This window comes from Hypomesus nipponensis, chromosome 21 (assembly GCF_054491055.1).
Source record: "Hypomesus nipponensis isolate SF chromosome 21, ASM5449105v1, whole genome shotgun sequence".
NCBI lineage: Eukaryota > Metazoa > Chordata > Actinopteri > Osmeriformes > Osmeridae > Hypomesus > Hypomesus nipponensis.
In genome coordinates this window covers 7,178,451-7,316,359 of record NC_140381.1, presented here as the reverse complement: position 1 = coordinate 7,316,359, position 137,909 = coordinate 7,178,451, and the positions used below count along the sequence as shown (strand labels likewise).

Below are 137,909 nucleotides of genomic sequence, written 5' to 3'. Positions count from 1 at the left end.
TCCTTCCTTCCCCTCCCCCCTCCTCCCTTCTCCTCCCTCCTTCCCTCCTCTCCTCCCCTCCTTCCCTCTCCTCCCCTCCCCCCTCCATCCCCCAGCAGGTTCATGGTGATCCCAGCCCATCTGATCCCCGCTACCCTTCACTCTCTGACTAAATGACCCGCCAACTTTGGCAGGAGACTTCTGAAGGGCACAGCAGACCTAACTCAGACAGCCCGGATTCATAGAGTGTGGATGGATGATGGAAGGCTAGCATGATCCAGCCTCTTAATGGGAATCCTCCATCAACTTCCTGAATGAATCATGGGATCAGTCATTAATAGGATTGGATGTGATAAAGCTGTGTCATTACACTGACCATATGGCAATTCATTAACGAGCTGTATAGTTTTGTATGAAAGACATATTGCAGTCTCTACCAGACCTGGATCGAAGTGCCGTTTGGAATCATTTCAGATAACTGTCGGTATTTGATTGATCTGGCCTGGCTCACTGAAACCAGTATTTCTCCCAGAATTCCACACTGTATCAGAGTTGTGCAACCTGAAACTGATGTAGATATTCTACATGGACCTAAATGAATAACCTGATACCACCTGCTGTGTTGTTTGGTTCTCCCTCTCCCTCTCCCTCTCCCTCTCCCTCTCCCTCTCCCTCTCCCTCTCTCTCTCTCTCTCTCTCTCTCTCTCTCTCTCTCTCTCTCTCTCTCTCTCTCTCTCTCTCTCTCTCTCTCTCTGTCTCTCTCTGTCTCTGTCTCTGTCTCTCTCTCTCTCTCTCTCTGTCTCTCTCTCTCTCTGTCTCTCTCTCTCTCTGTCTCTCTCTCTCTCTGTCTCTCTCTCTCTCTCTCTCTCTCTCTCTCTCTGTCTCTCTCTGTCTCTCTCTCTGTCTCTCTCTCAGTCTCTCTCCCCTATCTCTCCTTGACCCCATTCCTCACCATCATGGCAGGCGACACCGTTTCAACACACAAGAAACCCTCCTCCCAATCCCTTTGGGATTTGACATCCCGTTGACATCACTTCTCAAAACCTCAACCTGTGTTGCCTCCCCTCTCTGACTCATATTCCCTCTTGGGGCAGTGTGTGTGTGTGTGTGTGTGTGTGTGTATGTGTGTGTGTGTGTGTGTGTGTGGGGAGGGGGGGAGAGATACTCTACTCTGACACGGCCTACTGAATGACATACTCTCACACAGTACTGGACCACCTCTTCATCAGGCACTGAGCTAGCCCTAGAGAGGGGGAAGGAGAAGGAGGGAGGGAGGGAACCAAAGGGGGAGATCTAGGCCAAGGGACTCGAATGAAAGCTAATTATGTGGAAAGGAATGCATCCCTCCTGGTCTCTCTCCATCTCTCTCTCTCTCGCCCTCCCACCCTTCGATTCCACTCAATGGCTTTGGCGGCCGGTCAACCAATGGCAACACGCTATTTGTTTGTGTGCAATTTGTAATAGCGCCGGCCCTCTGCCCTTTTCTAAGAAGTCATTTGAAATTCCTTCCAGGCCTGTAAAGTACCTGCACTGGGACCAAGCGGATATCAGGTAGCGGGTCGGACCTCCAGAGTTACTCACTGGTTGACCGAATTGCCAGTGAAGAAGAAAATTATGTTGTTATGAAATGATACAGACGGAAGCGAACGGGGTCGAAGAGGTTCGTTAGAGCAGGGCAGCAGGGAGGTGAGTTGAGTAGGAAGGGGAGGGAGGGGGGGCGATCGAAGGCCTGTGTAGCTGGTGGTATCAGCTGTTTTGAACGCGCACACACACACTTCTTGGAATCTTGGACATGGGGATGATGAGTTCAGAGTAGCAGCTCCAGTGGGACCATGGAGGAGTGAGAGAGAGAGAGAGAGAGAGAGAGAGAGAGAGAGAGAGAGAGAGAGAGAGAGAGAGAGAGAGAGAGAGAGAGAGAGAGAGAGAACGAGAGAGAGAGAGAGAGAGAGAGAGAGAGAGAGAGAGAGAGAGAGAGAGAGAGAGAGAAGAGAGAGAGAAGGAGAGAGAGAAAGAGAGAGAGAGAGAAAGAGAGAGAGAGAGAGAGAGAGAGAGAGAGAAAAAGAGAGAGAAAAAGAGAGAGAGAAAAAGAGAGTGATGCCAACTACCATGCCCTTCTCTGCAGCACTGGGGGGGGGGAGACCACCCACACACACACACACACACACACACACAGACACACTAGTGGACTTAATTACGCCGGTCAAAAGCGAGGCATGAATGTGTGGATCAATGCATGTTGCAGCCATTTTCCCACCCTACCAGATTCTATTATGCTGCATGGTTTTATTTCCCTCTGTGTGAGTCGATGCCCAGTCTAGACAATGGGTGCTGGACCATAATATACTGTCTATAATACTTCCTGAATTTTGTTATAGACTCATAACTTTATGTAGTTATTGGAGGAGACCAGAAAATGTCTGTATAACTCTTCAACCTAGTGTAACATCTTCTGAAACGAATTCTGAACTAATTCTGAAATTCCTAAAGAAGAAATGAAATGAAGAAATGGTTTCATTCCATGTCTGTGCTCTGCAACAAAGCTGTGTCATGGATAAGATGTGTCTGAAAGGGTGCTGCTTTTTTTCCGGTGGCAAACCTGGCAACCCAGGCAGACGAAGAGAGAGGGGACAATAGGCGAGATAGAGAGTGGAGGAGAGAATGGAGGAGGAGATTCCACTCCTGTATGCCAACGGCCGCCTTGATATTTACCTCCGTTTTTCACGCTCTCCCTTCAAAAGGTTTCTGATGAACAGGAGTGGGACACACACAGAGTGGGCTGTCAATGCTGCTCTTTCCTTCCTGCTCTCTCCTAGCTGCTCTCTCCTAGCTGCTCTCTCCTAGCTGCTCTTTCCTTCCTGCTCTCTCCTAGCTGCTCTCTCCTAGCTGCTCTCTCCTAGCTGCTCTCTCCTAGCTGCTCTCTCCCTCCTGCTCTCTCCCTCCTGCTCTCTCCTTCCTGCTCTCTCCCTCCTGCTCTCTCCTAGCTGCTCTCTCCTAGCTGCTCTCTCCTAGCTGCTCTCTCCTAGCTGCTCTCTCCCTCCTGCTCTCTCCCTCCTGCTCTCTCCTTCCTGCTCTCTCCCTCCTGCTCTCTCCCTCCTGCTCTCTCCTAGCTGCTCTCTCCTAGCTGCTCTCTCCTAGCTGCTCTCTCCCTCCTGCTCTCTCCCTCCTGCTCTCTCCTTCCTGCTCTCTCCTTCCTGCTCTCTCCTTCCTGCTCTCTCCTAGCTGCTCTCTCCTAGCTGCTCTCTCCTAGCTGCTCTCTCCCTCCTGCTCTCTCCTAGCTGCTCTCTCCCTCCTGCTCTCTCCTAGCTGCTCTCTCCTAGCTGCTCTCTCCCTCCTGCTCTCTCCCTCCTGCTCTCTCCTTCCTGCTCTCTCCTTCCTGCTCTCTCCTTCCTGCTCTCTACCTCCTACTCTCTCCTGACTAACATCATGTATTTCACTGGAAGTGAGTTACTGAGCTCAGTTAGTGGGAGCTAGATCGCTAAAGCAGTTTTTACAGCAGGTAGCATAGAGGTCATGCACACGCACACAGTCTGCTCTGTCTCTCATACAGTGACAGGTTTTGCAGGGGAACACTATGAGAAACCTGAACCCACTGTTGAGTGTTTTAAAACATAAAAGAGATTACTTTATCCCTTCAGTTGTGCCTCTCAAACACACACACACACACTCCTAGAGTTACAAACAATGTGTTTTACGCTATTAATGCATAGATACATCTGCAAAAAGTTTGAAAACTACGATTCCCAACCACTTATACTGACGCTTGTATAGTAGTCCAACACTCAGAAGTTCTCATGTGAATGACAACCAGGTCATATCAACCACAGCCCTCTATCTATCCATCTATCTTTCTGTGTGTGTCACACTGCTGTGTGGAAACCAGGCCACTGGGCCACAGCAGCGCTGAGGGCAGTGTTACATATGCTCATAATAAAGGTATGGATTACTGCCGTGAAGCGCTTCCACTGTACTAGCACCATCCGGCAGCAGCCGCAGCACCAACAGACAGACACCGGTTTGGAGTCTTCCCCGGATTCCACAGTGTTCCTCAGAGGGGAGAGGCAGTAGTGGAGACACGGCACTCCTGCTTCACTACTACTTCTATGTGGCAACATTGGATTCAATGTAAAGCCCTTCCTTCACACACACACACACACACACACACGTATTAACACACACACACCTGTTCCAGGGGGGATAAATGACGTTGCTGACAGGGGGTTGGTTAGAGACCAGGGGTGACTGAGAGATCTGAGCCACGCCATCAATAGACCCGCTCGTCTATCATACTGCAGAGAGACCACTCAGGAATCAATGAGACAGAGAGGGATGGAGGGAGAGAGGGATGGAGTGGAAGGAGAGAGAGGGAGAGACAGACAGGGTGGGAAAGAGAGAGTGAGAGAGAGAGTCACAAAAAAGCACTTTATCACGTATCACAGATGGTGCTTGCGAAACTAAAACACACATGCACAGTGTGTCATCACAGCTCAAGAGGAAGTGTGGGCCTTCATGGAGGGCCAGGAAGTTGAACCGTAGACAGGCTGCTACTTCCTCATTAAGGTGGTGTGCGGGTGCAGGCCGGCCGGCCGGCACGAAGCGAGCCATGGCCCGCTGAACCAAATGCGTCAAATCGGGCTGTCAATTAGCCTGACAGACAGGAAGCTTCCGGAAGCCTGGAACTGGGGAGGGGAGAGAGGGAGACAGAGAGGGAGAAAGAGGCAGAGAGAGAGAGGGAGACAGAGAGGGAGAGAGAGAGGGAGAGAGAGAGAGAGGGAGAGAGAGGCAGAGAGAGAGACAGAGACAGAGAGAGAGAGAGAGAGAGACAGACAGGCACAACAATGCGGACACAGCCAGACACGCACAAGATGCACACAGAAGTATACACAGGCACATGTCCACACACAAAGATGTTGCAAAAACCACAGAGAGAGAGAGAGAGACACACACACTGCGCCACACTCTATCTAAGCCCTTCTTCACCCTCGTACTACTGTGATGCCAGTATGTGGAGCCGCAGACAGGCAGACGGGTCAGCACTGACACACACACACACCTGCACCACACACACACCTGCACCCACACACACACCTGCACCACACACACACACCTGCACCCACACACACACCTGCACCACACACACACACCTGCACCCACACCCACCTGTGTGCTCCTATACATTCAACAGCCAGACTGCAAGACACGACACTGTCTGAAATCCCCCCGTCTTGTCATCATCCCCACCTCTGATCTAACACTTCAAAGGGAAGTGTGTGGGTGTGTGTGTGTGCGTGTGCGTGCACATTTGTGTGTGTGTGTGCATGACTGGGTGTGTGGTTATGATGATACCCTAAACAGAAATACCCCTCGTCATTGTTATCCACGTCAAACTAGCGCATCAAACATCCGTATGTGTGTGTGGGGGTCTATGTGTCAGAGAATGTACTCAAGAGGACGTGTGAGTGACTCTACTAGGCAACCAGCCACGTAAGTGTATGTGATTCCAATGTTGAATCACACACAGGTGACACAACACGCGTGCGCTCTGTCGGTACAGCCTGAGGCTCACATGGCCACAGTGACTGGACCATCGCGGCTGTAGCGGCGGACTCTGTGCCGCGGCTAACCTAACCTTTAAAAGGGTGATGCAATGTGTCCATTGTGGCCGACCAGGAAGTGTAAAACAGGGAACAGAGAGTGTGAGAAACAGAACCGGTGTGTGAGGTGGTTGTTGTTGCTGCACCGGTGTGTGTGTGTGTGTGAGAGAGAGAGAGAGAGAGAGAGAGAGAGAGAGAGAGAGAGAGAGAGAGAGGAGAGAGAGAGAGAGAGAGAGAGAGAGAGAGAGAGAGAGAAGGGAAGCCAGGTTTGTGGTTTTCTGTTGGTCTCGATTGCTGCAACGTGGTAGAATGCCAGGTTTTGTGTTGTGAGTATGTGTGTGTGTCGTGTGTGTGTGTGAGTGTGAGTGTGTGTGTGTGTGTGTAGGGGGAAGCAGCGGGCCAGAACTGAACGCTGGTGACAGCTTCCCCTTTCAGCCCCCACATCACAGGACAATCAACGACCTAATTAAACAAACAGAGAGAGAGAGAGAGAGAGAGAGAGAGAGAGAGAGAGAGAGAGAGTAGGGTAGGTAGAAGGTAGTGTAAACGTACTCAAAGAGAGAAAAGAAAGACAGAGAGCATGTGAAAAAAGATACAAGAAACAATTGAATAAGGACCAATAAAGAAGAATTGAAACGATCAGGGAGGGAGAGAAGAAGAAGACAGTATGGAGGGATGGGATGGAGGGATTCAGTGAAATCGGGCCTTGAGGCGATGTCTGAAGTGCTGGCTCACATTTGGGGGTAAAGGGAGCAATTATGCTGCCGCAAGCACTTACACTTTATCTTTTGAAAGGGAGAGAGAGAGAGAGACAGAAAGAGAGAGGGGGAGAGAGAGAGAGAGAGAGAGAGAGAGAGAGAGAGAGAGAGAGAGAGAGAGAGAGAGAGAGAGAGAGAGAGAGAGAGAGAGAGAGAGAGAGAGAGAGAGAGAGAGAGAAAGAAATGGGGCCTTGGTGCACTAATAATGAGATCTGAGAAACACAACCATGCACACACAAGATGAGTTTAACAGAGAAAGAGAGAGAGATGATGACCAGTCAGACCATCCTGGTTGAGTGGACTCAGCACAGTGTGAACGTCTGGGTCCGTGACAGGAAATGGATCCCGTTGGTCACACTTGACTACCAGCAAAGACTGGACTGGGATCAGAACTTCACACGCCATGCCTGATACTTACAGCTGTAAAGACAAACTGTCTACTGAATTCAAATCAATTTGCAGTGGAGGGGTTGCTCCATTTACTTGACAGGCAGCACTCTAAATAAAACTGCTGGGCTAGGATTGAGCATGACTTGTGTGGGTGTGTGTGTGTGTGTGTGACCCTCTCGAGGGAACAGTGGAAGAGCAGATAAAGGACAGTTTGCATATAACAATGAGGAGAAAATGGTGCTGAAAGCAAAAGCACCGAGCTTGGTGGGGTAAACAAAGACAAGAGCATTGAGATTGCCTGCCCGCCTGCTCACCCACACACACACACACACACACACACTCACACACCCACACACAATATAGTCTGTCTGAGGGATGCCTGTGCACAGTAACTTTCCTGCGCCTCTTACCCTCGAGCTGTGTGTATGTGTGTGTGTGTGTGTGTGTGTGTGTGTTTGCACACGTCTGTGTGTGTGATTGCTGAATGTCTGGTTGGAATGTGTGTGTGTGGTGTGTTGGCTGCCAACCTACCGAGCGCCCACATTCTCTCCCTCTGGCCCAAACACAGAACAGAGAGATATACTTCCTACACACACACACACACATACACACACACAACAAGAAGGGCATCAATCAACAAAGAGTGTGTGTGTTTGTGTATGAGTGTGCATGAATATACATATAATATATTATGCACATATGATTGTTGCTATTCATTCATGCATTTAATGAGGCACAGGAAAATAGGTTGTAGTGTGTGTGTGGGTGTGTGTGTGTGTGTATGTGTGTGTGTGTATTACATTTACATTACGTCATTTAGCAGACTCTCTTATCCAGAGCGACTTACAGTAAGTACAGGGACATTTCCCCGAGGCAAGTAGGGTGAAGTGCCTTGCCCAAAGACACAACGTGAATTTGCACAGCCAGAATTGAACCGGCAACCTTCTGTTTACCAGCCCGATTCCCTATCCATCTCAGCCATCTGACTCCCTATCTATATGCATGTGTGTGTGTGTGTGTGGGCTTGTCAGTGAGCCCACGCCTCAGAGTAGCTGTCCAGATGCCCACGGCAGGAGGAGTGACCTCTGTCCAGGCAGACAGGCTGGCCCTGTGGCATGACACACACACAGGCGCACACACAAAGTCAGTCACAAGGACATGTAAACTTCCACTACACCCACCGAAAGAGGAAGAGCGCAAACACCCGCTGGCAGCCATCTTCTCCTATTCTAGACAGTTCTTCCAAAGCAGCCCTCTCACTTCTTCCTACTGTTCAAACGTTTCGACACGCTCCTCCCCGTCTCTCCCCTCTCTAGGTGGAAGGTTCAGCCGTGACCCTTCCCGGGTTGGAAATGAGCACGGCGAGGGGGGGTTCGGATGACATCACCGCCAGGGCCGTGTTCTGAATGGAGGCAGTGGCGAACCTGGGTCGTGGTGAGCAGGTGGAGATCCTGTGGATGGTGGAGGAGCGGCAGGTGGATGGGGCTGTGGGAGAGAGGGTGTCGGAGGCCACGCGTCGTCGCGCCCGGTGAGGTGAAAGACCTGCCAGCGCTGTATGGACGAGTGGGAGAGCTTGTCTGTATTTGTGTTTGTGTGTGTGTGTGCGTGCTTATGTGTGTGTGTCTGTTGGGGGAGCGGTATCGTTATGACAGGAGAGAGAGAGACAAAAAGTGAAGAGGAGTGATTGAAAGGGAGAGTGAGAGAGATGGAGATTGAGAGATAGAGGGATGGCGAGGGAGCCATAGAGGGAGCGCACGAGAGAGATAGAGAGAGAGAGAGAGAGAGAGAGAGAGAGATAGATAGAGAGAGAGAGAGAGAGAGAGAGAGAGAGAGAGAGAGAGAGAGAGAGAGAGAGTGAGATAGAGAGAAAGAGGGAGAGAGAGAGAGATAGCTAAACAGAGAGACTAAAAGAGTAGATAGACTGTTTATTGGAGAACATGTCATTGTCTCTGAGTCTTGGTCACAGCGTGGTGTATGGGTACACGTGTGCGCCAAAATGACAGCGGTGAAACAGCACAGTAATTGCTAGACGACAGGGAGATGACACGCTCTCTCACCGAATGGTAACTTTACTGGACAGCCTGTCACAATGTTTTATCATTATACATTAGGTTGGTGTACAGCTTTCATCACACACAGACTATATGCGAAAACAGACACACAGCCCCATTATATAAACAGACAAACACACACTTTCCCGAAACCCTCAACCCACAACAGCACACTCATGACTTGGGAGTTAATATATTTTAAACAAAGGAGAGGAGGGTAGTGTGGAGCAGAGAAGACGAGAGGAGGGGTAGACGAGAGGAGGGGTAGAGGAGAGGAGAGGAAAGGGGGATAGGGTAGGGGAGAGGCCAGAGAACACAGAAACGGAGGGGGAGCGGAGCTGGGAAGCTGAGGAGAGACTCATTAGCATCCCATACCACACCAAGCTGCTCTAATCCAATCAAAGCTGCAGTTTCAGTCGGGAGCGTAAAGTAGTACGATCATCAGGGTACGGGCAGAGTCATATCGGCCTTAGAATTAGACACACACACACACACACAGACACACAAACATTGAGTGATTGAGCAAAATAGGGTCAATAATTAGTCTTGTGGGCAGACTCAAAGGCAATACTAATGTGTTTCTTTATACTCAGTACCTACAGTACAGTAAAAACATATTTAGCTGCATGGAGGAGTTTAACATAACTTGAACTGTTCCAAACACCCAAACTCTGTAGGTTAGCACAAAGAGACAAAGCAAGTATGAATAGATTTAAATGGACTACAGTACTGTTTGCCAGACCCACTAGCTTGCTTGTGCAAATGGAGAAGCATACGTAATACGTTCTTGGTCATCTTCTATGTTATCGGCCGTGGCCTGTTCCCTGAAGCTACGCTCCCTGATTAGATCTAAAACAAACTGCTGGACGGATCTGTCAAAGGCCCGTCCCATCACTGGGCCACCCTGGCAATCGATAGCAACAACCCTTTATTAGCTACACATCAATCAGACAGTGCTATACTGCTAGATAACGGATGAGGGGAGCTCGGCGAGCTCGATCCTATCTTGTACTGGAGCTCAGATGACCGAAGCTGCATGGCAATGCAGAGGGCTGTATGGTGAGATCAAAGATGGTCTTGTATATCTGACTAGTAAGCTTGCCAATTTTTTACCAGTTTATTGACAATCCAAACTAACAATAGCATACAACCTCTAAAAATACAGGGACTTTTTCATGACGTTTCCACTGTGCCACTCCACAAAACCCCAGACCTCTGTTCAACATTGATGAACAACAATAATCGTCCCCTCTTCAGTCCTTTCGAGGGCTTTTCAGAATCTAGCGTCTGCCGCGCGCGTGTTCTCACCACAGCTGTACAGCCCCACAAGTAGGTAGACTTGAGGCCACAAAGAGCCCCACTCCATCCATCCCTCCACACTCACACACACCCCAGTCCTCCAGCAGAACGAGCTTCACTCTGAGTTCCGGCACCCACACATATGCCCCCTTATCTGTCTGTGGAGAGGAAGCCGACAGGAGGTCGGAGGAGGGAGAGAGAGGAAGGAGAAAGGAAGGATTGAGAGGGGTGGAGAGAGGGAGAGAGGGAGCAGGGAGGGAGGGGTGAAGAAAGGAGTGAGAGGAAGGACAGGGTGGAAAGAGAAGTTTGGGAGGAGTGGAGAGAGGAGAGGGAAAGTGAGAGGTATATCAGATACCCATCTGGGAAGGCTTGGCTAACTTTTGATAAACACGTTCACTACTGGGACTACGGCTACGTTGACAGGGGCTAACTTAGTCACTAAAAACACCAAATATTCCATTGCATAAACCGTATATATATTAATATCTTCACCAGTGCTTGATCAAACTAAATGCTTGGCGTAGAATAGCTAGTTTTTCTAGACATCAGGTTTGTAGGGGATCCCAGTCTTTGTTTATCTGACCTCATTCTGTAAACCAGTTTTGTCAATGACAGAAGCTTCCTCCTGATGCTGCTAAGGGCTCTCCATCTCCATGCTGCACAACTAGGCCATGCACACACACATACACACACGCACACACACACACAACGGGTACTCATAGACCAGCACATACGTGCACGTAGACACACACATAGTATTATTTCCCAGTGCTTCAAGAAGCAGCTTCATCTGTCTCTGCTACCTGTTATTTCAGCACCTGCCTGAGCCGTGCACCAGTCTTTCCTGACTGTGTGTGTGCATGCGTGTATTTAGCCAGCAGTATTCCTACAAGGATAATAAATCCTGTCCTTAAATGAATAAGACAGCTCTCACCTTTCTCTCTCTTTCTCTCTCTGCCCCTCCATCTCTTTCTCCTCTTTTCCCCATCTCCCTACTCTCGCTCTCTCTTACGCACACACCTTTCTGTTCTCTGAAGCACCGCAGTGAGGCACTGGGATTTGAGGATGCCTCCGTCTCTCCACTTGAGCCACAGTGGTCACACATGTTCTGAGACGCCCAAACAACCTCCACTCACACACACATTCACGAATAAGTATGCTTGTACATATGATCCAACTAAACTACCACACCAGCCATAAACAAACAATGCTTCCCCCCCCAAAAAAAATTGAACTTGTCAACAAATGGCAAATGTCAACACATATACGAATACCTTCTGTCGATCCTGAAGAGGTTCTACAGTACACCAGGGACTGAGTGAGGCCTGGTTAAAGACTATGAGGTCAGTTCCTCTTACATACCGAGCTTGTGCCGTTTCCTGGCTTACTTTCAGGTCCTTAGTGAGGTCCCCAGCTTCTCAGTGAGTCAGTGGAGACGAGGGACCAACCTGGAGCTTAGACAGAGGTGTTCAATAATGCAGCCGCACCTGCCCGCTCGCGTCAATCCCACGTAACTCGAGCTAGCCCAATCTAGGACGACGACGAACAGACTTCTCGGCCCCAATTCTATACAGAACAAGGACGACTGCACAGTGAGTAGTTGCGTTTCAACACCATTCCATCCATGACCATGGTGATGACATTTTCCTTTTCACAAGCTCTGATGAAACAGTGCTTTAGGTTGACGTGAATCAAGCCTGACAGTGCGAGGAGCCGACAACAGACTGTAACATGTAGTTTGGAGAAAAATATGCATTTGAATGTGATTAAAAGGCGACTTATGGCTTCTGTGTGAGAACATTCGTCACCTTAGTCTTTTATAGCAGTATTGTTTTCTAGTCGTGTCACTGCATGTCCAATGAGAGGCAAGCATGTCATGCACATAAAAATTAATGGTGCTCTTTAGACCCCATAGGAATACATAGAATCCAATAGACGAACCCTCCATAAAGTTGCTCAATGGAACCCCTTCATTTTAAAAGGTGAAACCAATTGTATCTGGAATCCTATTTTTGTGTTTGGAGGCCTTTGTCAGAGGAACCTTCTAATTGAACAAATATTTATTTATTGCTTTTTTATTTATTTAGAGTCGTTCACAAGATTCTTCTCTGACCATCTCCATCCAAGACCGTTTAGAAGCTAAGGCTATCAATTTCCCAGCCTTGGTGAATATTTTAAGAGCACTTTGCTGGCTGGGATAATGTGTGCTGTTCTGGCCTTAGGAAGGAGACCACACTCCACAAGCAAATACTACTACGTAGTGCCATCTGAATCTATAAAACGTACCCTTCATCTATTCACTCAAGTACGTTTATTAAAGTTAAAAGGAAGTTCAACTTTTTATCCAGCGTACAACATTTCATATTTTTTTATGATAGCCTACTTTTATGACTGGTTGGGCGTATAAGTGACCAGGGAGGCCTTGGAGCCTTAAACATGTAATTACATTAACTTCATTAATTATATGAAAGTCTTAATTCTAACATTAAGATAAAATAAGATAATCCTTGATTTGTCCCGCAGTGGGGAAATTGCAATTTGCAACAGCAGCAGAGTACAGAACAGCACTCAGAGTAAAATTAAATATGAAAATACAAAATATAAAATATACGAGATACAAGATACAGGGAGTCATATAAGATATGAAGATACAAATCGAAGGGTATAACAAAGTTTAATTATATAATAGTATATAAAGTAGCCAAAGTGAGAGTTAAGTTTGAGTTAAGTTAAGTGAGGTGGCTGCCACTATGAATAAGTAATCGGTGACATACAGCCAAGTTGATGCTGATTACATATAATAAACTAATACACAGTTCCTATTGGTCCAGATACGTTCTCAAAGTTTATTGACTTTTGAGAACGTATCTGGACCAATAGGAACAGCGTATTAGTCAAGAAACACAAATACAAGGTTCCACATCGCAAACAGGCTACTGTAGATCATGTTTCCCTGGAAACGACCCCAGGAATGTACACCACCAGTACAGGAGTCCCTGTTGTTTCGAAAGCTCTGGTGTACAAGACAATAGGTCATCCTCTCCAGAACATAACAAGCCAATTATTCTTGTTTAGGTGGATGGGAGAATGGGAGAAACTAAAGAATATGGGGCAGAGGCAGAGGTGTGGACAGAACGCGAACAATGTGTTAGCCATAATGAGCTGAGAGAATTGCAATGATGGCAGGAACTCATGCTGTTGAACAGTGCCCCCTTGTGGGCAAACAAAGGACACACCACAGCGAGAGAGAGAGAGAGAGAGAGAGAGAGAGAGAGAGAGAGAGAGAGAGAGAGAGAGAGAGAGAGAGAGAGAGAGAGAGAGAGAAATGTAGGGACAATTAGCGAAAGTGAGTGTGTTGGTGAATGTCTCCTTGTGAGTGTCTCCATTTTGTCCAGGTACAATATCAAGGTACAGTATTAGATGAATGGCCGTGTCAATTTTTTCAGTAAATCAGGGGTCTCCAACCTTGTTCCTGGAGAGCTACCTGCCTGTTGATTTTGGCTCCAAACACACTTATTTAACCTGATTCAACACTAGTCACCTGATCAATCCGCTCATTATTGAAATCAGGTATGTATATATATATCTATGTATGGAAAGCCTTGTGCGTCTATGCCAAGACTGTGTAACAACTTGATCAGAAGTTTTATGCTTTTTGATTGGATGAAAACTGACTATTTGTTTCCGGAAGCACCATGTGACGACGGGTCGTTTAAAGTCGTGGGGATTTTCAACTTACATTATTCTTGTCAGTTCAATTATTGTTTGGCCCTCTTAACTGACATTTCTGCCACTAAAATCTAACTATATATTTTCGTATTTATATTATAAACTGATCGATCGTTTAACTCAAAGCCATTTTCTATGGCTCTGGTTGACGCTTGTTGTATGAAATGGTGGTTCTCCACCTGGGTCTCACTGAAAATAGTTCCACGTAAGCTTTGATCATAAAATAATTTGCGCGTCTGGTAGTGATTCATGGTATATTTATTGTAATAAGTATACATAAATTGTATTTTATTTGTTGACCCACTTATGAGATTATTAAAATTATAAAATGAAGTTGAAGAGATATCTTCCTTGTATGACTTACAGAGAGAAGATGTAGTTCCAGGATAGGCGCCTTGATACACAAAATAAAGTGGTACGTCCTAAACATTCGCATTCGCTAGCTCCTCTGACAGACTTTTGACCGCCGGCATTTTCTCTTGTTTTTCCAGTGCGCACTTAAATAGTTACTCTTTTTTCATACGTATACATCGGCGCAGTACGAGAACTACGTATTCCATTATCGCACTTTCCATTTGAATATTTTCATATTCCTCTCTGCTATGCCTGGATTTTCTGACAGAGACCGTGGAAGTAGAGACAGAGGGTAAGTGCAATTGAAATTCAAGTGAAATTCTAGGTCGCTAGCTAGCTACGTAACTAGCATTCCATCTACGATCTGATAATGGAGGCTAGGGCTAGTTAGCTAACTGCGGCTATTTACCCCAGCTGTCTAGCTAACCAAATCCTGGCCTTGGTAAAGTTTTCAACGAATGAAACGGCAAAGGTATTTTTATGGATTGGTAGTAATATTGAGCTCGCCTTTAATAAACAAGAGAAATATTTAAATCCAAAATGCCGTCTAGTTGTCGTTTTATGTTGCCTTGCGGATGGAATTAAAATGGCAGCTCTGCATGTGTTGTTAGCGTATTGCTACTATAGTAGAAACATGACGCAGAAAATTGATTGCATTTCGTGCTTATTGTCGTTTTAACAAGTTAATATTTGCTTCGTTATCAGTTGATACGGTCATTGCGTGGTCTTAATACTCTATCCTAAATATGCGCTACAAAAGCCTGTCAGTGTTGTTGTTTTCAAGATAGATGACGCAACATTTCCGCTCTTACACGGTCTAGTTTATATACATTTAGCTATCTAGGTAATCTAGTCTTCTTTAAACTGTTACGCATTATTCCCAGAGACGTTTCGCAATTCTCACTTGATTTCCTCCCTTTTTTTATAGGTATGGTGGCCCACCTCGTTTTGGCGGTGGGGGTGGAGGAAATAGAGGCGGACCTTCACAAGGGAAGTTTGGTAACCCTGGTGAAAGGCTTCGCAAAAAACACTGGAACCTTGATGAACTTCCTAAGTTCCAGAAGAACTTTTATCAGGAGCACCCAGAAGTCACCCGCAGACAACCTGTAAGCGTCCTTCTGTGTAGTGTATGATTGGTTTTGCATGCGTTTATGGTTCGCTGTCAATAACCTCATACCTTCAATTGCAGCAAGAGGTGGAGCTATTCCGCAGAACCAAAGAAGTCACAGTGAAGGGCAGGGATTGCCCCAAACCCATTATAAAATTTAATGAGGCCCAGTTTCCAAGTGAGTGGGATCATCTGTCATTTATAAACAAGACGTGTGTGTGTACGTGTACATGTACGTGTACACATCTTTCTCAGAAATGAGACATTGAATCTACATTGTCATTTTTCAGGTTATGTGATGGATGTGATCAACAAGTTAAACTGGTCTGAGCCAACCCCTATTCAGTCCCAGGGTTGGCCTCTGGCACTGAGTGGCAAAGACATGGTTGGCATTGCCCAGACAGGGTCTGGCAAAACTCTTGCAGTAAGTGACTTCCAACTGGAAGATACAGGCTTCTGGCTATGCTGTTGTGCCATCAGTGAAATGTGTGTCTCCTAAAGCCTTCGATTCTCTTTGTAGTACCTGCTGCCGTCAATCGTGCACATTCAACACCAGCCGTTCCTGGAGCATGGGGATGGACCTATTGTAAGCACATAAGAGATGAGAAAACAAACGCATACACGCCCTCTCTTTCGGTGTTCAAGGCTTTAACCCCCCTCTCCCTACAGTGCCTGGTTCTGGCTCCCACCCGTGAGTTGGCCCAGCAGGTGCAGCAGGTGGCTGCCGAGTACGGCAGGGCGTCTCGCCTCAAGACCACCTGCATCTACGGAGGAGCCCCCAAAGGCCCCCAGCTCAGAGACCTGGAGAGAGGTACGGCGCGCCACCACTCGTTGGCTCTCTTGACCTCGGGTTACGAGGAAATTCCTTTTTTGGATCCGATTTGACGCGGAACGCTCAACGTATGAGACGTGACAGACGAGAGCCCGGTTGTTCTTGTCGTGTTTGCGTGTCGCTAAGCGTTCTTTTTGCGTGTCGTCGTCGTCGGGAGGCGTTTATCTGACGGTGTCCTCGTGTGACGTGGGGTTTGCAGGTGTGGAGATCTGCATCGCCACCCCCGGGCGTCTCATCGACTTCCTGGAGGCGGGGAAGACCAACCTGCGCCGCTGCACCTACCTGGTCCTGGACGAGGCCGACCGCATGCTGGACATGGGCTTCGAGCCCCAGATCCGCAAGATCGTGGACCAGATCAGGGTACGCGCCACGTCTTCCTGTCACAGCCAGAGAACGTGTGACGAGAGAGGAGGCTTTGTTTTCCTGCCTCTTGAGACCACAGGTCATGGCTTGAATCTGACGGGATGTTCAAACTGACACGGCACTTGGCCCAAGTAACCTCGCTCTCTCTCTCTGCCCCTCTGCCTCTCCTCTCTGCCTCTCCTCTCTCCCTCTGCCTCTCCTCTCTCCCTTTGCCTCTCCTTTCTCCCTCTGCCTCTCCTCTCTCTCTCTGCCTCTCCTCTCTCCCTCTGCCTCTCCTCTCTCCCTCTGCCTCTCCTCTCTGCCTCTCCTCTCTCCCTCTGCCTCTCCTGTCTCTACCTCTCCTCTCCCAGCCTGACCGGCAGACCCTGATGTGGAGCGCCACCTGGCCCAAGGAGGTGCGCCAGCTGGCGGAGGACTTCCTGAAGGAGTACGTGCAGATCAACGTGGGCGCCCTGCAGCTGAGCGCCAACCACAACATCCTGCAGATCGTGGACGTGTGCAACGACATGGAGAAGGAGGACAAGTGAGTCGCCGACTCATCGCGGGGGGGAACTCCTGTGTCTTTTCGTCTGACCCAGGGAGAATTTGTTTTGTTTTTTTTAACCTAATGCTGCTGAAGTTGAGGTTTTTGAACCGTCTCTTCTGCCTGGTTTCCAGACTTCTCCGGCTGCTGGAGGAGATCATGAGCGAGAAGGAGAACAAGACCATCATCTTTGTGGAGACCAAGAGGCGTTGCGACGAGATCACCCGAAGGATGAGACGAGACGGGTATGGACCTCCGCATCCAGGAATAACTTGCACGCGTTGCCGCTGACGTGAGAATCTCGACTAAACCTGCTTATTGTGTGTGTGTTCCAGGTGGCCAGCCATGGGCATTCATGGAGACAAGAGCCAACAGGAGAGGGACTGGGTTCTCAATGGTATAAAAACATGTCAAAGTTATTCCATAACGATCTCTTAACAAACGACGTACCTTCAAATATATCTCCTTCCCTTTTCCCTTACAGAGTTCAAGTACGGCAAGGCCCCCATCTTGATTGCAACAGACGTGGCCTCCCGCGGCCTAGGTCAGTATGGCTCAGGATTAGCCTGCACTGGTTGTTATTTACCTCAATGTTTCACTTATTTAAAGAAAGTGGTTTTGCTTTCTTTAACTTCTCTATGCATTTTCTGAGTTTTTCTCACCTAAAGGTGCAGTCTTTGTGGCAGGGCCTAGGCATGACACATCCAGGCCTCGAGAGGGAGAAGGAGGACATATTGGAAGTGCCCCACTGGCTTGCCACCCAGTGGGCCTAGAGAGGTGAAGGTTTCTTGTGTGCCAGTTATCTTCAAAAGGCGGTGTGGCTCAGCCTTTGTTTCTGATAGGTCGGTTTTTATGATACACACCTGTTCTCTGTCCATGGATTTACCTGACAAATGCCATTCATCCAGCCAACTGCTTCCAACTCAAACGTAAAAAAAAAAAAAAAAAAAGACAGAAAAGCTTGGTGCTGTGACATTTGCCTTGCATGCTTGTTTTGTAGAGAGCACTGTATTGCAAGTCACTGGTTTGAGATTTGGAACCATTCTGCTACTTGCGGAGCTTCTACCCCAAAAGCATGGGTGTTTGCAGAGCTGTCAGAGCTATCTGTTGTTATTCTTTCCCCCCCTCACTCAAAAGCGCTGGGCTTTCTTTTGGAAATGGAGAGAGCAGTTTTCAACGCATTTATCTTTTTTTTTTGTGGTGTTATTGAAATTGGTGAGAACTGGCACATGTGTTTTAAAGGGAAGGGGGGCACAACTAGAGAAAGTGAATATAAGAGAGCTCAAAAAAAGTTCCTCCCTCGCCTGCTTTTTAAAGTCATGTCGAGACCTGCCAACGAGAGACATTTTCTCAAGTGAACACTGGCTTCTGGGGATATCTTGCCTAGACGAGACTGATGGGGGGGATGCTCTTTGAGGTGTCCCACAGGGGTCAATACTTGGGCCTTCTTTTTGCTTTTTTTGGGGGGGGGGTCCCCCCCTCAAATTAGTTCATGGTCTATTCGGTCTTGGCAAGACGTGCAGTGTGGCCTTTATAAGCAAGCTTCTTATGAGTGTGTACTGGAAAAAAAAAGGACCTTCAGAAACCATACCCACTGAACGGTCGTATATTGGCACACGAGGAGGCTCCAGTGCACATAGCGGCCCTACTGCGTAGAAGCTCCTGGATGTCACTTGACAATTTGTGGGGGAGTTCGCTGCATTGGGAAAGGACTAGTGAATGCATACTCCTTAATGGTAAGACTTCAAATCCCAGTTCTCTCCTTCCCTGCTTAAAAAGGGGAGGGCGAATGCCTTTTTTTTATTTATAATTTTTTTATAGGATTGTTTTTTTGTTTTGATATGGTAAGCAAACGGAGTGTGCATCGTTGTTCTCTTCCCACAGTAGTATTCCCAAGGAGTAGCGCGTATTCTTGGATGTGTTGTGTAACACCATGGTCTTTTTCGCAGCGCAGCTTTTACTATCCACTTCCTTCCCCCCAGCTGTCGTCATTGCTAACTTCTCCCTTTGATTTGGCTGTTGTGGTGTGCAAAACCCCTGTGGCTTTCCCTTTTTGCCACACTGCAACACTTTACAGATGTGGAGGATGTGAAATTTGTCATCAATTATGACTACCCTAACTCCTCTGAGGACTATATCCACCGCATTGGACGCACGGCCCGCAGTCAAAAAACGGGCACGGCCTACACCTTCTTCACCCCCAACAACATGAAACAGGCCAGCGATCTGATCGCTGTGCTCCGCGAGGCCAACCAGGCCATCAACCCCAAGCTGCTCCAGATGGGCGACGGAGGTAAGAATCCCATCGGTGAAACGCAGGTTCTCCCCCCACACACACACACACGGTGGTTCACGACCGCCTCGTTCTCGCACGCGTGCCGTGGCGTCCCGGGCTTTGCGAGCGTCGGCCGAGTCATCGCTCCCAGATTTGTCATCTTGATACGAAGACGCCACCTGTCGTTTAGTCTCACCCGAAACCCGCTCCCATAGTGTCTGATGTTCTGAACTCGGCTTGTCTTGTGTTCTCTCCCAGGTCGCGGAGGACGGGGGGGAAGAGGTGGCTACAAGGACGACCGGCGGGATAGGTATTCCGGGGGAAGGAGGGATTTTGGTGGTGGTTACAGGGACAGCGATAGGGGGTTCGCTAGTGGACCAAAAAGTGCGTTCGGCACCAAAACCCAAAATGGCAGCGGCTATGGGGGAAACAGCAGTAGCTCCAACAGTAGCTACGGCAACAGCTACGGCGGCAACGGACAGGCTAGCTTTGGCGTTGCCAGTCAGGTGGGTGCTTTTGGCGGGCAGAGCTTCCAGGCTCCGCCCTTTGCTGGCGCTCAGGCAGCCTCCCAGAATGGAATGAACCACGCCCAGTTCCCCTTCACAGCTCAGCCGCCGCAACAGACCCAACAACCACCACCCCCACCACCCATGGTACCTTACCCCATGCCACCCCCCTTCCCACTGTAGATAGTAACACACAAAACACGAAACCACCCTTTGTTTCTCTTGTCCTTGATTCTTATATAATGATATTATCCTTTGTACTGTTTAACTTTTTTTGCTTACAGCAGGGTCGGAATTATTCAGTAACCCAAGCATTATAAACGAGGGGCCCTTGGTGGCTCCAAGTGCAATTGTGATTGTTGCACTGCTCTTTGACTGTTTATATTTGTCACATTCCTCAGTAATTTATTTTTACTAGGTAATGCACAGATTGAGTTTGGTATGTTTAACGTGATATGTTTATGAAGAGCCAACGTGAAGGACATGCATGGCCCTTCAAATAAAGTTTAAAAAAAATGAAAATTGTTTGGTTTTTGTCTGAGTTTTGGATAAACAAAATTGTTTAGGTTAAATAAAATCTCTAATTATAAGACCATTTATGGTGTTGTAAGGGTTGGCTAAAAAACATAGATATAGGAAAAAACAAACTACAGACAGAGTATAGAAGCACAGTCAATGTAAGTTATTTTCTGAAACGGGTCATAACCCGGAAATTGTACTTTCATATCCGGGACTTGTCACACATGCTTGAAAATCTCTTGTTGAATGTTATGATGTTGCGAACTTATGTCTCTCAGAACTTGTATATACCAGCCAGATATATTAAATTCCTGTTTACGCATCAAACCTGATGAAGCTTCAGAAATGCAATGCTGTCATGGCTATACGTTAACTAGCGAGTAAGTAAGCGCAACCTACACGTTTGTTGTGTTTGCCTGCGTGGTTGAATATAACGTTTTAAGGATTGTTGAAGGGCCACTAAGCATGTACACTTTCTGTGTAAGAAGACTTATCTTAAAAATTGAGAATAAACCTAAAACGTCACTGGACCGGATAGCCCTCGCTCTGCAGCAAAGCAGGGACCACAGTTCTGCAGCAGGGTCTCACGCTGAAGATTCAGACCGCATTGAAACGTTATTGAAACTATGTACGGCGAGGTTCTACATCGCGTCTGGTCAGGCTCACAAAAAGTCCTTTCAGCATGGCGCAGCCTGCGTTTATGGACCTCTGGGAATGGAACTGAGGAAGAACATACTGGAGCAATGGTGGAACTCGGTGGTGAGGTCCAGGGCACAAGTGTTCGGCATAAGCACTCTACACATTAGCAAGGAAGGACCGTTTAAAGTTGTTGACAGTCAAGCCATACAAGAAGTGCTGAACCAGACAGAACTGAGCAAGGACCAACTTGTTCAGCAGCTAAATATACTATTTCAGAGCCGTTACTCTGCCAGAACAAGTCTTCTCCAAGGTAACTAGGTGATAACATACAGTGCCTGGTCATGACATAATGACAGATATATGTATTTTCATGCCATGGTTAATATTCTGTGTTCAACAGGTGCATTGGAACAGTATGTGTCCTCATTGGAGCTGGTAAACAGAAGGCTTCCTTTTGGCCTAGCAGAGGCGGGACTGTGCCTGCAGCCTTCAGATGCACCTGGTTGGTGAGGCTTCATCCTCTTGCAGCTGATTGGCTGGGCTTGACGACGAATCAAATTCCCACCTCCTCTTACACTGTTCACTGTCAGTGCATCAGGTCGTTGCTTTAGCTGAACATGAGTACTCTGCGTTCCTGTTTATCTGTGCTCTGCTCTAGCCCAGCTGAGGTCACACAGTCATCGCTGGCTTGGTTCTGCAGTCCCCGCACCTCCTCCCAGTGGCTGGACTACTGGGCACGCCAGAGACTGCAGTGGTGGAGGAAGGTGGGCCACTCTGGGGGGGGGGTCATCCTAGCCTAGCTCTGCATATCAGTGGTTAGAGAACTTGACAAGAGGTCGCGGTTTCAAATCCGCAGTCGCAGGTTGAAAAATGTGCTTTGGGTAAAAGGATCCATCAATTATTATGAGAAACCCACTAGTCGGTCAGTTCTCTCGACGTTTAATGCGGCGTCCCGTACGGCAGTTGGACATATTCCAATGAAACAATCGTATGAAATCTCATCCTCCACCCATCCCCTCACTCCGTCCCACCGCTCAGTTTGCCCTCGGCCCGTCAGACTTCAGCAGCGGCAACGTCACCGAGGAAGAGCTGGGCGGAGGGGCGTCTCGTGGCATCAAGATCATGTACAGTTTTCCGTGGGGCTCTCAGCCCCTGGAGACGCTGCTGAGCCTGGGAGACACGGAGCTGCTGCGGACACACGGCGCCTCTCGCACTAAACTACACGTGAGTTCCAGGCCTCGTGGGACTAGTTCAATGGGTCGTCGACCAGTGCCCCTATTGGTAGAGCGACACACTTATTTCTCTCTGTCTCTGACACACACAGTGTCGTGATGGAAGGAAGTCCGTGGTGCCTCATGTCCTCTCAGTGACTGGCAACATGGACCGGGGAATGCTGGCGTATATGTACAACTCACTACAGCACGTTGACAGCAAGCAGAAACTACTGCAGAGAAAGGTGAGCATGTGTCTTTAAATCAACGTTCATCATTTATGTATTCATTTTTGTCCCCAAAGGTCAACTGGTTCTGCAGCTAGACCATCATACAGACAATAGTGTTCATGCCATACATTAAACACACAATGCAAAATGCAAGACAACACAGCCAGACAACACACAACAACATACCCACTACCCACTGCCCCTGCTGCACCCCATTTAACAGTAAAATGGCAGTGGGAATGAATTCATTCAAATGTGTTCACTCAGTGCCTGCTCCTACTGGTATCCTTTTATAGGTTTTGAAGCTGCATCCGGTGTTGGCTCCAGTAAAAGTGGCCTTAGACATGGGAAGGGGAGCCACAGTGGAACGAAGACAGGTGAGAAGATGCTGAGGTGTTAAGAAGCTCAGGAAGTTGGGTCGAATTGATCTGAGGTAAACCCTGTTTACACCCACCGCCATATCACTTTCTTGCAGGTGTGTGAAGGCTTGCTACAAGAGTTTCTGGAAGATGGAATCTCAGCATGGCCTGGATACCTGGAATCTATGCCAAGCTCCTTGGAGCAGCTGAACACCAAGTAAAACGCAATGTTGTTTATTCAGGATTCGGCGTTTTAGTAAATACAGTTTGAATTGATTTCTGTTCCTCGACATGGAAATGAAAAAGGGAAGTAATGTGGTTTATGACCCATTGTGAGTATGTGATATGTCTGCCTGTCCAGGTACGATGAGATGGGGGTGCTCTTTAGCGTGGTGATCGGTGAGAACACTCTGGAGAGTGGCCTTGTTCAGGTACGCAGCCGGGACACCACCGTCAAGGAGACCATGCACATCTCAGAGGTCAAGAACTTTGTGTCTAGATACATATCTGCAGCGGATAATCTTTGAAGAAGACCCAAAACTGGAGGTCCAGGAGAAGTGGGCGCAGTGGAAAAGATTGTCGGTGCTTTGTAGACATACCTCAAACTATTTTGTGCAGTTTAATAAATTGGAAGTTGTTTCAAATTTTTCCACCCAGTATTTGTGGTTATTATCAAACTAAAATAATATACGTAAGTCATGGATTTTTTACTCAAACAAAATAAAAGTGTTTACGTTGCAATTAAATACACGTCACAGGACACATCACATTGCAGGGATAAGCTCCTCCCTCAGCTTCTCAAAGTATTTCCGGAGCACTCAGTCCAGTAGTGTGCCGTTAGCAGGAAAATGTCATCAGACAAGCATAACGAATCTAAAATATCAACCATGGAAGACAATAAAGAAAATTCACCGGACGGACTTGGATTGGAAAGTATCCTTTCACACAAAAATATATATATGTGGTCAAGAAAGATATATTTGAGCGAAAGCTTGACTCCTGTCAGAGAGACCTGCTAAGCTTGGCTAGCTAGCGCGGTAGGCTAGTTGTGTTCATGCCGGACGGCTAGTGGGGCTGCATAGGGTTACGTGTCATTTGCTGTCATGAAAAGAGGATTATAAAGAATGCCTAACAAATAATTGTCAGCGATTAAATGGTAAAATACTGCTTATAGACGGTATACACCGCCTGTCATTAATTTCAACTCTAAGTAATAGCATACTAGCTTTGTAGGCTGTACTGTACATTATTGAGCCTCAAATTGATATTCTGCCAACGTCCCATGTGTGTCGTTTGCTGCCCCTTAACCACAGCTTGCAGTTCTGCAGGTCATCAAGGAATCCCAGCAGCAGCACGGCCTGAGACATGGAGATTACCAGAGATACAGGTGATGGATGGGACACAATTGACCCATCTGATTTTGACACATCACTTATGCTAATTAACTAGCCTCATGGTTTAACATAGAATACCATTCTCTCCTATAACCGTCATCATCCATATGTTCGCTGTTCACAGGGGTTACTGCTCTCGCCGCATGCGTCGTCTGCGTAAGACACTGGGCTTCAAGTTGGGCAACAGACACAAGTTCACTGGGAAGAAAATTACTCAAGAGATGATCTCTGACAACAGGTAACTTGCCCCCTTCCACCAAGGAACGACAAGCTTGGCGAACGAGTGTCTAAAATGTCCAAAAGTCTTGATGGTGCCAGGCTACTGTACCATATGCCACTCATTGTGTATCTCTCACAGGAAACACTGCGGTGTTGCATTCTGAAAGTCCAGGTCAACCAATCCAATCATGTTAGGTTAACTTGGTTAGGAAACAAATTTTCATTGTAATTCAACTTAACCGCAGTATTCCCTTCCTCAAGATACCTACTGTTACCCGCCCCAGTTGCTTGGGGAGTAAGAAAGATGAAAACTAAATGTCTTTGCAAATGGAATAATACCATCCCCCTTGAGTCCTGAAGTGCAGTGGCCAGGCATAGAAACAAGATGCTAGCCGGAATGGAGAGCACGGTTGTCACCGGTAATGGTGACAACCATTATCCCCTTACCCCCAGATACCTCCTCCTGGTCCTGATGGAGGCGGAGCGGGCGTGGAGCTACGCCATGCAGCTGAAGCAGGAGGCCAACACGGAGCCGCGCAAACGCTTCCACCTGCTGTCGCGCCTGCGCAAGGCGGCCAAGCACGGCGAGAGGCTGGAGAAGCTGTGCGACAGCCCCCGCGTGGACGCCAAGACCAAGCTGGAGGCTCAGGTACGGAGCCTTACACCTCGGAGGGGAATGCTCAGTCAGAATGTCTGTTTGAAGTTCACTTGAATGTGTTATCGGGGACAAATAAATGCCAGGTGTTTTGTGTAACCTTTTAATGAGCAATTGAAGAAAGATTTTGTTTATGTATATGTATGTATGTATGTGTAAAACAAAATCTTTCTTCAATTGTGGTTAAGGAGCAGCAAACGACACACATGGGACGTTGGCAGAATATCAATTTGAGGCTCAATAATGTACAGTACAGCCTACAAAGCTAGTATGCTATTACTTATGCTATTACAAAGCTAGTATGCTATTAAAATATATATATATATATATATTTTTTTATGTTGACCAACAACAACATTGACTGAAAGTGGATTATCCATTGTGTTGTTTGCAGGCCTACACCTCCTACCTGACAGGCATGGTCCAGTTCGAGATGCAGGAATGGAAGGCTGCCATGGAAGCCTTCAACAAGTGCAAGTGAGTCACCGGAACCTTCTCGAGTTCGCCCCTCCTTTAGTGCCTGTTGTTTTCCGTTGGACGTTGAGCGAAGCTCCGTGTCGCCCTAACTGGCCGACACCGTGTGTGACAGGACCATCTACGAGAAGCTGGCCAGTGCCTTCACTGAGGAGCTGGCCGTGCTGTATCACCAGCGGGTGGAGGAGATCTCCCCCAACATCCGCTACTGCGCTTACAACATCGGTGAGTGCACACCAACACGCACACGCACACCCTCCCCTGTGCCTCCCCTCATTTCCAACCCCTCCTTCTCCGTCTCCAGGCGACCAGAATGCCATCAACGACCTGATGCAGATGCGTCTGGCTGCGGGGGGAGGCGGAGGCATGATGGCTGAGAAGCTGGAGGTCTGCGAAAACATGGCTGCCAGTCGACGCCGTCACCCGCCGTGGGTTCCCTGCGTGGGGAGCCTTGCGTGTGCGTCCCGTGTTGAGTTTTTTTTTGTCCCGTGTCCCTCCAGGCCCTCATCACCCAGACGAGAGCCAAGCAGGCCGCCTCCATGAGCGAGGTGGAGTGGCGAGGACGCTCGGTGCCCGTCAAGATCGACAAGGCCCGCATCTTCCTCCTCGGCTTGGCGGACAACGAGGCGGCCATTGCCCAGGTGGGTGACCCTAAACAGGCACACACACACACACACACAGAGGCACACCCACAGAGATAAGCAGCTAATGATGTTGTACAGTATTTGAACGAATCCAATCCCAGACACCTATATGTATGCACACAAGACGACACAGAGGACCCCTTAAAATGAAGTAAAACGGATAGCTCAGTGGAAAATTATTTTATTTACAATTTTGCTGCGAAAGCGACGCAAAGGCTTTGTGTGGACTTGACAACATTCAACTTGCCCAACTGTGTCTGATGTTATAAAAGCAGATGCAGATTCTCTCACCTGCCTTCCAGCAGGTGGCGCCCTCTGTCACCACTCAAAACCTCAACCATGGCTCTCTGGCAGTTCTGCCTCCTTATGTCCTGGTGCTCCGCCTCTAGGCTAAGTAGCCGAGCCCAGAGAGACACACCCAGCCGGTTCACCTACTGCCACTCACGGCTCTGGAATGCAACACAAATGCTTTCTAGATGTTTCACCTCACACAGGCTACACCCATCCGCGTCTGTGGAGCAATTAGCATCGCCGCTAGCCATGCTATCAGTTTTCTTAAGGACAGGTTCTTTGTATCGTCTCGTTACCTGGTAACAGTTGGTGGTTTGGTTTGGTGAAACCGATCTCCCTCAGGAATCCCCGCTTGTATGACCGGAAACTAACTTGAATAGAAAACTTTTATTGTCCACACAGATGTAAATGTTTCTTTGGCAGTGGTGGCATGTCACAGATGCGTAAGAAGATGCATATGTTCTCTCTCTGTGTCTCTCTCTACCTCTCAGCTTTTACGCTTCTCTACCCCCCCCCCCCCCCCCCCCACACACACACACACACACCCCTCTCTCGGCCCCCTCCCTTGCAGCAGAAAGGACCTAACAGGTTCCACCAGTCTCTCTAGGCGTTACTAGGGTGTTGGCCCACGTTCGTCTGCCACCGGGAGGGATGAGAGATTAGCTTCATAGCCTGTCCATTAATAACTAGCCCAGCCCGGAATGTTCCTGGAGTTTTTGTCATTATGTTTTCACAACACATAAATAGTTAAGTGTTTCTTTTTACTCCTCTGGAAGGTGCATGACAATTAGTCATGATGCAGCCATCTTTTGAAGTATGTAATGAATTTATATTAGTAAGTAGTAACTTCAGTCATAAAATAAGTCAGTAACAGTTTTTTTTTTTTTTTGTCTGATGCCCTCCTGAAAGATGGAATGCATGAAAGACTACAACTCCCATATGGATGGTTATCACGTTTTATTTGTGAACATAGTGTCCATGGCACTGGTCACTAACAGTGCTAAGATCATAGGATAACCTCCACACCTGTGTGTGTGGGTGTGGGTGTGTGTGTGTGTGTGTGGGGACGGAACAAGAGGTCTGTTCATGGTCTTTTAAGCGCAGTAACACTAGAGGCCTTCATTACCATACTGTAGGAATGAGTTTGGCCAACCTGTCTGACAGCATCGTTCTGCCTCCCCGCCACCATCACATTCCTAAGCTGCATGTACCCCTTAGTCGCCGAGCCGTCTACAGCACTAGTCATTTAATGATAACATTTGTTGAATTTGTCAAATGACTTGTCTACACATTCTTTGCTTGAGTTGTGTGGGCATCTCAGCTGTCAGCATGTCAGCTGGTTGAACTGAATTTGTTTTCGTCATAATATTTTTACTGCTAAATGTGTCAGCAGTGTTTTGGAAAGCCCATTCATGTCTATGTTGTCGGTTTAGCGGGCTAACATTATATCTTATGTGGAGGTTGCCGAGCAGAAACGTCTCTGGTCGACGATCACAAAGAACCACAAGGCTTTCTTCCCTCCCAAGAATTCTTCTGTGTCGTCTTTCTGTGGCATTCCTGGGCCTGTCCTGACTAAACGACATTATTTGTTTCCTTACAGAACATGCTGAAGCGAAACGTCATTGTTTCGACACCAGAGTAGTTTGAGTCAGTAATTTATATTTTCATCACAATAGACGTTCAAAACCCAATCACACCTACTATAGATAAATATACTTGTGAGTCAGAGCAAGCATGGTAGGTGTGGCCCCCCCCTTTTCTCTTAGGCACAATACAAAGTACCCTACCTGCTAGTACACTGTACGAGGATCCTTTGCAGCATCTTTTTGCACAGATTAGCGATTCGTCATGTTGTATTCCTCCTGTGCGGCTATGTCCAGGCAGCCAATGAGGAGACCAAGGAGAGCCTGTACGAGACCCTGCTGGCCGAGTGCAGAGAGACCATCCAGGCCGTGAGGGAGGAGCTTAAGGCTGAGGCGGTAAGGGGGTGAAACGCCGGCGGCGTCGTCGTGGTGAAGGGCGGCCATCGTTTTAGTTTTTAGAATTTTAGAAATGTTTTTTTTTTTTTTTTTTCGTCCAGTCAGAATCAGGCTGACTGGTGTTGTTTGTTTCCGCCCTGCAGAAGCAGAGAGAGAGAGGCCCTGATGCTGACAGTGGGAAAGTGTCCAACTTGCAGTTCCTGCACAGGTAGGCGGACTGTGTGTGTGTCGTTGGTTGGTTGGTGGAGGCGGAAGCCATGTGTCCACATGTCGTTGGTTGGTTGGTGGAGGCGGAAGCCATGTGTCCACATGTCGTTGCGACGCAATCGGTACGTCACGCATTTTCTTTCCATCATGAAATGTGTGTGTGTGTGTGTGGTTTGCGTGCAGCTACCTGACCTACATCAAGCTGTGGACGGTGGTGAAGAGGAACGAGAGCATGGCCCACGTGCTGCAGGCCCAGCTCAAGGAGACCCAGACGGATGAGAACAAGAGGGGGCCGCGGCCCCAAGACCTCATCCGCCTCTACGACATCATCCTGCAGGTACGCGCACACGCACGCACGCCTGGCGTACCCCACCCAACACACCTGGTCACCGCTGTGGGTATGGTTCGGTAAAACCCATCTGGTTTCCCTGCGGGGAGCCTGTTTTAATGGAGGATGCTGCTTTAGGACTTCAGTGTATGACCGGAGGTCGTATACTGTCGAGAGGCCTTGGGACTCATAGTCTCACTCGTGTGTGTCTCATAAGTAGTGTAAATTCCCGTCTGTGTCGTCCTGTCTTGTCCAGAGTCTGGCCGAGCTGGCCGCCCTGCAGGGCCTGGAGGAGGATGACACCTTCCAGAAGGAGGTGGCCCTCAAGATGCTCGTCTACAAGGCCTACAGGTAAGGGTTCTCCGCGCACGCGCGCGGTGACATCCTGCAGCCCCTTCGTCAGATGTCCCACCGTGTACAGCTCAACAGTGTGCCCTGTATTTGTGACACCCGCCCACACACTTTGCGTCACGCACACACGAGACGTAAACAGACACGTGGCGTCAGTGCGTCCCCATGTCCCTTTAACCCCTCGTCCTCCCTCAGGTGTTTCTACATAGCCCAGTCCCTTCAACCCCTCGTCTTCCCTCAGGTGTTTCTACATAGCCCAGTCCCTTCAACCCCTCGTCTTCCCTCAGGTGTTTCTACATAGCCCAGTCCTACGTGCTGGTGAAGAAGTGGAGCGAGGCGCTGGTCCTGTACGAGAGGGTGCTGAAGTACGCCCGCGAGGTCCAGTCCAAGGCCAAGACCCTCAACAACAGCCTCAAGGTACCAGGAGCCCGCTCCCTTCCGACCTTTCACCCCCCACCCCAGCCCCAGCCCCTGTTTGCGAGGGCCCATCTTGAAACGCGCTCGTAGCTCCACGCCAGGGTAACGCAGTGGGAATCGCTTTTGTGTCCACTGGAGGCCGACATGTGGACCAGGCATGCAGACCAACAGGCTGACGTTGGAGGGGACGCACGGTGGACGGCTCCACAGAATGTACACGCTGAATCTCTTGGACCTATTCTGCAAATAACGCTTTTCTTTCTTTAAAAAAAAAATTATTATCCTCCAGGATCTCCCAGATGTGCAGGAGCTAATTGCTGAGGTCAACGCTGAGAAATACTCCCTCCAGGCGGCGGCCATCTTAGGTGGGTGAAGCCAAAACATCCGACGTCTTACTGAGCCATGAAATGTTCACCGTGGGTCCGCTTACTGTCGCCTGTGTGACTGCTCTGCGTTGCCGTTCAGACAAAACCTCAGTCTGTGGACACAGTAGCCTTCTGTGGCATGCTCTTAGGTGTGCGTGTGCACCGCTGACGGTGTGTGTTTTGTGTTTTAGACACGGGCGATGCACCGGAGGCCCCATCCCAGCAGCAGATCAAAGACAACACGGTAGGAGAAGAGCTTCACCACAGGAAGTCGTTAAACTACGATTCCAGAAACACACACTCTCTCGTTACCGTTAAATGAACTTCCCCAGAAACACACCGTTCAATGAACGTCGCAGAACCACCCTATCTTGAAAAGTCACTGTTCCAGAACTTTGACACCAACTATATTTATTAAGTGTACATATAAACAAACACTAAAGTGTGAAATTGAAAACAAGCCATATCCTTGATCTGCATATATACTTTATTTCAAGTCATCTTCATTTCTCCATTCTCATCTTCCCATGATGGCGATACCATAAAACACAGTCAGGGGTTATGGAGGTTATAACTGGAACTGGGCTCTGGTTCAGTACCATACCAGTAGACTGGAATGACTGAAATGAACTGGTACTACTGCCATTTGTACTGTAGACAGCAGGTGACTGAAATGGGAATGCTGCCTAGCAGACTGACTGATATGATGTAGAAGCATGCACAAACTACACATGGGTTTCCTTGCATTTCGATGTCGTGCTCATCTAAGGAATATTTGCCTGACAGGATTCTGTCAGTCAGGGTTTTTTTTGGTATGTTGTACACAAGCTAACTGGAATCCATTCAGGACATATGTGTATGAATGTAACTTGTTTAAACGTACTGAATACAGCAAATGTTGAAATAAGCAAATGACAAACTTCACAAGTATGTACTTGTGTCAAGCCCTGTTCGGGTCTTTATTCTCTGTCTCTCTCTCTCTCTCTCTCTCTCTCTCTCTCTCTCTCTCTCTTCCATTCAGCCCCTGTCTGAGCGCCTGGAGACCTTCCGCCTGGACCCCGCCCTCGTCGGAAAGCAGCCCAATCTGGTCGAGTTCCCGCCTGACTTCCAGCCAATCCCCTGTAAGCCCCTCTTCTTCGACCTGGCGCTAAACCACGTGGCCTTCCCGCCCCTCGACGACAAGGTGGAGCAGAAGGGCAAGGGCGGCCTGACCGGCTACATCAAGGGCATCTTCGGGTTCGGAAGCTAAATCGATCTCCAGGCTTCCATAGGGGCCCCCCATTGATTTGTAATCAGGCTGCATGGGGTTACTAGGATAGGGGCTCCCTCTCCATCTGAGCTGTGGAAACACCACTGAAACCGGTTCTAGACATTTCCATGTCTGGAAACTCATACAGCCTACAGACACCCAAACAAGCATATATACACGCACACACACAAAACACACCCCAGCCCCCTTTCACAGAGGGGGAATAAAAAGATAATATAGTGGCCCTGGAATATTTTTTTGTTTTTTTATGACCTTAACTCTAAAAGCGCCTAATCTGGATGTGAGTATGGATGAGGAGGGAGGGAGGAAGTGTTTCAGTCTGAACGGTGTCTGCAGGCTTTTAGGGATTGTCCTACCATCCCAGGGCACACTAGACAACACCACTACCAAGCCCTGTTTTTTCATCACAGAGCGCAGAATCACAGTGGGACAAACAATATCAAGTGTCCTGAACTGCCTGAATGTTTGCTTCTTTTTTTTTGGTTTGAGTTATTCTCCGGCCTAAAGATTGAATCTAGCCAGTTTGTCTCGTTGTCCTGCATGCCAGTGAAGGCACCAGACCTATGTACTGATTGTAATGTTAATTACATTATAACATATTAGGTTAGATGGTAGTTCATTTGACTATTCACTTTTTTTTTTTTTTTTTACAATTTATACTTGAATATACATTTAGGGGCCAATACAGTCAGGCCATTTTATGCCAATGAAAATAACAGTAATGGGGAGGGCCGTTAAAAGTCTTTCGTTGACCAATTGTTTTTATTTTCCCCACCACCAACCCTTTGATGATACACCGCGTTAATACAGCATACCAAAATCTGCTTACATCAGATTTTTAGGTGGAGCAAAAGGCAGTCAACGTGTACTGTCACCGAGCGGCTTGTTCTGTACCGAAGCCAGGTAGTTTCATCTCACATCTGAATCTGCCATCTGACTCGAGATGCACAGGTTTTACGTCTGTTCAGCCTCTTGTCCTGTCTCTAGAAACCAACGTTTTTAAGTTGTTGTTTTTTTTGTTTTTCATGTGACTAATTATTGTCCTTAATAGTCCTTTTTAGTCTTATTAATTAATTTGTGAATTATTTTTTCCTTCACATTGGGATATGTCTTAAACAGGGTTCAGATGTGTTAGATGCACACATTAAAAACCCGAAGGAGCCCCAGAGAATGATTTCTGTAAACGTGAGAAACAATGAAATATATATATATCCCGAAAGAATGAATAAGGATTATAAAATGACGTGATGATTTGGTTTCTAGGCTTCTAATTAAACGAGACACATTTGCGCCAAACATGACTGCTGTCCTCTTATTCCGCTATCACAATTTGTTTTCGTTTTCCTGTTGAGAGAGAAATTGTGCAGCCTTCCGTGTTGTGAATATGGATGGCGTTGTTGTGGCCTTGTGAACTCCTGTGATGTCATGAAACCCTGAAAGGCATCTTCTAATCAGATACTGTACTTCTGAAGCCAGCACTGTCTCAGCCCATGACCACAGATGCAAACGCAAAGGTGTGTGATCTCTGGGTGCCGTCTTTCTCGAGTGTGTGGGTGTGTGAGGAGTGTATGGGATACCTTTGTTGGGTGTGTGAGTACAATATGTATCTTGTTTGTTGTTTCCACTCCCAGATGGGTGTGGAAATGCTACATGCTAGCGCTGCACCTCTTAGCCAATAAGACGAGGGATACCTGTTGTATAAATCCCAGCATTCCTAGCTGAAGTACTTAGTCTAAGCTCTGTCATTACTGGCTCTTAGAGGACACATTCCACCTTACTCCAGACACCTGTCCAATTGTGAGATCGCCTGTTTTCATAATCAGTTCATCTTTGTCTAGATGGAAGTGCAGGTTGAAATGGTCATGAGTCTGATATGTTCATACTAAAATATAGTGTATTTGATCAATTTAGCTGATATTTTTTATTACAGCAAGATACAATTCAGGGCGGATTTGAACCTGCGACCTTTTGACCAACCTATACCCTCCATCAACAAACGTTTCTTCCTCAAACGAGACAACAATGGCGTCACGTCCTAACCTATAGATGTCTCTGTGTCCGTGTATTACTAGGCCAACCCTCCACTCAACGTTTCCTATGTTTTTGTTTATGCTTTTCCTTCCTGTTACAAAGAAAAGTGTTGCCATAGGAACATTAAGCCAAATAAGGTTTTCCAGTCCAGTTGGCATCCGCCTGTCTGCCCCTCCCATACAGTTGGTACGACCCACCCTCACCTAGAGTATGCGTGCCTTCAGGGCCCTGGAGATGTGCTGTGTCACTTGACTGTGTGTGGCCAAGACAATAGATACTTTAGTATCCCTGCTTAAAACTGATAATTGGTCCCATCCTGTAGGACTAATCTACAAAATTCCCATTGGAGCGTTTTTTCTCACACAAGGGAAGGAGAATTAGAAGGATCACCATTTGGGATTAGGTAGGATTAGGCGTATGTCCGTGGACTGGTTTTCCAGATAGACACAATGTTGTTCCAGGTAACTTCAATTCATGGGACAAAAGACAAAATATGCTAACAATACCGTAATTAGCATTTAAATGAATCGTTGGCACAACCTTACAGAGGACGCTGAATATGTATTTGATGAGGATTGCAGTACTCTGCACTCACTGGAAGTGTACAAAGTTAGGTCTCTATTTGGAAGTGCACTTTTAAATGTGAGCATATCAAATGTGTGCTCTCAACTCTTTTGCAATGAAAGCCGCCCTGCCGCATTCTTCTGCATCTCGTTGCTATGCGTAGAGACGCCTTAATCCTGCATGAGGACTATGTTTCCGTTTTAGAGGCACTCGCCTCTAATGTCATGTTGTCATCCATGTATGTATGAATGAATCTTTGTGGGTGTGACACTTGTGATCAACTCTCACTTCAGCTATGACTGTGTGCTTGGTAGGCCCTCACGTCACCTTCAATGTTAAGGTCTGGGTTCACATTCCCCCCCGTGATTGTGAAAAAAAGATTAAAACGTTTTATTGGGTTTTTATTCCTCAGGGCATAATTAAGATTTTAGATGGGCTAAATTAAACTGTGATAGGCCTATTTGCTTTTATCCTTCTACCAATAAGAATATTGGTTTTTTTTCTCCAGTTTAACTGTATTATATATGAGGTATGTTTTAATAAAAAATATATAATTCTGTGGTATTTGCTTTTATCCTTTGTCCAATAAAAATAAAAATATACAAAATAGTATATGAGGTATGTTTTAAGAAAAAAATATTTACTCTGATATTGAAATAGAAAACTATATGTACTTTTCTAGGTGAAAGTTTGATATCTGATATGAATCCCCATTCACTGTCTTTTCTACAGCGTTATAGATTAGTCTGGATATTCTTTCACTGTTTACTGTATTGTCTCCATATCCACATGCACAATACATTTACATTTAGTCATTTAGCAGACGCTCTTATGCAGAGCGACTTACAGTAAGTACAGGGACATTTCCCCCGAGGCAAGTAGGGTAGAGTGCCTTGCCCAAGGACACAATAAAATTTGGCACGGCCGAGAATCAAACCAACAACCTTCTGATTAATAGTCAGACTCCCAAACCGCTCAGCCATCTGATCAGCCATCTGATCCCCACAAACACAATGTCCCCAAAAATGTAAGAGGATTGCATGTCCATGGTCATTTCAGATACCTGTAGCACCCTCTGAGTGACAGATGTGATGAGGAAGAAGGGCTGGACTGCAGGAGGAGGGGGGGGGGGGAGGGAGGGGGGTGGTGGAGGAGGAGTGTGTGGAACAGGTCTGCCCGGTCCAGCTGAACCAGGTTGAAGCCTGGGTGGAGACACACCTGTTACTTTGGGAGTGGCCCAGGGGACAGCTCAGCTTTTTACACTGCGCTGACAAGCACAGCACAAGCACAACCGAGAAGCAAAGGGAGCGTGTGTGTGTGTCTCCCTGACAGAGCGTGACTGGAAACCTGAGGGAGAGGTAGGAAACTGTATCAAGAGTTCTGTGGAAAGCCTCCACGCAAGACCTGAGGATGTTTAAGAAAAAGGACAGCGACACACTGAAAGTGTCCGGCAAGATCAGCAAGTGAGTCTTCAGGGGACCAGGAGTCTTATCACAGTCCTGTTCTCACTCTTCCCTCCTGTTTCTCTCTCCTTCTCTTCCTGAACTCGGAACTGTGCCGTGTTCCCTGCGAGGACTGTTGTTCTCTTTCTCTCAAACTCAAAATCTCAAACCTCTGGGTTGGAAGCATTTGTGGTTGATGTGTATTCAGGCAAAGAGATTAGGGTTTAGCCCTAAAGGTTACCGGATGCTTACCAAGGCTTTCACTGTGTGTCCTGACCTCAAACTTGCTTTGTAAACATGGGTGAGCCTGGAACAGCATTTCTGAGGTTTGGGGCTTTCAAGAAATGTTTGTGTGTATGCATGAATGTGGCTGTTTTAGGATTGTCAAGCCAACAAGGTTTCTTTGAAAGGTGACAGTAACTTGAGATTTGAAGGGGATCATTTTATCCATCTATTGGTTCATTTGACTGTCTGTGTGTGTATGGTTGTTTGACTGTCACCGCAACATTCTTGGGAACCGTTGTGGTGCATTAAGATTGTTAAACAACCAGAATACAGATAACATTGAACGTTTTTGCTTATCTTCTTTATCTAGCAATGCAGTAGAACCACAAAGAGAGAGATCGCTCAATTGAAAAATCTGTTGCCACCCTTGTCTATTTTTAAAGAAATCTCCTGAGCATAATGGCATGAAACAAAGACTATTTGGCACCAATATGTGTTTGTATTGGGGTAAGGGAGAGTGACTTTTATGAATGTGACAGCAGTTGGAGGAAACCTTTGTCTGGCTAAACGTGAAAGGCTGTGGATCCCGATCATTTAGTTTTACCTCCGGGTAAGACACGTATCCTAACCTCTCACCCTCTATTAGTTAAAGAGAGCTTTAACAAGAGGGTGTTGGAGAGAGAGCGAACAGATGTGAGGGTAGTGGCAGATGAACAGCGTGACAATCGGGTACGGGTAGGGCAGAAGGTGATTGAGACACATCCAGCTGGTTTCTCTGGGACGGCCTGCTCTCCTCCCATGGAACCGTTGGGGCGTTAAATGGACTCACCTGCGATGGCTTGTCGATTCTTGTGTCTCACGCGATCAAAACATTGATTGTACCGTGAAAGACGTCACGGTACAATGGGGTTTAAAAGAACGCATGACAGTGTGAGTCACAGTTGTGCCACCATGTCGGACGCCAGCCATAGGGGCGTGGGTGACACCCCGGCTCTACAGAGCACATCACCTGCCGCCTCATGCTACCGGCTCATCCGTAAGCCAATCACATCCCTGTTTTTCTCTTCTTTTTTTTAAAATGTGTTGTTCATGACTTCACGCCATTGATATGAAATGGTTGTTGACTGTTTTAAAGACATTTTTGCAATAACCGCTTAGAGGTTTTTGTTAGTGTTCGGTTAGATAAACAACATTTCTGATCCTATGCTCCTACATGCTGATAGGCCAGTCCACCTCTATAGATACAGAACCCTCTAAAGGGGGTACCCTTCTGGCACTCGTCAGTAATTAACAGCCAATCTTGGCACACCTACCTGGAAAAGCTTCCCTGACCCCCCCCCCACACACACACACACACACACCCCTCCACACACACACTCACATACACACACACATCTATGAGTAGGTTAGATACTCCTCCATCATCTCTGTCGTCACTGTCCTGACACACCTGTTCTCTCCTGTCCCCTCCCCCTTCCACTGTGTCAAGAATGTGTAGATTTGCTCCATGATGTGTGTGTGTGTTGTGATCCTACCTTCTCCTGCAGAGTTGGACCTAGTAGGGAGACCCTTGTCACGGTCCCATCTCAGACAGACACTCCCCTGCCCAGTCCCATAGAGACAAGGACAGGCAGGAGGGCAAGGGACACAGGGGACAAGAAAGCATTCGACCTCATTCCCTTGTCATTCCACTGGTGGATTTGCAACCAAGCCCAAGGAGCTCTCCAGATTTTTGGCATCCAATTTGGTTCATCTATTCCTTGTGTTGTGCGTCGGCTGGAATGTGGGTGGTCCGGCCTTCAAAGTCTTTGCTAACTTTCCTTGTTGTGCGTAGAATTCCAGACGAGGGTATTTGAAGTGAAGTGTTTGTGAAGCTATGTGAAGACGCTTGTGAATGTATGCGGGATACCTAACGGTAAAGAAAGTGTGAGGAGAGTCTTAACGTGACTCTCACAATGTGTTGAAATAGGTCACTGAGTATCAGCTATGTGACAGTGGTCTATTGTTCATAAGTGCTCCAGTGTGTTCTGGACATCAAGAACAGGAACACATTGGTGCTTTGTCAAACATAAATAAAGTTAGATGTTCATACACTTAGACAAATGTGATAGAAGAACACATATTGATAACAGCCCTTTGACAGTTAAACAGACACAGTGCATTAGGAAATATTCAGATCTGACAGACCTTGTTCATCAGTCACTCAGTAGACTCTGAAACCCTACCAACCAGCAAGTCACAAAGAGGACAGTCAGTGGTTGAGGAATGACAGGCATTTTGGAAAGGGTGGGGTGAAGGAAGTGACCAACCCTAACGCCATTCTAGAATCCTCTAGTGTGTTCTAGTTTTGGTGTAGTTGTTTTGTTTGGTTTTGGTCCTCTAGGTAACAAAGTCATCTATTGGTATTGTCCTCAATTAAATTGTCAGGAACTTTGTCATAACTTTGTTTGTCCGACAGGTATCCATCCTGAAAGTTTACTATTTTGACCAAGTCCTCAAAATCAGTGAAAGACAAACTTTTGTGACAGGCACCCTGTATTTTGTTTCCCCCAAAGGTCTGTGTTCCTTGCTGAGTGTCTGCATACAATTTTAACCGTGACCTTTAACTTCTGTTTAGGACACAAGCCAACAGCTTGGCTTTGCTGGTGGCGCGGATGCAGAAGAATGCCGACCAGGTGGAAAAAGATGTACTCCGGGCCGAGGAGCTTCTTGCTATAGTGAGAAAAAAAAAAAAAAACACTTTCACACACACTTTCACACACATACTTTCACACACATACTTTCACACACACACACACACACGCACACACAACCTTTTCCCATCTCACCTGTCTCCCTTAAAACCACCAGGACGCAGAGAATGAGAAGAAGGAGCTGGAGTTTCAGCACCAGAAGGAGGTCTCAATCAAACTGGGGGAGGCTGAGGCCCTGCTGCAAAACCTCTTCCTCGACGTGGACAAGGCCAAGAAATACAAACACCCACAAGGCAGCGAGATCGAGAGCGAGTGAGTGATGTGTCACAGTTACGGAATGCTGCCATCTAAACTTCCCCTGCGACTCTTTGAATTCCTCAACCACTTTGGAACGGAAGTGGGAATGAACTGAACGTTTAGAATGAACTGTGTTCCGGAGCTTTGAGCTGGTTTCACTCATTGGCTTCATTCGCGCAAAGCTTTATTGTATAAACAAACAAAAAAGGCCGAAATATGTTATGTTAACAAAGCACATGTTCCTGGTGTTCTAGTGTGAGCCACCTCCATGAACGGTGGCTGAAGGACTGTACCTTCTACCGGGACGTGTACGAGCCCGTCAATGACGTAGCGCTGATGCCTAGGATTGACTGGGCTCCGGTTCTCAACCAAAAACAGGTGAGACCAGAAGCCCTGCTTCCCTGAGCCCTCCGTGTTGTCACGACACCAAACATGGGACACATCAAACGTTTGACCTCGACACGCCCAATAGCGCTATCTCTCACCTCATTTGACTGGTGTGTGTTTGTCAGAGGGAGGTGAACTCAGAGGAGTACGGGCCCACCATGACAGACCTGAAGAAGCAGATCGCCTCTCAGAACATCCTCCACAGGGAGATCGAGGGCTACAGCTCCCAGCTCAGCGCTAACTCCACTAGCACCAAGGTAACCTGTCAGCTTTAAGAGAAACGGACCGTTTACTTGTGTCAAATTCAGGGCCTGACAGTGCCACTGCTGGTGAAGGTAGCCTTTCTTTAAAAATCTGTTATTTAGAATATTCACAAACCGTTTTCTGTTTCCAGGGGTGCTGGTCTTTTCAAGTGATATATATGATGTAAATCAAAGGCTAAATGTTTTTGTTTTCCAGGAAGAGTTTGATGCCGTTAAGAAACAATACAAAAATCTTCTGGTAGGTTCTCATACGGCTTAAAGTAATTTTACTTTCCTTTTTAAACAGTATCATTTTAAAGCTGTTTGACTGAGGTACGACCCTAACCTTTTGTTTTGAACTACTGCTTGCAGGACAACTCAAAATGGCGCAGCCACTACCTGAACAGCCTGTACGACTACATGCAGGGCTGCACCAGGGAACTGGCCTACCTGGAGGAAGAACAGAACAAGATCCTGAAACAGGACTGGAGCGACCGTATGATTGACCCCCCGGACGTACGCAGGCAGTATGAGGTGAGGGGTCAGGGGCCATTGCAAGTGTAAAGTTGACAGGTCAGTCTAAAAGAAATATCAGGTAAAAAAAGGGCAGAGATATTACTTGACAAACTTCTCTAAACATTGGTGGTGCTGCTGTACAGGGTAGACCACATGTACATACTTTGACTGACATCTCATTCGATTGGTTACTTTAGCTTGTATATAAATTAATATTCAATCAGAACTTCAAGAACAACAGCCTTCTGGCCCATGAGACTGAAGTGAACAGACTCCAGGATGACGGAGATCGACTCGTTGAACTGAAGCACCCTGCCAGCGCCACCATTCAGGTATTGAACTCGATAAACCTTTTTTGGAAGGCCTCAAACCGACCTTCCTTTCCATCACCTGAGTCCTCCCTCGAGTGTGTCTTTCACGGAGGATGTTGATGTGACTCCGATGGGTTGATATCCCTCTCCAGGCTCAGCGGGACGATTTGAGGAACGAGTGGCAGAAGTTCCTCAACCTGTGCATCTGCCAGGAGACTCATCTGGACAACGTGGAGGATTTCAAAAAGGTACCCAAGACGTCTGTCGCCTTCCCCCGACCCTTGAGCTCACTGACGGGGTGTTGTCATGGGGTAGATAACCCCTAACCCTCTAACGCTTGGTTCCTCCTGTCCTCTTGCAGTATCAGCTGGACACCGAGACCCTCTCCGAATCCCTGACCAAACTCAACGCCACCCTGGACCCCAAGACAGTCAGCAAAAATAGCAACTCTCAGATACTGCTACAACTCGAGGTAATTTGATGGGGAATCGTAAAGGCCGTGGATTGTAAAACACCAACACAGAAATCCCTTCTTGGGAATTTGTTAGGAGAACGTTTGGTTGTAAATCGAAGCCTTTGTTAACCTTTTTTTGGGGCCTTCCGCTCCTCAGGCAGAGGAGAGGTCAGTCCAGCGGGCGGAGCTGCTTCTGGCCGACCTTAGGAAGAGGAGCACCACCATTGCCCCCCTCAAGCTGCGCCGGGCTGCCCCCAGCAAGACCGTCACTGTAGAGTCCCTATGTGACTGGAACACGGACAAGGTGGACCATTATGACCTTTCACCTTTGAACTGAATTCCTCAACAGGTTTCCTTGAAGCAGCCACGTCAGAGTTTATAGATCTGCTACGTTAGCTGTGAAAACAAAGCAGTGTAGAGACTCTTATCAGAAAATCTGAATATTAGGTGACCACTTGACCTCTGCTGTAGCCGTACTTTACTACAGGATGTTGTTTCTGAATATCTGTCATCTGCATTCTGTTTGGTTACTTGATTGATATTCTGTGTTTTGATCCTTGTGTTCTTCTAGGCCGAAACTGCTCGTGGGGACAAGTTTACCCTGAAAAACAATTCAGACAAGAACTGGGATGTGGCGACCACCGACGGGGCAACGAAAAAACTTCCAGGAGTTTGCTTCCTGATCCCACCACCTGACACAGATGCCATCCACCAAGTAGACCTGTGAGGGAATCAAAGATTTGAAGAACAGCTGCAGGATGTAACTCACTTCAGTATGTGTGGGTCTGCCAGTGTCTTATTGCTTACGGTTGTGTGTGTGTGTGTGTGTGTGTCTACTCAGGCTTGGCGGTGAGCTAGCAGACATCAAGAAAAAGAGAGCTGCTCTGCAGGCTTCACTGAAGAACCAAAACACAGAGTTATCCAGGCCCCAGCAAGCAGGTGAATATCCATCACTCATCTACACTTCTAACAAATTGTTTCTTTGACAACTTACTTTAATCAATCAATCTTTAGTTACAAAGCACGACTCCAGGCTTTTTTCTAAGGTTCACTTGCCCACGGATACCAATATGTATTTCCATATCACACAGTCCCAAGTTCCACGACTGTGTCGTACCACACTGCCTGACATTTTCATCTACCCCCATGCAGCCCAGGTATCCTCTGCCCCCCTGAACCCCAAGGCTGTGGCCCTGGACAGCAAGCTGGACAAGCTGGATGGAGATCTGGCCCAGGCGGAGCAGGACATCCTCAGCCGCCTCAGGGCCCCGCTGGACCGCAACGACCCAGCTGCAGACATGGCCAACAGGCTGAAGGAGCAGGAGGTGAGTGGGGGACATGGAAAGAGAAAGAGAGAGAGAAAGAGAGAGAGAGGAGGTGGGGGTAGAGGGAGAGAGAGAGAGAGAAAAAACTTTGCAATCGCTAATTTAAATACTTCCCCGCTGATCTAGAAATGCGTATTTAACGCATTTGAATTTAGATATGTCACCTACTAAGCGAACACCTCACCGGTCTTTTAGAAAGCAACTGCTGCCCTGAAGGCTCTGGAGCAGCAGAAGATGGCCGCCCAGGCTGAGATGGAGCCTCTGCTCGCCAAAGAGTCAGCAGGGTCCACCTCCTCTGCCCTGCCACTCAAACTGAACGCCGCCAAGAACAAGCAGGATGGGATCGCTGCTCTCAATGACCTCTACACCAAGAAGTAAGCACGTGTTGCGCCTCCACGCATAGCAAATCACGCGATCACAAGTGCGAGTGTTCTTTGGTTGAGTCCAGTAGTTGGAACGCCAACTAACATTAGCGTAGCTCCGAGGATGATTCAAGCCTTCTCTTTACTCTAGGGCAAATGCATCTCTAAACTTAATGGGTCAGATCAAGAAAGTGGACGGCATTGTGTCCGACTTTGAGAAGACGCTGAGTGCAGATGGTGCCATCCCTGATGTCCCTGATGCCATCCAGGCCCGCACCCTGGAGGTCCAGGTCAGCAACACAAATCGCTAAACACAATTCTGCGTGTCAAAAATGGATGATGGACAGACATGAAAATAACCATGACGACTTTGATGCGATTAAACTGAAGTGAGATGACACCGTTTCTTTACTCGAATCCCCAGTCAGACTTCCCTAACATATCCCCACTGTGCCCTCTTTAGAGTCTACGTAAGAAGGTGGCAGGTTCTCAGGATGAGATGAAAAAGTTGGGACAGGACCTGGAGGCCACAGAGCAGCTGTGTAGCTCCCTGCAGCAGGGCTACCAAGAGTACTGCCCGGACATCCGCCAACAGGGAGTCCAGGTGAAACAGCTTCAGAACCGCTACGCTAACGTCAACAACCAGCTAAAGGAGAGGTGAGATTGCTGACACTGCACGCGTGACCTCTTATTCACATTTATGTCAAACAGACATGATTTCTCAAAAATGAGGATTTTGTTATTCATGTATTCTCTGTTGCATTTTCTCAGAGAGAACCTCTTGCAAGAGGCCGCGACTAAGAATCAGGAATTTCAAAGCACAAACAAATCCCTGAGTTCCTTCCTGAACACTCTGCCCAACAATAATATCAGTCCTAGTGATGACCTATCACAGATCAACTCCAAGCAGAGCTCAGAGGAGGTGTGTTCAGTTAGGCTACATTTTTAAGTGGTTTGTTATGTTGGGATTGTTTGAAATCACTAACCTGTTCCTTTATTGCAGAGGGTGATGGAAGACCTGACGAGAAAGGGAGATGACGTAGATAGGGTGGTTGATCTGTCCCAGAACTTGCAGGATGTGCTTAATGTAAGCATTGTCGTTCGTACTGTGTTTGTACTGTAGAGTGTTAAGGATGCTACTGTTCATTTACCACAATGTATATCTTACAAATGTATTTCATACATGTATGTTAATAACAGGACTATTTTGCAGGAATATGAGGTCAATGCTGGTAAATACAACAGCACTCTCGCTGATAGCACGAAAAAAGCAGAGAAGCTTCCCTCCCCTACCCTTGCGGAAACTGTGCAGAAACAGGTAACACAACAAAGCTAGGACTGAATCACTGGATTAACAAAATTGAAATATCAGTAAAATGTTGAGATCTGAGGGATGACTGTTGCTTTTTCTATCTTACAGGAAAAAGCTTTAGTCAATCGCTATGCTGAAACAGCTGCTGAAAGCAAACAACGCCTCAACCAAATGGCCCTTGCTAAGAACATTCTTGTTCAGGTAAATTAAGCTCCACAATTTTACTTTAAATCCCATAAATTATGAATGAATCCAAAGTTATAAGACTCTTCATACATTATACATATTAATTTTTTGTAGAATGAAGAGACGGTCCAACAGGTAGCCCAGCAACAAGTGCATCTTGAAAGGCAACAAAAAAGCGTGGGGGAAATAGATACCCTGAACAAAGAGCTGGCTGAGGAACTGGATAGGTGCGCCCATGCTGAGAACGACCTGAAAATCTTCAAGAACAGAATGGTCTCTTTGAAGAGTCGTAGAGGGGTGGAGCGGCTTGAGGAGAAGGAAGTTCTACAATACTACCGTGACCCTAAAATAGAGGCCGAACTACTGGACATGCAGAACGAAATACACAAAGAAGCTCTGAAGCGCAGCAGTACTCAGGGTGAGGTTGAAGTGGTCAACAAGAAAATCCTCATCCAAGGGGATTCCCTCAAAAATGCAGTGCCCAGACTGGTGACGAGAGAAGTGACCGAATTTGAGAGAGATCCTCAGTTGGATGTAGAGGCGGCCAAGTTGAAAGATGAAATATCCAAGATCAAGGATGAAGAGAATGTGGTGCGTGAGGAAACCATTCAGATGAAGACAGAAGTCAGTGTTCTTCAGGCAAAGAGGCCAACCATCAAGGAAAGAATTGTGAGAAAAGAGGTTGTGAAAGTGGAAAAGGATCCAGAGATGGTCAAAGCAGTGCAAACATTTTCCGTGGAAATCTCAGAAGAGGACAAAAAGATAAAGACGATCAATGATGAGATCTTCCAGACACGAAGCCAGATCAACGCACTGGAGAGAATCATTCCCACCATACAGCCTAAGGTCGTGACCCGGGAGATAAAGAAGATAGAGCAAGACCCCGAGCTCATCAAGGAATCAAAGAAAGTACGTACGGCAATAGAGGACGAAAAGATCAAAAACAGCAGTCTCGCCAACGAGCTGAAATCACTACAAAGTCGATACGCAGAGGTGCAGAATTTGAAACCCAATGTGGAGGTCAAAGAAATCGTCAACGAGATCTACAGGATCGACCCGACCACAGAGGCAGAAATAACCCGCCTGAAGAAGGAACTGCAAGAAGCCAGCAAACTGCGTTCCAACCTGGAGAAGGAGATCACTGTCGTCACAACTGACCGGAACACCCTACGTTCCCAGAAGCCCAAGGTCGAACTGAAGGAGGTCCTCAAGGAAGTGGTGAAAGAGGAGAGAAGCCCTGAGAACATCCGAGAGATCCAGAAGCTCAATGACCAGTTGAACACTCTGCACCACACTTACAACACCGTTCTGGATGAGCTGAGCCTTGCCAGAAAGGAAAGGGACCAGTGGAAGGCAGAGAAGTCAAAGGTGGAGACAAAGCTTGTGACCAGAGATGTCATCAAGTACGAGGACGACCCACTTTTGGAGAAAGAAGCTGACCGCCTCAGAAAGGAGGTTCGCGAAGAGACCCAACTGCGTCGCACCACTGAGGAGATGGTGTTCGACCTGCAGAACAAGTACCTTCTACTGGAGAGACAGAAGCCCGAGGAGAAAGTTATAGTCCAGGAAGTGATGCGCCTACAGAAAGATCCCCGACAGAGGGTTGAGTATGACAAGCTTGGGACGACTCTGGACGAGGCGGTGAAATCTCGGCGGAAGGTAGAACTTGAAGTGCAGCAACTGAAAACCTTGCTAGAGGAGAAAGAGAGGCTCTTGAGAGAGAGCGACGAGCGTCAGAAGAAGATTCAAGTGGAGTCAGAGCTGAAAGCAACCAAAGTGCGCATCAACGAGTTGGAGAACGCCCCGCCTCCTGTCGAGGAGAGCATCGTCATAGAGGAGGTCCTAAAGGTGGAGAGAGACCCCAAGCTGGAGAGAATGACCAGCGGTCTTCGCTCGGACATGGACAAGGAAACCAACGACATCCTCCGTTATCAGAGAGACATCCGGAAGCTTAACGTCACGCTTGAACTTCTCCAGAGAGAGAAGGCCGGCGAGAGGACGGTGTATAAAGAGGTGGTCCGGGTGGAGAAGGACCAGGCTGTGGAGGCCGAGAGAGACCGTCTGAGGGATCAGGTCAACCAGGAGAAGTACGCCAGGCAAGATCTGGAAGAGCAAATCCGACGGCTCTCCGACAAACTAAACTTCCTGCAGAGCACCAAGTCGAGTAGTTCACGAGAGGAGACCACTCTGGTTCTGCAAAGGGATGCCCTGCAGAGGGAGAAGGACGACCTCAACAGGGAGCTGAAGAAACTGGAGTCCGAGAGGCAGGACGTCAGCATTTCGTTCCAGCAGCAAACCAAAATGATGAGCGAGAGAAGCCAGATGAACAGGCAAAAAAGCCTCAAGATGGAGTCCGATATGCACCGTCTGGAGAGAGAAATCCTAGATGAAAAAGACCAGATCCACTCGAGAAACATCACCATCAAAGAGCTTCAGACTGTCCTGGATAAGGAGGACAAAGCTGACACTCGGACAAGGGAGACAAACCTTTCAACGAAAATCACCATCTTGGATCCTGAGACAGGCAAGGATATGTCACCTTACGATGCTTACCTTCAGGGGCTGATTGACCGGACCCAGTACATCCACCTGCAAGAACTAGAATGTGATTGGGAAGAAATTACTTCCAAGGGACGTGATGGTGAAACCTCTGTGCTGCAGGACCGCAAGAGTGGCAAACAGTACTCCATCAAAAATGCCCTGAGGGACGGAAAGCTAACCCAGAGTGATCTGCAAAAATACAAAGATGGGAAAATGCCAATTTCAGAGTTTGCCCTGCTTGTGGCAGGTGAGAAAGAAAAACAGCCCCAATTCAACTCCATCACCCCCAAGGCCACATCCGCTCTCAACTCGGCTTCTCCCCAAAAGCCCTCTGCTGCCCAGGAAATCTATCCTATTGCTGGAATCATAGATACAAACACCAGCACCTGTTACACAATACGTAGTGCTGCGATGCGCCGGCTTATCGACTCCACCACTGCCCAGCGTCTCCTGGAAGCTCAGGCTGCCACAGGTGGCATTATTGATATCACCAACAATGAAAGATTCTCTGTCCACAAGGCTTCAGAAAGGGGCCTCATTGAGAGCAGTCAACTACAAAGGCTTCTCAATGCCCAGAAGGCCTTCACTGGAATAGAAGACCCAATAACCAGGGATTGTTTGTCAGTGGGAGAGGCTGTCCAGAAAGGCTGGATGCCCAAGGAGACCGCCATGCGTTACATGGAGGCCCAACACCTGACCGGAGGGCTGGTGGTGCCCAACAGCACTAGACGAGTGGATGTAGTGGAAGCAATCGGAGCCAAAATGATCGACAGCTCCATGTTGAGAGAGCTACAGGCTGACACCAACTACGCCAAAGAGATTGTGGATCCACTCACGCACGAGAAGATCAGCTATAAGCAAGCCATGGCTCGTTGTAAGACAGACCCCCAGTCAGGCCTTTCTATGCTTCCAGCTTCTTCCAAAGAGTCAGGCTACCCTTCCTATACTCCTCATCGATACTCTTATGGCAATTAGTAGATCTGTTTACAGCGTTTGGAGGGTACTCTTGTCTTTTGGGTGATTCATGTGAAGCTGGATTCTAAATGTATAAACGTTTTAATGATTATAATTGACTGTAAGTGTGACGATGTACATTTCTGTCTCAGGAAAATGTCTGCCAAATAGAGCAAAGCTCACTGTACACCGAGATGATTCGCTGCTGAGTTGCTTTTGTTTACTAAACTTGTATGAGGTGGGCAGATATATTTTTGAACTAATTAAAAAAAAAAACGTAAAGACATAATGATCACATAGGTTATTTACTGGATATTGGGCCATGGTGCAATGCTATTAACCATATTAACCTAATTTGTTTGTCTGTATCGTAATATACTCTAGGGCTTTCCCACAATGTTCAATTTACACTCAAGCCTTGTTTGACACTATCAATGATATATATATATATATATATTAAAGGTTAAATAAAATCAAATTGTGTGTGGGTTTTCCATGTATAATGTGGTACATAATAATACTAGGGGAAAACAACATATACATCTTAGACTAAAATGCCACATGACAAGGAAAATTGTTATTCCTGAGAACATGAAATTCATATCACTTATCACTTCTCAACGATCTATGACAGTAAAGCGATCCCTCATGACCCACTTCCTGTTCTAGTTCCAACATTCAGTAAACCCACTGTGATTGGTTCAGGAGGAAGACAGTGTGGTTCCTGAACTGATATCGAATGACAAATACTGGTATGGTCCTGCCGTACATCTGAACAATGTGCTTGTATTTTGAGGTCTTTACAAAACACACTTTAAGCATCTGATAGTCAAAATCAACAGCCATATTGTTTATTATGCATGATAGGAGACCAACATGATTACTTTAACTTGTCATGCCTCTTAGCATCACCTCTCAAATACATGTTTACTCCATAGCTCTTTGACAGATGTTATTTAAAAACATCACCATGTAACATTAATTTAGTAAATGTTATTGTATAATACAAGGATAACACTTCCAAAAAACTATCCATCCATCAGTTTTAAGTAACAGAGAGCCAAGTCATTAGATGGTGAAGCCACCAAGATGTACAGTCTGTTTTCATCTCCGTGGATAATGCTCAGATCAGGGTGGAGCATTTGTGTGAGCATTAGATTCGTTGTCCCTTCTTTCTGTGAAGTAGGTCCTCTGTACGTCTATGGCCCTCTGTAGAAGGGCAAGGTTCACCCCGTCAACACAGTTCAGAACACGGGCTCGAACCATAACGACCCCATCTGTTGATCGAGAAAGATAATAAGTATAATAACATATGTTGAATAAACATTCAGTCATAAACGTTTTCCAATGTGTCCATTGATAGATTTAGTAACAGTCAATACTTCTCTTTACCCTCTGCATTTTCTATCTCTCCGAGAACCATGTACTGAGCTCCAATTATGGAGTCGAAGGGCTCCACAAATGTAGTTTGGACAACAAGATGGTGCTGTTTTGAGCCATGCTGGGCCGATAGCGTTGCCTTTGATTCTTCTGGTTGGTAACATACCAACCTGTAAAATAAAAACGATGTGGTGAGTGATGACAGGGCGCAATCAACTGAAACAGCCTGCCATGGACGCACTCAGAAGATCACATCTCACCTGCCAAATGTTCGTACCGAGTCTCCCTCTTTCACTGCACCAGACTGGATCTCCCAAGGGAAACGAAAGATTGCAGAAGCAGGCAGCATCTCTCAGCAGGCAGGTCAAAAGTGGCAAGCGAGTGCTGGATTATTTTTGTTCCTTCACTTTACAGTAATTTACATGATGGCGGCGGCACTAGTAGAGTCAATACTATATCATGTGATTTTTGAACCCGCCCTCTCTTGGTCAGCAAGGAAGTGGGTACAGTTTTGTCATCGTACAGCCAGGCCTAAGGTTGCGACGTTGTAGGATACACTTATGTATTGTACGCGTAGATCATTGACTGCATGATACGTTCACCTTCGGCAGTGATAGCTTAAACAAGTCAGCCATGAATCCAGACATACGTAGAGAACGGGAAAATGCAACTTTTAACGTCGAGATACTCACGTCTATCCTGGACGGCAGTCCTGAAAAGACTCGGAGGAGGAGAGAAATAGGTGAGTTTTCAGGCGCTCCTGCTAATCAGTGTAGGCTAGAGAGCTAATAGCTCTAATAACAATTAGCAAGTGCGTACTGTTATGAAACATTCAGTCATTGTATATCAGCGATGTAGTTAGCTAGAGCTAGCTACCCAGCTATTGCTATGTTGTTTTGTTAACATTGTAGTCAACATTAGCCTGTAAACACATGCTTGACCAGACTAGATGGTTTGTTAGCTTTTATATTGTACGCTACAACAAACCATACCGTTCTGTAGACTTTTTCTAACCCACTTTAACTATAAGGTAACGGTAACTAGTAAAGTAGCCTAACACAACTGTGTCACAAACATGGAATGAAAGCAATGCAAATTTCCTGGAAGTGCTACTGTATACGGTGAAATAAGCTTTAGCTTAGTGATTTGTTTGGTCATATTGTTTCTGGTTTCTGGAAATGTTTAGCAATAGTAAACTTGCAAGTTGGACCACTTTATGTAGCTATTAAGTGCTTACGGTACTATCACGTTTCTTCATGTGTTATTAATGACTAATTAGATCTAGTTAATATTATGATGCACTTATATAATAGTAGCCATGAAATTCTCCTAAAATGTAGCTCGTCTCTTGCCAAGCAATAATTGGAAGTTCCAATTATTGCTTGGCAAGAGACTGTTCCAAATTGTAACAGACTCTTTCGTCAGCATAGACCTAAATTGTTTTCAGATGTAACCTAATGCCTACCAAACCTACACGAGACTATGGGCTGTTCTTTATAGTATACTTCTGTTACAGAGACACTGGTGATAAACGACCCAGACTTCCAGCATGAGGATCTGAACTTCCTATCTAGGAGCGAGCGATATGACGCGGCGGTGAAGAAGAGCGCTCAGATGATCCTGAAATTACGGGAGTATGGCATCTCCGACCCGGAGGAAATCTACTGCTACAAAAGGTAAGATGAGGCAGAACGGGCTGGATTGACAGCCACTAACGCGAGGTTGTATTTGTAGCCATTGATGAACAACATCTGTCACAATATCATTACTTTTGTTAAATTGTTCATGGATCTCATTAAAAGGTTCTGGTTTAAAAACAACATGGCGTGGTGGCATCAGTAAGATGCTGTGGCACTTTCAACTGTCAAAACACTTGTCAAAACATTTCACCTGTTTTACAATAGAGCTTTCCCAATGCCAATGTCCACCATGGATAAGACTTCAAAAATTGCCTCGTCATACTACAAGGACTTCGGGATGTCTTTGCTGTTACTTATCACACAGTATATCTATTTTCAACCAATGGAAATGCAGTATAATAGCTAGTACAATAACCTGCAGCAGTGCAGTGACCTGCAGTAAGGGAGAGTGTTGAGGCCTACGGGGTGTACTCTTGACACTCTGCCATGCAGCTGTTGAGTCATGGAGGGCACTGCAGGACTTTTCTGTCAAAGTGGAGCAAAGGTGAAAACGGAAAAGGTAAACCGGGCCAAAGGGCGACCTAGGCTGCATCTCATTTAGCATTTAGCATCCCCAACGAAATGAATACAAAAAACGTGTCCACAGGTAAACCGACTCTTCCTCCAGGCTCCAGTTTGTAGCTACAGCCATGTGTCCGCCCTGGTCGGTTTGGTCATTCCTGTCTGTACCCCCTTCCCCCTCTCTCCCCTCCCCCCCAGCGTGGCGCGGAGTCACTACCAGGAGGCCCTGGGGCTGCACTTTGTCATGTTCTTGCCCACCCTGTATTCCCAGTGTGACCCACAGCAGTTCCAGAAGTGGGTTCCCTTGGCCGAGTCATTTGAGGTCCTGGGCACCTACGCCCAGACAGAGATGGGCCACGGTCAGTCAGTCAGCCCTTCCCAGGGAAACCCTCTACTGAACGACACCCCCTGTCCTACCTTACACCGCACCCCTCGCCTAGGTCTATAGAACCACAGCCATTGATATGTTTGATATAATACTGGGGTGTAGGTGGCGTTGGAAAGAACTCCTTTTGAGTAGATGTTTTCATACATGATTGTGTTGAGTCCAGGAGCCGGTCAGTGTGTGTCTCTTAGAGGTGTTTGACGGATCACGGTGGTTTGATTTCCCTTGTAGGGAAAACCGCAAAACTTTCTTAGTATTTGATAAGTCGTCGCTTGAATTTTGGATGGAACATCTAGTGTCTGCAAGGTGGCTTGATAGCCACATCATTCTGTTTTATGGCGTCACACAAACGACCCGCGCTGCTATCTAAGAATGAATAGAAAGCCAAAACAAGCTCCTCCTCTGAAAAGATAAGAGTCCTCCTCAAGGAGACGCAATCAGACACGTCTCAAAGAGCCTCCTTGTGTAGTCTCATCCCTTACCGTGCTTTCTCACGCTTCTCCTCTTTTCTCTCTGGAAGTTTCTAACATCCAGGAGCTTTGTCGTCCAATCACCTCTTGATTCTCCCTCCCCGTTACTCCATATGTCTCCCTATCTTCCGTAGACTCCCTCTTTTACCAATGATTAACCTAACCTCTGCAGAGGGGTTCATCTGTTCTGTGAACACTGACACTGGTAGGGTTTTATTTATCTTCATCGTTTAAAGTGACATCTGGCTGTCACCAAGGTTGTCTGGTTGCTTAGCCGGCCTAAAACCGATAAACGTCTCTCGCCTTTTTGTCGTCGTCACAGCGTTTGAATAATTTCCTATTTCAACCTGCCTCATGGGATAGAATATAATGTTTGTGCTATTTTGTGAGGTTTTTGTAACGTATGTAGTGCCTAATAATGTTGGTTTTATTATCAGACAATATGGCTCTCTTGGGAATGGTCAGTGGTCAGCTTTTAGATGGTGCTTGATGCATCTGACCACTGTGGTCAGTATTTGCAGAGTGGGTCTGGTTCAGCACATTCCACATGGCAGCTTGTTATCCTCGCCTAAAATGCCTAAACCTGTCCCATATTAATAGCCACGTGGCTTTTAGTACCTCAAGCTCTAATTGGCAAGTACTTCAAGCTCTGCAATGAAACGATTAACTTGTAAAGCCTGCAATCTGAAGATGTTCGAACGGAGTCATCTGCTTGTTTGAGAATACGAATGAAATAATCCTCTTTTCTCGATTTAAGGTTCCAAAAAGAGTTTTCGAAATCAGCACCGAGCAATTAATTTGCATGACTATCTCACCTGTCTTTTTGTATGTTTCTCTTCTCTCCCCTTGCTGCATGTTTACTCGCCCCTCCATCTGTCACTTTCAATGTCCCCCCCCCCCCCCTTCAATTATTCTTTACTAACACTTCCCCCCCCTTCCTCCTTAACACTTCTCCCAAATGTCAAACCTGGTTCTGTGCCACTCGATGGGCTGGGGCTTAAACCTCGAACCTTGGCTCTACCTTCTCTGTGCATGGTCTCTCCAAACTCCCTCATTCCCTCCATTCCTCCTCTCTGCCGCCCCCCGCCCCTCTCCCTCCCCCCTCCCTGCCGCTGCCCCAGCTGCGTGCATCGCGGGCGCCCCGAGCCCCTGGACCTCCACCTGGGGATGTTCCTGCCCACGCTGCTCAACCAGGCCACGCCTGAGCAGATGGACACCCTCTTCATGCCCGCCTGGAACCTGGAGATCATCGGCACCTACGCACAGACGGAGATTGGGCACGGTATGAAGAACGTGCCAACCCCCCCCCCCCCCCGGCCGCGATCCCCAACCTTTGTTTGTGGCTTTCACCCCCGTCCCCCCCACCCCCGCCCCCTCGCTCAACGAGCACGTTTGTGTGGGTGTCCTGTGGAGCCGCATGATTCGCCGGAGACTGTATGGCGTTGCACCATAAAACCTCCATTGGGGGAACACCAGCACGCACTGGAATCTGTCGTCAGGTGTCGTGTCATGGCTAACCAATGGAGTGTTTGGCTAGGAAAGAAGCCATACTTTTGAAAAGATCCTACTGGAACCCAAATCTTGCTGTGTCTTTTGAATGGGTTAGATTCCGTTTAGGGTTAAATTAGGGCTAAGCTTGCACTCATTTGACTAAAAGAGTTCAAATATCTTGCAGATACTTTGCAAGTGTGTGGCTGTAGAGCTTTGCATTCCCGTCTCACTGGAACGCGCCTTTCCCCTCCTGGCTGTCACGCTACCTGGCCGCCGGCCATGGTGAACGTGCATGCTCGCCCGCAGAGCCCTCAGAGGCAGCCTTCAGAAGCAGCCTTCAGAGGCAGAGCCCCTTCCACACGTCCCCTATTGTCCTCTTCCCCGAGGAGAAGTTCTAAAACGGTCCCGGCGGCCATTTTGACCCACAAAATCTCTTTACTGCGTGGGCCGGCACATTCCATGCATAACAACGAGAGTTTGTACCGTGGTTTTCGATAGGCTTGGTTGTTGTTATTTGGGGATCTGTCAGACACCTTCAAGAGCTCACACTCCATGTTCTGCCACAGTATTATACTTTCTTCGTGGCTGTTTAGTCATACAATGTAGTCTTGTCCCGACCCACCCAATAGCCAATACTTTTCCCAATGCTGCTAATATAATGCCTTGAAACCTCTATGGTACCTCAGTGATATTATACTAAACTTGTGTTTTTTCTGTGTTTCTCGCGTTTGTGTGTGTTTGGCTGTTCCATCGTGTGTCTCCTGTCGCCTAGGCACCCACCTCCGCGGGCTGGAGACCACGGCGACCTACGACCCCGCCACCCAGGAGTTTGTCATGAACAGCCCCACGGTCACCTCCATCAAGTGGTGGCCCGGCGGACGTAAGCACGCGTGCACATGCTGAGATCCTCCGTCACCTGGAAGGCCACAGACGTCGTTTTCATTTTTGAAATGTGAACTCTCTCTCTCTCTCCCCCCTCTCTTTCACCCACCTCTCTCCCCCACTCCTTTACCCACCTCTCTCTCCTTCACCCACCTCTCTCTCTCTCTCTCTCTCTCTCTCTCTCTCTCTCTCTCTCTCTCTCTCTCTCCTCTCTCTCTCAACACCTTTCTCAGTGGGTAAGACGTCTAACCACGCCATAGTGCTGGCCCAGCTTCACACCCAGGGCAAGAGCCATGGCCTGCATGCTTTCATCGTGGCCATCCGCAGCATGGGCACCCACATGCCCCTGCCAGGTACCCCTTCTCAACCTGTGTCTGTGAGTCAGCGTGGATGCACGCCTCTGGCCCTGTCTGTATGTGACTCTGGGTATACTGTTCTCTCTGTCTGTCTGTCTGTCTGTCTGTCTCTCTCTCTCTCTCTCTCTCTCTACCTCTCTCTCTACCTCTCTCTCTCTACCTCTTTCTTTACCTCTCTCTACCTCTCTCTCTTTACCTCCCGACCTCTTTCTCTACCTCTCTCTCTCTACCTCTTTCTCTCTCTCTACCTCTCTCTCTCTACCTCTCTCTCTCTATCTCTCTGCCTCTCACTTTCTACTTCTCTCTCTCTTTCTACCTCTCCTGTCCCTCCCAGGTGTTGTGGTCGGCGACATCGGGCCCAAGTTCGGCTTCGACGAGGTCGACAACGGCTACCTGAAACTGGAGAACGTGCGGATCCCTCGGGAGAACATGCTGATGAAATTTGCCAAGGTAGGGGGGGGGTTCGTGTTCCAGATCAACCAAGTCACCGGGAATCCAGCACGAGTTCTCGTACTCTCGCGATGCTGAGTGTCTGTGTCTGTGTGTGTCCCCTCCCCCCGCCACCAGGTGGAGCCAGACGGCACGTACGTCAAGCCCCCCAGCTCCAAGCTGACGTACGGCACCATGGTCTTCATCCGCTCCATGATCGTGGGCGAGTCGTCCCGCGCCCTCTCCAAGGCCTGCACCATCGCCGTGCGCTACAGCGTGGTCCGACACCAGTCGGAGATCCGCGCGGGGTAAGCGACGCGCGCGGGGGGGGGGGACTTTCATTCATGCACACAGGCCACAGAGGGATGCATTCATTCACACACATCAGCCTCTGTTCGCCATCACAAAAGCCCCAGACGTGAAAAAGGCTTTTTATGTTTTGTCTGTGTGCACCCATCCACCCTCTCCCCCCTCCCCAGGGACCCAGAGCCCCAGATCCTGGACTACCAGACCCAGCAGCACAAGCTCTTTCCTCTGCTGGCCACGGCCTACGCCTTCCACTTCGTGGGCCAGTACATGAACCAGACGTACCACCGCATCACCGGGGACATCAGCCACGGGGACTTCAGTGAGCTGCCTGAGGTAACCATTCACCGCCCGGCCTCCCCTCCTGTAACCGAGGCTGACCCGGTGCCAGGAATACCTGTACTAACGGGTTCAGAACCCCTGCCCTCCTGTAACTGAGGCTGTCCCGGTGCCTGGAACACCTGTATCAACGGTTTCAGAACCCCTCCCCTCTTGTAACTGAGGCTGTCCAGGTGCCAGGAACTCCTGTGCTAATGGGTTCAGAACCGAATGACTTCATACATCTACTTTCCTCAGAGACTATATGCTGTGATAGTGAAATGGACGTAACCCGCCCCCCTCCTCCCCCTAGCTCCACGCCCTCTCTGCGGGCCTCAAGGCCTTCACCACCTGGACCGCCAACGCGGGCATCGAGGTGTGCCGCATGTCGTGTGGCGGCCACGGCTACTCGCGCAGCAGCGGCCTGCCGGACATCTACGTCACCTTCACCCCCACCTGCACCTACGAGGGGGAGAACACCGTCATGATGCTGCAGACCGCCAGGTACACACACCAGTTTCTATCTCTCGCACACACACACACGTCTCCCCCCATCTCTCTCACACACACACACACACACACACACACACACACGTAGACACTCGTGTCTCTCTATCTCTCTCACACACACACACAGGTGTCTCTCCATCTCACACACACACACACACACACACACACACACGCATCTCTGTCCATCTCAAACATACACGCACGTATTGACACCCACGAATGACACATTCCCACGTCAGTAAATCACAATTCCTTCTTTGTAATTGGACACCCACTACTTACCCAGGGTCTAATGCTGAAACCCTTATGTGTCAAATTGGACTGCTTGTCAGCAGTTGTAATTTTCGCTGGAATGCAGAGTCAAAAGAACCTGTTCTGAATGACTAAAAGTGAAACCCACAGGGGCAAGGGTGTGAGACCACAGTAGCTGAACGAGAACGTATTCAGGTCAAACTGGCCCCTTTCAGAGAACAGATCCAGTTTAATGGACTTTAATGGACTTGGGTGTGTGACCGAGGTGTGTTGACACTGTATGTGTGTACACACACAGGTACTTGATGAAGTGCTACCGGCAGGCGCGGGGGGGGCAACAGCTGAGCGGCATCGTGTCCTACCTCAACGAATCAGAGCACAGGGTGCAGCCCCAGCCCGTGTCGGCCCGCCCTACTGTGGTCAACATCAACGACCTGGCCAGCCTGGTGGAGGTGTACAAGCTGCGGGCCGCCAAGTAAGATGGAGGGGGGAGGGGAGGGGAGGGGGGAGGGTAGGGGGAGAGAGGGGAGGGGAAGGGAGGGGAGGGTAGGGCAGCAGGTGTTAAGGGTTGTGGGGAAGCGAAGAAGAAACAATGGCGAGATTAGGAAGTGAGGGTGTTGAAGATCAAATGAGAGGTAACTCAGTATGTTATGCTGTACTCACTGGTGTGTGTGTGTGTGTGTGTGGTGTGTGTGTAGGTTGGTGGAGCTGGCAGCTAAGAGTATCCAGCAGGAGCTGCAGCAGAGAAGGAGTCAGGAGGACGCCTGGAACTGCAGCTCCATAGACCTGGTCAGAGCCGCAGACGTAAGTCCACCTCCAGGAACAGTCCAGCAGCACACCCACTCCCCTCGCTCCTTTTGTTTCTCCAGTCAAGTCGTAGTCGATTCATTCCTCTCTTTATTACTTTCCTCCCTTACAACCACGTGTCTGATATCCTCTGTTTTCCTGCTGCCTTTCTCTCTCTGTCACTCTGCTCCCCCCCCCCCTCTCTCTCTCTCTCTCTCTCTCTCTCTCTCTCTCTCTCTCTCTCTCTCTCTCTCTGTCTCTCTCTCTCTCCAACTCTCTTTGTCCTCTGTCGCTCTCTCTCCTCCCCTCTCCCAGGCCCACTGTCACTACGTGGTGGTGAAGCTGTTTGCAGCCAAGCTGGGGGAGATCGGGGACACCGGCGTGCACTCGGTCCTCAGCAGCCTGGCTCTGCTGTACGCCCTGCACGGCGTCACCCTGCACTCCGGGGACTTCCTGCAGGTAACCGTGGCAACCCAACAACCCCCCCCCCCCCACTCCCCCGATTGCATGCACGCATGCCTCTGCCGAGGTAACATCTCTCTCCTCCCTCCCTCTACTCCCTCCCCTCCAGGCGGACCTGCTGAGCGTGCCCCAGGTGAACCAGGCAAACCAGCGCGTGAAGGAGCTGCTGGCCCAGCTGCGGCCCAACGCCGTGGCACTGGTGGACGCCTTCGACTACCGCGACCAGATGCTCAACTCCGTCCTGGGACGCTACGACGGCCAGGTCTACGAGAACATGTTCGAGTGGGCCCGCAGGTCGCCGCTCAACCGCACCGAGGTGAGGACACCACGGGGTCGGGGGGGGGGTCAGGGTGGGGTCAGGGTGGGGTCACCAAGGATACACGGGGAGGGTCAACAAAGAATTCCTGTTTCGGGTTGGAGTGGATTTTAGGGAAGCTCTCGTTGTCAGTGTCAGAGAGAGGAACAGTAAACCCGGGTGATGGAAGGCCAGTCCCGAACAGGAGAAACCAAATCCAAATTGACCTGAGGAACGTGCGCTAAACAAGTTTTGTTTTGTCTTTCACGTCTTCCCTTAGGTTCATGATTCATACCACAAGTACCTGAAGCCCCTGCAGTCCAAGTTGTGAGCTGACCAGCTATGACCTGACCCCCACCAGAGGAGTGGGAAAGTAGTCTAACCCAAGTTAACTAACCCAACAATGGAAATCAAAATGCTCTCGGTAATCAGTTTATTCTTCGGAATGAATTCCTTTTTAGTTCTCCTTTTTCAAGTGGATCTGCCACACTGTTCTGCAGGTGCATTGAGAACACGAGTCAACAGGAAGGGGTGTGAAACAGCAGACGTGTTCCTTCATTCTTATTCTTAACCAATCCATGTCATCTAATCACGATGTTTGAAATCATGAATATTACTGTATATAATCTCTTAGATACTGATCATTTGTATAGTCAGTTTAGTACTCTGGGTGAGTGTGAATCATTAAAGAAGTGATCGTATTCGATCCCAATTTTAAGGATTGGCTGCTAAGGGTTCCCTTGTATTAATATTGATAGAAGCATAGTGAACAGTAATGAATGTAATTAAGACACATTTCGTATGTATGTGTCAGAGAGAGTGAGTGAGAGCGGAGAAGGTGGTGAAAAATTCAAATGTTTTATAGGAAATGACTCTGGGGTGTTACCCCATTTGTGTGTTGCCGCTACTATCCATGTAGTGAGCACAACAGTGACATTGGTTATGGTAAATAAAGAGGCCTTTCTGTTCTTCTACTCGTACAACCACTAACGTATGCCTGAGGATTGCTCTGCAATGTGGGGTTGGAATGGAATTCTGGAATAGGCTACATACATTAAGATAGCGTGGTGATGTTTTCAGAAGATTTGGAATAAGTATGAATCGTGTCCAAAAAAAGTTGTATTTTATAAATTTTAATTGACACTGATAATTGACACTTTTTTTCGGTTACAACATCTTGGTAACCTGGGTGAAGTTCAACACAATCAGTGATTGTTTTTGTGTAAATCTTATGTGCCTGAGGAACTTGCCTTGAACTTGGAATACAGACATTAACATCATGTTCTCACACAGTTCCTTTACTTTACTTTCCATCCTTGTTGACATAATCCTCTATGGATCATTTGAACTGATAAAGATGCTCAGATAGAACAGATAGGCTGAACCATGTTTTGTTGCTTTGAACTCATTTGACCTCATGTAGTGTATACAATTCCTTATGAAGAGTGATTTTGTCAATTGATGATTTGTAATTGCCTGGAAGTCCTTGTTGTAAGATGATCTTGTAGTTAATAAAACATGAAATATGATCATGTTTATAATGTTGGTCTATCATTATGTTTGGAGTGTATTATGATGTAACCACTAGATGGCCTAATTAAGTCAAAGACAGACCTGTAAGGTCAAGTTTATTGCCTGATTTTACAGTAACCTATCCGTAAGTTTTTTATTGAAAGCTATTTTCAATAAAAACTATACATATACTTTAGAGTTTAGTGAAGTACTTTATGATTAGTAAATTACGCATTTCAAATTAAACATGTCTTGATAGGGGTGTACAGTCCTCACATTACGTCTACGGGTGCCCACTGTCAATATTCTACTATCCGCGACCAACAATTGTTAGGAAAAAACTGATAAACAGTTAATTATTCATAAACATTTACTAATAATTTCCTCTGACTAAAACAGCGTTTGCTGTATGACCATTAACTCCGCCCTTCTCCACTGTGAAGCTGGCTGCAGTCAAGAATATCTGGAAAGAAGGGAAGTCAAGTAACACGTTGCCGCTACATTATAGTAACTTATTAAACATAATTTTTAACTTGGCGGGAATAACTGATGACTGATTCATAAACGGTTAATTTAAAGGTGAGTGTTTCTTTAGAAATGTATCGTTTTATTCAAGTCTAGAAGCGAAAGTGACTTAAACACAATGTGGTATAGTCAAGAAGAAAGGCGTTTACAGTCGTGGACAGGGAAACAACAAAAAGGCATTGCACATGGAAAATTAATACATTCGTGGGATAACCTAATGTAAATGGTTGGTACAGACGTCAATTCATATTTAGCAAGTTGTATGGATGGTGCCTAACAATTATATATCCGTTGTTATGTCCAGGACAATTATCATTTTCTTTATTTTCCGAACCACCTTCCAACTTCTGTTAAACTTGCTCTCCATTGCTTCTAAGAATGTGGGAAGGTTTGAATGTTGACACAACGGTCACAGACATTTGATTAGCAAATGACAATGTAACTTTCGTTGGCAGTTTGTCTATTAATCATGGACATTAGCTATATGAAAAATTAAAAGCTTCCGGAAAATTTAACCGATGGTCAAACCGATGGTTTTAAATTATGCAGGATGATAAATGTAGTTCATGGTTCCACAGTTGCAACATATTTCGTAAGGCTTTCCAATTGTTGCCACATGTACGACATGCAAAACAATTAATTGAATGCATTATACTGTAGGCTGTTAAAAAGCCTTATGAAGCTCCAATTGTCTAAGTTTCCAGATGTCACACTTTGTCATTGATGAAACCCTTTGTTAGATAACACCATGTTTACAAGGCTGAGAAAGAGGTGAACTCAGTAGATTTATGACCAACATCAAATGAAAGCCATAGGAAGCGATGTCTTCTGTAGTGTAATTAGGTTAAACTCAGGTTAGTATAGTAGGCAGTTGTCTCTGTTGACCCATACAGCACCTGCCTGTAGTTGCTACCTGAAAAGTCAGTTACACCACAAGTGCACCTGCTACCAAGCCAATGGAAAAACAGAGCAGAGAATTTTGAACTATTCAAATACAGCATAGGTACCTCACTGTTAGAAGACTTTGAAAGAGAACTGACTTTGGATAAACAGGTATTTAGAATTCCCGTCACAGATTGATTTGGTTCAAGAGTCCACTCTTGGACAGTTTATATGTAGACATGCTGCCGGTTTCCCCTCCTGGGGGCCTCACTTGGTTTCAGTTGTCCTCAGCTGTTGTGCTGAAACATGTCCGCCTGTTAGCAGGGCCTTGTGGATCTCATGGCAACCATGCCTTGATCCCAGGAGTAGCTCCGGAGTAGCTCATTCTTTCCTGCATCGTCATGCCAACTCACGTGTCTGCCTGAAGCATTAGCTTCTAGGTTTGACAACCAAATACGCGATACAGAAAACCTCAAAAAGCCTGTAATTGCGTGCACAAAGTCAATTCATGTTAATGGTTCAATAAATCTTTATCACTGAACTGTAATCGCGGTTCTCTTCAAAAGCGGGTGGCTAAAAGCCTGATCCCATCTCCAATTCCCTGGTGTTGTCTTTGAGGAAAGGCTTTTGAGTGTGAAATGTCACTGAATGTTCTGCCTGCATGTACTGTAACGTGTGTCTCGAGCCCCCTGCTGTGTCTCGTTAAGATCACTCACAGCGTGAGTGAGCCAATGACTTTATCTCACTACCAGTCTTGAAAAGCCTGGTTGGCCGCCTGCCTGTGCCTCTGTACTCTGTGGGCATTGCTGCTTTGATTCTAATCTTAAAAAAAAACAAACATGCCCGGCATGTTGGCAGTGTTGACCCACCATCTTGGAAGTAGTTCGACAAGCACTGCTACAGCACTGAGGGTGTATGCATGCATTAAATATGTATGAGGTTTTCTCAGACGTATTGGGTCATGGTGGGTGTAGGAGTGGTATTTGTGGTAAGCTTCCCGCCATGCAGGTTTAGACACGCAAACTCAGGGAAGTGGAGAATCCAGGTTTTCGGCTGTGGAATGCTAGGGAGTGTGTGTCAGATGGATTTCAAGACCAGGGCCGTAAAAAAAGAAAAGAAAAGAGATCTACTTGTTAGAAAGACATCAACAAAGTACAGGATAAAACGGCAACACATGTATTCAGATGACCATTGGAGATGGGGAAAGGCTACCCTTTTATCACAAGCAGACACTAGGTGTTGCACAACGATGTCATCACGATCACAACAGAGTTGCGGCTAAGATTCAAGATGGCAGGGGTAGTTTCTGTTGCCACACTGACAGCCCATGCTGCTGTCTCTCTCATGCCCTACTCTGCATGACTCGCATGGCCTTCATTGTGTCATCTCCCGGGATAAACATCTCTGGTCGCTCACGCGCGCGCACAAACTCGCCAACTCCTGGCCTTCTTTTGAAGTGTACGTGGGATGTGAAACTAGGCGCCCTCGAAAGATCTCGACGTTGTCAAGTTGACCAAAAAAAGGGTTGCGGTTCTCTGTTCATCCAGGTTTACTCTCGTCTGTCTTTCAGGACAAGAAGGTTAACTTTGGCAGAATGGCGGGGTGAGAAGGCCTTCTGACGGACAGTTCCTGTTTTGGGCCCGGAAACGCTCGAGGGTAGTTGTGAAGGCTCGCCGGGCGACACCCAGCCCTGGTGTCAAATCACTGAGTAAGTGGGAACGCCTCAGCCTTTTCCTCGGCACAGAATGCGACAAAAAATGGTGTTGAGTTTCAGCAAATCATTTGAGACCCCCCCTTTAAAATGATCTCATATCATCTGTCTTTTTCTTCAGTAGTGGGCGCTCAATTATCCTTTGCACAATATTCAGTTGGGGTTAGGGGTCAGTTTGTTGTTGAAGCCATAATGATTTGGTACTGTGGTACTTGACATATTTCAGCGCATGTCTTTGTGAACATGACAACCAGGTGACCTCTTCAGTCACTGTCCACCTAAAAGGCGTAGTGGCGCCTGGCGGTTCTTCAATCCCTTTCTGAAGGAACCTTCAGATTACCCCGAGCATGCTTTGCTGGAGCAAACCCAGTCCACAACACAGATTAGGAGAAACCCGACGCCACCCAAACCCCCCCCCCCCCCCCCCCCTATCCTTGGGGGCTGTGGGGGTCAGAGCCAGAGGTGGCTGTCTATCCTGAGTGGCTTTCAAGTTCAGACAGCTCCCAGACCTTGACGTTTCTGGGGGGGGAACCTGCTCTTGCCAGTCTCCAAGGCTACAGTGTGGGACGACAGCTGGCGCACGACAATAGTTAGAGCTTGACATCACAGTCGCACGCTAACACGGACACGCATTCACAGTCCCGCCAACGACCCAAACACAAGGAAGAAAATTGATTCATTCATGCAGTTCTGATAAAGAACACTTACTACAGGCCAGGCACCTCAATAAGCATATCTTCCTGTATATATGGAATTATGCTACCTTACTGTATATATGGAATAATGCTACCTTACTGTATATATGGAATTATACTACCTTACTGTAGATACGGAATTAAGCTACCTTACTGTATATATAGAATTATGCTACCTTACTGTATAAGTGGAATTATAGTACCTTACTGTATATATGGAATTAAGCTACCTTACTGTATATATGGAATTATGCTACCTTACTGTATATATGGAATTAAGCTACTTTACTGTATATATGGAATTATACTACCTTACTGTATATACGAAATGATGCTACCTTACTGTATATATGTAATTATCCTGCCCTACTGTGTATATGTAGACATGCTACCCTATATACAGAGAGATATGCTACCCTACTGCATATATTCTACCCTACTGCACATATGCTCCTCTACTGTACATATGTAGCTATGCTATCTTGCTGGACGTACAGTATGAATATATGCAGCCCTGTTGGAAGGCTGTAGCTGTGCTCTTCACGCTGCCTTTCAGCACAGATGGATCAAGACTGAGGGAGAGGAGGTCTGCAGGGAAAAGGCTGGGATGACAGGCTGTTTTCTGTGTCACAAGAGAAGCGCACAATGGCTGATGTCACTCACCCCTGAATGTCCCTCCTGTACCGTGACACGTGTGTGACTCACGAGGTTGTGTCGAACTGTTTGCCCGGGAGTCTGGTTGCATGTCATCAGGCTGCGTGCTTGAGTCTTTTTAACTGTTCTCGTCGGCTTTTCGAAGCCCGATGGAAAATACAGGAGTGAGATAGGGAATAAAGCGGAAAGAACAGAATCAAGTTTCCTCTTAGCCATTGTCTAATTATCTCCCAGATGCTGTTCCCAAAGTCTGTAGCAAAGCAAATTCTTTGTCTGTGCAAACTTTCATGGCGATTAATCCCTTTCTAATTCTAGAAGATACTCAAATTCAGACAAACTTGTGATTCATTATTACAGGTAAACATGACACATTGATCACTTGCTCAGTCTGGAGATGAAATGTTTTGTTGCTGAAACTATGTAGAGAAGTTTTCCCTAAGAGCAAACCCTTTTATAATCCCACAGCTTATTTTTTCCCACTGGGTATAAAAATGTATGTTGCGCGCAAATTTGGTTATCTGTTAAATAGAAAATGTCTCCCAATGTTCCTCTTTTGCTAATCTCCTTCAGTGTGTCAGTATTTTTTTCATTCGCAGATGAAAATCCCTCTGACACCCATCTCAGGTCATTGACCTGTATTTACATGGTTCCAGATAGGCCATGGTATCGTAACCATGACGCTGGTCTAACAAAGGGTTTAGAGTGTCAGGAGTCTTTTTTTTCTCCTCCATCGCATAATCTGACATCAGGAAGCATTTTTGGAAACGTTCTATACTGCTGTTCTGGCATTCTGTAGGATAAATTGATCAGGACACTAAATGAAGTGCTGGAGCCTTTCCAGGGAAGAGAATGAGTCATGCTCACCGTGGAAGATAAAGTACAGTATGCAAATGTCAAACGGCCGTAGCTTCAAAGAAGCAAATGGAAGAGGAAATCCCATTTTCCCGCTGCCGATCGGCCGCGGGGGAGACTAACGTGAAGTCTCTGCGCGGTCTGAGACACCGGTCGGTTACCGTCTACCACTTGGGCCCCTCTAATAAAACATCAGTGAAAGCAGACTGGGTATTTCATTAGCTGAGTGGCTGCTTGGCATGCAAGGAACACCCCCCACCCCCCCCTCCCCAACCCCCCCTTCTCCAGTGCTATTGACTTCTTCGGTGTAATGTCTCCCTGCTGCTGTGTGTCTCCCCCCCCCCCCAGACTGAGATGATGTAAGGAATGTACTGGCACAGGTTTTACACAATCAGAGGAAGGCTTAAGGCATTGCCTGTATGCGGTTTATTGTGGAGATATAAGATATCGCAGCCCATTTGGTAAAGCGAACAAACTTAAGATTGTTTCGTCTTGAGCACGGGACAAGGGAGTAGATTAGTGTCCTGTTAAAAAAACACTCTACTCTGAATACTAAACAATTTTTAGGGGTTGTCACTACTGTAGGGAGCTGCCAATAAAGCAAGTCCACTCCTTGCCATTTTCTTGAAGCTATTTTGCACAATTTGGTGATTTGGCATTTAGTGCTGAGTTACAAGGATTGTTGTCTTCAGGCTCTGGTGTTTTCCCTCAGCCAGCGCTATTTTTGGTGATGAATCAAACTGAGGGTCTTGTGATTTGTTGCTTGTTCACTGAAAGCAAAAACCGTCATTGTTCCTCAAAACATGTGACTCTTTGATGAGTCAAATGTGTTTTTTTGCAATTAGCTTTTGTCTGTGATCCTCTCTCCTTTTTTTTTCTTTTTCTCTTGTTCTTTCCCTATTCTTTCATATATAACGTGTGTGTGTGTGTATATGTCCATTCATTCTTTATATCGTATGTGTACTCTTTAAAGCACATAATTAATGTACATATTGTTTGTGTGGATGTGTGCATTTTTCCTCTGCACATCCATTCGCACGACTACTGAACCCTCTATGGTCTCACCTTTCAAAATAACCCAACACTGCTCCTTCAGGGCCTTGTCATGCTGTAATCAATAGCTGGAAAACCTTCGATAGATGGTCACTGTCCCAACATCAAAACTATTAAAAGCTCACTTGGCTTTGAAGCTGGCAGTAACCCATTAGCTAATTGCATTGGGAAATCAGAAAAATGTGTGTCTGCCTGTCTATGTGCTGGCCGCGCTTTCATTAGATTAAATGGACATTGAGTGAACTATTATTGTATTGGGGGAAAAAAAAGAAACTAACCTTGTTGGTTTTGACAGACCATCATTAGCTTCCACCTGTTCTTTTGATGGTTATAGAGGACATTAGTGGGTGGTTCCTCTCTAGGGAGCTGTCCCCTAGTCATATGAGCTATATCTACTCAGAGAAGGACAGTAGCTATTGAGTGCGCTTAGCATTAGCTTAGCATTAACTTAGCCTTGTCTCCTGCTGATGGAGGCTATGCCAAGGCCTATAATGTTCTGTAGATGACATTTTAAGACTACCCCTCTGGCCTATTGACCCAGTCCACATATAGCTGGATGCTCTTTGTCATGGCATGGCTGTGGATTTAAGACACAGTGGAATTTTAGCAGGCTTCCTGGAAGGGATATATCCAGTTGTTCGACGTGGATCTTTCAGTGCACATAACCTTTGTGTGAAAGCGGGAAACCGCTATTTTAGATCAACTTAAGGAACAAAGGTTAGTTTTTCTAAGAACAGTTTCGTCTGCGGTGTCTGTGTGGCTTATTGAAGTAGTGAATCTTGTGACCGATTTGTTGGGATCATCTTTGTGACAAGATAAGTCAGAGGTTCTTGGTGCTGGGTGACCACAACCACACAGGATGTGAGAGAACATACAGTAACTCAGGAAATTATGTGTGACAATTATATTGAAAATATAGCTAGTACAGGGCTGCCAACTTTGTCACCTTGGAGTGAGATTTGGTGGGGCCAACCAAAATGAGCGTGACAAATACAATGTGTGAACTGGTTGAAATGCATGTCTCACGCCCAATGTGTGACAGTTGGCAGCCCTGCTAGTATAGTGTGTTTTTTCGTTTAGTTCCCATTACTATTTCCCCAAAACTAATCTGTTCTTGTTTACGTATGTTCACGTCCATTCCGCAGAGCTAAGAAAAAATGTTGTCGCAGGAAGGGGAGGAGCCACCCCCCAACGGCAGCCAATCAGACAGCCGATTGAAAAGCAAGAAGCCGCCCAGTCTGGTCATAGCCATCCCGCCCCCAGAGGAGGAGCAGCAAGAGAGAGTTGATCATGTGAAACAGGTGACACCACCATGACCCTAACCCTGACCCTGGACCTTGACCCTTTACCCTATCTCTTTCAAAAATCCCTTTCAAAACATCCCCGTCAGACTTATTTTGTACACATTTAAAGGCACGTCGAGTTCCAAACGTCTATGAAGCCTTCTAACTCTGCTTGAGACTTGATAGAAGGGTCTTCAGTCCAACATACTGGCTTTTGGAACAGGAAAGAGAGCATACAGGAATGTCTGCTCTTGAAACGCCATCTCCCCATCTTTATTGAGCCATCCAGTATAATTAAGACACAGTCCTGCGTGGTTCCATATGCTCTTTGCCGTTCCAGAGCCAGCTATTGGGTTTTATTGGGGCCCCAACCCCAGTTTAAAGGCCTAACCATTAACACAGAGTAATATGGCACCTCCCCAGTCTCCATGTATGTCATATCATTGGACAGCCCGGCATTTGGGACAGCTGGCAGGCAGGCTCTGTAACTTGGCCGGGGCCTCCCACATCCCATTTCCCCTTATATAACCCACAGCTATGGTACAGTTTAGCTGAACAAGAGGAAGCATCCACCACAGACACAGGCTTCTTTGATAGACGCGACAAAGCAACTTCAAAATCACATTTGGAATTCCTCACGTTGGGATTTGTCCAAGCCCGTTTGCATCGTTCCCGGTGCCTCCGCGCTGGTTTCCGACGTCTCCCTCAAACTCCTAGTGGACGAGTGTGTGTCTACTTGAGGGAGGAGCCCGGAGGAAGGGAGAGGGGAGAGGAGTGAAGTCGGGGTCAGTGGATTGGGTCTTGTCAGGCCTCCGTTGTCCTGGATAACTCACTTCTCCTCTCCTCAATGTCTGCCTGGCCCCCGGCAGAGCCCCTTCACGTTAAGTGGTTATTTAGCCACAAATGATCTGCTCCTTCACGGATGAAGCATTTCCTATACCCCGCCTTGTCACAAATCATCATAGTCGTCTGTGTGTGTGCACTCACGCTTTTTGGAGTGTGTTTGTGCGTGCAATCCCACTTTCCGCTTTTTTGCACGTGTGTGGCACTCAATCTTCTGAGTGTGTGTGTGTGTGTGCGCAATCCCACTTTTTGGAGTGTGTGTACGAGTGTGTGTGAATGCCCAAGCCTGTACCAAGGGGATGCTCCAATGCTTCGCTCCGTAAAAGCCCTCTTCTCCTCTAACGAGCCGAGCCCCGCTGGTCCCCTGTCAGTCAGAGCACATGGTTCTCCCCGCGCTCCTCTAACCGTCTGAATGACTCAGCGACACGCCGACTCGGCCGTCTCACCGTGACGGCGAGACGACGCTCTTTTAATGAAGCCCCCGCATCCAGGATAACAGAATACGACGACTAATGACCCCTCCATTGACCTACGGGTCACTCTAATTGGCGCAGCTTGTATTGTGTGTGCGCGCGCGAGTGGACGAGGACCTCCTCTTTGACATCGTCGCTCAATGTTAGCATGTGTCCGCGGCTATCCCACTTAGCTTAGCCTCATGTCTCGGTGGTGCTGTGCTAACTTCCTGTCCCCCCCCCCGACCAGCCCCTGCGTCCGTCCCTGAAGAAGAGTGTGAGCGTGCAGCTGGCCAGTCCCCTGTCTGAAGCCGGCTCCGCAGGGGACGGAAGAGGAGGGGGAGACGGCTACGCCGGGGAGAGGAGGGCGGCCTTCCGCAGGCAGACCTCCCTGTCACAGAGCATACGCAGGTAGGAGGCTGTGTGTGTGTGTGTGTGTGTGTGTGTGTGTGTCAAGGGGAAGGCGAGACATGAGAGCTAGAATGTGGACCTTCTGGGAGGAAGGTTCCAGAAGCCTAGGGATCCGACCAGCAGATTCCCTGTTGTTTGTGTCTAACACCAATGCACCATATGATACACTTATTGTCACGTCCAAAGTTTCTCTTAACTTTCTCTCTCACTGCCTCTCTCTCTCTCTCTCTCTCTCTATTTATATGCCCCCCTCTCTCTCTGTCTGCCTGTCTCTCTCTTTCCTTATGGCTATCCCAAATGGTCTCCCCCCCCCCTACCCCACCGCCCCCCTCCAGAAGTACAGCCCAGTGGTTTGGCGTGGGGGAGGACTGCGAGACCAAGCAGCAGTTATGGCACCGGAAGAGCCTGCGCCACTGCAGCCAGCGCTACGGCAAGCTCAAGGCCCAGTACCGGGAGCCGGAGACCATCGGCAGCATGGACCAGGGCCTCGACTCACCTGCTGCCTCCAAGATGCCCAAGGTAGCAGCAGCAGCATTGGAGCATGTGGGCCCCTGGTCCTCACTGGGTCATAGGCATATTCCTTCACTCTGTGTATGAGAGAGGGAGGCAGAGACACAGAGAGAGACACACAGAGAGAGACACACAGAGAGAGACACACAGAGAGACAGAGAGAGAGAGACAGAGGGAGAGAGGGAGGGAGAGAGAGCAGGGCAGAGGCACAGAGAGAGAGAGAGACCAGCTTGGTTTAGACACGGTTTAGTTCCATCACCTGCGTCCAGTAGGCTTCCTGGCAAGGCTTCATAACAAGCCTCGACATTCTCTCTCACACCAACACTTTTCACACATTCTCTCTCACGCACACACACACACTCACACACGCTCACGCAGACGGACGCCCCACAGATTTGTGAATTCTTTGTCATCCCTAACTTTTTTGTTACAGATTCTTTCCTGAATACTTCTCTTTCAACAGAAGGCCTACATTATGGGTAGATTTGAACACATAAGCCAGGCTAGGATAATACAAATCCTACAGTGTATCTTTTTGAAAATCTCAGCTCCTAAAGAGAGGATGTTTGATGTGGATCTGTGTTGAGTATTGGCTCTCTCTTCCCTAGATCATCGACCCCCTGGCCCGGGGCAGGGCCTTCCGCTACCCAGACGAGCCGGACCGCGGCCCTCGGACCCCCCACACGGCGCTGGGACCTCTGACCCCCGGGGTGACATCCCTCTGCTCCTTCACCAGCCAGCGCTCGGGCCCCGCCCGCCCCCCCCGCCGCAAGAGGGAGTCGGTGGCCCGCATGAGCATCCGCGCTGCCTCCAACCTGATGAAGGTCAGTTTGGGGGAGGGGGGGGGGGGGGTGGAGTCACAGGGTCATGGGTTCGAAAGTTTGACAAGACATATATACAATTTTTTTTTAAGCAACTGTTTTTCGGGTCAGTGACGCCGCGGGCTGCGGGTCGACACGGCGTTAGCTCGTCGTGTGGTCCTCGTCTCCCTCAGTCTGCTGCGCGTTCGTACTATGCGATCGGGCGCTTCTACGAAAGCACATTGAGATCGACCAAAAGCCCCTGTCTTTCGACTGAGTAGAACGTTTCGTGCATGTGGTTACGTGTCGGCGTGCGGCGTCTTTTATTGACTCTGATAGAGACGGTGTCTGGTGCTCGTGGGCCCCTGTACCGTACACGGATATCCCTCTAACACCCCCCTCCCCCACCAGGGGCGTACGGGTTTAACGGGCTCCCAGACGGGCCGCAGTTACCCCCGCCGCAGCTTCGCCAGGCCCAGCTGGCTGGAGGAGGACACGGTGGACTCTGCCGACACCAACGTGTTCTACAGCAAGGTCAGGAAGCCTCTCACCTCCTCCTGGCCGCCTTCCTCTCATTCTCTCGCTTTTTTTTCTTCTTCTCCCTCTCCTCTCTCCCAGTCACCCTTCTGTCTGTGCCGTACAAGTCTTTTGAACTCGCCCTCCCCTTTTTCAAAGATTACTCACACACTCCCTTCCCTATTTCTCTCTATTATCTCTCTCTCTCTCTCTCTCTCTCTCTCTCTCTCTCTCTCTCTCTCTCTCTCTCTCTCTCTCTCTCTCTCTCTCTCTCTCTCTCTCTCTCTCTCTCTGTCACTCTCTCTCTCTCTCTCTCTCCATTTGTTCATCTCTCTTTATCTGTCACTCTCACTCTCTGTCCCTCTCCCCCCTGCACCCCCCCTCCAGGTGGATGCCCATGATGAGCTGTACTCTATGGCGGACGATGTGTTCGAGTCTCCCCCCATGTCGGCCTCCTTCGCCCCCATGGACCACCCCGAGCCTTACCAGAGCCAGTGAGTAGCTCCACAAGCAGGAGGGAGGGAGAGGGGGGGATGCAGGGATGTATAGATGGAGACGAGATGTGTTCAAGGTGCATTTGAGTGTGTTTTCTCCACGCTGTCAATAGTCCTCTATACCCCGTCTCTCTTCCTAACCGCCCTTTCATCCATCAAAACAGTTTCCACTGTATCTCATTGACACTTCCTATTTTGAACCACCGTTCATACTGTTCTCTCACACCTTCATTCCCTCCCTCCTTCTACTCTCTTTCCCTCTCGCTCCCTCCTCTCTCCCGTCATTCTCTACCTGCCCCCTCTCCTCCTTTCCTCTCATACCTCCCTCCCTCCCTCCCTCCCTCTACTCTCTTTCCCTCTCGCTCCCTCCTCTCTCCCGTCATTCTCTACCTGCCCCCTCCTTTCCTCTCATACCTCCTCTCCTCCCTCCCTCCCTCTCTCCTCCACAGCAAGGACCTCACCAAGGCCCCTGCCGCCCTGCACGAGGCCACCAGGGGGCCCCAGCGCGGCCGGCGCATCGCCTCCAAGGTGAAGCACTTTGCCTTTGACCGGCCCAAGCGGCAGTACGGGATGGGCGTGGTGGGCAAGTGGCTGAACCGCCACTACCGCCGCAGCATCAGTAGCCACGTACAGCAGCAGCTGGACGACTTCCACAGTCACAGGTGAGGTCGCCGGGGGCGACGGGGGGTTTTGGTGGGGGGGGGGGGGGGCTGCGCGGTTGGTTATTGTGGGGTTGTTGGCGCAAGGATCGGACGTGTAGTAGGCTTTGCAGAAGCGTTCTGTTAAGATGCACGTCCGTCCCTCTTTCTTTGGCACAAAAGTCATCTCTTTCTCTCTTTCAAGCATGCCTAATGTGGGGTCAGATGGCTGAGCGGTTAGGGAGTCGGGCTATTAATCAGAAGGTTGTTGGTTCCATTCCCGGCTGTGCCAAATGACGTTGTGTCCTTGGGCAAGGCACTTAACCCTACTTGCCTCTGGGAGAAAGTCCCTGTACTTACTGTAAGTCGCTCTGGATAAGAGCGTCTGATAAATGACTACATGTACTAATGTTACACACGCGCCCATGCGCGCACGCGTTTGTGAGCCTCCGAACTTTGCGTTCCGGGAGACAAGCATTCAGCCCTCCTCTGGATGAAGGATTTCCAGAACATTAGGAACTTGATCCATCCTTCCTCTCACAGTACTTTGTTCCACCTTCCCCTCTCCCCCACCAGGCCCTACTTCACCTACTGGATCACCTTCGTCCACGTGGTCATCACCCTGCTGGCTTGCTGCACCTACGGCTTTGCCCCTGTGGGGTTCGCCCAGCACTCCACCTCCGACCTGGTGAGCCACCCCAGCCCCACCCCACCCCTGGGACCACTGCCAGGGGTCCAGCACCGTCTTGGTGGACGAGACGAGGGAGACCATAGAAGAGTAGCGGCGCCTGCTCTTTAAACTGAAGTGAAGTCAATCTCCTCGCGTCAGACTGTCAGAGAGGGCTGAAGGCCTATTTGGAATATTTCATTCGAAATCTCGAGTGGATTTAACCAACGCACATGACAGTATGCTGTCTTTTGTGGACGGACTGTCCCCGGACTGTGGATTAGTGATGGCGGGATTATCGCAGAATCAGATGGATCATGCCTGTGTCTGATGGTGTCTCTCTGGTGCCCCCTGTAGGTGTTGAAGAACAAGGGCATCTATGAGAGCGTCAAGTACGTCCAGCAGGAGAACTTCTGGATCGGGCCTGGTTCTGTGAGTATTCAGTCTCCTCACACTCTCTTCTCAACCTGTTAGCTACCGAGCAGACCTGGGTCAAATATAGAGGTTGAAGCAGAAAGTACTTATTTCAAACTCTGTTTGTTGACGTTACACTGTAAGGTATTGTCACTGTACCATCAAAGGGAAGCTTCCAGCTGTATGTCATTTTTGTAGTCATGTTTACCGTCACTTCCGAGTGGTGTCCGCTCAATGTGGATTGTTGTTTTTCCTTATTGTATTCTGTAAAGAGTGGTGTGCCAAATTCTGCGGGGTTGCCAGGTTTATTGTGTTAGTGTTTTTCTCCCTCTCTCAGGATGACCTGATCCATCTGGGGGCCAAGTTCTCCCCGTGTATCCGTCAGGACAGCCAGATAGTCCGGCTCATCCAGATGGCCAAGGACCTGGAGAGGGAGTCTGGCTGCTGCGTCCAGAATGACAACTCTGGCTGCGTCCAGACTCTCTCAGCCCAGTGCTCGGTACACACACATACACACACTCACACACACTCACACACACTTAGTCACACACACACACTTACACACACACTCACTCACACACACACACGCACACTCACTTAGTCACACGTACACACTTACACACTCACTCACTCACACACACACTTACACACTCACACGCAGTCACACACACATTACTGATCCATCCAGCATTGTTACATGAATACATGAGAAGGGTCTGTTTCTTTGGTTGTGTGCAGGAAACTCTGGCCACCTTTATTAAGTGGAAGAACACGGATGTGGACGTCATCAGGTCCTCTGGATCTGTGTGTCACCAGGACCCCAGGTCTGTCTGCCTACCTACCTACCTGTCTGTCTGTCTGTCTGTCTGTCTGTCTGTCTGTCTGTCTGTCTGTCTGTCTGTCTGTCTGTCTGTCTGTCTGTCTGTCTACCTACCTGTCTGTCTGTCTGTCTGTCTGTCTGTCTGTCTACCTGTCTGTCTGTCTGCCTACCTGTCTGTCTGTCTGTCTGTCTTTGTGACTGCCTGTCTGTCACTTTCTCTGTCTCAGGCTTTGTCAAAACTAACAGATTTGATCTCAAGTGCACAACTATAACACTGATGCCGAAAAACTCTTGTGTCAACCCACTACCAGTGTATCAGTGTGTCTTTTCTTTGTCTCCTGTTGCATGCTGGGAGCAGGACCTGCGAGGAGCCTGCCTCGGCGGAGCCCCACGTCTGGCCAGACGACATCACACAGTGGCCGGTGAGTGACGGCACCGGTTGCCGTGACCTTTCTGTGAAGGGAAACCACAGCAACCAACCCTTTCATTGTTAGCGAGTAATAGCCACAGAACTCATCTCATCTCAAGGCACGTCCGTGGAAGTCACTCTGCCCTTCCCCCTTCCCCCAAGCTCTGCACGTACCCCCGGAAGTCCAACCACACAGGCTACAGACACATGGACTGCAACATCAAGGGCCGGCCCTGCTGCATAGGGACCAAGGGCAGGTAGGACCCATGGAGATCCGTGTCTCTAGTCCCACTGCAGTCGCTTTGTTTATTGACATGGTTACATATTGAAGTGCTGTGTCCTTGTTTGCTGAACACGTTCCCCATACGTGACTCTGGGTTCGAGGACGAAAGATCCAGTGTCCGTTAGGAGAGCTGGATATTTTGTATGGAAGGGTGACTTGTCATGCTCTCTCTCTCGCTCTCTCTCTCTGTCTCCTGGACCTGTCTTCTGGACAGGTGTGAGATCACTACAAGAGAATACTGCTCATTCATGCATGGGTACTTCCACGAGGAAGCCACCCTCTGCTCCCAGGTTTGTGTGTTTGTGTGTCATGTACCCTGTATGTCTGGGTTATGTGTGATTGCGTCTGCATGTTACCATGACCACGCAGCTCAAGAGGGTCGTGAGGAACAACAGGGTACCCCAGAGCTAAACAAAGTGGGAGCAGGTGAACTGACCCTGTGTCTGTCGACAGATCCACTGTCTGGACGATGTGTGCGGCCTGCTGCCCTTCCTCAACCCAGACGTGCCAGACCAGTTCTACAGGCTGTGGCTCTCCCTCTTCCTCCACGCCGGGTACAGACACACACGGAGATCCGCTGATGGGATCGCCTTCTCTCCTCCTCCTCCACTCCTTCTCTCCTCCTCCTCCTCCACTCCTTCTCCTACTCCTCCTCTCCTTCTCCCTCCCTCTCCTCTCCTCTCCTCTCCTCTCCTCTCCTCTCCTCTCCTCTCCTCTCCTCTCCTCTCCTCTCCTCTCCTCTCCTCTCCTCTCCTCTCCTTTCCTCTCCTCTCCTCTCCTCTCCTCTCCTCTCCTCTCCTCTCCTCTCCCTCTCCCTCTCCCTCTCCCTCTCCCTCTCCCTCTCCTTCTCCTCACCCTCTCCCTCTCCCTCTCCTTCTCCTCTCCTTCTCCTCTCCTCCACTCCCATAGTCCTGGTCACTGACTGCCTCCCCACTGCCCACCCACGCCCACTGGAGGCACATGAGTGGAAATGCAAGCCCTAATGGGATTTCCCTTAGGCCAATAAGTAGAAGCTTAGAGGCAAATACAGTTTTGAGGGTTTTTCCCACCCATGGTGGGGATAAGTGAGGCCGAGTATGGGAATGTTGTTTGTTTGTGTGCGCGTGCTGATATAGACAAATTGTAACTGTGTGGGTGTTTGCGTGTGTTTGTAGGTACTGTGTGCTAGATGCTTGTAAAGTGTTGACTGACAGCCTGTGTCTTTGTATGTACGTGTGTGTGTGTGTGTGTGTACAGCCTGCTGCACTGCCTGGTGTCTGTGGTGTTCCAGATGACCATCCTGAGGGACCTGGAGAAGCTGGCCGGCTGGGTCCGCATCTCCATCATCTACATCCTCAGCGGCATCACTGGCAACCTGGCCAGCGCCCTCTTCCTGCCCTACCGACCTGAGGTACACACACACACCACACACACACGACACACACACCACACACACGTTAACCCTACAGAAAGCAATACATGGACGACAACATGTACGGTCAATAAAACGCATCGAAAAGGACACGCTCTCCTCCTACCTTCCCGCCCGAGCCCTATCCCATTCCCCCCAGTGTTCTCCCGCGCCGCATGGCGTATCTCCACTGAGCCCGTCAGGTGTTTTGCATGCAAGCTGGCAGCTAAGTGGCGTGAGAGAAAGAGGGGAGGAGGGGAGGGGGAGGGGCATCCATAGCTTCACACGGTCAGCCACTCGGCTTACTCACTGGAGTTAACTGGAGCTTTGGAGAGGGAGATTACGGGAACTGGATATCAGTAACCCTGTCTGGAGAGGAAACAGCTCTCCATCCAGCCTCCCCTGCCCTGGGCTGATCTGCCAAACTCCAGCGTCCCCTGCCCTTCAGTCTCTCACCACAGCAACGTTCACTTCAGAAGTGTAGTCATTATGTTGGTGGTCATTCACCTCAGAGAGGTGAGGCACTACCCACCTGTTGTGGTGCTGTGTCTGTCTCCCTCTAGTGGCAGACTATGGGAAACCTCCAATTCAGCCTTGCTTTATTAGACCAGTACCGGTCCTAGCACATTTGGCGCCCTAGGCAAGATTTATTCACCAGCACCACTTCATCCCCGCCCCCGGGAGCGCAAATCGGGGTGCCGCCCCCACAACCACAACACGGACATATGACGTGGCGCGGTTTGCGCCCTCTGCTTTGCTGGTAGTAGGGGGAGGGTTCATTAATGGATGCACTTGGGAAAATGCCGCCCCCCTCTTCACGCCGCCCTAGGCGGCTGCCTATGTCGCCTATATGAAGGACCGGCCCTGTATTGGACAATATGCTACGTATTTACAAACAAAATACTTTATAAATGTTCTTATTGGATATATTAAGTTCATACTGATTAGTAAATTAATCAGCTTATGTCCACTTCATTGGCTGTGTCACTAGTTAAAGTGTAGGCACACATACGCATACTGTACACACACACACACACTTGCTCCCCCCCTCCACAAACACACACACACACACTTGCTCCCCCCCCTCTCCACACACACCCAAACACACAGAACTCCAACATGTCTTTTTCACTCCGGCTCAAACTGGTTGTTGATGTTCGTTATGTGGTCATCCTCAGGTCTAATCCATTCCTTTATCTCCTGTATGATGTGCCCATGGAAATAGAACAATCCTCTTGAAGGATGAGGGGGGGGGGGTTAATGCTGTCTGTGAGTGGGATGAGGAGGAGGAGGAGGAAGAGGAGGGCTGCTGAAACAGCAATGGCTAAATGTAGACAGTGCAGGAAGTGATGTCACATGCCCTCCTGACAAGCCCTTACACTGTCCCATCCAAATAATGAAGAACAGAAACAATTCCTTGTTTTTGTCTATCAAATGAATGGACTCCCAGTGCATAAAATGCTCATTGTTCGGACCACAGTTCAGGAAGCATCAAGCATGTTTTGTTCCTGGGTTATTAACCCAGTTGAAGGACAGGATTACCCACATTTACTGGCACTGGTCAGTTGTCCAGCCAATGCCAGTAAAGCTCTATCACAGATTAGCCCATTATTCTATTGTGTGGGCTGGCAAACAGTAATTAAACAACCCATATGTGGTATTTTCCACTTCCAGACGTTGGTTTCGAGAAAGCAATTATTTGCTTAGAGTTACCGCACGTCCCTAACCAAAAGTCTCGTCTGGCCCCATACAGTGATGTATGACAGCGTACACAATGGTTTAGGACCTACAGTAAACACACGCTGACCTGAATCATATCCTCGTCTGCTGCGTGTGTGCGCTGACACGTTACGATGCTTGGGGGGGGGGGGGGGGAGGACAAGCCCACTACCAAGCCACTTAGCGGCCAGTTTGAATAAGAGGAGATGATCTAATTACCGGAGTTAACGACACCCCACGATGCGGTCCTCTGTCGGCGAGCGCTCCTCATGGTGTCACACGAGCTGGAAATGAAGTGGAAGGTGAAGTGGCACACCAGGTGCTTTTGGGATTCGCCCGACGTGTTGTGTCAAAGGATGGCGTCCCATACTGTTCAATAACTTGTATAAGATAAGATGGAGAAACCTTTATGAGCCCACACACCGGGGGACGTCGTCACGTTGGTGTCGATGAGCGTTGAGGTTCAAACTCTGTGAACTAGAGGTTATTGAACGGACAGTTCCAACTTCTACGTTCTCGTAAGTCCGACTTCTAGAACGTTCGTCTGTAGCCTTCCGTAGTTCTCGCCTTTTTCGAAGGTCATGCTGCGATGAGATCCGTTCCGATGGATCGCCTCAGCACAGAGCTTCGTGGAGCCACCTTCTCCTTTTAATCCCCTTCCAACAGCTGGAAGTAAAAGTGCTTGTGAGATTACTCTTGTGTCACCTGTCATAAGGAGTTAAGATGAAGAGCTGTCACTCACAGAGGCATGGGAGCACCACACACAGGTGGGAGGGGCTTAGCAGCGCCGGTCGAAGCGTCTTGTCATGTACCGGCCCTCCAACGAGATCACAACTGGAGTGGAGACTGTCACTGAGTGGAGTGATATGATGTAATGATGCCCATTGGTTGAAAGAGCTCTGACGTTTGTTTGTAAGGTCCTCGGTCAAGCTGTCAGCTGATCTACAGAGGATCTTTCGCCATTTAAAAACGTGCCCTCTTTATACTCCAAACTAGTATCATACTCAAATGTATTCGTACTGGTTTGCGACACAAAACTGTGTGTAGTTTAACCCAAGGTGAGCGGGTGTGCACCGCGTGGCTGAGGCATGTGTAGGGGGATGAACGCTCCCTCCGTCCCACCTGGGGAGAGAGGTTGTACTTCCAGATTAGCCACCTGCCCTCAGCTAACCATTGGAGCCATGACGTCAATCTAATCAGGTCAAAGGGAAAGGTGACTCGGAACCTCCCGGAAATCCTGAACTTCTATGGGTGTGTGGATCTTCAAAACGTTGTATTTGACTCACTCATGGGACTGGTAATATGCAGCTGTGACATGTCATCGTGGTTAGATGTGTTTTGTAAATTGTTGGAATAAACTCCAATCTGTACCTCTGAAAGCTTCCTGTCAACTATTTCAGCATACATCCCACTAAGCATTGTTTCATGTTGAGAATACATTTTTTCACCCCATTTTACTTCGGTAAGTTAATGTTGTGTGGCCCTACTCTAACCATTAGAATCTCTCTCCCTGTGTGGTTGTCTAGGTTGGACCAGCTGGTTCCCAGTTTGGGTTGCTGGCCTGTCTGTTTGTGGAGCTCTTCCAAGGCTGGCAGATGTTGGAGAACCCCCGGAAGGCCTTCCTCAAACTGGTGGGAATCGTCCTCTTCCTCTTCCTGTGCGGCCTCCTGCCCTGGATCGACAACATCGCCCACATCTTCGGCTTCCTGAGCGGCCTGTTGCTGTCCTTCGCCTTCTTGCCCTACGTCACCTTCGGGAACTTCGACAAGTACCGGAAGAGGATCCTCATCCTGCTCTCGCTCCTGGTCTACCTTGGTCTGCTCTCCTCGCTCTTCATCTGGTTCTACGTCTACCCCATCCACTGGCACTGGCTGGAGCACCTCACCTGCTTGCCCTTCACCAGCAATTTTTGCGAGAAGTACGAGATCGATCACGTGGTGCACTAGCCTCCGGGTCGCCGGAGCTCACTACCTGGCTTGACGGCATGCTAGCAAGCTACAAAGACTTCAGATACGGGGGACGGGAACCGCAAAGGGATGGGAGCTGCTAAGGGAGATGGCTTTTCAAAGTGTTCAGTGTGACCGGCTGGAGGACGAGATTTTTTGAGGGCCCAGAGATGGACTCCAATGTGTTTTGCGCTGTCTTCGGGGATCGGATGATCATCGGAGCCTCTGAATCTGACTGAAGTTGCTATATCAGTGTAGACTACTGTAATTGCGGATAATGTTATAGACAGTTATTTTATCTACGTATTACCAATGCCTCTTAACTTTTGTACTTGTTTTTCTACATATATTCAAAGGTATGGAAAACTATCATTTCTCATTTCAAATTCTGTTTCATCCTGTGTTCATGACATGTCATTGTCACTGATATTACATACACCAATTTTCCTCATACATACTGTATCTTTTTCAGATTAGCTTTTTTTTTAAATACATATATTCATTAATTCATGAGTTGCTTGTCAAGTGTAAGTGCCGGCTAGTGTTACATTGAATTTTCATCAGCTGTCAGATACCAGCTGTTGTAAAGGAACAGTGAGTCTTTCATTTTAAGATGGAAAAGATGAAACACATTTAATAAAACCTGCCAGAATGTCATCAAACATCACCAGCTGCCTAATGCACCAACTATGCCATCCGAATCCTAAATGTCAGTCCGCTGGTGTTTTCATTCACTAGGTACTACAGCAAAACGACCATTGGAACTTTGTGCCGCAGCCTCAAAGACAAGGCTGGAGTTCGAACACTACTGTATGAACACACAAAGATTTCTGTTAGCCATAATTATGCCATATTGGACTTACCCATGCTCTTACTTTGCTCCTTTCAAAAGATCGTTTTCAAACTGATAGTGATGAAAAACTATTTCTGGATTCTCCACTAGAAATGTCAATGTTCCGTCTATTATGTACAAAAAAAACCTTTGGGCGGAAAATCATTAGCACTGTATCTGGCAGTGATCCAGGAGGTCGTCAATGGAAATTACTAGAAGGAGGAAAACTTCCTTGGTCTATATTTCATGTTTGTCTTGGAAGATGTTTGCCCTAAACGGCTGACACACACTTCCTGAAAGTTGAACTGCCGCGTTGAAACAGATTTAGGCAGGACATATTCTAGATAAACTTTGCTTTGTCACTTTACTCACCCCGTGGTCTACTGGTGGTGTCATGGGTGAACGTGACAACCATTTTGATGTCATTGTCATTAGATTTTTTGGGACAAATTTGAACAGCCTCTGGAAGTCACTTGCATCCTCATTTTTCATCCCCACTTCTGTGTAGGAATTCACAGTGCCTTTTTGTGATGTTTATACGCCTTGAGCCTTGAGTCTTTAAATTGAACCATGTCCTACTCTGTACTGTACATTTGCAAAATAATTGCATGTAGTGAAGATGTTTCTACATTGGCAATCGGACCAAAATAATTTTGCTATTTATTGGACTAAAAAAGGAAATGTGAGAGTGTTGTATCACTGTATTTTATGTTATTCTTCAAATTATGTATGTATCAAATTATGTATGTATGAAAAAAATCACAACGGCCCTGAAATTAAATGTAATTATGGTATTATGCTTCTTGTCTTACAACTAATGGGGTTGTCTTAATACGGTTTTAATTGCTCTATGAAGGTAAGTTGCATCCTGGCATTCTGTACTGATTTTAAATACCAGCCTGAATGGAGATCTGACTCCTACTAAATGTTTTGTCTGGTTTTTCCAGGCAGGTGGAGATGTAGAGCCAGGAATAGAAGTAGTCTTCAGGATTGAGGACTAAATTACCCCTCAACTTTAATCCCAGTAGGCCACTTAAGCCCCCCTGTAGCCTACATCTGTTTGAGTGTGGTTCAAAAGGACATGTATTGAGTCCCATGAAACATGCAAAAAAAGAAAAATGTTCACTTTATTTACAAAACATTAGTTTGGAAAATCTTGGATACAGACCTCATGTAGGCACGAGCCAAAAAATGGTGCTACAGTATTCTTGAAGAACACATGTTTATAGGATGTAGACCCAGACAGGAATGGGGAAAGGGCTAACTATTCACCCAAAACACAGTATCACTCAGTTGATAACTTAATTATCTCCGTACGCAGTACCCTAATAAGACCTTTAGCCTATTCTACACACGAACACACCAGGCTCACACCAACTCTAATGCTGCTTGCTGGATATGTTTACTGTTGGGTGCTTGGTGCCAGTAAACAGGTGCAGTGGTAATACCTGCTTATGGAGATTGACAGCAGTCTCTGCCTTTTAGTTGTCCAATCACTCGAGCCTGAGGAGAAAGAGGCGGGCTGTTTCTAATCAATCTGCAACAGACGAAGCCATGTTCTCATGTCTCTCCCCTGGCATGTCTAAATAGAGCATTTAGGCTTACAGTAGAAGCGCATTCTACCGTATAGGGTCATGTGTTTATGATTGGGATACATTTTACATACTTTGTAAACTTTGTAAACATACTTTGTTTACATACTTTTATAGTCATTGAATTTGCCCAGTGCTTATGAAAAAAAGGTATGAAAAAAAATTTAAAAAGACATATAATTAAATAATGACAACTATTACAATTTGACATGGAAATAAGAAAGCCTCCTTGCAGGTTGCTTGGATCAAGAGAACACAGTAAAAGGGATGCTGAGTTGAAGCTATTTTTAATGCTTGCAATGCACAGACACACAACCAGTGAAACCACAAGACATCAACTCATAGCGAGTTGACACCTACATTGCACAGTCAATCTCAACTCAATTAACCACAGTTAGGGTAACTGATGGAGGGATTCCATAAAGTATCCATTGCAACATATTATGCAGTGAACTGCAGCACATTTCAATTGCCACTGCTCTCCCTGCAGCAAACTAATAAAAAAAATAATTATTAAGAAATGTCCAGCATTAATACAAAATAATATTGAAAAAACATAAATAAAATGTCCATATATGCAATATAGAAAAATCTGTAGTCCTTTTGATGCTCCATATAATGCTCAAATTACAAAACAATTTGTTAATTAGGCAGTTAGCTCTATTTAGATTTATTTATTAACATAACTTATGCCTTAAAATGTGTAGTTCTATAACTGACAAGCTGTAATTCCATTAATATGGTGAGTTGGGATTGGTTGGTTGGTTGGCAGGCAGAGATTGGTCTGGTGTGACCAGGGTCATCTGCTATCACCGACACATACCTGGCAGGCAGGGCAAACACTGTGCAACGCTAACCCATTTTAGTACAGACATCCAGCCACATACAGACCTGGCTCACATTAGCAAGAGCCTTCTTTACAGACCCTGTATCCTCGGAGAGCAGGACCCAACCCTCTCTCGTTCCCACTTGGGCAGGAATCAGGGGCGTCGTTACACCCTTTTTACGGGGGCACGTGCCCCAGTATAAATCTGCTGTGCCCCAGTAAAATCAAAAGTTTGAGTTTTAACAATTAACTTTATTAGTCAGTGCATTCATTTAGATTGAAAATCCCGGAAAAAATAAACGCAGTATCCCAATCAACGCTTGTAAAAGTGTTTAACCGAAAACACAAACCGATGCACGTAGAATTCCATGTCAGAGCGCTCTTCTGAGCTTGCCAAATAGCCACTGCAGCACGCACACAGAAGTCCAGGTGTCGGACTCGGCACACAAGTCAGAATTGAGGTAGGCTAAGAAAACATTACAAAACTAAAGAAAGTTTCTAAATGATAGGCCTACAGATCATCTTATTTTGACTAAAACATAAAAACAATATTACATGAAGTGCTCAAATGAATGTGAAAAGATTTGCGCGCTAGCATTAATGTCCCTGCCAATGCTGATATCAAACTTGCTTCCCTGAACTGTTGTATAGTGGGTTAAGCAAGGGGAGTTCCTATAGCCTAGTAGTGCATTGTGCGCAGCACACTTGAAAGAAAAAAAAAGGGATATGAATAGGGGCCTGTGCCCCAGTAGAGTTTTAACAACGCCTCTGGCAGGAATCCACTTACACTCTCACCAAAGCTCAGACACAACCGCTGTTGCGCCGCATGAAGGCGTGGCCCCTGATGTGGTGGTACATCTCCGTGAATGTCAGGGGCCCCACGGTTATCTCGCTGGGGCCGTGAACTTTGAAGCCAGACTTTCGGTAGAAGGGAACCAGGAAGTCCTCACACATGAGGACCGCGCGGCGTACGCGGGGCTGGCAGCGCAGGTACTGCAGGTAGCGCCACAGCAGGATGGAGCCCTTGCCCTGCTGGCGGAAGGTGCGGTGGACGGCCAGGACGTGGATGTGAACTGTGGTGCCGTGAGGCTTGTGCAGGATCAGGGCATCCTGGACGGCGAAGGGGAGGAAGGAGAGGAGATCCTCTTTAAGTATATGGGGAATGTTTGGAGGAGAATGTGTCGATCGTCCGAAAGCATCACTCTTGTTGTGCCTCTTCAGATGTTCTTACATTTGCTGCATGATGAACAGGGAGTCAGGTGGCTGAGCGGTGAGGGAGTCGGGCTAGTAATTTGAAGGTCGCCAGTTCGATTCCCCGGCCGTGCCAAATGACTTTGTGTCCTTGGGCAAGGCACTTCACCCTACTTGCCCCGGGGGGAATGTCCCTGTACTTACTGTAAATCGCTCTGGATAAGAGTGTCAGTTTAATGACTTAATTTATAACACAAACTTTTACGTTTTTGGGGAATGCTTCAGTTGTATATAACATTTACATTTAGTCATTTAGCAGACGCTCTTATCCAGAGCGACTTGCAGTAAGTACAGGGACATTCTCCCAGAGGCAAGTAGGGTGAAGTGCCTTACCCAAGGACACAACGTCATTTGGCACGGCAGGGAATCGAAGCAACAACCTTCTGATTAATAGCCCGACTCCCTAACCATTCAGAGATCTGACCCCCATATATATGCCAATTGTTGTAATACCTTACTAACACAATCAAACTGCATTTCGAAATACTTATATAAAACGTCCATCTGTCTGCTAGCAGGTGTAGTTAGCACATATGTGTAGGTCCTACCGTGGTTAGCTTGTCCTGGTCCCACAGAGAGCCTATGATGAAAGCCACCAACCGTCCCTCCTCAAACCAGCCAAGGGACAGCTCAGGACACAGCGTTAAGAAGTGGCGCACCTCGTCGAGGTGGAGAGGGCACTCGCCAGATACTGAGATGAAGGCTGTGAAGGTAGAAAAGGATTGATTAGCCTTCTACTATGTAGTATGGATTAGTATATAGCCTAATACATTCACATGCTGAGTACTTGTTCTAAGTTGGTCCTGACATTTAAACAAATTGTATAAGAAATCAAAAAGAAAATAAGAACGAAAAAGGAATCAAGTCAGAAAAGTTACATTTATCAGAGTGTATCAGAATCCGTTGGCTTACCTTCCCTCTCTATCTCAAACACGCTGATTGCGTCCTCTGGGCTCAGCGAACGGAACTCACTGGCCGGGAGCGTGTGGCGACGTTGGCGCCCCGGGGAAATCTGAAGGGGCCTCATGAAAGGCAAGGCGCTGACTACAGACATGGTGTCGATTCAAAATCACAACTTTAGATAATTCTATTTGACTTTATGCCCAAATTGCCGCTCGGTCTTTAATGTTAACTTGAACCAATCCAAACGACCTCGCTGTGCGTTAAGGACTGATGTTAGAGTGCTGCGCCATGCGTATTTATACCTTTGGTTCTTAAGAGCTCTTGGTCATAAGCCTACAGCAAGCTTGGTGATCAAATCCTCCATTCCAAGAGAATACAGTCAATAATAAACATAATTACTCGGATTTTTCAGGGTAATTCGTCATGGCTTTCTCTAATTATCGTCGTGCCACGTTGAAACAATCAGGGGCTATAAAGTAGGCTAAAATAAGCCATACGGTAAATGATGAACTCATCCCCCATATGACTCATTTGAGGAAAACTTTCCATTAAGATCTTTTGTCTCAATGAGGCCTGTTAACAATACTCCCATGATCTTTTCTACTTTGACTGTCAGATGATTAGGAAAAGTTGGGGTGAGTTGATTAGTAGGCTATAGAGTTGATTTAGTAATTTGTAAATTACGTTTTAAGGAGTTTATCCAGGGCAATGGAAATCCATACGTATTTCAAAATATTGTTATTTTCAGCTTTTCCAAATACCGCCCAACTCGGCCCTCCGCAAATTGGGCTCAGCTCATTTCAAATTGACTGATTATGGAGAAAATATGTCTGATTGTTTTCAATCACACTTGCACAAAGTAATAACAAGACGCGCCCTTAAATGCGCCAATGGGCCTATCGTTTTTTCCAAATATGAATTTTTATTAATGTAGAAAATGTGTATTAATCTAAACGAGCGTCCTCAATCAACAATACTTGGCGTAGTTTGGCAATTAGTAGTTAGGCTGCTGGAATCTTTATCCAGCGGTTGTATCCGCTCGTACACTGACACCAAGTGGTGACTTTATGCTGTCAGTCATTTTCTTGTGTGGAGGTCCTAGATAAATCATAGAAAAAATATTTTAGAAAGACCAATAAATAAAGCATGGTTAACAATAATATGTGGGTCTAAACATTTTAGAAGTGGGTACAGGTGGGTACACCCCCACCCCCCCACGGCTATTTTCAAATAACACGCCCACAGTCAGCTACGCAGCGCGCGCTCAACGCCCTGATTACGTATAAGACGTAAACACGTGCACTTCCCTGGTTACAGGTTTCTCGTTTTTTCTAACCTGCTACCCCGCTCTATCTCCCGCATCATTCCCTGACAACAGCAACGATGGCGGAGCCCGTAGCATCGGACGCAATAGCAACAGACGCAGCATCCCCGTCTCCCACCCCGGCGCTTTCTCCTGCTTTGAGTCCCGTGTCAGAGCCTCTTTCCATGGCGCTCTCTCCTTCAGCAGGCGGCTCCCAACGACTTCTTTTCTCACACGATTTAGTGTCGGGTCGGTACCGTGGTTCGGTCCGGTTCGGCCTTGTGAGAATGATGTATGGTGAAGAAGAGTTTGATTCAGACTCGGACTCGAACATCGAATCTGATGGCGGAGGTAGAGGTGGTGGTAAAGGTGGAGGAGGCGGTGGAGGAGGTGGTGGCATACCCTGCAGCTCAGATAACGAGAGCGGTGCTGCGGACACCCGGAGTCGGCCTCTTGGAAGGGGGTTTGTGCGCGTGCAATGGTACCCAGAAGGAGGAAAGCAGGACATTCGAGAAACAAAGGTAGATGATACACAAACAATGAATGGCACGTATATGTGAACAGCCTTATATATATATATATATCTGTATTTTCTCAATTGTTTTGTATGTATTTCTAGTAAGCTGTCAATTCTGGTAGTTAGCATAGTTGCTAGGTAAAACAAGTAAGCTAGCTTGTGATATAGGCTAATCAAGGTGCATAGCTAGCTAGCTAGCTGGCTGGCTCACATGGAACATTTTACCAAATTATGTAGCTAGTCCTTCTGGATATTCAGCTAACTAGTGAAGTGAGTAGCAAGCTGATTTAGCAAGCAAACTTAATTGTGATTCAAACATGTGGCTTCCAGTCTTCTTTATCGTGGCTTGCTAGTGCGTCCTTACATCTCCATAAATTAGTTTAAAGACACCTTGACAAAATATTCTTGCAATCGAAGACCCAACGTTTATATCTTGGATAAGCTACTTGCAATGCTGGTGGACCTTGTGTGCAAAGGATTGTGACAAACGACATCAAACCCGAAAACTACTATAGCCAACACCTTGAATGCAGCTTTGTTGACCGAATATTGATGGATGGATGGATAAGCTTTGATAACAGTCAACGTACGTGGTAGCATCTTGTCAACAAGGCGAGGCCATCCTCTCTTTACTTTGTACAGTAAATGTGTTATTCCTGCAAATAGCTTCAAACTGTAACTGGATGCCTGCTGCAGACCATTCTTGTAGCTAGCCAATTTTGCAGACTTTCTTTTAAAATTACGTCTCACTTGTAGTTTGGGACACCTATGAATTTCTTCCGGAACCATTTTGATTGAGAGCTTTTAATTAGGCCCGTTTCAATGCTTGACAGACCTTAGGACTTTTGCACAATTAAACAGCGAAGACAAAGGAGGCTGGAAGCCCAGTGTCACAGCTTCATCAAATCCCACAGAGAAAGTATCATCCAGTCCAGTGACAAAGCTTTTGTCATTACTAACCCAATAGAGAGCCATCCCTGTGTTGGGCTAATGTTTCCGGCTGCAGTGAAAGGGTGTTCTCTAGTGCCCTATGGAAGCAGGTCATATAGCAGCGGTGGAGCCTGGACCAGCCTGGAAGATGTTCAGTGCGGGAAGCCTGCTTTGTCCTGTGTAAAGTTCTAGCCCTGGGGTGTTAGCATTGAGTGGTCGGGACAAATGTCGAGAGAGGGATGTGCCGGTAGAACAATGAGTCAGGCGTGTTTACGTGAGCAGAGGGGGTGACTACTGGGTTACACAAATGCCTAGTCATGTTCCAGGCCTCAACGCCTCTTTCCTGTGTGTGTGTGTGTGTGTGTGCGCGCGCATCCTTGTTTGCTGTTGTGTATTTGTGTAAAGCCTAGCATTTGTTCTCGGTGTGTGTGTGTGTGTGTTTTTAGAAAGTGGAGCATTTGTCTGTTGTTTCCGTTTGGCTCGCTGTGTCCACGTTCCTCTCTTGGGCCCTGCTTGTCGCACATCCCGAGCAACTCCAAGATTTCAATCAATTATTCATCACTCCTGCAGTATGCAAACTTGCATATCTCTAATATGGTCTGTCCCCGAGATTTCCCATGCTGTTTGTTCCCTCCTTCCTCCTGATTAGGATCCTCGCAGCTCAGCGTCCTCTATGAAACCCGTGCACAGAAAACCCTAACCTACAGAGTCTGCAGTCCCAATTGCTCATCGAATGGATTTATACTTTTATTAAGTTAAAAGCCAATAAGGACAACCCACTCTTAGGCACATGAGCAATAAATAATAAAATAAAAGATTAGATTATGAATACGATGAAAGAATACTGGGTCAGTCAAGTCCTAATTCAAAGTTGGACTACGTGCTGTATTGGCAACATGATCTGCCCCCGTTGTCTTCTGGAAGCTTCATGAAGGGTAGCCTGCCTGTGGACACTGGCCTGCATCTTCTTGCCCATGCAACCATTATGCTTTCTGGTCTGTTCAGAAGCATGATGGAACCACATTCCCCCTCAAACCCGTTTCCCCTGGGAGAACTTACTCCGAGACACGCCGCTAGCCTCCGCCACGATATGGGGGGGGTGGGGTCGGTCGCCGCCAGCTGCATTCTAATATGGCGCACTTTGAGGTAACTATGAAAGGAGAACCTGGGTCTCAGACCTCCGTACCGGGACGCTGGTTCTAATCAGGCTCCCTCGCTGCCTAGCACCTCGCGCTGCCTTGCACCCCGCGCTGCCTCGCGCCGCCTCACGCTGATCCACGTGGGCGTATGTGGAGATTGCGCCTGGCACGTGGCGCCCTGCGTGGACTGGGCCAAGGCCAGGACCGTGTCCCCCCCACTCCCCCTCAGCACCAGCACAGGCAGCAGGGCCTTTTAAACCCATTAGAGCGGTGGAGGAATCATTATCAGGGGCAAGTATGCCTGCCTAGCTGCTTTAGCTCTGTGTGGTGAATTATAATTTAGTTTCCATGCCGGGGTCAGGCAGTTGTTTTGGTGTGGGTGCGAAGGCATTTATCTCCCTCTCACGATGGCAAAGCATCTCTACTGGGGGAAAAAAAAAATACAGACGATTGGGGAAAAACATGATTCACAATTCGAGGAACCACAGTACCGCTCCAGTTCTCTCAGATACCAGGAAGTTAAAGCGAGGAGAGTCTATCCAGAGCTTCGGAAAACATCGACCTCCGATTTGTTTTGACAAGTTGCACCGTTTGCACCGCGCTGCCTTCAGACCTCATTAAGATGAAGGGAGTAGTATGCCCGTTATCACCCGTCGCGACAGGGAGCCCACCCTTGCAAAGTGTGTCTCGCACCTTGGGAGAGCCGAGGAGACGCGCGGGGAGCTTGTTCACTTTGACGTTTGCCCTGCAGTCGGCCCCCGACGCTTCAGTCACTCACCTGCCGTGTCGTGGCTACGGCACGGCGGCTCTGCTGCAGCACGCCTCTCAACGCTCCAGTCCAAGGGCAGGGGCGCGGGGGCCGCAGGTAGCTGGTAGAGAGTAAAGGGCGCGGCACTGCTGCCTCCCTCCCATGCCTCATTCGAAGCTTTGATTGGAGGCCTTGCTGTCTGAGTGGTGGATGGGCCAGGGCCAGGGGGTGACTTAGTAGAGCCTCCCCAGGCCCGGGGCTCCTCCTCTGGGGCGGTAATGACGCAAAGGCGCGGGGGTGATGGAGGAGGAGAAGGAGGAGGGGGGTTGAGGTGAAGGCTGGTGTGAGATGATAATGGTGACAGGCTGCGGCAGACCCTGGAGCCGCCCGGGGGGGGGTTATGCCTCTGCTGCTGGCTGGGAGAGAGCGACAGTGGGAAAGGGAGTGGGGGAGAGGAAAAGGAGGGTGGAGAGGGAGGGAGGGAGGGAGGGAGGATGGAGAGGGAGGGAGGATGGAGAGGGAGGGAGGGAGGGAGGGAGAGGGAGGGAGGGAGGGAGGGAGGATGGAGAGGGAGGGAGGGAGGGAGGGAGGATGGAGAGGGAGGGAGGGAGGGAGGGTGGAGAGGGAGGGAGGATGGAGAGGGAGGGAGGGAGGGAGAGGGGAAAAGAGCGACGGCGAGAGAAAGAGACTGACAAGATAGGGGGCAGATGGTCTTTATGGTAATGAGGTGCTGTTTGTCCTTGGGAAGCAATAAGGGCTCCTCTCCTGTCCAATCACGTCACTTTCTTTTTCTACCAGACTCACATTTCACTGCACGAGGTTCGCAGGAACTCGATTTAACTTTTAACTTCAGTCTAGTGTGAACCCTTAAAGTGAAGTTCGTAGCCCTATATGCAGTATTGGAGTACCTAGTCCAGAACTAAACAGGAGACAAGTTCCTGTCCTTAAGAGGTTTGGTATGTGTACAAGAGTGAGACACTGTCTCTAGTTTCACCAGGGTCACCCAGAGGATTGGTCTGTCGCTCGGCTAACGACCAGCGGCGGCCGGCGGAACAGGGAGAACGCCCTGACACGCACTGGATGACGCCAGAGTGGGCGAGAAGGCAGACGCGTGGACGAGAGACACGGTCGCCGCGGAGATGCGATCGTCGAGGCCTTTTCCGTCCCCTCCTGTGTCCATCTCCCTCCTGTCCTTTGCACTGTGAAAGCATACATCAGCCCTCCATCACGTGTCACTTTGTGCCCCGTCATCATCCCTAACCCCCCACCCGACCTGAGTCGCTGCTTTGTCATTGGCTCAGCCTGTATGCTGGTGATAAATGGGAGGTTGGAAGGATCCATCTCAAGACAGGGGGGATGCTCTCTGCCCTGTGTGTGCGTTTGTGACTCTCCTCCCCCACCGTTCTCGCTCCAATTCTGGGATCGCTGTAGCGGCCTGGGACACCCCCAGCCCAGCGAGTTGAGGGCCGAGTACATTCCTCGTCATACCGGAGCTTGCCTTCTCCAATCACATTTACTAAATCCACTGTCCCACCGTGACTGCCTTTTCAATGAACTAAGCCAAAGCCAACTAATTACTGCTTGTTTAGTCTCATTTGCTATTAGCCTAGGTGTTCCCTGAAAAGGTGAATTAAGCTATCAGATTGTATTTATACTTCTGACTCTTAATTGACTCAACACCACAACTAATCACCGGCCGTCCTTGAATCTTTTTTTCTCCCTCTCCACGTTGTTTACTGTGCACCAGCACCCCGATCGACTCTTGCACACCCGTTTCCTTCTCTTCGTACCGCACGATGCTGCCGCGTAAGGAGCCCGGCGCCTGCGCCCCGGCTGTGGTGGTCTCGCGGCGTGCAGACAGCTTAGTGTAGGTGGCGTGAACTTCACCCGGTAATCTGGGATGTAATCATGCCGCTGTTGCCAAGACGCGTTGCTGTGAGCACAGCCTGAAATAATGGAGAGCAGGTGCCAGGGCCTTGGAATACACACACACACACACACGCACACACACAAATATGCACTCTTCTGTTGCCAATGCTTCTTAGCAGTAGCCCTAAGGCACCTGCACCACGCGCGCGCATGTATTAAGAAGAACGACAGTCCCTAGATGCGTGTCCCTCTTCATCTGCAGACAGAGGGAATCTGAGGAGGTGTGATGGGTGCCGGGGAGAGACGACGACGACGACTGGGGGGGGGGGGGGTCGAGGAACTCGTCTTCATTCCATCCCACCATGACTCAGGGCGGTGGCCTCCTCCTAATGTGTTGTCACGGTGTGACATATCCGAGTACAAGGTGTGACACATCCTCCTTTTCCATGCCCCTCCGCAGTCCCGCCTTCCTTCTCGTCCTCTCGCCCCTGCTCTCCCTCCCCCCTCCTCCCTATTCCTTTTTGGATTTCATTATGACTCGTTCCACCCCTCCTCCAACCTCTCTCTCACCTCCTGCCCATCCCATTACCCTCTCCAACCCTCCCCCTACCCCCTTCTCGTCCTCTCCTCCATCCCCCTCTCCTCTCCCCTCTGTCCCAGTGGACAGTGTTGGAGAAGGCTGAGCAGTGATGTAATGGGCTGTGGTTGTCCCCACCCTCCTTTAGATAATGGATCGGATGCTCCCTGTATAGACGGCTCCACTGGAGAGGGAGGGAAGCAGAGAGAGCGAGCAAGGGAGGGAGAGAGAGAATGAAGGCCTGGGCTGCAGTAGTCTGTTATCTTCAGTGTTGACCCGTCACCGTGGGAGGGCATGGCTCTCTCTGTCCTTCCCCCCCCTCTTTACCCACCCATGACTCTCTCCCTCTCTCTCCTCTCTGTCTCTCTCTCTCTGTCTCTCTCTCTGTCCCTCCCCCCCCTCTTTACCCACCCATGACTCTCTCCCTCTGTCTCTCTCTCTGTCCCTCCCTCTTTCCCCACCCATGACTCTCTCTCTGTCTCTCCCTCTGTCTGTCGCTTCCAAATCTCTCTGGCGGGATTCTCTCCATTTCCATCTTTGCTCTCTCTCTCACTTGTTGGTCATCTTGCTCCGACACTATCTGTTTGTCTGTCGGTCTCTTAACTATGCTCGCTCGCTTGCTCGCTCGCTCGCTCATCTCTGTGTCTGTCCTCTCTCTGGGGTACAGCAGGGTTCTATTATAGGAACCAGGTGGTGTTGTGCCATCTTCCCAAAGTAGAACACTAGAACAGGTCTGCAGTTCTCCAACAGAGCCCTTTTCCCTGTGTGTCTGGATCAATAGAATCCGAGAGATGGCCGACCAACACCCGCTGGAACAGCAGAGAGAGGATGCTCTTAGGAGCGGTGCGGGTGTGTTTGGTGTGTCTCTCTGTCTCGCTCTCTCTCCCCCTCCCTCCATTTCATTCCTCACTTGTTGTGTGTGTGTGTGTGTGTGTGTTCCAGACACCTATTTGTGTCACGTCACCTGTTTGTGTGACCCTGTGTGGTTGCTTGCCTCGTCACCTGTTTGCGCGTGCCTGTCGAGAGAGAGGGAGGGAGAGAGAGAGCGAGAGAGATGAAACGTCTGTGTTAGTGGAGAACAGGCGTGGCTCTTGGCTGCAGTGCTCTGCAGTGACTCTCTGTTTCTCCCGTCTCTCTCTCTCTCTCTGTCTCTCTGTCTCTCTGTCTCTTATCTCCCTCCATCTCTCCGCCTCTCTATCCCTCTGTCTATATATCCTTCTGTCTCCGTGTCTTCCTATACCTGTGTCTATCCTTGTCTCTCTCTCTCTGTCGTGTTCATTAGCTCAGTAAGTCCAAACAAATGCTGGTCTCCATTGATTGCTGTAATCGATCTACTGTGGATGGCGTCTTATCGGAGGGCTCGCTCAGGCAGCCAAGGTTGTCTGGTGTCTGCCTCCGTCGCCACAGCCCAGTCCCTCTCCCCTCCCTACCCCGGCCCCACCGTGAAAACGAGACATGGCAACAGTGATCCGCTTTGCTGCTGCTTGACTGCCTGGCTCTCACTTTCCAGTGACATCTAAGGTGTGTGTGTGTGTGCCCGTGTCCTAACGATGCGCCCGCACTGAAGAGACTGCTGGTTTCCAGACTTGACGTAGCGCTGACTCGCCCTTGTTTGCCATGTGCTCTATGCAACAAAGAAAAGAAACCAGCGCAGTGGATTCCATGCACTTCCTGAACCCTGCTACACACACACACACACACACACACTCGCGCGCACACACACACTCGCGCGCTCGCGCACACACACGCAGGTGCCAACCCACACACGAACACAGATGATCAAATCTATCATAATCCTATTCATATATGCACATTTATAATCCATGTTCAGGTTTCCTATCTGCATGGATCCTTCGCGCCTGATTGGTTGAAAACGAGCATCGTCCTCGGCAACTGTGAGGCCCGGCTACACGTGGAGGAGAATGTTCTTTCCGTGTTCTGTTTCGTTGCATGAGAAGAGGGGAGAGAGGATTTGAGACGGTGGTAGGGGAGATCAGCTCGTTCAGGGGAAACACATGACAGCTTTGACGTGTCCAAGTACACAGGAGCCTGTGGGTTCCACCTGCGATAAAACGAAACAAAAGACAACTCCTGAATGGGTTGTGCAAAGGGTAGTGATTTCTACCCCCCTGGTTTTTAAAATGGCAAGGATTTGGCTTGGTGTGTGTGCGTGCGTGCTTGAAGTGTGTGTCGATCTCTGAATCCCAGTTGAACATCTGAATATCTGTGTGACATGCAGGTTGAACGGAAGACAAGAAAACATGGCCGTCGATCGATTGAGTCCGCCGTTCCTTTACCCCAGAATTCAGTGGAGTAGGGTTACACAAGCGCAGGTTCTGCCCCGACTGTGTGTGTGTGTGTGTTTGTCTATTCTGTCAGTAATGCATGTTCCTGAGTTAAGGAGATAAGATCATGTTAACCCTCATCCTGCCAATATAGCCTACATGGTCAACCAATAAGAATAAACAACCATCCCCAAAAAATGCACTTATTTGGTCAAAAAAGATGAGGTTATTAATGCTCGTAAAATGATTTCAGCAAAGCTATAGGTAGGCTAGTCTGCATATTGTGGAACACAACAATGTATACACCCACAAACAACCCTAATCCTACGATACGCTCCACACCTCCCAGAGAACACACATCCACTCTTTTCCATCAAAGCTATCTAACTCCCTTCCTAATGACTTCCCTTCCTGCATCCCCATCCTGGCCCTCCTAAGACCCATCCAAGGTGACGGTCACCGGCTGCCACCCTCTGAACGCCAGCCAGTGGACCAGCTTGCGTGGTCTGCGCTAGCCAAGTTTAAGATAATTAGCTCGTAGCATCCTAGCTCATCAAGCTAGCTCCCTCTCTGGAACAGTTCCCTCAATGCTAACCAGCCTTTGACAAACGACGTTTGGCCCAGTGGATGTGTTTATTGAATGCAAATTGTGTTTCCTGCGGAATGGGAGTGACACGCGCTGATCGGGGGAAGTGGATTAAAGATGATGCACGTAGTCGTTTTAATGAGCCTTATGTCGCTCCCGACGGAGCTAATTCCTCAGTGATGGTGTTTGCCCCTTGGATCAACAGGGTGATTTTAAGACAAGTGGGAGAAACTGAGCCAGGAATACAGATAACCAGGCGCTTTTAGGAACGGTTCCCTGACTGAAAGCACCAGTATGAATATCAATTAGCTCTTCCTTGTGAGTCCTCTCACTTAATTTATCTTCCCCCCCCCCAAAAAAACGGACTCCCTTTTCGCCTTGTCTTATTGCTGACACAACTCCTGTAAGGTCGGCTCAGTGGCAGTGAGCCATCTAAAGACACGGGCAGAGGAACCGTTCCTCAAGCCAGCAGGAAGGAAGATGCCTATAGATAGACACTGTCAACATTACCTTACCAGTGCAAGTCAACATGCCTGCCTGCTTAAATGGCCCACAAAGTACTCTTAACTCACCGTGTGGTTGTATAACTGGCTTTTGTTGACTCCTTGCCGACTATGTTTACAGGTTGAAAACCGCATGGAGAATATATGATGACTCCCAGGCCTATATATTACAGTACTACAAAGCAGGTTAACCCTCCAGGGCGGGGGGTCATCCTTTACCCCCCACCCAGCCATAAAGGGCGGTCCCTATCCCTATATTCTACACTGTTGACATCTGCCCCATGGGTCTGCATGAGTCAATCATGAGTTCCAAGCATTTCTTTGACTCTATTCTTTCTTCGTTATCCATGTTCAGGAAATTGCAAAGTTTAGCTCCCTCCCTCCCTCCCTCCCTCCCTCCCTCCCTCCCTCCCTCCCTCCCTCCCTCCCTCCCTCCCTCCCTCCCTCCCTCCCTCCCTCCCTCCCTCCCTCCCTCCCTCCCTCCCTCCCTCCCTCCCTCCCTCCCTCCCTCCCTCCCTCCCTCCCTCCCTCCCTCCCTCCCTCCCTCCCTCCCTCCCTCCCTCCCTCCCTCCCTCCCTCCCGGTCCATGCTGGGGTGCATGAGCAGGGTCTCTCCCAGGGCTGGACAGGGCTGCTCCAGTGTTGACTTGTTGATGTCGCACCGCTCCCAACACATCATCTCTATTTCCTGCCAGCCAGCAGCACACTGCAGGATTTTCACACCCATTCCACGCAGAGCCTCAGTCGTGTGTGTGTGTGTGTGTGGTAGAGAAAGGGGGGATTGTAATTGTGTGTGTGTGTGTGTGTGTGTATGTGTAAAAAGCGATTGTTATGGTGTGTGTGTGTCCCATGAGACAGGGCAGAGCTTTTCTTAGTGTGCGTGTGTGCGCAGTAACTCAACCCTGACAGGCTATTCGATCACCCCACCTCCCCCTCTCTCTCTCTGCTCCGATGATGATGATCTCATCCCGCCATCCAGACCATCGCTGACGTCACCCGACCGTCCTTGTCCAAAGGACGGCCTATCGAGGTCAAACGCATGCTAACCTTTCGCGAGAATCCGAGGCCTTGCTCTTTAACGTCGATCCTACATAGTTCTGGACAGCGTAGTTTCTCCCCCACAATCGCACGTTCAGTGGTCTGGATGGGAGTCTCGACTGGGTGTGTCTCCCCCCGTCTTTGCACTGAGTGCTTGGAGCTGGAACCTGCTGTGAGGAGGTTTACTGGCCCACCCTGCCGCTGTGACTCGGCACCACCATGACGGGAGGCCTCCCCCCCCCCCCCCCGCTGAGGCACCAAATGACAAGGCTCAAAACACGAGGCCGCTGAGCTGTTTATTGTGCCGTTTCCTAACCCCCTTTTTAACTCTCTCCCTCACTCCCTCCCTCGCTCCCTCTCTCATTTTCTCTGTCTCTTTCCATTTTCATTCCGTACACTTTCCCAACCGCTTGATTTCCATTCTGCTGCCCCCTCCCTCCCTCCTTCACCCTTACTATCTCTGTCTCTCCATCGCGCTCTCTCTCTCTCCCTCTCTCTCTGTCTCTCTCTCTCTTCATCGCTCTCTCTCTCTCTCTCTCTCTCTTCATCTTCAGCTAAAACTTGAAGATCGCTCCATGGTTATTCGAGACACCGTGCGACGGATGAATTCCAATGTAAGTGTGCCTCACCAGCCCTGTCAGTCACTCCCCACGTGCCTGGCATACCATTACAACTCCTGCCTCCCCCTCCCGTTAAAGAACTCTTCGTACGGCGTTGGAATAAATCCATCCAAAGGAGCAAGACGTTTGTAGACAAACGTGGTAGAGAGAGGGATACACAATTATCAGATATTCATACATATTATGGATTTATTTCTTGTTTGACGAGCTGTTTGTTTTCCGGGGCGTTTCCAGGACAACCAGTGTGGCATCGTGACCAACATAGACATCGAGTGTGCCGTGAAGCTGGTGGGGACCAACTGTGTGCTGTACCCCGTCAACAGCAAGGACCTGCAGCACATCTGGGTGAGGTCCTCCGCTCCAGACCTGACCCCCCTCCACCTCCCTCCTCGGAGAACGAGACGCCCGGACGCCACATGCTCACACGGCGGAGACATTCGATGGCTGGGCCGTAGCTTTTGACTCGCGACTCGCTCGCTGAGGCGTTACAAAGATGGAAGGGGTCATTGCGTCCATGTCAGAATACTGGGCGGAGACTCTTTGAACGTGAATGTGATAACCCAATTGGCTGACAGTGTGTGTGTGTGTGTGTGTGTGTGTGTGTGTGTGTGTTTCCTTACAGTCCTTCATGTATGGGGACTACATAGCCTATGACTTCTGGCTGGGGAAGGTGTATGACCTGACCAATCACATCATCCTCAAGCTGTCCAATGGAGCCAGGTAGAGCACTCTCCTCCAATCAGACGACTGGATTCCTTCCTGCCTGGCTATATGTCGTGTTCAGATGTGCGTTGTGTCCCCGGCATATTTGTTGCGTCAGTGCCTGTGTTGCTTTTGTCTGCGTGCAGTCAGTATGAGGTTTGTGTGTAACCTCTTCGTTCTCCTCCAGGTGTTCCATGACGGTGGAGGACGGCGCCAAGCTGTACGACGTCTGTCCCCACGTCAGTGACTCGGTACGTTGGCACGGTAACGTGTAGCGCCCCGAGACCGGGCGCAGTTTGTCGCAGGTCGAACGGGTCGAGGCCCCTGCGTCAAACGGACGCGTTCAGGAAACGTCTCGGGATCGAGTCGAAAAGGAAACCAAACCGTCCCCGTTGGGACTCTGTTTCAGTCCGACTCCGTTTCGAGTCGCTTTCTGCTTTTGTAACGGCGTCGACCCTGTAGGCACCCGGGGTCACCGGAGAGCTCTGCAAAGAAAACGATCCATGACGAATCGTTTTGTTTTTTTTCTCTCCAGGGGCTGTTCTTCGACGAGGCGTACGGCTTCTACCCAGGCCAGGTGCTGATTGGTCCTGCCAAGGTGTTCTCCAACGTCCTGTGGCTGTCCGGCGTCAAACCTGTGCTCAGCAAGAAGAGCAAGTTCAGGGTCGTGGTCGAAGAGGTAAGATCAGAAGAAGGATTCGCTGAGCGCCTTCTCGAAACATGTCGACTCTATCCGCCCGGTAACGAAACCACCTCGGTCCCAAGTGTTAGCCTGCTCGTTTGTCCGAGGAAATACTAGTCATGCTAGCGTTGTGTCATGGGTCGGAGTGGGTGTCAGGTGACTGTGGGTCATGTGACTCCAGGTCCTGGTGGTGGAGCTGCAGGTGACGTGGATCACCAAGAGCTACTCCCCCAAGGGCTCGGACAGCGTCTACCCCCCGCCATCCATCATCACAACGGAGAACCTCTGCAGGTAGCCATCCATCCAAATGATCCAATCCATCCTCGATATTGGATCATCCATCCAAGACGTGTTTATGGTGCTTGTTAGCATGGGTGTGGATCACGCCACTGTCACCTGACCCCCCCACGGTTCCCTCTGATTGGTTCTTGTCCCCGCCCCCCAGGGTGAGGAGGCTGGGATACTATGACCACACCCAGAGGCAGCTGGGAGAGCGGGCCCTCTACGTGTTCCCCGCCAAGGTGGATACCACGCGCATCACCTGCGACGGCCCCGAGGGGGCGCCGCTCCTGCCGGAAGACCCCGTGGCTCGGAGGGTACGCGCGCGCGTGCGTGTGTGTGTTCAGTTGGATGGCGGTCGCTGTTATTCGCTGCGCGTGTGTGAACAGTGTCACAATGTCATCTGCGTGTGAATATCATGTCTTTTACATGTCGCGTGATGTCTGTCGCGTGATGTCTGTCGCGTGATGTCTGTCGCGTGATGTCTGTCGCGTGATGTCTGTCGCGTGATGTCTGTCGCGTGATGTCTGTCGCGTGATGTCTGTCGCGTGATGTCTGTCGCGTGATGTCTGTCGCGTGATGTCTGTCGCGTGATGTCTGTCGCGTGATGTCTGTCGCGTGATGTCTGTCGCGTGATGTGTCCTAGCCCCTGTGTGCTAACAGAGTGTTTCCTTTCCACGTCGGGACATCAAAAATGACCTCCGTGTGTGCGCTTCCTCTACAGTTGAAAAGAATGTTCAAGAAGGAGTCCGGCAAGAAGACGGCAGAGACTGCAGACACACAAGGTGCCAACCAGCACTCGGCAGAGAAGACTGAGAGCCCAGAGGGTACAGATATGAATCTATATATGCTTCTGTTCTGTGTCCGGGACAGTATCTCGACTCGGAGAAGAACAAGCTTACAGAGCGAAAGAAAAAATGTCAAAGCCATTGACTTCTACTATCTGGAATGGACTGCTTGTCTGTCGATGGCCTTCTCAGATATTCATATCACGAGTGCACTGCGATAACTTCACTTAAATGCAGTCGCGGCTCAAGTTTTGTTGCTCTTTTCATCAGTACGCCCGTGCTGCCGTTTAGCCATCTGCTTCAGCCTGCATATCGGTGTTCGCATCAACCTACAGCAGATAAACCGGCAGATGTTCCCTCCCTCCCCTCCTCCCTTCCCTCCAGGGGAACGCAACTCGGACCCGCACCACACGTCGACCGCGCCAGCCCCCAACCACACGGACGGCCCCCAGCCCCCGGCGTGGGCGGAGCCCGGGGAGCCCGACGCGGACGACGAGGCGGCGGAGGACACGGACGACACCAGCTCCCTGACGTCGTCGGCCAGCTCCACGGCGTCGTCGCAGAGCGGCGGGCCGGGCGCCGGCCGGAAGAAGAGCATCCCGCTGTCCATCCGCAACCTGAAGAGGAAACACAAGAAGAAGAGGACCAAGTTCTCCCGGGAGTTCAAGCCCGGCGACAGGTGGGGGGCCGGGTTCTGTCGGGGCTTTTTCTTTTTGTCTGCCATGCTTTTTTTCCCTTTTTCTTGCTTCGTTCACTCCTTCCTTCGCTCTTCTCCACTCTTTCCTACCTTCCTTCTCTCCCTTAACATGTACCTCCCCCCCCGCCTCTCTCTTTCTCTCTCTACTCCTCTCCCTTTCCTTTCTTTCTTTCTTTCTGCACATGGTTTCACTCCTCCTTTCAGTCTCTCTCTGTGTTCTCCATCTCATTGCTTCCCGCTCCCTCCTCCCTCCCTCTCTCCGTGTTGAAGGATCCTCAGCACACAAAAGCTGTCTGGCAGCTATTCAACACCCACTGACAAGAGTGCAGGAGCTGTGAACACTGCTTTACACACACACACACACACACACACTTTTGTATCCTCGGTCTCGGGACCCAGAGACAGACATCCTACACCTCCTCTCTGCCAGAAGGACCTGTGTTTATCGACCGCTCCTTTTTGTCTCTCCGTAATCTGTAAATATCCTGGGATGGCTCTCTCACAGCTGCTTCCAGCGCTCTGCTTTCCCTAGTCTGTCCAAGCAGGCTTCACACTGTGTACTGGCTGTAAACACACACAGAAAACCCAGACGCCGTCCTCACTTCCTGTTCTGTCCGGGGACTCCTGGATGTTGGGTTTGAAGGGGCCACCAGATCGGATGTGATGATTTAAATATATCCCAGATGCGCAAGTGTCTCGTGGGCTGAGATGCTGTCTGTGTCCTGTGATGGAGATTGAGATGGAGGCAGGGAGAGGCAGAGAGAGGCAGATAAGTGGGGGCGAGAGGGAGGTAGAGCGAGCGAGCAAAAGTTGCTGAGACATATTGAATTAGAGAGGGGGGGGGGGCGGGAAGAGGGCCTATTGAGGGAATTGGATGGACAGGGAGGGGGATGGATGAAGGGAGATGGGGAGGGGAGGATGGAGTGGCCAAATTAATTAGAGGGTAGACAAGGGGAGGGGGCGGGGGAGGGGATGGATTTCAGGCAGAGGTGGATGCTGAAAACCAAGACCTCTTAGTTCCCTTTGAATGAGACAATTGAGACATATAGACTATCACCTGGGCTGAAAAGCTGTTGAATAGGACAGAAGCTATATCTAACGTGTACGTGTGTGTGTGTGTGTTTGTGTGTGCAGAGTGGCCGTGGAAGTGGTGTCCACCAAGACCTCGGCCGACGTCATGTGGAAGGACGGACGAGTGGAATTTGGCATCCGCTCCAACGACCTCATCCCCATCCAGCACCTGGACAACCACGAGTTCTGCCCCGGAGACTTTGTCGTCGACAAACGACGTAGGTCGCCGTCCGACTGGCCAAGTTATCCAGGCCATTCAAGCTTTCGCACCGCGGCGTATGTAGGGCGTTTTATGAAACTATGCCAAGTTCAGGTGTGTGTGTGGTGGTCTAGATAAAATAAGTTTATTTTTGTACAGTAAAGGGTTGTTTCAAACAAACAGAAGGACTTATTTTGGCACCCAGTGTCCTTGGTGATAAATCTTTGTGCTTTGAGCGTTACTGGATGCTGGTGGGTGTTGGATAAGTATCCGTGTGGCTGTTTTTTCGTTTTAGCTCTGTCCTTGTTTTATACCGAGTCTGCGTGTGAGGGTGCGTTTGTTTTCACCCACAGCTCAAGCCTCCCAGGACCAAGGCGTGTACGGGGTCATTCAGTCTGGGGATCACAAGGGCAGGACGTGCGCGATCAAGTGGATCAAACTCAACACGGCCAGCGACGACGTGGAGGTCAGTCAGTACATTGTGTGTGTGTGGGGGTTTGTGGCTGCTTTCGTGGCCATGGCAACCTGCGAGAAGATCCTTTTAATGGGATCGTGTCGACGTGGAGCTGACAGGCGCGTGGGTGCTGCTCTCCTCCCAGGTCATAGGAGAGGAGGAGGACGTGAGCGTCTACGACCTCGCCGACCACCCCGACTTTCACTTCCGCACCACCGACATCGTCATCAGGATAGGGAACTCAGACACAGAACAGAACATGGCCGGCGAGAACGAGGTGAAGTGTCTGGTTTTATTATTATTATTTATTTTTTATCGTTTCGTTTGTTGACCCTTTTTGTTTGTGTTTACGTCCTCCAGACGTACGTGGGCCAGGTGTCCAGGGTGGACGTGAGCAGTAAGGTGGAGGTGGTGTGGGCCGACAACTCCAAGACCATCGTCCTGCCCCAGGTACTCATGGGAGTCTGAGTCTTTTCCGAAAGCCAAGCCGCCGCCTGATTTGATGGGATTCGACAGCGACAACCCAAAAAGGTCTTAACGTTTCTTTCCTCTCCGCCACTCTGTCCGTCCCAGCACCTGTACAACGTGGAGTCTGAGATCGAGGAGACGGACTACGACTCGGTGGAGGAGACAAGCAGCGGGCTGTCCACCGAGGAGTGGGAGGACGAGAGCGACAGCTGGGAGACGGACAACGGCGTCAACGAGGACGACCACAACGCCGAGAACGCCGCTCCGACCCCGCAGGCGTCCACGGGGCCCTCGCCCCTCATCATCTCCCCGGACGAGGGCACCAAAGCCGGGGCCGCCCCCACCAAGCCGCCCTCCGCCGGAGGTGAGGACCCGCCCGAGGGGGCCGTCGCCAGCCCGGCTAGCGGCGGCGGAGGAGGAACCACCCCGGGAGGAGGAGGAGCGGCGGCGGCGGGCGACGCCGGCGGGGAGAAGCCCGGGAAAGAGGGCACGCCCCGGGGCTTCCGCGAGCTGAAGGAGGCCCTGAAGATCCTGGAGAGCCTGAAGAACATGACGGTGGAGCAGCTGTGGACCGGGGGCTCGCCCACCTCCCCCACCTCGGCGGAGCCCGCCTCAGCCGCCAGCGTGCCCGCCGCCGCCCCCACCCCCCCCGCCGTCGCTCCGGAGAAGCCCACCAAGGAGAAGCGCTTCCTGGACGACATCAAGAAGCTCCAGGAGAACCTCCGCAAGACGCTGGACAACGTGGCCATCGTGGAGGAGGAGAAGATGGAGGCCGTGGTGGAGGGGGGCGGGGGCGGGACGGAGGGCGAGGAGAAGGCCGGCGAGGAGAGGCCCCAGCAGGAAGCCCAGACGCCGGTGGCGTCGTCGGCGGCGGCGGAGTGGCCCAGGGATTGGCCCAGCGACTGGTCCAGTGACACGCCCGTCCTGTGCAAGCAGTGCGGGGGCAAGCCGGGCGTCACCTTCACCAGTGCCAAGGGAGAGGTGTTCTCTGTGCTGGAGTGGGCACCAGGTAGAGAGTGTTCAGGATCTCTCTCGCTCTCTCTCTCTCTCTCGCTCTCTCTCTCTCGCTGTCTCTCTCACTGTCTCTCTCTCGCTGTCTCCCTTTCTCTCCCCGTCATTGTCAATCTTTCCCCCCTTCTTTAGTTGACTCTGTTCTGTTATAGGTACAGGGTAAAAGCAGATGTGTTGTTTACTGAATTGCCTAATCCACTCCTTCCATACAAACAGAAGTCTGCCCCCCCCCCCAAACCCATGCTTTCTAAACCACCCACCTCCTCTAACCTCTCCTCCTCTTCCCGCCTCCCTTCCAGACACCCACACCTTCAAGCAGATGGAGTTCCAGCCGGCCGAGGCCAAGAAGTTCTTCAGCACCGTGAGGAAGGAGATGGCTCTGCTGGCCACCTCTCTCCCCGACGGCATCATGGTCAAAACCTTCGAGGACCGCATGGTAAAACCACGAGCTAACCGCCCGGGGGAAACATCGACCGCGGCGCAAGCGCTTAAACTTTTTTAGCTTCTCAGGACGCGAGTTCAGTGGGTTTAATGCTAGTGGTGGGAGAAGGGCCTGGTAATGATCCAGCTGCTCCTCTCAACCATGGCTGTCCTAGCTTGTGACTCTCTCTCGATCTCTCTCTCTCGATCTCTCTCCCCCCCCCAACAGGACCTGCTCTCGGCCCTGATCAAGGGGCCCACGCGGACCCCCTACGAGGATGGCCTGTTCCTCTTTGACATCCAGCTGCCCAACATCTACCCGGCGGTGCCCCCTCTGTTCCGCTACCTGTCCCAGTGCGGCGGGCGCCTCAACCCCAACCTGTACGACAACGGCAAGGTCTGCGTCAGCCTGCTGGGCACCTGGATAGGCAAGGTGAGGAGGAGACACTCACACACACTGGAAACGCACCCAGGCTGCCAGTACTCTACACGGGGTGCATCTCAATAGTCTTAGTGTGTACCCTTCACTGTGTTGTGGGAGTGTTTTTAAATTGGATTTGATTCAAACGGGCAAGTCATTAAGAACATCATTCGTATTTACTATGGCGTGTCTGGCAAGTGGGTAAAATCCGTTTAGGGCTGGGAGATTAACAGATTGACATCAAGGAACAACATCCAAGAAAACAGGGGATCAGACGGCTGAGCGGTTAGGGAGTTGGACTATTAATCAAAAGGTTGTTGGTTCGATTCCCGGCTGTGCCAAATGACGTTGTGTCCTTGGGCAAGGCACTTCACCCTACTTGCCTCGGGAGGAACCTCCCTGTACTTACTGTAAGTCGCTCTGGATAAGAGCGTCTGCTAAATGACTAAATGTAAATGTAACATGCAGACGGCAGAATTTAGTTGGTGTAGTATTGCTCGGGCGCACGTCGCACGGCCGGCGTACGTGTTGTTGACCCCACTACTCCCTGTGCATCTGCAGGGCACAGAGCGATGGACCAGCAAGTCCAGCTTGCTGCAAGTGCTGATCTCCATTCAGGGTGAGTCCAAGCCAGCCTCCACTCTGACACGCACTCTCTCTCTCTTCCACGCCACCCTCGCCTCCACCCTGACCCCGAGTCACGGTCCTTGAGACACACACAGACACACACACTGCTGCAGATAGCCATGTTTTATTCATGTGCTCATTTGCTCATGTCTGCCTGGGCTGCGGCGGGTGTCACACTGGATCACCGTGGCGCTCTCAAGCCAGGCGTGTCGGTGACACGCCCAGCGCTGCCCGTTCCTCATCCTGCCCAGAGTATCAGGCTCAGGATCAAACGCTGACGCAATGCTCCGTTTTTCTGGACCTCCATCCTACCACCATCATGTGTCGAACCTTGGGTTAAAGCCACGGTCGTATGGTGGTATGTGTTTGTAGAGTGCCTTTTACACTGTGAACGTGTGTGTGTGTAAGAGCCCTGTGTGATTTAAGGGCATCTTGCGCCTTATTTTTAGCCGCGACCATACAGCTCTTTAGCTCGCTATGTCGGTCGGCGTTTTGGTCGGCCTGTCCACTAAAATGTCCCCACCCTTTGGGGCGTCGTGTGCCCGTGTGGTGGCAGCTATTGCGAATCGGCACCCGTCGTCACATGACTTTGACACGCATTTCGCAATTGTATTGACGTTCTTGCGGGACCTGCAAAATCGTTGTCGCGCTGAGAACTCCGACTGTTCCGTGGTTGCAGTGCTTCCAGCACGGCGCTCTTCCGGGCTCTGCATGATCCGCTGCACTCACGATGTGCACTATCGCTATTTAAACAAACGAAAGTTTAATGCAGATGGGTGTGTGAGAGTGACGCTTGGCACTGGGCGAAAAATGTATTTAGCGCTCGAAATCGAAATAAACGTTGTTTGGCGCGTGTGCCCCCCCCCCCCCCCCCCAGGCCTGATCCTGGTCAACGAGCCGTACTACAACGAGGCGGGCTTCGACAGCGACCGCGGCCTGCAGGAGGGCTACGAGAACAGCCGCTGCTACAACGAGATGGCCCTCATCAAGATGGTCCAGTCCATGACCCAGCTCCTCCAGAACCCCGTGGACGTTTTCCAGCAGGAGATCCGCCAGCACTTTGCCTCCAGCGGCTGGCGCCTGGTCCACCGCCTGGAGTTCTGGCTGGAGCTCCACGAGTCCGCCGAGAGGGGGCCTCCGCCGGCGCCGCCCAGGCCCTCCAGGGACAGGCCTCCCTCGGTGGAGCCCCTGGACGAGCAGCTGCCCCTGGGGCCGGGGCCCCTGGCCCGCAGCAGCCCCGGCAAGCCGGCCGGCCGGGAGGAAGAGGAGGAGGAGGAGGAGCTGGAGGACTCGGGCCTGAGCCCGTCCACCACGCACGCCCAGACGGAGCTGAGCCAGAGCTCCGACTGCGACGGGGCGCCCGGGGATGGGGCTTGCTCCGGGTCGGACACGGCGGCGGCGGCACCGGCGGCGGTCGCTGGCACGGTGCGAGCGGCGTCGTCCTCGGACTCTGCCGCCGGGCCGGGAGGTCAGCCGGTGGTGCGGCCGAAGAAGAGGAGGAAGAGCTACCGCAGCTTCCTGCCGGAGCGGAGCGGCTACCCGGACATCGGCTTCCCGCTCTTCCCGCTCTCCAAGGGCTTTGTGAAGAGCGTGCGCGGCGTCATGCTGCAGTACCGCGCCGCCCTTGCTGCCGCCGGCATCCCCGAAGTCCGAGAGTAAGTGCCTCCCCTCCCCCCCCGGCCCGACATGCCCCTCCCCTGCCGATTCTCCATTTTTTCGGCCCCTCCCCTAAAGCTGCACTGTGCCCCCCCCCCCCCCCCCCCTATCATCCCTGCCCGGTCAACGATCCCCCACGCCCCCCCCCTCCGCTGCCTACCTGCGCCACCTCCTCCAGTCCCCCCAACTGTCTTGCCCTCCCTCCGCCCCATCTCCTCCGAAGTTGCCCTCTTTCCTGTAGTACCGTTAGAGAGCGGGAGACTGCTGGATGCGTTGTTTTTAACAGGAAGAACTACAACTCCCAGGTCCCCGTACGAGTGTGTGACTCATGACGTCTGTTATCTGCTCTGCTTTAGTGTTCCCACAGAAGTCACATGTGCTCAGATGTAGGGGGGGGGGAGTAGGAGTGTGGGGGGGTGGTTACCTGGATATACAGGGACCAAAGCCAGGCCCCGCCACCTCCAGCGATGCAGGGGCCGCTGTTCTTGTGGGGAACCCCCCCCCCCCTTGCTTTAAAGGATCCTCTGAGCGTTTGAGGACACAGACTTGGAAGGAACGCACGGGCCAGGAACTGTCACCTGACCACACTTCCTGGGTCGACCAAGGCCTTGACTGCAGATGGAGAGAGGAGAATTGGGGTCAAAACAAAGGTGCCATTGACTCCACTCTGCTGTGTTGATAGCTGCTGTGAATGGGGATAGTTGTGGAATCGACCTGAATGGACTTCCCCCCCCCAAAATAGGGGGGTCTTTGCACAAATTTCCCTTTTCGATTTTGTCAGTTTGAACAAACAGGATGGAGACTTTTCTTAATGTTGCCAAGATGTCCTGGGATCTGCAGGGTCAATAGGGGCGTCTGTAGTCCCGAAAGCTGGGTGGAGCTTAAAGAACTACATTTCCCAGCATGCCTGAGTCCTTGACCCTTAACAGGGACCCATAGTACTGGTTTCACTCCCTCTTCCCATCAACCTGCACTCCGACTGAAGGACAATCTTACAACAAAGATCCCCACATGACACATTCATGGATGGACTTATTTTTAAGTAGTTGTTACTGGTTGTTCGCATTTTGTCGTCCTCTCTCTCTCTCCCCCTCTCTCTCTCTCTCCCTCTCCTCCTCCCCTCTCTCTCTTTCCCCCTCTCCCTCTCTGTCTCTCCCCCTCTCTTTCACTTGTGCTAGACACAGACACAGTATACCCGAATGTTTTAAAACTTCCCACAGCAGCTTCACTTTGACCTACGCCCTTGTCGAGTCCTTTACCCATCGCTCTCACCAAAACATGCAGGTGACATTGAGTGAGTGACAAAGTTTACATCCTGGCCTCCTGGAGGTCCATCCTGCTGGAGCTCTCCTGACAGAGAAAGACTGGCAGAAGGGGGTCGCCATGTTCCTGCCAACTTGGCCTCATTCATGGATTTTGACGATTTGGAGCGTCCTCGTTTGTCGTTTTACCCCCCACACGACAAATGCTTGATTTTCTTCGTGAATGTCGTCACAGCACTGATGCTATGATGGGAGACTGTTGAGTCAAGCCAGTGGTAGTCTTGTGTACACCCTGGGCTATCGTGCTAATCTGCTGAGTCACAGGGACGTCCTATCAGAATGGGCCTCCAGCCCCCCCGCCCCATAAACTCCTCCCTTCTTTCCTGTTCCGCGCTCTCATTGGGTGTCGGAGTCGGGGGGGGGGGTCCCCGCCCCTACATTGTTGCACATGACACAAGTTAACCCCCCTCCACAGCATTCCTTTACATCCTCCATCCTCGATCTCATCTCAACATTGTTGCCTTACTTGAATTCTTGTTCTTGATCTACGACCGTATGTACAAAGCTGCTTGTCTCACGCTTACGACAGTATATCGGCAAACACGCCATGGCTCCCATTCCAGTGTTCGAATCCATGCTGAGGCCCTCACTTGTAAATGCAGATTTTTTTTTTTTGGGGGGGGGGGGGGGGGGGGGGGGGTGGCCACTTTGTTCTGGATCTCTCCACCGTGATGCTGCTGGTTATTCAACTGAGCCCCCACATCTGCTTTCAACGGCAACTTCTTCCCAGGTGAAATGGTTTCGTTGCTTTTTGTCCCATAATGTTGCACGTTCAGTAACAGTTACATGATGACAAAATGATGTTGAAATGTTTTGTTATGATTGATAACGATTACAAATAAATAATGGAATTCGTTTTTTTGGGGGGGTTCTTGCCGTGACTCGAGCACATCATTGGGTGATGACTATGTTCCCAATACCTGACTAATGACCCCCCAAAAATGAAAATATGTGGCACTTTGGACAGAATAGAACAGTTATTGTTATTTGTTTACTGTCAGTCGTTGCATCATTACATCATGACATTTCTTTGACACATGCTTTACGTGAGGCTGGAGCTGTTCTCCGTCTGACCACTTGGGGGCGGTAGTAGAGCTCCATGCGTTAGGCCCATGGCTTCAGCAGCACTGTAGAGACCCATCATACTGATACTACCATATTGTATAGTAGGTATATAAATAGTATCTACCATACGAAATAATATGTGTATAATATCTACTATACTACATTGTATGGTGGTATGGGTAGTGGGACACACTCGTTGTTTTCTTCTCTGACGTCTTGGAATACTATCCTCTCGCGTTGCCAGATATTATAGGTCACCCCCCCCCCACACACACACACACACACACACTCAAACACCCTTGCTTAGCTGTGAACTGTAATAACGAGTGAACTCTTACTTGAACAAAGATATTTATTGCTTGATGAGTGTTAAGTGAAGGAGGGCACGAGGTGCCCTGGTTAACTGAGTTTGTACAAGAGAGAGAAGAAAAGAAAATAATGGGGTGGAATTTTATTTCAGTGTCAAGTCTTCTTAAAACCCTCATCTTCCGATCAGGCTCGCTCGCTCCTTGTCCTGGTTCTTAAGTGCGTCTCGGCCCCCTCAAGGCTATGGTACTGGTAGCGTGTCGCCTCGGTTGGTACATCTTGACGTCCAGTGCTCCTACATTTGATTCCCGAAGAATCAAGAAGAGCGAGCGCTCGAAACGAACGAGATTTCTAACGAACCCAGCTAGAAGGAAAACAAGCAGGCATATCGACCCTCCGAGAAGGATGTCTTTTCATTTCTGATTGCCGTGTGGCAGCCTTGATCTTCCCCGTCTCGTTCATTTCCTCAATCACGAAAGCATCAAATGTGAAGCTAGCTAGGTCTTAAACACAGTGGGGCGTTAAGCACATATTTTCTGTGTATGTATATTATTCCGATTTAACCATTATTATTATTATTGTTGTTATTACTACTAGGAGAGATGTTTCCAGCCAAAGCATGTCACATGTTGCTTTAAGCCTTTTGAATGGGCCACTCACAAGACTTGACTGTACGATGTCTGCATTTCCACAGTGGCCTGTACTGGTAATACTAATGAACATGATTTGTAGCCTGATTCCCTCTGTACAGAAGTCATGACTATAAATATATAAATACATTTATATTTAACAAACTCGAGTTGTAAGTGGTCATGTGAATGCTTGGGGCATATACAGTATGTATACATTTGCTGAGTGTGTATTGTTTTGTTTTTTTTCCCTCATGTTAATTTGTAATATAATTTCTTTTCTTTCTTTTTTACCGTTTCCTTTCGTTGCTTAGAGACAACTGTATAAAGTGATGCATTAAACTTTGCAAGCAGTACCATAGTACCAAGTTGTTTCTTGTGGTGCACTTAAATGAGACCGTGCTGTGAGGTTAATGGTCCATACAAAACACACATGGAAATAAAACCCTTTTTTTATTTCAAGGAAACACTCCAGACATTATTTTAGATTTCCAGTAAAAAAAAAAAAACAGACATTTGCAAAGTGGAAAAATAGATTTCTCTATTCGTTATTCATTATCAAGTAAAGAGAATCGATCATGATTTCATCAAAAAAACAGTACTAACTTTCCCCGTCACCACAAAACACCTGAAAACTGTCATTAAGACGACATCCAATCAAGAAGCAGCAGTCAGATAAAAAATGTCAACGGCTCCCACCAGTTTGGGAGACGACAGCATGAATGGGTTTAGCTTCATTCACTAAGTCAGCCACACGCCTTCAAGTACAAACAATGAGCTGTCAAGAGTTTTCCAAAACTAGGACACCCTAATTAATTCTTCAGTTTCTATTTGCAACCATACAGAATCACACATCATAGCAAAGGGTTTCTTGAGCCGAGGTTGGCATTTCTCTGTTTATCAGTCTCCATAAGGAGCTGAACGAGGAAACATGCCTATAAGATCCAGTACCTTCTCTACGTACTGTAAAGTGCTGCACGTTCAGTTTGTCTGCAAGGTCAGGCATCCTGCTCCTACTGGGGTCTGACTGCAACCAGGTTACGACTCGGGCACTATGACACCCCTCATTCTCTCCATGTCTATAGGCCAAAACAAACCTGCATTCGAATCCGTAGGCGCCCTAAGTATTATTGCGTGGGAAAGACCAAGGGCCCTCGCTACCTCTACAGCATAGTACATCAAATACAGTCCATGCCCCACTTAACCCCTGTGCTGCCTTCGGGTCATTGTGACCCACCTCTTGCGCTACGAGGGTGGGTCACAATGACCCAAAGGCAGCGGGAAACGCACCGTACGTGTGTGTGTGCGTGTTCAAGGCACACCAAAACAATGACGAGGCCTGCGTCATTCAGTACCACAGGCAGACTTTGCATAGGAAAAAAGGCTTTGAGAAAACGGAAAGCTTCAAAACGGGCTACGATCTCGTGTCTCCACGAGCTATTAGGATACTTTAAACGTGAACAAGGTATGTGCTCGCCGACCCCAGAACAGGAGTGTTTTATTTCTCGTGTTCAAAAGGACAAGCAATAATTAGGAGACGGTATACAAAAACAATTGTCTCGTGTAAGTCATTTGTTCCAAGGTGCTGGACAATGTAGTCGGAGAAGACACAGTATATTTCTATATTTATCTAGAATAGTATTTTTAAACAAAGTGGTTTCACGTGCAACTCAGCTGCAGTGACACATTTGTTTTCCTGTGGAACATATTTTGGTCCGTAATTAAAGAATCCCCTTGCCTAGACTGAGGGCAGGATTACGTCATACATGCCACAATTATTGCACGGCGGGTCTCACTGAAACATTAAAGCATGTGCGATCGCGGGAGCGTGCATTGAGCGTCGGTGGCCCAAATACGCACCGACTCAGTGATAACACAGGCCTGGTCTAGTCGAACCAGACACCCCGACGTTCTCCCCCCAGACCTACCTCGAGACACTACACTTCCCTTTTCTCCTGAGGTGAAGAATTGTCAGTCAAACGTACCCTTCAAAAATATATATTATGAATAGAAACATTTCCCCTTTCTTCACAGTGTTGTAAAATTATGCTAATTCTTCCCCAGTGTTTTCAGTAGACAGAGACAGAGAGACATAGAAAGAGAGAGAGAGAGAGAGAAAGAAGGGGGAGGTGGGGGAAAGGCCAGGACGCCTTGCCAGGAACATAATGCTGCCTGCCTCATGCAGAATTTAACAAGTCAATATTCCCTCCCTCCCTCCCTCCCTCCCTCCCTCCCTCCCTCCCTCCCTCCCTCCCTCCCTCCCTCCCTCCCTCCCTCCCTCCCTCCCTCCCTCCCTCCCTCCCTCCCTCCCTCCCTCCCTCCCTCCCTCCCTCCCTCCCTCCCTCCCTCCCTCCCTCCCTCCCTCCCTCCCTCCCTCCCTCCCTCCTCCTTCCATCCCGCTCTCTTACCTCTCTTTCTCCATCCACCCCCCTTTCCCTCCCCTCCTCCCACAAATGTGCTGTTAAATCCACCATGCACTCCCCCCCCCCCCCCCTTTTGTGTTTAAGGCAGAATAATTGCCGCCCTCCTTCTCCAGAGTTCTGTGCTACATCCCATAGCAGGGTTAGCTTAGCAGCAGCACTGGTGTGCCGAGATCATTCCTTGGTAGTTTCATCTCCGTATGAGGGTTAAAGCTTGATGACAATAAGGACACATAGGTGCTGATAGGGAAAGGGGGGAGGTGTGTGTGTGTGTGACTGCGGGACAGCTCTGCGGAGCACTGCAGTTCTCAGAGGATGGATGGAGGGACGGGGGGGGGGGAACGGGGGGAGGGAGGGAGGGATGTGCGTTGAAGACGCACTGCAGCCAGGGCACCACAACTCATCGACGACCTCATGTGAACCGCAGAACAGAACTAAACAGGCCGGGCCATAGTCAGTTTTAGCAACACAATATAAAAAGGCCCATCACTTTCCTCCAATTCTCTCAACCTGTGCACTTGTGCAAAGCTGGTCGTCGCCATTGTAGAATGAGGTAAGCAAAACAAGCTCAAAACGAGCAGGCCATTTAAGAATAGGCTGAATGCAAGAATTGGATTTGGATATGCTGAGGTTAACAGATGTTCCACTTGCTCGTGTTGTAGCTGGAGTGTGATTGAAAAAGCGATGGTGCAATGGACAGCCACCGGGCCCATAGTAAAGTGAGTTCAAGTAAGGGCATGTCTCTAATGTCCCCGCTAGCTCCCGGGTAAAGCTTGTATCTTCCACATGGCCACTCCAGTGCAGCAGAGCAGCAAGGCCTCACCACCCAAAAGCACTGCATGAGGGGAAGATCATTCAAATTGAGATGGCAGTTGTGCTACAACATAGAGATGACTCCCTCCATGGTCGTAAACATGCCATTCAGGGTGGGAAACCGTTGTGTGCACGTTTGGATGTGTGCTGTATGTTCGGGGTTTCTGTGTGTGTGGGGGGGGGTATTTGATAGCCAGGGACTGTATGATGCGGGTGAGTGAGTTATGATTGCAGACTTCTCACCACACGCAAACAGCAGTATCACAACTGTCGTCCCCTTGGTGCGAAAAGGGGAGCTCGGTTGCCTCTGACAAGGGAGGTTAACAGTCTATAAAAAAAGGTCATTCATTAATATTATAACTCATTATTCGGAGTGGATCCTTCAAAAGGGTTTAGCTATGGAACCATGGCACTCGCATGTCAAAGGTTTCGACGGCAAAATTCCGACCTCGCCTTTTTTGGAAAGTGCAAAGAAATGCCTCGCCCAGCTCCGCGGCACTGACCCCTATCCTAGCCCGTGATTAGCCTAGCTAGCCCTCCGTGTATCTGGGCCTGCACAGGCCCATACTCCACCGCCTCCCCGTCGACAGTGATCACCCCCTTGGGCGAACACGGCTCCAGCCTCAGCGCCCGCACCTTGGCATAGACCATGTGCGGGCAGTTGAGCGCCATGTGCATGCCCTTCTCCATGGCTAAGAAGAGTCGGAGAAGCGCCGTACGAGATATGCCCGCTCGGACGTAGAACAGGTGGATGAGGCCGTCCTCCAGGCTGGCTTGGGGCGCGGCCAGCAGGTCCTCCGCCAGGTGGGTCTGGTACATGGCCAACACGAGGACAAAGTCCTCCTCCTTGACCACCACCCAGTCGCTGGGCACCGGCTGGTCCAGGGGCGCCAGGAGGGAGTCGGGCGGCCCCGCGAGGGCCCCGTGGCCGGGCGCCGCCTCGTTCTTTTTCCCCTTGAAGGAGTTGTTGGAGTTGCAGGAGTTGTGGAGGGTGTGCGTGGCCTTGGGGGCGGGCGAGTCGTGCGCGGGCCCGCAGAGCAGGGAGGCGGGGCAGAACGCCGAGGGGGGCGGGCGCTGCGGCGACACCTCGATGGACGTGGAGCACTCCGCCTCCGCCTCGGCGGGCAGGTACGCCAGCTTGCCCTGGTAGACGCGGAGCGAGGCGAGCCGGACCAGGGTGCCCACGGTGAAGCGGGCGGCGCCCACGTGCCGGTACTTCTCGCTCTCCACGTCCACGTCGGCCACAAAGCCCCAGGCCAGCGACAGGAAGGAGAAGAGGCGGCGGCTGGAGGACAGGTGGACCGAGGTCAGGTCCATGCGGCCCACCAGGCCCTTGCACAGCAGGAAGCCGCAGCTGACGAGCAGCTCCTCGCGCGACACCGCCTGGGCCCTGCGGGGGGAGGGAGGTGGGGAGGGAGGGGGGCAGAGAGTCAGGACTTGGTGGGGGGTGAAGACATAAGTGTTTTGGGGTGGCTAGGGGGGTTGGGGGGTCAGAATGAGTTAAAAGAAGGGGACGTGAGGAGACATTTGGCCACAAAGGGGGGCGCGTGCGTGGGTGGAGGGAGGGGCCCCCAAAAGCTAATGAGGGGTTCGAATAGTAAGGAGAGGGAGTGGATTTTGAGTAGGGATTCATGTTAAGCAGAAAGGGAGACTATGAGCAGCACAACAAAGACAGCCTCAGCTGGGAGGGGGTGGGAGGGTCACTAACCTTACCCCGCCCCCTCCCCAGCTCTGCTCCGCCCCAACCTGCTGTTAGCATCCCAGCCCAGTTCAGCCATGAACAAAAAGGTCTCCACGGAGCTGACTAGCACTGAGGTTGCATCTATATTCATATCTGTCCTTGTCACTAGTCTGAAACATGACAAAAATAACTTCTAAATGTATCTGCCTGAATTCCTTGTTCCCTGAGGTTTGGTGAGGATGTTCGAAACGTAATAACATATTTCAGTACAAGGCTTTCGTCTTTTCTCTCAGATTTGTGTCGCACATTAAACCCGGCCGGTGTCTCTGCAACTGGATTCACGCTGCGGTGTTCACCGCACACCAGCAGAGGGGGCTCTGTCTGGAAACCCAACTTCGACATCCCCCCCCGGGGCCATTCATCTGCATCAGAGACTAAGACCCAACCACAGGATCCTCGAAACTCTAGCTAGGTGGCCTGTGTACCCTGCCAACGCTATCTGACACAAAATCACACATGCTGGACATCCCTATGGGGGGAGGGAGGGTGGAAGAGGGGGGAGGAGGGGAGGAGGGGGGGGTGGAAGGGGGAGGGAGGGGGGAGGAGGGGGAGGAGGGAGGGTGGAAGAGGGGGGAGGGGTGGAAGAGGGAGGGAGGGAGGGGGGAGGAGGGGGAGGAGGGAAGGGGGGTGGAAGAGGGGGGAGGGGAGGGGGGGGGGAGGAGGGGAGAGAGGACAAAGCAGACTCTGGGGCCTTCCTGATATTGTGTGACTGGTCTGGGTGATGGGGCTTTTGTGTGACTGTCTGATTGTGCTGGGAATCGGGGGGCTAAAGAAAGAGCTAGCAGTAGGGTTGATTCTCCCAGTACGCGTCAACGCTGCTTATTTACTGTGTATGTCTGTGCTATGACCCACCCAGAGTAGTGGTGTATGTCTGTGCTATGACCCACCCAGAGTAGTGGTGTATGTCTGTGCTATGACCCACCCAGAGTAGTGGTGTATGTCTGTGCTATGACCCACCCAGAGTAGTGGTGTATGGATGCAGACAGGGCGTTCCCTGACCCCCCAGGCAGGATCCCCAGGGGAATCTGGATGGCTTCTCGCCAGTCCTCTCTCTCCATCAGACCGTTCACCACCTGGGGGCGTAGACGCACACACACACACACACACACTTGTCAAGACCTTTCCGTGCTCAGTCCTTGATTAATCACTGCACTTAACATACGCACTAATTGTACATTCCTTTGGGGATGAAAAAGAAAAGAAAAAAGGAATGTATGTAAGTCGTGTTGACTATCGTGTGCTGGTCATGGATGAACGAGAGCGCGTTCACGTCTGCTAAAGGGACCGATGTATGGATGTGGCTCTGAGGAGCCGCCCAGGGTCTCACCTCAAACAGGAGGCCGTCTCCAGACATGATCACCAGGGCGTCCCACTGGGAGAGGTCAGCCTCGCGAACCAGCTCTCTGGCATGGTTCTGACGTTCTGGAAACACACACACGCGCGCGCGCACACTGTTGGATTGTGTCGTTTCTTAGTGGCGGTACTTGCAGGTTCCGAGGCCGCATCGTGTTTCCGGACGTTGCGGAGGACATGGTCTGGGGAGGACTTTCAGGGGTGATGTTCCGGTTGCCGCGGCGATGATGTTCCAGGCGCCCTGGACTCTGGAAGTCGCTGAGATATGACACCGTTCAGATTTCATAACAAGAGGAGAGTGCAAAAGAGTGTCTTTGGTGAGGATTGGGATCCTGCACTATTCGCGTCCACTCTCCTCGTATTTATCAGAAGGCCCGGAACAACAGCGACAGACTCGCACAAGAACCAAACTGCTCTCGCTCCACCTTCGTAAATGTGGTACGTGATCCACATATTGTTTTTTTGGACATGCATACATATCCTGCCAGATTGTGTACACAGACCAGGGCTTGTTTGTTCAACTTACATGTTGAGGCCTCGTTGTTTGTTTGTGACAGTGTATGTGTGTCAGGTACCGGTAGTGTGTATTTACCAGTGTGTATGTGTTTGGAAGTGTGATCTATTACACGAAACACACAAGCACACTCCCCACCAGCACCCTTCAGAGTCTGAGAGGAAAGCCAATCCACAGCGCTTGAATGAAGTATCTATGACTGGGCAAAGTTGATTCCCAGGGTGAATTACCTCAGAGCACTTCATCCAATTAAACTAGGGAAATCAAATAATCAAGTGAAGTGGTCTCTAAATAAGAGTAGCTCTCAACTTGTTAGAGATGTTAGCATGTTCTCGAAAGCAAATGCCCGTTTCAGAATGGACAAACCCTGCTATTGCATTGTATTCATTTTTCCACCTCTTTCCATCTCTCCTGATTTAAACAACGATTTAGATAAAGTGAGTTCAGTGGCTGCCTCTAGTGCAGATGTACGCTGACCTCCTGTGTAGGAAAGGCAGCTGGGTGTTTCCCCTGCAGGGGGCAGTACAGGGTGGTGTGAACGTAACGGTTTAAGTCTCGCCGTACAATTCTCCCTAGCTTCCCTTTTATTCCACTACACTTCCCTAATCCTTCAGACAGGGGATAGGAGTGTTTACACACGGTCTCGCCCTCATACACACGCCGACACACGCACACTCTCTCTCATACACACCGACACACACAATCTCTTTCTCTCTCTGACGCACACACATACACAGATAGGCGTACACCCTATCTCTGACCCCCACACACATGTACACAGATTACCACACTCTCTCTCTCTCTCTCTCCCCTTCTCTCTCTCTCTCTCTCTCTCTCTCTCTCTCTGTCTCTCTCTCTCTCTCTCTCTCTCTCTCTCTCTCTCTCTCTCTCTCTCTCTCTCTCTCTCTCTCTCTCTCTCTCTCTCTCACTTCCTTATCTTTGCTTCAAAAGTTTGTCAAACTGCAGTGTTTGTATCACCCCCCCCCCCTTTTGTTCCCTTCTGTGTAACACATTGTGTTGTCTATTTAAATAAAGCATGTGCCACCTGGCCCTAGACTTGAGACACCATAACCCCAATTCATGCTCTTCACTCTGTCTTCACCCTTCACCTGCTTTCTGTTCTTCCTGTCGAGCTTGTCCTCCCTGTCTCTGTATTGCGTTGAACTGGTCTTGACACTCAGCCTGTCTGTCACGCACACACACACAAGCACGCGCACACAAACAGCTTACCTCCTGGGAGGCTTCCAGTTACCGGGAGCTTTCTTTACCTCAGCTGTGCTTCGATAGGAGCACAGGAGAGGGGGAATCAATTTCCCTTTATCTGCCCTCCGGTCACATCCCACTGGCTTGTGCAGATGCTATAAACTATGAAGTGTTTCTGTGGATGGCGTGACGGGCCATGCAGCGGTACGAGGGGGAGAAGAGGGGGAGTGGGAAAAGAGTGTCGAGGGAGGGGACGGGTCAGCGCTTAGCCAGCGCTTATCGCTGCCTTTATAGTTTGAATCGATGTACTGTACAGTAAAGGGGGAGGAAGGGAGCGAGGGGGGGGGGAGTTAGCAAAGATGAAGGGAGGGACAAAATGAAGAAAAGACAGAAGAGGGAAGAAGGGAGGGCGGTCATGGCAAAGAGGGAGTGGAGGATAAAAGAGAGATGATGAAGGCAGAAGTGGAACATTTTATTGCCCAATTAATAGTCTTTTATGTTTGGTTGTTGTGGAGAGAAAAGACTTCTGGGTACATTACTTTTATAGCCTGGGCAAGGGTGCCTCTGGCCTGAATGCACAACTCCATTTTGTGCAGGTTTACCCATTACAGCTCCTAGTTTCTGCACTACCCTGTGGGAGGGGCAAATTGTGTACGTGTGTGTGTGTGTGTGTGTGTGTGTGTGTGTGTGTGTGTGTGTGTACGTGTGTGTGTGGGGGGGGGGGGAGGGAAACTGAGGACAGTCGATGACATCTCACTAAAATATCTCGTTACGACACAGGTTCATGAGAGAGGCATAACCTCCATACCCACCAGCCACACACACACACACACACACACTGTCCTTGCTCCACATTCTCCATCCCTTACACACTTCCCCGAGCCACCCTCTCAGAAACAGACAGGCACTGACAGTAAAAGCAGGTCCTGACAGTGAATCAGCACTTCTGTCCACTGCAGTGCCACTGTGTTTGCATGCGAGTGTGTGTGCCCTTGTGTGTGTGTGTGTGTGTGTAAGTTCAGATCTGTTGCGATAGTCCACTAAAAGAGGCAGTAATGATCTTGTACATTCTGTCTGTGTGTGTGTGTGTGTGTGTTAAACATTGTAAGAGCCTGAGGGGTTAGAACCGGTACGTTAGTATGCTCTTGTCAACCCCCAGAGAACCAGCCTGTTGGAACACAGTGTTCTAAGACCACTGTACTGGGTTCCACAGCAAGTACATGTGTTTGGACTGAGCACAGTGGAAATGATACCACTAAAGACATCTCATCCCAAAACCTCTCCCTGTGGGAAGGCTTGATGTAAACTCGAAAGCAACTTCAGCAAGTCTATATCTGGTGAACAGTTGATGGAATTGTCAACAAACTAAATGTATCCGAGTTTTTCGGCTCGGGCCGCTCTGCGGAAATCTGGGTTAGATTGTGACAAAAAAACGCACGTTTTGTATGTGCGTTTCCAGGCCTGACAAAAAGCCATATTAATGTCTACCTTGTGTATTCCTAGTGGGAGGAGAGCCAAAAGAAGCATGTTGTTATTATCTAACCTGACAGGCATCTCCTGACCAGCCCAGGCTGGGAGCAGAGGGGGCCTTCAGAGAGACCCTCACGCCAACTTCTCCGTGCCCCCCGTCCTCCTCCTCGGCTGTGGACTCATCCTTCCTCCTTACCCCCTCTAGCTATGCCTGCTGCCCTGGCTCCAATAAGGGGACTGTCCCCTCTCGTTAGCATCCCGATGCTAACCCCTCTGCTAGCCCAGTTACAGGCTGTACAGGCCTGTAAGAGGCTAGGTTAGCGCTGTGCTCACACACTAGGACTGCTCTTTCTGAGTTCAAGCTCCAATTAAAGCATGACGTTTGTCTAAAAAGCGCTGCAATTAGAGGGTTTGTATTATGGTTAGGGTCATCTATGTCATAGTGACGCTGTAGATCGCATATTATATACGATGAATGGGTGTCACTTATTGCTGGAAGGAGAACGATTGTTTGTTTGGAGAGCAGCCCTACTTAGGAGTATGGGTAAGCGTGCTCCAATTAGCAACATAACACTTTATAAAAATCTGGAAGGCCACCTGACTATGGGATGGTTTGTAACCTGAACACAAGTGTATTCTCTAAGCCACCAGTGTCCTGTCTCCCATTTATAGACACTGGATCTGCTTTCCTCTCACTGATAATGTTTAAAATCGGGGGAAGTATTCTCCCGCTTGCATGTACAACACAAAACTAGAGCCAGGTAGGAACCACCTGGTACCCCGCCTCATCTGCATGACACTGGAGAACCAGATCTGTACGCGAAAGCACAATGTCTCTTCACAGGCAGTAGTGACGACCGCCTCTGAATCTTTGCCCTCTTTGATAGACAGAGGAATTCAGTCTATTCAAATAAGGCTCTCTGGATGAAACTCTTCCAGAAGATTCCCTGAAGTCTGAGGTAAGCGCTGCTCTCCCTTTTTTCTGCTTTCACGCACTCAGCACTTACTACCCGACAAGGAGTAAGAGGATTCCTTTCTTCCTTTCCCTCTCCCTCACCACCTCCCGCTCTCCTTTTCTTTCTCTGAGGAGAAAGACTTAGTTCAAGGCTGATGTTTGACACCGCCGTGATTTAAAAGGGCAGATTTATTCAACAGACTGCAGAGCTTGAATATGCGAGCCATGTGAAATGACCAGGACATCTGCTGGCGAGTTAGCGGCGTTCCAGAAATTAATCTCTTTTCTGATGATCATTAACCACATGCCAGCTACTCATTATGAACAGCATTACCACATCAATACGGCGTACGACTTCACATCGGATTCCCATTAGATTTACTGGGACGCGTGCGTGTGTGCACATACTGTAGATTGCATAACTGCTTGGGTTTGCATATGGGCAAACTGGCACTTGATCATCGTAATGACTGTGACAGAATGAAAACATTTAGAGAACTGATGCCGCGGGGACAGAGGGAGTGAGGGGAGGACGGGAGGAAAAGAGGGATGAAGGGGGGAGGAGAGATGGGCAGGAATAGGGGAACAGGGTTAGCCAGAGAGAGAGAGAGAGAGAGAGAGGCAGAGAGAGACAGAGAGAGACAGAGAGAGACAGAGAGAGACAGAGAGAGAGAGTTACTCTAAGGCCACATTGCCTACTGGAGTGAAGAGATATGGACGAGTGATTTTGTGTTTAGATTGTCTGTCCCGCTTGCAGGGCCTCTGGGCTAGATGCTGCGGTCGTGGACAGTTGAGACACTAACCGACCTGCAATGAATCCTTGTGGGTGTTTGTTGTGTTGAGTCTGTACGTGTGTGTGTGTGATGGGAACCCCACCTGTGATGACCAGAGAGTGCGGGATGCCGGCCTCATGGAACATGCGCTGGACGTGTCCGGTGAAGAGGCTGAGGGCGTCTCCCTTCCCGCTCTGAGGGTTGACCAGCAGCATCACCCTGCAGGGACGGCGCACCTCACTGAACTCAACACCTGGCAACAGAGAGAGGCCACAGCAGAGGTTAGGCAAAGTTTGACTCAACACCTGGCAACAGACGGAGGCCGTAGCAGAGGTAAGGCAAAGTTTGAGCCACCAGGAATACTGTGTCGCCTGTTTAAAAGACATGAAACGTGTTATGAAGGTTGTTTTTGTTGTTGAGTTAAATGCAAGGGAAGGTTCCGGTACAGTGGTCTCTTATCTCTTTCACTGGTTTGAGAGATATTCTGACTGTACTGAGAATGTTAAGACAACAGCATAAGCTACTGGTGTGATTGGAAGGGCCCAGTTGGTTCGATGTTTTAGGGGATAGCGTCTAGAGAAGCTGTGGCAGGTGTTATTGAGTCCTTCGGCAGGTCTTCGCTAGGCAAATCTGTGACAACAATTCAACTCCCCCCCCCAGTTGCCTGCAGCATTCAAATGATTGGAGGGAGAATCATTCCGGCAAGTGAGCAGATGACAAAGAATGTTGCGTGGAACGATTGTCATTTTGAAGTTCAAGGAATGAGCTCTGTCACACACACAGAGTTTATGAATCACAAGCTATATCTAGCTATCTGTGTCAGTCAGTGGAGTTTGGTCAGACACTGAGGAACTGATGAACGTTTATGACTGAAGGGCGTGTGGCGGTTTCCCTTCTTCAAAGCGCTGGATATAGCAACATGTTTATCTCCAAATCGTGTGATAGGGTATCCTTAGATAACGATACAGAACATATCCAGTCAAGACACTTGCGTAGTGATTTAACCATTTCATTGCACTGGAAATAGGTTTGTCTTTGGAGTGGGTCTAAACCGCCCTGCCTTGAAGCAGCTAGCATCGCTCAAGTACAGACAATAACAAGACAGGCAGCATACAGTAGGATATGAATCCCCCCGTGGAATAGAAAATCAAATCTAACTTTTGTGTCAACTTTTAACAAGCTAAGTCAAAGGCTCCACGGACCAACAGATAAGCAGCAATTACCAACCTAACCCTCAGAAGACAAGGAACCTCCCTAAAGATCTGAGAGATGAGAGGAACCTTCACGCAGTGTGGGATCCCAAACAGAGACTGCTGCTAATGAAGAGAGACGCAGACTATAGCAGGAGAGTTTCCCCCCCCAACAGACTGAAAGACATTGCACAAACCAACAGCCGGGTGAAGTCACATGCAGAGTTCTACTGCAGAACATTAAGAACCCCCCTGTAGTAACGCTACAGAACATAGCACGGAGGAGATGGGGATGGGGGCAGCATTTGCGCAATATATGTAGGTACATAGCAACACATGATGTGTGAGCATGTGTGTCTGGGTCTATGGATGCTTGCAGTGATTGTGTCCCTTAAAGCAGAAGGCCTACCTTCAATCAACACACCTGCAGTGATTGGTTGAGTGACGTCAGCTGATAACATGTACGATAGCTGTGCTAACAATAACATGCGTGAGAGATCATCGAAAACCAGGCCCTTTTTCTGAGAGACACACCTGTACTGGATAATGTGTGTGTGAGAGGTTAATGAGTGAACCACCCACTGCTGTTTACGGGGAAATAGCAGTTTCTTGTTGTTGAGGACATTGGAGCAATGGTTCTTAAATAAGGGAGTGTCATAATTCAGTTCTGTTTGTTGTGTCAAATGTTTATTGCATCAATCCACCCTTTTATCAACTGGCTAGACATAATGATCTCAAAGACTTTGTCAAGTATTCAACGACGAGAGGAGAAATACTTTAGCCATCTAACCTTGTGCCAGTACCAAAGACGACCTCCTCTCGACCCCATTGTGATGATTCTAATGACAGGGCCCTTAGGGGGATATTTGGATGCCATGAACCCTCATAAATCATGACTTGGCAAGGGCGCCCTCTGTACCAGGTTGGCAGTTGTAGCGTTGACCATGCTGTCTAACGCCCACAGGCACTCTGTAGACTAATTTAGACCCAATATCCACTTCCTCTTCACCCCCCCCTCCCCACCCCTCCCAGAATCAAAGCATTCCACACATTTATCAACCGTTACCCATCTCATTTGGGTCCTCCCCCCCCCCCCCCCCGTGTCATCCGCTGGCTGGACACAACAACAGGGCTCGACATGCCGAACAAGGCAAATCACGCCGAAGTATGTTTCGACAACATAAAAACAACAAACAATTAAAATTGTTTCTCTGGAGGTGGGCTACTCTGCGCGTCAGTCATTGTGTTGGTCAGGCTACAATGGCCAGCTTTTGTGTTCAGAGAAGCCACTGCAGTACTTCTAGAATCCTGATTGTGACTGATGATGCTGGATGGTGTTGGTTTGTCTGAGAGCGGAATGGGATCTCTACAATCTGATTGGTTGCCTTCTGTGTGTGTGGATACATGGGTGAACATGTATATATGGTGGATGGATGTAAATAAGCAGCTACATGTTATGTCGGCTCCAATATGTTAATCTCTGCCTGTGATTGCGACAGAGTATAGAAACAGCCCACTGAACCATAATCCTGCTCCTTATCAGTTTGCTAGTGCCCTTTGCTAAATAGACACAGACAGGTGATAACAAAGATTATCAAACAGGTCATTTATTCAGTGACGTTCCGCGAGGAAAGGGTTGATGAAGTTAACTTGGAGCCTCACAAAGCTACGAGGAAGGAGACGTGACACTGAAGGAGACTTAAACCAATCACCACAGAGCTGTCCTGACAACGGTAAACATGGGACTGTGTGTGACCTTCAAAAACGTTTGCGGTCTCTTTGATAAGGCCCTCATCTCCGTTGTCCCAGAAGCGTGAGATTTTTCCAGAACTATCATGAAATCATCACAGCTGTGTAATATTGAATGCCAGGCCAAATGAAAACCAGACATCAGAGTCTTAAAACAGCAAAGTGGCCTAGTAACTGATTATATATTCCTGGGGGGTATTCCAGAAAGCAGGTTTTGCGACATAACCGAATACAATAACCCTTCAGCTGACACAATGTTGCAGCAGATTACTGGCAATGTTGCTACAACACTGGGTGTCAGCTGGGGAGGTAACCAGGGTATGTTTCATGACCTGCTTTCTGGAATACCCCCCTGTTCTACATGATCAGTTTTTACCGTCAAACATACGCAGAAGGGCAGGTAAAACTCTCTGTCTCTCTTTTGGATTATAATTATTATTTTGACATTGATTGTTTTGATGTCACAGCAGCCTCAACGACATATACATTTGAATGTTCCTATAGTAATTAATAACGTTTTATCTCAACTACTACTCTCTAATGGATTCTCAATTCTTCTGACATATGGTGGTTACGAGATGGGCGTTGGACAAGTTTAGCCATAGAGATATCCAAGTTCTGTTGCTTGAACCACGGACACACCAACGCATTCCTCAACATTAGTCAATGACTAAGTGGTTAATAACGGGTTCCCCCTCTTGAAGTGACACATGACTGCATTCATTATAAGCTCATGAGGGACTTACTGGTACAGGCGTGGTTGGTCTCGGTCTGTGTTAAAAATCCCTGCTATTTATATTCTGTCACTGTCTGACAGCCCTGTCCTGAGGCAGGTACAAGTATGAAGGTCTTCCTTTCCTCTTCTTCTTCTTCTTGTTCAACGACCGTAGGGGAATGGCGATCACTGATCACCTCAAACAAGGGAGCCACGAGGGTAGGACTCCTGTTCAACATCATCAGGGAGAAGAACAGGACTCTCAACTCCAGGAGAGAAACACACCAGCACCACTGTCGTCTTAAGGTCCACTTCAGTCTTTCCAATTATCTTTCCAATTGACCAATTTGCATGGTTTGAGCGCATCCGTTATTGGTGCATAGATAGATCACGCTACAGTACATCAATAATGTATGGCTGGTTTAAGCTTGCCCTGGTTTGACCACGAGAAAATTGCGTCTGTTCAGGGTGGACGCTGGAAAGCGGGGACAGAACAGTCGTGGCTCCCTCTGACATCACAGGGAACTTTGGTGTACGGCTCAAAAGCATTTGATCTAAGGTTTCGTCAATTCATGATAGCGTACACTGCATCCGAGTAGGAGTGCGCGGTCCAAATCTGGGTGTCAGAGAAAATCAACATTACTGAGCTCAGAGCTCATATTAACCATAATCATGCTTAGCTAGCACATGAATATTTTAGACACTCCGCTAAGTTTATCCCTGTCACTCAACGGTGTACTAAAGCCTCAACAAACCTCCATTAGGAGAGAGTCCAGTTTACACATTATGGGATAAAGGCCATAACTTGGCCATGCACACTCGGTCATACAAAAGTCCTCTCTTCGTAGACAAGATTAGTCTGTTTCAACAAACCTGAAATACCTGAAGGTAACCTGAGCATGCGTCCGTTTGTGCTTCAGAGTGGCCGAGCGTGGTGAGTCTGTAGAGTCTGTGATGGGGCTTCTGACGAGGACGGTAAACAAGAATCAGGTCACAATCGGAATCCTCACCAGACACTATTTTGCACGCTCTTCTTGTTATGAAGTCTGAACTGCGGAAGATCTGCCTAGGGAGTCAGGTGGCTGAGCGGTTAAGGAATCGGGCTAGTAATCAGAAGGTTGCTGGTTCGATTCCCGGCCGTGCAAAAATGACTTAATGTCCTTGGGCAAGGCATTTCACCCTACTTGCCTCGGGGGGAATGTCCCTGTACTAACTGTAAGTCACTCTGGATAAGAGCGTCTGCTAAATGACTACATGTTAATGTAAGATCTCAGAGGGAGATATTGTCAAGACCTGTGGCATTGACCTCGAAACTGTAACAGTGTTTTTCCATGCGACATTGTCCTCGACTGTTTGTTCAAGAACCAAACTGCTGTATTACAATCTGATAGTACCAAGAGACATCACAATCTGTCCTCCGACTGTCCCCAACACAATGACTAACATGACAGAGTGACATACAAGACCAGTTCCTGTACATAAAGCAAACTGTTTCTCAATTAGTGTAGCCTATTTATTGCAATACATACACAATCAAATTGAGATACAGACTTTTTACAATGCACAACCTGCTAGGGTGCACTGTCGGTTCTAGCTAAATACAGGACATACAGCTGTTTGTGTGTGTACAAGCCTGTTTGAGTGAGCTAGCAGACTGTGGCTGAGTTGCAAGCCAAACCAGAGGGTGTGGAAGAGGAGGTGGTGTTGGTGGTGGTTAGCTCTGTCTTATCTATCTTAAGAAAGTGGAAAAGAGACAGTGAGAAAGAGAGAGAGAGACAAGAGGAGAGAGAGGAGCGTGTAAAAGAAGCGGCCGCTGACTGTCACACCCCAGAGAGATGTATCGTGGGTACTTCCTGCAGGGGGAATTTAGTGTCAGTTTAATAAAAAAGAAAACTGTCATTTTGAGTCTCTTCATCTTAAAGTCAGACTCTTTGCACCAGGACACACCAAAGACGGCAAACTTGCGTGGAAACTACGAACAGGCCCAACATCAGATGGAACCAGCAGAACTGCTGTAAGTTGTCAAAAATAAAGTGAAGGCTGATTGTGTGTGGAGGACCCAGTCATTAAAACCCACAACCACATTTCTCTCTCACCACTCAGAGGCAGCGTTCCCTCCGCCCAGAATTAGACGAGAGGCACAACAAGAAACGGGTCTTTCCGAGAGGATGAGAATGATGAACATCAGTTGCTGAGTTGAAGCGAATAACGAGCTGGCACTGTTAACGGACCTCTGTAGTACTGGGGTTTAGTTTCCCATTATACGTCAGGTCGGGCCTGATTCCTGTCCTCCCCCTTATTCTCAAAGGGCAACCATGACATTGTCAGTCCTAAAACACAGAGCTGTTCTGGATACAGAGAGTTGGAGAGAGGGGGAGAGAGAGGGAGAAGGGGGAAGAGAGAGAGAAAGGGTGGGGGAGAGAGAGAATGAGAGCGGGAGGGAGAGAAAAGGGTGGTGGAGGGGGGGTTGGGGAGTGAGAAATGGGGATGGAGAGACAAGGTGACATAGGGAGAAATAAACAAAAATGGGTGCTGAGAAAGAGAATGAAAGAGACACGGAAAGAGGAAGAGAGAGGAACAGAGTGAGAAGGAGAGAGAGAGAGAGAAAGAGGGAGAGAGACAGAGAGCCTGAGCCAGAGGTCTTGACAGCACGTCAAACCCCATCCTGGAAAACGTCCGACACGAGTCCTCAGGGAGAGGGCTGCCGCTACTGCTGCTGTCTCACTGCAGGGTCCTCAAGCACACACACACACACGCACACTCCCACTTACTCACACACACATACTCACACACGCACGCTCTTACTTACTCACACACACACACCATAGAGGGCAAATGTTGTTGGCTTGAACAACTTTAACCAGCTAACATCAGATCATAGTATCTCACAGAAAACGGAAAGGAGGCCAACAGTGTTAGTTAGTAATGGAATGACGGCTAAAGGATTATAGTATTTATGTACTTTGTCTAACAACCAGTTATGCTATGGTGCATGTTCGCCATTGTCTGTACTGACTACCAGTGACCTGCTTTCGTGTCTAAAAGGAGAAACCCTTGAGATGCGCATCAAGGCAATCCTTATGAAGTCCCCGTCATCATTATTATTTATTATTCTCTTAATTTCACGCTTCAGATACTTATACGGTAGCATGCAGCATTAGAAAGCTTGCCTGAAGGTTTGGGAGTTGATGTTGATTCACAAGCAGATGCAACACCCAACGTGAAACGTGGTTTACTTTAAACTGGTCGTCAAGATCATATTGGCTAAAAGGTCAAGACCTTACCCAAGTCAATTTGTCAATACCAGGCAATCATACCGATTGGACAGAATGAGTATCCCATGGCTAAGTGTGGGACGGCATTGACAATGCTGTGGAAAGGTTGTATGGCAGGCTAAAACCTGCCTACCATTAAAATGGGCGTGAATCATGAATGAATGCATTAGGTGGATAAAAATACCTCTGTTTGCATCTCAATAGCACCTCGCGTCCTTTGAGGCTCTCTACACAGTAGAACTCTCTCAGTGTCACTCTCTGTCTCTCTCTCTGTTTAACTAACACCAGCTAAGGATGATGTAGCTAAATACACGCCACAAGCTGTGTCGCTATTACACTCAAAGTACCTCGTTTTCAATTGGTCACTTGGTTGCTATGGCCACAGGGGGACAATGATGTGGGTTGACATTTGACCTCTGTACCTGTCTTCCAGTCCAATGACTCTGCAGTTTGTGAAGTGCACTAGGTCACAACCTTTTACCTTAAGCCATAGTCTCTGATTGGCACCGCACAATTATGTCTGTGAATGGATCTGGCATGCGCTGACAGATAATCAATACAGAGGATCAGAGCTAAATGCTATTTATGAGAGGGTGAACATATAAGAACATATAGGCTCCATAAAACAGTATCTGTGAATTGTAAGATCATACCCGAGCAACAGCAAATGTTATTATAGCAGCTGAACCAGGATTGGTTTGACCTCTTAAAGAACAATGGTGACACTATTCTGTCTACCTGTTTTGTTATCATAGCTCAATTATGAGGTTTAGGTTGACTAAACTGAATAGAGGTCTACCAATGTGCAGCTCAGGTTCAGACAACACCTCCAGGGCGACAGAATTACAATAGCTGTAGAGATGTGTTTTAGAGTTAAAGCTTGTTTTAGCCAGTTGGGAAGAAAATGTGAGACTTATACTATTCAAGCACCTTTTGGTCTGGTTACAAAAAAAATGTTCAGCAAAATTGAAATCTTATCTGGGTCACAGTATTAGTAATATGATTCCAGGTGAGAAAGTTCGAGTTTTCTTAACATATGATATGAGAAGAGTATGGAGCAAAACAATTGATCAGATGGCTTAGCTTTTGAACACTACAATGAGGCTTCAGTGCGAGATTGTCAGCGGAGTAATTATACCTCTTGGCATTATGAACTTGAACATATAGTCTTTCTGACTGTTCTTTTGCACCCTACTGTTGTATAATGCATGATCCTTGTTGTGAATTGTTCAGTTGGACTACTGTAATGTGAGAACAGGTAATAGAATGGTCTATGTTCCGAGTCAGGTGACAAAGATTAGATAGTGAATCCATCTGAGTGATGTAATACAGCAAACATTAAATGAATTCATTCACATAACTTTGTTGAATTAAACTGTCACTTTTCTTACCGTTTCTCAGATGTTGGTGTCGAACTGAGCTGTCACGGATGGCGCGAGCCCATCTGTCTGCCTCCTCCAGGTTGGCACGCGAGTCTTGGAGCAGTTCAACCCGAAAGCACTGCTCGAGCCTTTGACGTGACAACCCAGAACTCATCCAGCGTTTCTTGAACGGGTAGAAAAAAGCAGAGAAGTACGCTGCAGTGTCCGTGTTGTCATCTCCCCTGTAAGCCCGGCAACCGACACAGTCTTTTAAGTTGTAAACCACCTTGCTCCGTCCTGCTGGCGTGGACGTGATCTTTTGAATGGTGAGGTCCCTTTCTGTTAGACTCACGGCGTACCTGACTTTTCGGTTTTCAATGGCTGTGAATTCTCCATACAGAGTAATCCCGTTGCGATAGGAAAGGTCTGGTTCTGTTTTCTTATGATCCATCATGTGTGGAGAGGGTAGTGTGAACCCGATCCACAGACCGGCGGGCACAGTCACACACCCGTTCGTTGAGGAACTGCGACTATCGGGTAGCGGCTGCAGTAGAAATTTAAATTCAATCCCATTGAGCGATTTTGTCAATTGATAGAGGTGTCGTGCCGCACCCTAGCGACAGAATTGGAGAACGACATGGCGCACACTGTGGCTCACTTTCCAAAGTACCAACCCAAAAAGATGGAGAATAAGGCCTCATGATCCATGCAAAAATGCATGTATATTGTGAATATTTCAATGTTATTTCAATACATGTTTCGGCCATCATTTGAAAAGAGAGGCGGGTGGCTATCATGTCAATGCTAGAGCCAAATGTTCTAATTCAGGCGCATTGCTTTTCGAAAGTGAAAGTCGGCATAAGCAATGGCGATGGTGGGGTGTCAAATCGCTCGGCGTCGATCAACTAAACACTAAATAAACATTTCGATTACTAAAGTTATCCAGAGGGGCGAGACGGTAAGAGCAGACTCCAGAATAACCAATAGGCCAACGAATATATTTTATACATGCCTACATCTGTATAGTATTGTGCAAATGGAAAATCGAATCTCCATTTGGCAGTAGCCTACTTAATAAAATGGGCAACTGGTTGTGACCCAAACTGTGAAAACGGAATAACGCTTAAACGGACAATTAAGGGGAAGATGTGTATTAGTTATCAAATCAAATCAAATTTATTTGTATAGCCCTTTTTACACGCAAGCATGTCACAGAGGGCTTCACATACGCCCATAGAACTGCCCCTCAACCAACCTAAACCCTCAAGGAAGTTGATAATTTGGCATCGACTTATGCTATCAATTGGTATTTGGCGCTTAGGTGACTTCTAGGTAAGGATCAAGTGTTGGGGTGGCAGCTATTAGTGATTACAGTTGAAGGACAATAATCACTAGATATTTCACAGATGCAATTTCTTGCCTTTAGCCTACTCCACTGTCAATGTAGCGCTCATTAAAGGGGTTAGGCCTAGTCGGACTGACAACAGAGTCATTTTCACTTTCGACACGGTGTGTGGGTAAAAAAAACAACAGGAGATTAAATAATACTAGCATTTTTGTGATATGGTGATGTTTTAATAACTGGTTGTCAGTCATGGTCCATTCACTTATCCCTCTTCACTAATCACTCATCTATTCTAGGGTTCAGTGCCATCCGGTTTGCAGAATGAAATATGTATTGCTCTTCAAACTGCTCTCCCTACTGACTATTACCAACCAGCAAGGTACATTTTTTTTGTTTACTTTGTTTTTTAATTTTGTAGTTTATTACTTGTGTCATACCTGTTGGGTGTATTCTCCTGTTACCTTATTTGAAAGTTAAAATCATTAGCCATTTGATATTAAGTAGAACTGTGTTGTGTTCAAAGTGTACAGTGTGCAAAGAGCACAAATGTATTTACAATTTAAAATGATATCCCAGTTAAATGCTTGAAGGCTCTGTATATTAATATATACTCATCTTTTTGATCCCTTTTTCAAACTTCAGACACATTTGAAGTCTTGGGAGGTTTAGTCGATGTTCTAGCAGGAGAGAACGCAACGTTGCCATGTCACCTCAAACCCAAAATCAGTGCTGTAAACCTAAAGGTGAAGTGGATCAAAATAAAATCATCAGATAATATCTCGACAGTTCATGTCTACGAAAACCAGAAGGACGTGGAAGCAGAAGCTGACACAACATACCGAGGACGGACGTCCCTTTTCAGAGAAGAACTTCAGAAAGGCAACATCTCCTTGAAACTGATTCACGCTAAATTATCTGATAGTGGACAATACATATGTGGAGTTCTGACAGCAAACTGGAATGAGGGAGTAGCTGAGGTCAAAGTTTCTGTCAAAGGTAGTATTCCAAGATATGCTTCTATTTTGTTGTGTTCTAAACATACTGTTTGTAGCTCTGGTTGGTGGTTTTTATTCTGTCTTTCTTTTTATTTGCAGGTGAGGGATCTTTGCCAATGGTTGAAATTGGAAACCCCAGTGGCTGGGGCCTGGAAGTGTTGTGCAGATCTACAGGCTGGCACCCCCAACCTGAACTGGTTTGGCTGAACAGTAAAGGGGAAGTACTTCCTGCTAAACTCATAGAGACATCTAGAGGCCAGGATGGTCTCTATGACATAAAAGGACTAGTTGTTGCACAAAGAAACTCCAACCAAATTACATGCAGAATTCAACAGCAGCTCATTGGCCACATGTTACAGATGAAGATAGATATTTCAAGTAAGTAATAAAGCAATACTCTTTATCTTAAACTTAAATTGTTCAATAAAGATGATTTATTCAGGCCATTTCATGTTGCAATGAATTTTCAGGATTGAAATACTGTGTACAGCTACACATTTCTTTAGTAGAATATATTTCACTTTGTCAAAATATTGTTATCTCGTCCACCTTGATTTTTTAAATTCTTTTTTTTCTAAATGGCAGGAAATAACCAAATGCATGCTCATCTCTTTTTCAGATGATTTGTTTCCCAAATTAATTAATTTCTTAATGTTATTGGTCTTCATCGCCCCCCTGTTGATTTCCGTGGTCATATTCATTTTGTGTTGCTTATACAAGAAGAGAAGGAACACACAACAAGGTATGTTTCGCTTTAGAGTTTTTGACACAAGCCTAAATATTGATGCAACAGAAACCCAGGCCAACCAACTAAAACGTGACATCGAAATGTATGATTAGCTCTACATATGCAATATTGCAATTTTCATGCCATTGATGGAATACTTTTTCAAACAGACCACATAAGTTTAGACTGCATATAGGATAACAATACACTATAGGCATGACCACGCAAAAAATGTGCATTCAATCAAGCTTGTCAACATTCAGAATTCTAATATAAAGAACATTTGGGTGCATGAAAATGCCTTTCTGATTGCTGAAACCAGTGTTGAGATTCTGAAATCCAGTGATTGCTTTGTGGACTGTTGTGTTCTGCACAATATGGCCATGTACTGAATGCCACTTGCCAGTACAAAGTAGAGGCTGTAGTAACGTGATGGAGAGCTAGATGGCAACCAACCAGGGGGCTGCACCCATAGCTCTAACAAATGGTTGCACTACTCCAGTAGAGAATGTGAGCATATTGGACAGGACATTTATTCATAAATCCGACTTTATACATGCAATTGCTGGGGGTTTTGCATAACAATTCACTTTCAGTTTTACAACAACAGTAAATATATTGTGCAGACCTACCTGATGTGCTAGATGTTCCTGCCCCTATTCCTCCAAACTGTGTAAGGTCATTGAACCAACCTGGCTTTGCATTGCTCAGGTGTTCTTGAGACCCCAGACAAAGATGCCAATGCTAAATCTGTAGGGGGTGTTGAGAGTCTCAATAAATTGTTTTACTAAATTTTTTTATCTACATTGTTGAACTTCCATCTCAGCCTCTATGAATTCTGGTTGTCTTAATCTCTACATAGTGATTTGTGACTTTTCACATAGCCCTGGTGTACCATCAGATACCGAATGGTTATAGGGACCAGCCAGATTATTCAATAATTCCACCTACATAGTGGAGCTAGTGTTGCAGTTATACATTTCAGTGCTCACAGATTAGAGGTCGCTGTTGCACATTTTCTGTAGTTGTCATGTGGACATTATGACAAAAACATAACCACAGTTTGAGCGATCACCATGGTGCTTCTAATGACAAGAAAGATCTCCCCCCTGCTTTTTCCCATAATGTTGGCCATGTCAATTACTGTAATGTACATCAAAGGCCAGGCAGAGTAAACTAGTCTATAGTCTTGTGTTTTAAGTCTACTGGTTGCAAGAAGGTTGCTGTAACATTTTAGTAATGATGACAATATACAGTAGGTCATTTTTATGTCACAGATAAAGACATGCACCAAAATTCATGTGGATGTTCATTACATGATCAATTATTTTAACTTTTTATTCACAGCTCAATCATGGGCCAGATCCGGACAAAATACTACATGTAATGTGTTCAAAAAAAGACACGGGAGTGAGGATGAAACAGCTGTCTTAAAAGGTAAGTCATTTTAATATAGTTGTTGACATTAAGACAAAGTACAACATTGAATTAAATCTTGTCTTTGCATGTAAACATTTTATCTCAGGGTTATTTTCTATACTCACAGTTTTTTATTTTATGATATACAATCTCATCATAAAAAGTGTTGTGCAGAAGCATATACTGAGTTCTGTGTATGAACATGATAGATTAACTCTATATATTAGGACCTTTTTACTGTTATTGATATGGTGATGAGCCTCACTGTTCTGTAGAGAAGTTCTATTTGATTACTAAATTACTATTTGTCACTGTAGATGGCAAAGATGTGAATCTCGGTTTCATGCAATTTGGTAAGTTGTGTTGTTATGTACATTTTTTTTTAAATTATATTATCTTAACTGGCCACAGAAGATTTACTCATTTGAACAAAATATATATTGTTACTCTTATTTAATGTAAATACAATTTCTCCAACAGATAAATCGCATATTATCCAGAATGGTAAGGACTGTGTTTGGCTGTGTGATAGAAAACAATGTTTCCCCTGCTTGTACATCAGGGTCATACAGTATTCCACTGTGAATGAATAACTGATAAAGATGCTAAAACTGATTCATATGTAAAGGAAGAACATACAGTTGAGGTTAGGCCTGGAAACTTGTTGTAAAAGTTTTTTGTGTTGTTTTTTTAATCAGAAAATCTCAAGAAACAATTAGGTAAGTGCGTGTGTGTATACAGTAAATGTATATTATACAAAGTTAGATATCCAAACAGTTCCCCTTTAACAAAAACTTACAGCTAGAACAAAGTAAGAACATACAGTAGAGGTTAAGCCTCATAAAAGAAAATAACTCCTGATAAAATGATGTTCTTGCTTACCAATTCAGTTGTTTGTCTTGTTTTATTGATCAGAAAATCTCAAGAAACAATTAGGTAAGTGTGTGTGTGTTCAGTAAATCTATCTTATACGAAGTTAGATATCCAACCACTTTCCCTGTAACAAAAGCATACAGTGGAATCAGTTTAGAATAAGAAATCCCATGCTTTTTTCAACAGACTTTTTGAATACCAGAAAATTGGGTGAGTACATAAAATCTTGTCTATTATTTTGTTTAGGAAAATAGAACCACACATGATAATGTAACATCTCTTCACAGATTACAGCGATGTGGTCACATTTCACAGTAAGTGAAATTACACTGTTCCATTTTTTGTAATAAATAATTGCATTTGACAGCTTTAGATCAGCCAATAGTACTCCAAGAGAAGTTAGACTGGATGCTGTTACTGGGAGGTGGAATGCAAGGGGGTTGGAACCTACAGTATATACAGTACTGTAGCTGTGACTTGCATGGGAATCATACAGCTTTAGATAAGTGATATATTGCTGAATTTTGAACAGATTGTTTTAAACAAATGTCTTAGGGTTTTTGTCATTGAAAATAGTACTCCATTCTCTATAGGAACCATCAATCTGGATGCTGACAGTGCACATGTTGATCTTGAAGTGAATGATAAAGATGTGCAAAACACTGGAAAAAACCCACAGAGCTTTGGTAAGTAAACATACTAACGTAATTGTGTAATATCATAAATTGATTAATAGTTTTCTCTCTCACTTAAAGAAATCATTGTTCACATTCAACAAATATGATGTGCTAAGTGTCATGTTATTACTCAATATTGGCGCATACAACCATTCCATTCTTTATAGAACCCAACACTCCGGAACTTGGAACTGAACCTGATCCTGTCGAAGAGCCCAAAAACACTGTGGAACCTGCATCAAACACCCATAAACGTTTCAAGAAAGCTCCCTGTGTTTTGGCAAAAGACGGGTTTTCCTCTGGGTCACATTATTTTATTGTGGCGGTACCAAAGAACGGCTGGATTGTAGGAGTGGCCAAAGCTTCTATCAACAAGGAGAAGACTTCGGGCTGCACTGTTCAAGAAGGCTGCTGGACTTTGAGGCACAGGCAGGGGAAGATAAGTGTGCATGATGGTACTATGCTATCTCTTTCTATGACAAGAGAGACAAAGAAAGTCGGGGTCTTTGTGAATTATGATGAGAGTTTCGTCTCATTTTATAATGTGACCCACCATGATGACACCGTTAAGTCAGGTGATCATATCTACACTTATACAGATTGTACATTTGAAAACTGTCAAGAGGTCTATCCATTCTTTGGAATTGGAAGTTTGAAAACTCTAAACTCCAAACTCATCATCGTTGACCCTGTTACCAATGATTAGCCCAAAAAAATATAACCTGCCAAACAGTAAACAACCTATTTAAGCACTTAAGGGAAAAACACTATATCCAAAAGCTTTTCCCAACACCAAAAGATATACCGTCTAGACTCTAGAGAAGATGGGACAGGTATGGGGGAAATCCAATGTCAACCATGTGTTTGTGTGCAACAAAGAAATTGTATTTCTGAGAACAACAGAACGATCACCCATGAAAGATGTGAACGCTATGAACAAGTATTCTTAAGATAAGTTCGACTGGATGCTGTTCCTGGGAGGTGGAATCCAAGGGGGTTGGACCCTACAGTATATACAGTACTGTAGCTGTGACTTGCATGGGAATCAGGGAATTCCTCCAGGATCACAATGACTCTTATTGAGTGACTTGTTGCTCTTGTAGATTAGTTATTACAAAGTTAACTCTCGTACTGGCTGTGAAATATTTGTATAACTTTTTTTTTGTATAATTGTATAACTGCATGCTCTTATGAGTCTTCCCTTTGGCACTTGTTTAGTTTTTTCACAATGTATGCTTCATGTTTTGGCTGCTTGCAATGTTTGGGACTACCTCGTTGTTATGATCTGTGACCTATGCTCTTTTGTAAAGCTCTCTCTTGGAAGTCGCTTTGGATAAAAACGTCTGCTAAATGCATAAATGTAAATGTAATGAATCAGTAGGAAAATAAGTGGATCAAACTGCATGGGGGGGGGGGGGGGGTTCAGTCTTAAAACTTATGGTTCATAGTCTTATATACAAAATAAGTCATGATTTTTTTCATTGTTTCAATTCCTATAATGACTGATGTACTATGAAATAATTGACCAAATTAGCCAATATTGTATTTAAGATGTTGCACTGTGCCAGGTAAAAAAAAACTGAACAACTGCCATACCGCTTGAACTGTAAACTTTAAGTTCTTCATTTGCTGAAGTAACTAATACTGTATGCACATACCTTGTGTTAAAGTAATACATGTACATTTCAATTAAAGATTTTGAAGAACATTTTAAAAAAATTCTCAGGAGAAAAACCTTTTGTGAAAACAACATAAAATTTTTTTCACAAATGTACACAAGGAATACTTCAAATACTTACAAGTTTGTGAACTTCATCAATACTGTAATATTATACCAGCAGATGGCAGTCTTGCATTTAGTAAAAGAACGGACCAGACCAACACCAGTGTGACTTTGTGTCCCAATGCTGCAACCTCAAACCTGCTTATCAAACATCTAAGAATCTATTAAATGTATTTTCTCCAGTTTTCACCCCCTGTTGTATCAAATTTCCAAAGCGATGCCACAGAGAGGTTCACAGATGTTCATTGAACTGAACCTAAACCAACCTTAAACCCTCCAAAACAAAGACAAGGAGAAACTGAGGAAAACTTGAGAATAACAGAAGGAACCTTGGGTGAGGGATCCCCTCCTGTTATATTTTAAAGTATTTAGTTTATTCCTTTTTTGGTTGATAAAGCAACCATAGCCATTAATGTATTTGAATTGTGGGGCATCTTTTGAGGTGGTAGACCCTACAGTACATAGCATGAAGGGTATCGATAAGCACCACGTCAAGCTGACCTGTTCTCAGCAACATCTCACCGTTAATGTCATGGCACCCTGAATGTGAGGAAGAGCTTCAGGCGCCGGTTCAGGATCCCCTGGAAGAGGTTTAGGTTCATGCAGATGGAAATGAGTGGACTCAGTAAACACCTGGCCCCCACGGGGGAAACAAGATGATATCATTTGTATGCGCCACGTGACGCGCTCTAAAAGCTGTGTAGGACAGGACTGTAGGACAGGGCTGTAGGACAGGGCTGTGTAGGACAGGGCTGTAGGACAGGGCTGTGTAGGACAGGACTGTAGGACAGGGCTGTAGGACAGGGCTGTAGGACAGGGCTGTGTAGGACAGGGCTGTAGGACAGGGCTGTGTAGGACAGGGCTGTAGGACAGGACTGTAGGACAGGGCTGTAGGACAGGGCTGTAGGACAGGGCTGTAGGACAGGACTGTAGGACAGGGCTGTGTAGGACAGGACTGTAGGACAGGGCTGTAGGACAGGGCTGTAGGACAGGGCTGTGTAGGACAGGGCTGTGTAGGACAGGGCTGTAGGACAGGGCTGTAGGACAGGGCTGTAGGACAGGGCTGTGTAGGACAGGACTGTAGGACAG

At 48.3% G+C, this 137,909-nt stretch overlaps 11 protein-coding genes across 14 annotated transcripts; 8 read left to right on the top strand and 3 right to left on the bottom strand.

Moving 5' to 3' along the window:
- Nucleotides 1–14,224: 14,224 nt before the first annotated feature.
- LOC146237697 (putative ATP-dependent RNA helicase DDX5) lies at nt 14,225–20,280 on the top strand. Its single transcript, XM_084686149.1, has 13 exons — nt 14,225–14,443; nt 15,080–15,257; nt 15,341–15,437; nt 15,550–15,683; nt 15,780–15,845; nt 15,929–16,070; nt 16,291–16,451; nt 16,805–16,977; nt 17,112–17,222; nt 17,313–17,374; nt 17,462–17,521; nt 19,055–19,270; nt 19,511–20,280. Exons 1-13 carry the CDS (start codon nt 14,400–14,402, stop codon nt 19,939–19,941), a joined length of 1,875 nt encoding a protein of 624 aa, XP_084542275.1. The 5' UTR covers nt 14,225–14,399; the 3' UTR covers nt 19,942–20,280.
- A 198-nt stretch (nt 20,281–20,478) lies between these two features.
- Nucleotides 20,479–23,364, top strand: polg2 (polymerase (DNA directed), gamma 2, accessory subunit). The gene is made up of 8 exons (XM_084686151.1): nt 20,479–21,226; nt 21,317–21,422; nt 21,575–21,680; nt 21,955–22,140; nt 22,241–22,372; nt 22,654–22,734; nt 22,833–22,933; nt 23,078–23,364. Exons 1-8 carry the CDS (start codon nt 20,743–20,745, stop codon nt 23,241–23,243), a joined length of 1,362 nt encoding a protein of 453 aa, XP_084542277.1. The 5' UTR covers nt 20,479–20,742; the 3' UTR covers nt 23,244–23,364.
- A 168-nt stretch (nt 23,365–23,532) lies between these two features.
- Nucleotides 23,533–32,606, top strand: srp68 (signal recognition particle 68). The gene is made up of 16 exons (XM_084686150.1): nt 23,533–23,649; nt 24,037–24,103; nt 24,235–24,348; nt 24,783–24,978; nt 25,379–25,461; nt 25,574–25,683; nt 25,763–25,845; nt 25,959–26,099; nt 28,274–28,372; nt 28,516–28,580; nt 28,763–28,916; nt 29,164–29,258; nt 29,546–29,675; nt 29,965–30,040; nt 30,232–30,284; nt 31,062–32,606. Exons 1-16 carry the CDS (start codon nt 23,565–23,567, stop codon nt 31,287–31,289), a joined length of 1,779 nt encoding a protein of 592 aa, XP_084542276.1. The 5' UTR covers nt 23,533–23,564; the 3' UTR covers nt 31,290–32,606.
- A 2,601-nt stretch (nt 32,607–35,207) lies between these two features.
- On the top strand, nt 35,208–47,630 carry evpla (envoplakin a). Its single transcript, XM_084685868.1, has 22 exons — nt 35,208–35,368; nt 38,190–38,289; nt 38,423–38,577; nt 38,817–38,940; nt 39,075–39,206; nt 39,409–39,450; nt 39,564–39,725; nt 39,932–40,039; nt 40,171–40,266; nt 40,380–40,490; nt 40,630–40,776; nt 41,044–41,195; nt 41,314–41,411; nt 41,625–41,797; nt 41,993–42,171; nt 42,311–42,449; nt 42,623–42,816; nt 42,931–43,081; nt 43,163–43,246; nt 43,373–43,477; nt 43,580–43,672; nt 43,772–47,630. Exons 1-22 carry the CDS (start codon nt 35,316–35,318, stop codon nt 47,171–47,173), a joined length of 6,000 nt encoding a protein of 1,999 aa, XP_084541994.1. The 5' UTR covers nt 35,208–35,315; the 3' UTR covers nt 47,174–47,630.
- Nucleotides 47,631–47,975: 345 nt separating this feature from the next.
- On the bottom strand, nt 47,976–49,177 carry ten1 (TEN1 subunit of CST complex). The gene is made up of 3 exons (XM_084685133.1): nt 48,793–49,177; nt 48,545–48,702; nt 47,976–48,429 (listed from the first exon to the last, which is right to left on the bottom strand). Exons 1-3 carry the CDS (start codon nt 48,879–48,881, stop codon nt 48,281–48,283), a joined length of 396 nt encoding a protein of 131 aa, XP_084541259.1. The 5' UTR covers nt 48,882–49,177; the 3' UTR covers nt 47,976–48,280.
- On the top strand, nt 49,037–59,204 carry acox1 (acyl-CoA oxidase 1, palmitoyl). Of its 3 annotated transcripts, none has more exons than XM_084685130.1 (14): nt 49,037–49,274; nt 50,049–50,208; nt 52,710–52,870; nt 53,852–53,959; nt 54,195–54,314; nt 54,652–54,767; nt 54,885–55,054; nt 55,226–55,388; nt 55,684–55,874; nt 56,431–56,607; nt 56,831–56,936; nt 57,234–57,377; nt 57,490–57,696; nt 57,956–59,204. In XM_084685130.1, exons 1-14 carry the CDS (start codon nt 49,166–49,168, stop codon nt 58,004–58,006), a joined length of 1,983 nt encoding a protein of 660 aa, XP_084541256.1. In that variant the 5' UTR covers nt 49,037–49,165; the 3' UTR covers nt 58,007–59,204. The 3 variants fall into 3 exon arrangements, with proteins under 3 accessions (XP_084541256.1, XP_084541257.1, XP_084541258.1); XM_084685131.1 differs by lacking the exon at nt 52,710–52,870 and adding an exon at nt 50,932–51,092; XM_084685132.1 differs by lacking the exon at nt 52,710–52,870.
- A 444-nt stretch (nt 59,205–59,648) lies between these two features.
- On the top strand, nt 59,649–80,780 carry LOC146237691 (inactive rhomboid protein 2-like). Its single transcript, XM_084685763.1, has 19 exons — nt 59,649–59,766; nt 62,165–62,302; nt 66,705–66,860; nt 68,388–68,548; nt 68,884–69,067; nt 69,667–69,882; nt 70,270–70,392; nt 70,762–70,868; nt 71,318–71,530; nt 72,083–72,194; nt 72,531–72,605; nt 72,925–73,086; nt 73,326–73,411; nt 73,766–73,829; nt 73,979–74,073; nt 74,314–74,389; nt 74,553–74,653; nt 75,336–75,489; nt 78,735–80,780. Exons 3-19 carry the CDS (start codon nt 66,717–66,719, stop codon nt 79,152–79,154), a joined length of 2,493 nt encoding a protein of 830 aa, XP_084541889.1. The 5' UTR covers nt 59,649–59,766; nt 62,165–62,302; nt 66,705–66,716; the 3' UTR covers nt 79,155–80,780.
- A 2,425-nt stretch (nt 80,781–83,205) lies between these two features.
- aanat1 (arylalkylamine N-acetyltransferase 1) lies at nt 83,206–84,709 on the bottom strand. Its single transcript, XM_084685136.1, has 3 exons — nt 84,568–84,709; nt 84,204–84,358; nt 83,206–83,514 (listed from the first exon to the last, which is right to left on the bottom strand). The coding sequence occupies exons 1-3, from the start codon at nt 84,707–84,709 to the stop codon at nt 83,206–83,208; spliced, it is 606 nt and encodes a 201-aa protein (XP_084541262.1).
- Nucleotides 84,710–85,822: 1,113 nt separating this feature from the next.
- On the top strand, nt 85,823–106,221 carry ube2o (ubiquitin-conjugating enzyme E2O). The gene is made up of 19 exons (XM_084685135.1): nt 85,823–86,382; nt 96,607–96,666; nt 96,907–97,017; nt 97,295–97,392; nt 97,562–97,625; nt 97,910–98,053; nt 98,238–98,347; nt 98,502–98,652; nt 99,060–99,162; nt 99,508–99,802; nt 100,955–101,109; nt 101,444–101,556; nt 101,690–101,821; nt 101,905–101,994; nt 102,118–103,021; nt 103,323–103,459; nt 103,673–103,876; nt 104,426–104,483; nt 105,369–106,221. Exons 1-19 carry the CDS (start codon nt 85,942–85,944, stop codon nt 106,148–106,150), a joined length of 4,152 nt encoding a protein of 1,383 aa, XP_084541261.1. The 5' UTR covers nt 85,823–85,941; the 3' UTR covers nt 106,151–106,221.
- A 6,059-nt stretch (nt 106,222–112,280) lies between these two features.
- On the bottom strand, nt 112,281–129,825 carry sphk1 (sphingosine kinase 1). Of its 2 annotated transcripts, XM_084685817.1 has the most exons (7): nt 129,017–129,825; nt 125,931–125,946; nt 120,815–120,930; nt 115,771–115,865; nt 115,401–115,516; nt 113,809–114,092; nt 112,281–113,679 (listed from the first exon to the last, which is right to left on the bottom strand). In XM_084685817.1, exons 1-7 carry the CDS (start codon nt 129,453–129,455, stop codon nt 113,213–113,215), a joined length of 1,533 nt encoding a protein of 510 aa, XP_084541943.1. In that variant the 5' UTR covers nt 129,456–129,825; the 3' UTR covers nt 112,281–113,212. The 2 variants fall into 2 exon arrangements, with proteins under 2 accessions (XP_084541943.1, XP_084541942.1); XM_084685816.1 differs by lacking the exon at nt 125,931–125,946 and having other exon boundaries at nt 112,281–114,092; nt 120,815–120,964; nt 129,032–129,825.
- Nucleotides 129,826–129,835: 10 nt separating this feature from the next.
- Nucleotides 129,836–136,452, top strand: LOC146237687 (butyrophilin subfamily 3 member A1-like). Its single transcript, XM_084685815.1, has 14 exons — nt 129,836–129,959; nt 130,643–130,725; nt 130,989–131,342; nt 131,441–131,719; nt 131,961–132,083; nt 133,416–133,505; nt 133,805–133,840; nt 133,968–133,991; nt 134,186–134,206; nt 134,403–134,423; nt 134,547–134,570; nt 134,648–134,674; nt 134,954–135,046; nt 135,205–136,452. Exons 2-14 carry the CDS (start codon nt 130,668–130,670, stop codon nt 135,741–135,743), a joined length of 1,689 nt encoding a protein of 562 aa, XP_084541941.1. The 5' UTR covers nt 129,836–129,959; nt 130,643–130,667; the 3' UTR covers nt 135,744–136,452.
- Nucleotides 136,453–137,909: the final 1,457 nt, after the last annotated feature.

What these genes read in the sequence shown, in the direction of transcription:
- LOC146237691 (XM_084685763.1), top strand. Translation starts at nt 66,717, where the DNA reads ATGTTGTCGCAGGAAGGGGAGGAGCCACCCCCCAACGGCAGCCAATCA. An exon ending in CTGCCTCCAACCTGATGAAG is followed by an intron (nt 69,883 to 70,269) that starts GTCAGTTTGGGG and finishes CTCCCCCACCAG; the next exon opens with GGGCGTACGGGTTTAACGGG. An exon ending in TCCTGCCCTACCGACCTGAG is followed by an intron (nt 75,490 to 78,734) that starts GTACACACACAC and finishes GTGGTTGTCTAG; the next exon opens with GTTGGACCAGCTGGTTCCCA.
- evpla (XM_084685868.1), top strand. Translation starts at nt 35,316, where the DNA reads ATGTTTAAGAAAAAGGACAGCGACACACTGAAAGTGTCCGGCAAGATC. An exon ending in AACAATACAAAAATCTTCTG is followed by an intron (nt 39,451 to 39,563) that starts GTAGGTTCTCAT and finishes TACTGCTTGCAG; the next exon opens with GACAACTCAAAATGGCGCAG. An exon ending in CCCGCACCCTGGAGGTCCAG is followed by an intron (nt 42,450 to 42,622) that starts GTCAGCAACACA and finishes TGCCCTCTTTAG; the next exon opens with AGTCTACGTAAGAAGGTGGC.
- ten1 (XM_084685133.1), bottom strand. Translation starts at nt 48,881, where the DNA reads ATGCTGCCTGCTTCTGCAATCTTTCGTTTCCCTTGGGAGATCCAGTCT. An exon ending in TCGGTACGAACATTTGGCAG is followed by an intron (nt 48,703 to 48,792) that starts GTGAGATGTGAT and finishes TTTATTTTACAG; the next exon opens with GTTGGTATGTTACCAACCAG. An exon ending in AGAGATAGAAAATGCAGAGG is followed by an intron (nt 48,430 to 48,544) that starts GTAAAGAGAAGT and finishes CTCGATCAACAG; the next exon opens with ATGGGGTCGTTATGGTTCGA.
- aanat1 (XM_084685136.1), bottom strand. Translation starts at nt 84,709, where the DNA reads ATGTCTGTAGTCAGCGCCTTGCCTTTCATGAGGCCCCTTCAGATTTCC. An exon ending in GTTTGAGATAGAGAGGGAAG is followed by an intron (nt 84,359 to 84,567) that starts GTAAGCCAACGG and finishes CTACCTTCACAG; the next exon opens with CCTTCATCTCAGTATCTGGC. An exon ending in ACCAGGACAAGCTAACCACG is followed by an intron (nt 83,515 to 84,203) that starts GTAGGACCTACA and finishes TTCGCCGTCCAG; the next exon opens with GATGCCCTGATCCTGCACAA.
- polg2 (XM_084686151.1), top strand. Translation starts at nt 20,743, where the DNA reads ATGTACACTTTCTGTGTAAGAAGACTTATCTTAAAAATTGAGAATAAA. An exon ending in CCTTCAGATGCACCTGGTTG is followed by an intron (nt 21,423 to 21,574) that starts GTGAGGCTTCAT and finishes GCTCTGCTCTAG; the next exon opens with CCCAGCTGAGGTCACACAGT. An exon ending in CCACAGTGGAACGAAGACAG is followed by an intron (nt 22,735 to 22,832) that starts GTGAGAAGATGC and finishes ACTTTCTTGCAG; the next exon opens with GTGTGTGAAGGCTTGCTACA.
- ube2o (XM_084685135.1), top strand. Translation starts at nt 85,942, where the DNA reads ATGGCGGAGCCCGTAGCATCGGACGCAATAGCAACAGACGCAGCATCC. An exon ending in AGGACCTGCAGCACATCTGG is followed by an intron (nt 97,018 to 97,294) that starts GTGAGGTCCTCC and finishes GTTTCCTTACAG; the next exon opens with TCCTTCATGTATGGGGACTA. An exon ending in ACAACGGAGAACCTCTGCAG is followed by an intron (nt 98,348 to 98,501) that starts GTAGCCATCCAT and finishes CCCGCCCCCCAG; the next exon opens with GGTGAGGAGGCTGGGATACT.
- LOC146237687 (XM_084685815.1), top strand. Translation starts at nt 130,668, where the DNA reads ATGAAATATGTATTGCTCTTCAAACTGCTCTCCCTACTGACTATTACC. An exon ending in TGAAACAGCTGTCTTAAAAG is followed by an intron (nt 133,506 to 133,804) that starts GTAAGTCATTTT and finishes TTGTCACTGTAG; the next exon opens with ATGGCAAAGATGTGAATCTC. An exon ending in TCTCGGTTTCATGCAATTTG is followed by an intron (nt 133,841 to 133,967) that starts GTAAGTTGTGTT and finishes TTTCTCCAACAG; the next exon opens with ATAAATCGCATATTATCCAG.
- sphk1 (XM_084685816.1), bottom strand. Translation starts at nt 129,455, where the DNA reads ATGATGGATCATAAGAAAACAGAACCAGACCTTTCCTATCGCAACGGG. An exon ending in GCACTCTCTGGTCATCACAG is followed by an intron (nt 115,866 to 120,814) that starts GTGGGGTTCCCA and finishes GTGTGTTTCCAG; the next exon opens with AACGTCAGAACCATGCCAGA. An exon ending in TCCATACACCACTACTCTGG is followed by an intron (nt 114,093 to 115,400) that starts GTGGGTCATAGC and finishes CTCCCCCCGCAG; the next exon opens with GGCCCAGGCGGTGTCGCGCG.
- srp68 (XM_084686150.1), top strand. Translation starts at nt 23,565, where the DNA reads ATGTCATCAGACAAGCATAACGAATCTAAAATATCAACCATGGAAGAC. An exon ending in GGAGATTACCAGAGATACAG is followed by an intron (nt 24,104 to 24,234) that starts GTGATGGATGGG and finishes CGCTGTTCACAG; the next exon opens with GGGTTACTGCTCTCGCCGCA. An exon ending in CCCTCAACAACAGCCTCAAG is followed by an intron (nt 29,676 to 29,964) that starts GTACCAGGAGCC and finishes ATTATCCTCCAG; the next exon opens with GATCTCCCAGATGTGCAGGA.
- acox1 (XM_084685130.1), top strand. Translation starts at nt 49,166, where the DNA reads ATGAATCCAGACATACGTAGAGAACGGGAAAATGCAACTTTTAACGTC. An exon ending in ACAGACGGAGATTGGGCACG is followed by an intron (nt 52,871 to 53,851) that starts GTATGAAGAACG and finishes CCTGTCGCCTAG; the next exon opens with GCACCCACCTCCGCGGGCTG. An exon ending in CAGTCGGAGATCCGCGCGGG is followed by an intron (nt 55,055 to 55,225) that starts GTAAGCGACGCG and finishes CCCCCTCCCCAG; the next exon opens with GGACCCAGAGCCCCAGATCC.
- LOC146237697 (XM_084686149.1), top strand. Translation starts at nt 14,400, where the DNA reads ATGCCTGGATTTTCTGACAGAGACCGTGGAAGTAGAGACAGAGG. An exon ending in TAATGAGGCCCAGTTTCCAA is followed by an intron (nt 15,438 to 15,549) that starts GTGAGTGGGATC and finishes GTCATTTTTCAG; the next exon opens with GTTATGTGATGGATGTGATC. An exon ending in GCTCCAGATGGGCGACGGAG is followed by an intron (nt 19,271 to 19,510) that starts GTAAGAATCCCA and finishes GTTCTCTCCCAG; the next exon opens with GTCGCGGAGGACGGGGGGGA.